The 121,896-nt window shown below is 50.2% G+C and overlaps 4 protein-coding genes and 1 pseudogene across 8 annotated transcripts; 4 read left to right on the plus strand and 1 right to left on the minus strand.

The window, feature by feature from the left end:
• Positions 1–50,016: 50,016 nt before the first annotated feature.
• On the plus strand, positions 50,017–60,187 carry SMPD3 (sphingomyelin phosphodiesterase 3; the record flags this gene model as incomplete). Its single annotated transcript, XM_082863131.1, has 7 exons — positions 50,017–51,327; positions 56,291–56,366; positions 56,483–56,638; positions 57,430–57,519; positions 57,777–57,840; positions 59,705–59,867; positions 60,086–60,187. 7 exons carry the CDS (start codon positions 50,017–50,019, stop codon positions 60,185–60,187), a joined length of 1,962 nt encoding a protein of 653 aa, XP_082719257.1.
• A 3,863-nt stretch (positions 60,188–64,050) lies between these two features.
• On the minus strand, positions 64,051–113,446 carry PRMT7 (protein arginine methyltransferase 7). Of its 4 annotated transcripts, none has more exons than XM_082863280.1 (18): positions 113,395–113,446; positions 109,619–109,794; positions 106,576–106,612; positions 95,616–95,765; positions 89,123–89,231; positions 85,135–85,247; positions 80,673–80,914; positions 80,295–80,475; positions 77,034–77,161; positions 76,486–76,621; positions 75,402–75,485; positions 74,965–75,012; positions 74,206–74,295; positions 70,143–70,304; positions 68,757–68,831; positions 65,640–65,800; positions 64,617–64,713; positions 64,051–64,378 (listed from the first exon to the last, which is right to left on the minus strand). In XM_082863280.1, exons 2-18 carry the CDS (start codon positions 109,711–109,713, stop codon positions 64,199–64,201), a joined length of 2,088 nt encoding a protein of 695 aa, XP_082719406.1. In that variant the 5' UTR covers positions 109,714–109,794; positions 113,395–113,446; the 3' UTR covers positions 64,051–64,198. The 4 variants fall into 4 exon arrangements, with proteins under 4 accessions (XP_082719406.1, XP_082719407.1, XP_082719405.1 ...); XM_082863281.1 differs by lacking the exon at positions 113,395–113,446 and adding an exon at positions 113,273–113,369; XM_082863279.1 differs by lacking the exons at positions 109,619–109,794; positions 113,395–113,446 and adding an exon at positions 107,514–107,854 and having other exon boundaries at positions 80,673–80,869.
• On the plus strand, positions 81,474–82,006 carry LOC309976878 (COMM domain-containing protein 6-like). Its single transcript, XM_082862693.1, is given in 2 exon segments — positions 81,474–81,722; positions 81,724–82,006. Coding segments are annotated over 2 exon segments (174 nt in total). The 5' UTR covers positions 81,474–81,591; the 3' UTR covers positions 81,767–82,006.
• On the plus strand, positions 92,321–94,517 carry LOC309977059 (ras GTPase-activating protein-binding protein 1-like; annotated as a pseudogene). The gene is made up of 2 exons: positions 92,321–93,250; positions 94,491–94,517. The product of its transcript is annotated as a ras GTPase-activating protein-binding protein 1-like (transcript).
• A 125-nt stretch (positions 113,447–113,571) lies between the features above and the next one.
• On the plus strand, positions 113,572–121,125 carry SLC7A6OS (solute carrier family 7 member 6 opposite strand; the record flags this gene model as incomplete). Its single annotated transcript, XM_082863283.1, has 5 exons — positions 113,572–113,766; positions 113,904–114,179; positions 118,006–118,209; positions 119,428–119,548; positions 120,289–121,125. The coding sequence occupies 5 exons, from the start codon at positions 113,572–113,574 to the stop codon at positions 120,417–120,419; spliced, it is 927 nt and encodes a 308-aa protein (XP_082719409.1). The 3' UTR covers positions 120,420–121,125.
• Positions 121,126–121,896: the final 771 nt, after the last annotated feature.

A 121,896-nucleotide genomic window follows, 5' to 3' on the forward strand; every position in this document is an offset into this window, starting at 1 on the left:
GGAAGGCCCTTTTCTCCCTGTGACTAGTTCTGCTATCAACCTCCTGCCCTTTTTAGTCCAGACTCAAGGCAGTGTGTGGACAAAGGGTAAATCCATCCCAGCCCTTGAAAGCCCAAGGCAAGGATGCCTCTCTGGAGCAAGTTGCCTAGGCCCATCTGTTGTTGCACCTGCTCTCCCCAAATCTGCAGGGTGCGGTGAGAGTGGGCTAAGGGGCACATTCAGTTTGCAAACCAGAGGCAGAGTGGCTGAGGCAGCCCATGTGGCTGTCCTGTTCAGAGTGTTGCCTCTGATGCCCCCGTCAGGGATCTGTCCTGAGCCTTTCTGATCAGAGGCAGTTTATTGCCCTCGGCTTCCTAATATCTTTTTCCATGGCCAAATCTTCTCAGGCGACGCTCACAGAAGCAAAGGGCCTTTGAGCTAGAAAATCACAGGCCGTTAGCCGCTGTAAGTGGAGCCAAGTCTCCACAGTGATGTTTATTTTCCAGCTCCCAGGATGAGACACAGGCTGCTTGGATGCTCCAAAGCAAAGGAAAAGGATGTGGACAAAAGTTCACAGGAAGTCTAGGGCAGCCGGCAGAGGGACTTCAGGAAGGTGCTTCCCTTTGGGGCAGAGCCATTAGCTGATATTGAGAAGTCTTCTTTCCTTCACATTTATGGGGCTTTAGCTCAGAGAACAAGGGACTGGGTCCTCGGATGAACCCATCTTGTACCTGCCTCTGCTTTCCAAGCCTCTCCTCTCCCTTCTGCCTGCCCACTCCCTCCCTCCCTCCTTTCTCTGATTTAATGTCTCAGCTCCCACATCTAGAGGTGCCTGCAGAGGCCTCACCCACTGAAGCCCGAGCTCACAGTGCATCAGCTTGGGCCCCAGTCATTTTCAATTCCCTGTCCTGTTCCTATGACCCAAATGCAACAGCTGCACAGATTCTGATCCAGCATCATCCTGTTGGTTTCTGCCCACAGCCCTAGGTACACCTTTAGTCCAGCACAGTAGCCACTAGCTATTTAAATTAACTTAAATTAAACATTCAGTTTCTCAGCCACACTAGCTACTTTTCAAGTTCCCTATAGCCACGTGTGGCTAGTGGCTACCGTAGTGGATAGCCCAGATACAGAACATTTCCATCATCACAGAAGGTTCTACTGGACAGGGCTGCCCAGGGCCTCAAGATATTTTAGGGGCCTGAATCTTTCACTGAATGCTTTCACAACTTTTCCCAGCTCTTCCCTGCCATCTGCAAGTTTGATGACCACAGAGAAGTAGGAAGACCATCTGTATTGGAATCAGACAGACCCGAGTTTAAACCTCTGAAACTTGGGAGCTGAATTACCCTCAGTATCTATGAAATGGGAATAATCATATCAACCTAAGTAGATTGATGGGAGGATTAAATGAACACATTTAAAGCACCTGGCAGAGAGAAGCAGTGCATAAATGTAGTTACTGTTGTTATTAATAAAGTGTCGAACAGCACAGGGCTGAGGCCTGAGTCTGTCTGGTGGATTTAAACGCACGCACACAGCCAGGCCTAGGAAGTGTGCGGGGTGACAGGAACAGTCACGAGGAGTGGAGATCTGTCTCTCGGGGATATTTCTATGTTAGGTGCTATTTGTTCACCGTATTGATTTTAAATCAATTGTTAAGAGCTTTTCATTGTTTCACAGTTTTCTGAAACCTGTCTCTCCCTCAGATATTCAGTAGCTATCACTGGAAACTCCCATCAGTCTTACTTCTGTAAGAGCCCAACAGTCATAGTGAGCTGCTGGGGGTCAACTCAAGGTGGCCGTGGGGGACCTGGAGGAAGTTCTTGGTCTCGTCATGAACTGCTTATCAGTGTGACCTTGGCCAGCCAGCCCACCACTCTTTTTTTTCCTTCCAGTGCCCCATCCCCATGGTAAATGGGGTTGTCAGAGACCAAATGAGGTTATTGAATCAACATTCATTTTGTTGTGGGTGTACCTGTATCAAGGTACCCCTGGAAGCTGGTTCTGCATGAAACCTTAGTAGATACTCAGCAAACATGTTGACTGGATGGCTGATCATAGAAAGATCCTGTTTAGAACCATGCTATGCACTTTGCAAAAATGGGGCAGGATTATTAATAGTGTAATAGATAAGATAGTCTAAAATAGAGTCTATTTTATTTTTACCTTTGTTCTACTCTCTGAAGTTTATCTTCCTTGAAAAAAATCCAGTCCATGATCAGATGGACCGCTCCCCACTCCTTTTTTGGTCAAACCACTCCCTCAGTGCTCCCCTGGGCACCCCCGAATGCCAGGCTCTGTGCTGAGAGTATGTCATCCACCTCAAGGAAACACATGTGATTGGCTTCTTTGCAGCGTAAGACAACAGAGCAGGGCTGGCCGACCCAGGTGCTGTTCCTTCTGGGTTGAATACATTGCCCTCTCTCAGCAGGGCTGCTTGTTCTCCAAACCCCCACCACTCAGCACTAGCTGAGGTTGGGCCTAGCCTAGAGGTTCACCCAACCTCATCTTCTCACAACTCCAACAATACAAAAAGCTAACTATTTGCTGCTTCCCAGGGGGCTTCCATCTTCCTGCCTCTGTCCTCCTAGCCTCCTGGTTTTTGTTATTCCTTCTTCCCAGCCTAGATCTGCTACAGTGGCCAGCAGAGCCCTAAGGCCTCTGGCTCCCTAAGGGCCACTCCTTGTCCTCATGAGTTTGCCTCCTGCTTCTGCCACCTGCCCCAGGATCCAAAGACTCTCTTGGAGAGATGAGGAAGCTGGGTCCCTTCCCTCCCCACTGGGGGAAGCCCAGCCACTGACACTTATGGAGTCTTATGAACCTTCTGGCTGGAGGAGACCCTCTTGCCATGCAGGGCTCCTGCCCACGCCACCTGCCCAAGCAACCTACTTCTTTCCAATAGGGGACGTTCTCCCTCATCAGTTCCAGCCTTGACTGCATGGGGCACCTCTAGGGACATCCATGAGGTTAACTTTATATTCCATGTGCTAAGAATTGACAACCAAGGGTCTGAAGCCAGAGGTTCTGATTCTGGCCCTTCTAAGCACATTGTCGGATGATTGAGGGGGGTGTGCCATAATGGACATCATTCCATTGGTTGGGGCCCAGGCCTCTCTTCCACACCATCTTGTGAGATTTCTGCACCTTTTTTGGGGGACTATTTCTTTAAGGATTTCTTCTGGTTTACAGTAGTGTCACCAGGGCCACAGCTTTGCAGGAGAACCACACAGCACCTATTGAGCATTCTGGTGACTGGCACTGTGCTAAAACATTCTGTAAGGATTTTCTCATTTCTTCCTCTCAACCATCTTATAGATGAGAGAACTGGGGTTCAGAAGTGAAGTTACTTTACCCGTCATGGTGGACTCAGGTCCAACCTAACTTCCATGATGTCACATACCACCAATGCTCTACACAAAGTGCCCAGGAGTCACAAGGGTCTCCAGAGATGCTTACTCCCCTACAGCCCCCATGACACCATGTGGAGGGGTGAGTGAAGTGGGCAGTACAACAGGGTTGATGCCCTGGGGGAAGGCTCAGCATTCAAAGGCCCGAGATAGCATCTGTAGGACAATTATATTCTGTCATGTACACACAGGGTCTCTTTAGTGGTGTAAGGACATGGCAGTACTCCTGGCCAAAGAGAGGAATCAGAAGAGACAGTCATCCCAATGGCCAGGACAGGGATGGCTGTGATCACCCCCTGGCTCTGGGCACCAACCTGCCATACTTCTGTATGTGCTGGCCCAGCATCCCCCCACCCCCTCAAACCCACACCCGAAACCCTGAAGGGGGCAGCTGGGGCTCTGCAGGTGTTTCCTATGATGAAGCAAAGGGAAGGGCTAGTGAGGAAGGCAACACCTGAGGAAGATGGAACCAGATCCTCTGGCTTTGTGCAGGGAGGGCCTGCCTGAGCAGGAGACCTCCCCAGCTCCAGTCCCTGGTCACCTCGACCTCTTACCCTCACGCTTTTGGCCACGTCTACCCCAGTGTGGGCTGCCCAGCCCCTACCGAGGCCTCCAGATGGTCCCTCCTCCCAATGCCGCTCTGCTGAATGGCAGCCCCCACTCAGGCACTGCTGGGCTCCACAGCCACCCACATCAGCCTCCATGACTTGCTTCACCTGTGTCAGCCTGTTCCTCCATGCTCAGAGCTCCCCACAGAGCCTGGAATAGCACCAAGCTTAGGAAATACTTGTTAGTAGGTCAACAGTGCGGGCCAAGGCCCCTTGTCCAGGCCTGAAGCAGAGGTCAGCATGCAGGGATAAGACCCCTAGGTACAAAGGCCCATCCCAGTTTGCTGTTAGCTCCCTGTGGTATATCAGGAAAAGTCTCGAGCCTCGCTGAGCACGGTCACAGAACAGGGGTGAACACGATGATATTTGAGCTCCCTTCTGTGTCATAAAGGAGGCCAGAAAAGCTCAGTCAAAATCCTGCCTCTGACAACAAACTTGAACTAACCATGTCACCTCTCTGAGCCTCAGTTTGCTCAACTGCAAAATGGGACAATACCAGTTCCAGCCTCAGAGGTTGGGAGGATCAGTGAGCTCATAACCTTGAAAATGAACACAAAGCCCCCCAGGACTGTATGAATGTGAACGATCGTAAGGAAAGTCGTGTAAGCCAGGGCGGGTCTGTGTATATGTACAATGGTTAAAGAAACTATTCCTTGTCAAGGAAAATCTGACACTTTAAGCTAAAAAGGGGGTACTTCCCTGGCAGACCAACGGTTAAGACTCTGCGCTTCAAATGCAGAGGACACGGGTTTGATCCCTGGTCGGGGAACTAAGATCACACATGCCATGCAGCGTGGCCAAAAAAACGGAAGAATAAGCTGAAAAGGAGCCTCGGTGCGGCTCAGCCCAGGTGCTCCCAGCTCCGCCTCCCCCTCTATGGCAGATTCGCCCACAGGATGCAGCGATGCACCCTCTGTTCCCTGGAGGTTAAACTGAGGAGAAGCAATCTGCATTCATCTCAGATCTGTGCCTCAGGAGGACGTTCCCTCCCCTTTCTCCCCAGATCGTCATTGTTGTCCAACTACAACAGAAACCCTCAGCAGGAGGCAGAATTCCTTCCCACCCCTTCTCCCCTCACCGGGTCCCTCAGGCCGCTGGGGCTCCTACTTTTGTGACAACAGCGAAATTCTTGTTTTCCTCTTCGAGCACTTTCCTATCCTCTGCCTCCCACATTCTTCCAGCCCCTTTCCAGGGGGCTCATCCCTCTGTCTTGCTCAGGTCACAGCTTAAACGAGGGCTGCACCCCGCATCTGCGGCTTCCCCAGTTCTGGACGAGGAAAGAGGTTGGTTCTGATTTTGTGAAGGCCTGGGCAGAATCAAGACAAATCTCTTCTCTCGCCCAGAATAAATTATACCTCCTACTGAGAATTTCTGATGTAGTTGGACGATGCTGAGGAATTTATTATCTTACAGTTTTGGAAGTCAGAAGCCCGAAATCAGTTTCACTGGGCTCAAATCAGTGTCAGCAGTCTGGCGTTCCTTCTGGAAGCTCTAGGGGAGAATCCATTTCCTTGTTTTTTCTAACTTCTAGAGGCTGCCTGTATTCCTTGGCTTTTAGCGCCTTCCTCCCTCTTTAAAGCACGTTGCTTCTGCTTCTATGGGCAAATCCCCTTCTACCTTTGGCGTTCTTGCCTCCTCTTATAAGGACCGTTGTAATTATTACACTGGACCCACCTGGATAATGCAGGACACTCTCCCCACCTGAAAATCCTTAACTTAATCACATCTGCAGAGTTCCTTTTGCCACATAAAGTAACATATTCACAGGTTTCAGGGATTGGGGCATGGACACCTTTCAGGGGCCACCATTCAGCCCATGGAGGCAGGTCACTTAACCCCTGAGCCTTGGTTTCATCAGCCAAGTGGGGAACAAATGCCCACCCCCCAGACTCCCGTGGGTCAACTCAGTGGTGGCCTGGCATGTCTGTGGCCCAGGAATGGAGGCTGAGCTCTCAGTGTCAGGCTTTATTCCCAGCCAAGCCAGAAAGGATGGTTCCTGGGAGATGGAAGGGGAGAGTGAGGGGTTTGGGTTTGGTCATTCCCTCTGACGGAGCTTCTCCGGGGAAGCTGGGAGAGCCCGTCTGCACTAACATTGCCAAGTCGGTCACAAGTTTACTGGCCCAGTGCTGGACCCAGAGGGCATAACTGCCCAGCAGAGTGGATCCGATAGCCGGGAGGGTCGTCTAGGGCTCCTCCTTCTCTCTCACGCCGCCTCCAGGTAGGCAGCAAGTCCTGTCAATCTCCTCTAAACATCGCTCAGGCTCCTTCTCTTCACCCCACTGCCACAGCCAGCAGGAGCCCCGTCCGCGCTCCCCTGACTCCTTGCCTCCTCCTGGCCCCACTGCCTCAGGCCTCCCCATCCCGCACCCCACACGCGCATCTCCCTGAAGCATCATCCCAGAGCACAAATCTGACCATGCCCCTCCCTTTTGTGGTCCCCCCACATCCTTGGGTGGAAGCCCAAGCTCTTTACCCTGAGTTACGCGGTCTCTTCCCACCTCCCTGCAAGCTCTGGGACATCAGAGCCGCAGCAAGCAAGTGGCAGATGTGTGAGGGCAGACCTGGGAATGGAGGCGAAGCAGATGAGAGATGGAGGATGGGGGATACTGTGCAGATGGTGTAGCAGGGACCAGCCTGACCCCAAAGGCCCACATACAGGTACAGTAGGCTTTGCTACACTGGCAGGTGCAGGCCGTGAGCTACATCAGCTGCTATTTAACCTAGGTGGGCCAGTGGGTGGGCACCAGGTAAGGCCCAGCCATGCAGCTGCTGGCCTGGAACTAACTCAAGTGCGAAATGGCTCCTGAGTGCTGCTTATTATTCTGAAGTCTGGAAGAACAAGTAGGAAGTCTTTTCTCTGCAAATGATTTTGGCCAAACTCCAGGGATGAGGAATGCCCATTGGGGCCTGGCCGGGCTGAAGGCCATGGCTTCACTGGGGGAGTGATTTGGTTTCTTTCTGCATCAGCTAAAGACATGTAAACTGAATCCAGGGCCCCCACGTACCTGAGCCACAACCATGAAGCTTAATTAATGCTTGCAAAGTACTCCGAGGCCCCGGATGAGAGGCCTCCCGTGGACACAGAATATCCTTATTAATCACTGCTGCGGCGCCAAGTGGGCTGGCCTGTGGGGCAGTTGCCTCCACGCACAGAACAATGGATGCAGTGGAGCAGTTAAATAGTGATTTTGAAGAGCGGTCCTGATCAGCTGGCCCAAAAGCAGCTCAGCTGGGGCAGGCAGGCCTGTGTGGGAGCCACTTAACTCACCTAGCCGTTATCTCCGTGCATTAAGTAGAGGTGGTAGAACCTTCCACCTGGCTGGGCAGGGATAAAAGGGATAAGGGTGAAGTGCCGCTTATCATCCCAGGTAAGCAGGCTGTACAGCTTTGCAAGGGCTAGACAGGCTCCATATCAGGCTGGGTATCTTTGGGCAAGTCCGTCAACCTCTCTGAGCCTCAGTTTCCTCATCCGTAAAGAGTGATAATAATAATATCTTCTCCCTTATAGGATTGTGAGATTCAAATGACACAGTACATGAAAAGGCCTTGGCCTACAGCAATGATATCAATAAAATAATAATAATAATAGCAATAGCTGGTAAGGATGCTACCATGTGCCAGGCACCCATCTAAACACATCCCATAATTAGCTTCTCTGAGTCCCAATTTACAGATGAGGGAGCCTGGCACAAAGAAGTCAAGTGACCTCCAGTTTCCCATACTCAGTAAGAGGTGGAGCCGGGATTTGGGCCCAGGCAGTCTGGCTCCAAAATCTGTTCTCTCCCCGACTCTCTGATGCTGCCTTTATCATTATTGTCATTATACTTACGTTAGGAATAAGGCTGAGTACTTCATCATCATCATCCCACGGGGTAAATGCATGATCCAGTGCTTGGAAACTGGACCCTGAGGCATCCGCTATGTGGAGCATGAGGGAAGGGTCCCTGGTCATCTCTGACCCTCTATCTTACATAGGAAGGGAAGAAACTTATTGTTATTGAGATGGAGGTGAAGTACATGGATTTTCTCAACTCGTCAAAATTCTGGAGGTGCAAGGAAATGTGTAGATAACAGTTTTTAAGGAGAAAAGTCAATAGATGCTGAAAGAGACTGAAAATGCAACCCTGCCCCGCCTCCTTCCTCAGGCTATGCACTGAGGGGGACATTGTCCCCACAAGGGATAGACAAGGGGCTGCCTGTGGGTGATAGAGTAGGAGGTCCCTGGTCCCCCAGGCATCGACTGTCCCTCTTGCATTGGTTGATCCCAGAAATGAAGGCTTCTGAGGCCTGACGAAGTCCTGAGGCCGGTTCATGTGCTCAACCCATGTCCCAGAACTTCAGCTGGCCCAGCAGCGGGACCCTGGCTCAGGGCTGTCAACCCCGAGCCTCTCCCTGTCTCACTGGTGGCCATAGCAGCTCTGTGAAGCTTCCTCCCAGACTCACCTGGCCCCTCCCAAGCCAGCCTCAGGGGTGTGGCCTAGTACACCTCACCCCTCCAAGAGTAAATTCCCAGCCAGGTACTTGCTGGGCCCTAGCCTCCCCCAACTTCTTCGCTCCTCTCCCCTGTCCTGAGGCCCACTCCTACAAATAGACCAACCAGTGCCTCCTCTGTGCTTACCCCCTCTCCATCCTGCCCTTGAGCCCCCCTGTCAGCATCGTGTCCTCATGCCATCCCCATGTCCTCCCAAAGAGATGCACCCAGGAGGCCTGTTCTAGATCCGCCTACAGATGATTCCTGCTCCAGACCCCTCATCTCCAAGAAAAACCAGCAACTCCAGTTTCACACCCATTTTTGGATGAGCTCCAGGCCAAGGTTCAGGCCCGTGTGGCATTTACGAGGGGACAGAGCCAGGTACCTGTTGACTTTAGGAACAAATAAAAGATAGATTTTCCTAAGCCACCACCCTCTTGAAATGGGCTTTTCTGTTCTAATACGGGTTCCAAACTGGTTTGCAAGGTGACATGTGACATATGGGATGCTAGGACAGACTACAAAATGCGTGGGATCCTCCTAAGCTGGCTGGAGGGGGATATGATGCCGACATGGATTTATTCTTTGCCTTTTCCACTTGCCTTTTGGGGAACATGTCCCTGCAGGAAAGTGAGTCTCTCACCCAAGGAAAGATCTCAGCTTTAAAAAATTTAGTGCACTTCTTTTTATATCAGATGGTTATATTTAAAGTATTCAAAGGCCTAGATTTACATCATCTTGGTTAAATTACTCATCACATATCTCTCATCTACAGCCTTTTTTTCATTTTCTGAAGGCTCAGTTTACATTAAGAATTTTACTTTCAGTTTTTCTCCAGCCAAGTATGTGCTCGTTTATATCATGAATTTTTTTTTTTTTTTTTTTTTTTTTTTGCGGTACACAGGCCTCTCACTGCTATGGCCTCGCCCGTTGCGGAGCACAGGCTCCAGACGCGCAGGCTCAGCGGCCATGGCTCACGGGCCCAGCCACTCCGCGGCACATGGGATCTTCCCGTACCGGGGCACGAACCCATGTCCCCTGCATCGGCAGGCGGACTCTCAACCACTGCACTACCAGGGAAGCCCCTATCATGAATGTTTTAATTGTGTGTCCACCTGCCTGGATTAACAATCCGTGAACACCTCCACTGCCCCTGCTGCTGGTCCACACAGTCTGCTGGGAGCCGTGGATGCCTGGGTGGCCGTCCTTCTCCCACGAGAAAGTGAAACCCAAGGGCCCCGAAATGCCTCTTGGCTAATAGGCAGCATGTGACAGGGAGGAAGGAGGGAGATCAGACCACCTGATAGGGCAGGTTCATGAGAGCAACACAATTTCATTTAAAAATTGTTATTAACATCTTCCATTGATTGAGCACTTGATGTGTATCAGCCATGTGTTTACTGTATGTATCTTCAAAATAATCCTGTGATGCAGGCATCAGGCCCACTGAAGAAACTATAGTTCAGAGAAATTGTGACTTGGCAAATGTCCCAGCTGGTAACCAGCAGCCAGGTCTGTCTGACAACACAGCCCTAACACTGTATGTATGTGTTTTCTCATTAATACCTCATCTCGTTCCAAACAGACTTTGAGGCAGCTCAGAGGGAGCTGTGTGATACAGCAAAGCAACACAAATAACAGCAGTGAGGAAGGTGTGTTAAGGGAACTCAGAAGGCACCAGGGTGTCTTGCAACACGGACTGAGCTCCAAGCTTCCTAGCAGCCAAAGCAAAGAAAGCCTGAGCTCTTCCCCAATTGTTGCTGTAGGTAGCATAAACACAGGCCAAGGTCCCGAAGAAGCACAATTTTTCCTAAGTTCTAGTCCCAAAACAAATATCTCCCAAGTAACCCTTAGGAAGGCTTGAGTGTAACAGTAGAACAATTGAGACATCTCAGCAGCCCCGGCACAGCATGGCCAGGCAGGATAGCTCTGGATTGGGAGTTTGAGGGGGTTGAGGGGTGCTGGGTCAGCCCTGCCTCTCTCTGAGCTCAGCCATGGCAGCTGTCTTAGCTTGGTTTTCCCGAGTTGTGTGCAGACTTGACGGTGAGCGCAAGGAAGTGACGAAGGCAGGATTGGGAAGAAGGAGAAACTGAGCCAGACTGTGGTTGCACCTGAGGCCTTAGCAGTTCTGCAGGGAACTCAGGAGCTGAGATGGCCCCTCAGAGTTGTCCCAAACGGAGGCCAAGGGGCCTGGCCTTGGTGCTTCCTCCCCAGGCCAACCTCTGGGAAAGGGCTTAACCTTGAGTGAGGCAGTTCACCTCTGCCAAGGGCAATTCCAGGAAGGGATGCAGCTGCGAGATAGTCCCAGCATCTAGAGGATAGATGTGCCAGCCCTGAAGACAAGGTCTAGGCAGACACCACAGCAGCCACTACAAAGAGCCCTTGGGTATGGCATTTGTTTGGTTGGGTTTTTTTTTCTTCTCTTTGGCCGCGCTGTGCAGCATGTGGGATCTTACCCCGACCAGGGATCGAACCCCATGCCTCCTGCAGTGGGAACGTGGAGTCTTAACCACTGGACTGGCAGGGAAGTCCGGGTACAGCATTTGTGACTGAGTGCCCCAGAAATCTGTAGGGAGCTCTCCAGCCACGGAGCTCTTAGGGGGACTGACACATCCTCCAAGGACACAGGCCTCCGGCCTGGACTTGGACAAAGCAGGCCCTTGGACCAGCCAAGATGCCCCTGGAATACAGCATTGCCTGTGCTCTGACACACCAAGTGCTGAAGCCCTAAGGGCTGCTCTGGTTAGCGTGGGGAGTAATAACTTCAGCCTGGAAACTGCTAAACACCCACCGAAGGCACACCTACCTACACACACACAATTTCAGAAATAAAAGATCCACCAAGCGCCGGGCTTTAGCAGTATTACTGCTTCCTGGTGAACTTGCCAAGGTAAACTGTTTGCTAGGCATACAAGAAGGAGGCAGAGTGAGGGGACGAGTTGGGTGACGCCTATAAGAGGAAACTGCCAGGCTTAGGGGAAGACGACAATGGTCTTAGACTTGCAGTTTGTTGGTGACGTGCTGCAGGAGGGATTGGGAGCAAGTCCTGCTGGGGCAGCTGCAATGACTTGGGGAGGGAACAGTGGGGTGGGAGTGTAGACCTGGGACAGCTCAGGGTCTGAGGCCCCAGGGAGGGGGAGATGGGAAGGGGCTGGCAGGGGACAAGGGAGAGATGCAGGAGGGGAGGAGTGAGACACAGCAAAAGGAAAGGGTCCAGCTCTGAGCCATGCCCCGTGACAGTTTTTATTCACAGCAAGGAGTCCTCTCTGACCGGGGCCCAGCAGGCAGCATCTGGCACCTGCCTGATCACCAGACACAGAGGTGACAGCAACCTGTAACTTTTCTTATTGGAGGTCTGCTCTCAGAGCCTCATGGAAGGCAGAATCCACAGCTCCATTCAGATTCCATTTGGTTCTTTCTGCCTGGCCTCACCTAGCTGCCCTTCAGCGCAGATGTTGTTGGTTTGTAGCTAATTCAATGAACTCTTTAAATAGCCACGCTAATGGATCACCAATCATTTCAGAACTTTAATACTAAATCAGGCTGTTGGACACATCTGGGGGCAAAGCTGCTGTATCCGAGCCCAAAACAACCCTTTCTCTTTTACTTTGCAAAGCAGAGCATGTCACATTAAATACCCAATAGTCTAAGACAGGTCTCTTGTGACCTGAAAAAAAAGCTGAAGAGGTAGACTCTCTCCAAGAGCCCACAAATTATGTATGTAATTTGTAGATCTTTTAAAATTAGGTACTTCATTTGAAGAGCATAAAGGATAGTAAAATAGAACCTCATGTTAACGTTTAAAATAAGTGTTTGCTGTAAGTATTTTTAAAGTCAAGATTAAAATAACATAAACACAGTAGCCCTGGTTTCACTTTTATCTAAATTAAAAAGATCCTGTCAGGGAGAAAATGTAAGATGTGGGATAAAGTTTCCACAGACAGATCTCCTGGAAACTCCCAAGAAGCCCACTTTGAACCTTCTATCCAGGAAAACAGACCATCTGCAGAGCTGGCTGAAACCACAGCATGAACCTCGGCATTGCTGGTTGGGCTAAATGCCTCTGTCACCCACAGGTTAACCCAGCCAGGAGTCCAGTCTCTCAGGCAACGCTCCCCATGGCCCTGACCCCTGTAGCCTCTTGTCTCCGGGTCCCCCTGACTCCACATTCTCCCTGTCACCCCACTCTGTCCACTCCTTAGGCTTCTCCATGGAATCTGTTTCCTTAAGCTCGAATGCCCGTCATTCCTGGAGCTTGTCCTGGCCCTCTCTGGGCCTCACCCTACACTCTCCCTGTGGGATCTCGTCCGCTCTTTGGCTTCAGTTACCGGCCACCCGTGTGCTGGCCTCATACACTTTTCTGCCTCTGGCTTGACTTTCTCTCTAACTGCGCACTTTTATGTCCTACAGCACCTCAGTCCACCTACATGTCTCTCAGGCACCTCAGTTTCTACCTGCCCAACTCTGACTCACCACCGACACCCACATGCATACCATCCCTCCCATCTCATAATGAGTCCCCACATCTCATACTGAGCCCTCACATCTACCCAAGTGCCCAGGCCTCCTCCCAGGCCCACCTGTCCCTTGCCCTCCATGCCACACCAGCCCACTAGCTCTCCAGATTCATCATCTGTGCTTCCCCGCCACCATGTCCCTAGGTGACCAAGGCAACCGGGCCCTGCTGCCTCTGAGCCCTTCCCCTCCCACAGCGCAGCCCGTGTGACCTTTGTAGGACACAAATGAGACACGTCACTCTCTCCACCCGATGTCTGTGGGATCTGGCTGCTGCCAGCCTCATCTCCTGCCACGCCCCTGTTGGCTGGAACCAAGAGCCGGCACTTTCCCCTACAGATTCTTACCCACGCCATTTCTTCTGTTCCTACTTGGACACAAATCAAGAAACAAAAGCCAGCTCCCGTTTGTGGGAGCCTCCCACGTCTTAGAGGGACTGCCACCAGGAAACCTGACTGTATCTCCCGGACCCCATGAGTCGGGCTGCTGGTGTGGGAGACCAGGCTGAGCCTACTCCACAGGCAGAGCTGCACAAAATTGAGCAGAGAGGGAGCCTTGATTTGATAAAGAGGGGACACAGCTGTTCCTTATCTTCCCAAAGACGCCCTTAAAGATTTTCTCCAAGCTTTTAACAAAGAGAAAAGCCAGGATTTTCCTGTCCAGGCTGTGTTTTCAAAATACTCTCTCATTCCCCCATCACTTGCTCAGCTTCACAAAAGCAGTTAAATTACCTAGTGCCCTTTAAAATGTCCTCATGACGGGAATCTCGCAGATACTTGTTTATCTTCCAGCTGCAAGGCCTTCACAGGTCACCAAGTCCATGCGGCAGAGCCCTAGCAGAGTCTGGGAATGTCCTGGGGCCAGAGGCGGGGAAGGAGGCTGGAGCAGGGGATCTGTCAGCGGACCAAGCCAGGCCACACCTGTCCGCCTCTCAGGTGGAAGCGATGGATGGGCTGGTGGGAAGGTTCTCAAAGGCCCACAGGCCTACACCTTGCCAGGCAGCACCCCAGGCCAGCAGGAGAGCACCGAGACCAGAGATCCTCCCCATTTTACAGGCGAGGGAACTGAGGTTCAGGGGGTGCGGGTACTTGCTCCACGCTTCACACTTGGTGTGGAGCAGCTGGTCAGGGATTCTGAACCAGGACCCCAGTCTGCATAGCCCATGCTCCACCCATTCAAAGTCACTTGCTTCGTGTCCTTGAACTTAAAAACAGAAATTTAACACACATAGGGGAGAGCAGAGAGGGGATTATTATGAGCTGTTTCCAAAGGAGGATTAAATCTTTTTTAGATTTTAATACACTGCCACGTTTTCATGACTAGCCTGGATTTCTCTGAGTCCACTTATCTTTTTACAGTTTGACCTTTAAACAGGAAAAACCTCAATGATTTTCCACTGTTTTGAATAAACTGAAATGGATGTATTTTTCTGAATGATTAGGGAATGAAAAACAGAGCCAGTCAGCATTAAAGTCCTTCAGCAGTGATTTTCCCTGGAGGACAGGATTCACAAAACTACCCCTCATGATGGGGCTCTCGTACCTATTTGTTTGCCTTCCAGCTGCAAGGACTTTACTGCTCATGGTCTACCCAGGAGAAGAGGGGAGCTTCGTCTTGGATTCAGAGGCAGGAGCAGGGCTGGTTCCCCCGCTGCCACACCTAAGAGTGGCCAAAGCTGTGGAGGGTGAGGCAGGAACCTAGGGCTCCACAGTGAACTGATGGGGCAGTGCCAGCATCAGAACTACCCTCAAGGGCATCACCGGGCTCCAGGCCAGTAGGTCCACCTGTTGTCAGAGAGCAGGCTTTCCACACAGGACACTGCCAGGACACTGTAGGGAAGCAGAGGGTGACGTGGAAAAAGCATTCGCAGTGTGGCTGGGACAAATCACTTCAGCTTTCTAAGTCTGTTTTCTTTTCCATAAAATGGTAAAGATAATAGTTACTTGCAGGAGGTAAACGTATTTAAGTTGGTGAATACATAGTAAGTGCTCAGTAAATCGGGTTCCATTCCCTGCTCAAGAGCCTAAACTTTTAAAAACACTACTTCCTAACATGTACCATACACTGCCCTACCTTCTTAAGCAATGGAGACGGAATATTATTCCACAATGTCTTCATAACTCAGGGATCCTCTTTACAAAAATGTGGGAATCATAGAATATCAGTCTTCTGTGGGAACCGAGAGCCTGTCCAGGCCGAGCCTGTCCAGGCCAAGCCCTCCCCGCAGTGATCTCACACATTTGAGATTTGCACAGCCATTTACCTTGTGCTTTTTTTCTCTTGATTTTGATTTTTTAAAAAATTGAAACCAGGTTACAATGTTGATCAGAACTGTGTGTTAAATAAAAGCAAGTCGGCTCTGAGTGAGGGCTTCGGGGTCTCTCCTTACAAAGCAAAGCCCAATAGTAGTGGAGGGGCGGTGGCAGCCATTTCTACTGCTTTGTGTTTACTTCTGGATTCACAGCTATGTTTGGGGAGGTAGACGTGGCTGGAAATCTGTTGAATGTCCTGATCTTGACCTTTTATATATGTTTGGTGTAAGGCGGTTTGGTCACTTGTGGGACTTGGGGGCTGTCATCCTGGCCACGGGCTTCCTCCCTGCCCACTCCCAAGGGCTGTGTCGGGCAGCCAGGAATGGCAGTGTATCTTGGCACTGGGCATTGGGCCAGTGGGGACTCATGGTTCCTAACAGGTTGCTGGTGGGGGGGACCTTGACAGTCAGTAAAATTTTCTTCCATGTCCTCACCATCCACTCATTCCTCGTAATCTGCACTTCATGCCCTCCCTTCCCTATTCCTTTTCCAGGAAGGTGCCTCAGTCTCATCCAACACTGCCTCTGCTGCCCTAAACTCCACGCAGTGTACTTTCCCAGCGTCCTCCCACCTCCTCTCCTCCATCCTGTCACCTTGCTGCTTCTAGATGCCCACTCTCCCCACAGCACTATCTTTGGCTTGTTTCTCTGCTCAGCAAATGCCCCTTAGCTGCTCATAAACTTCCTGATGAAACTAACACGCACCGGCCTCCCGCCTCTGGCTCCCCTAGTCCAGGCCCACATTTGCAGCTGCTAGCCGCCTTCTCAAACTCAACACGTTACAAAACACACTTCCCCCATGCCCTCATTTCTGCTCAAGGCACACTGGCCTCCCAGCCACCCTGTCTCCAAACATGATGATCAGACTCCTGAATTCCTCTTGTCTATCATTTCCACTTCTACCCCCCAACTCCCACCCTCAGCACTTCTTGATGGCCACCCCACTGCCCTGGGGTGTCCAGGGTATCACAGCCACTTCCCCTGGTGCCACCAGGACAAAGCAGGGAGGGAGCTCCATTTTACAGAGTCAAAAACCGAGATAAAGTTTGGGGCTTGCTTTAGTGACCCAACTGGTTTTATAAGGATGCTCTGCATGTTGGCTGCACCTTCCTCCACTGCTATGCTCAGGCCTCATCTTCTTTGATCTTTATCCATCATCACTTCCACCTGCCCCACCTTGATTCTGTGGGCAGCCCAGCTGGCCATCAGCTCAGCCTCAGTCCATCCCCCGTCCCTTCCCCTCTAACCCCTCACTCCCCACCCTTCCATCCATGACTGCAGGGGAGGCGGGAGCGACTAAGCAGGGAGTCAGGACAGGGGCTCCTCTGGGCCCCACAAGCCCAGGCCGCCATCTTGAACTATAGTGGTCACTTTGGCAGAGGATGGTGGAAGGTGTCAGGGAACTGCCCTTGCCCTCAGACCCCAGCTCTCGGCCCCTATCTAACCAGGCAGTGTGACCCCCGTAACTGGAGCTCCTCACTCCAACCCCACAGCAGTGCCCCAGTAACAAGTACCCAAGGAGTTTGCCGGTTCTGATCACTGCGCTGAGGTGGTCCTGGCAGGAGGACAGGCCTGGGGGAGCAGGGGGACTGGGTTGACCCAGGGGCGGCACACAGGCCAGCGCTGCCTGGATGCTGCCCCCCCCAACCATGCCCAGGGGGGCACTCAGACCTTAAACCAGTTCAGCCACATGGTCTCCTCCTGCTGGCTTCTCGTTCTGGTCTCTCTCTTCACACCTTAATGCTGACAGCAGCCCTCACCCTCCCGCAGTGGCAGCCAACGATGGCCAGCGGGCTCCCTACTTGGGCAGAACTCACCAGCATCTGCTGCAGAGTCTGAGCGAGTCCTGACCTGATATTTCAGATGCTGTGGTCCTGCCATTAAGAGTCTGCTCTGCCTAAATTCTCTCCGTCCACTATAGGCTCAGGGCCCACTAATGCTGCTGGTATCCCTGTTCTGTTTATTTTACCTAAAGTACTTTTTGGGCCCTTCATCTGACTTATAAGTCCTTTTCCATGTCTGGGAAACTTTGGAATTAACAAACAAAAAAAATTAGGATCTATTCCAGTGTTTCCATCCACGGTGATGGAGAAACAGATAAAATGATTCTCAGTCAAACCCTGCAGCACAGTGAGGATTCGTAGCTGGGAATGCTCGTGCATGCACAGCTGTTTTGAGTCTTGAGTGTCCAGTGTCAGGCTGATTTAAATCCTTTAGCCCACCCACTGTTTATTCTTAACCCCTTTGCTTAGGGATGCCAGATTTAGCATATAAAAATATAAGACAGTCCTGCCTCTGAGGCCGAGGTGGCAGTGGTGAGACCCGCTGGGGAGGGGAATTCATGCGTCATCTGTGCCTGAACCTCAAAGCAGCGTCTGGGGTGACAACACCAACAATGTTCAGGTTGGTGGGGCCATCCGAGTGTGTGGACAGCAAGGACCGCCCCTCAGCCCTCCCCTTCTCCCTCCCCCAGGGGCATCTGCCCCCCCCCGCCCCCACCCCAGAGCCCTGTGCTTCCTAACACCCATGGAGCAGCCACAGTGTCTAATACTAACACCGGCCCTTGTGGGGTATTTGTGTGTCCGGCTCTGGGCTGCGGACCTTCTGGGGACAGCACTTGATTCGCAGCCCTCGGGGGACAGGGGGAACAATCAGAGATCCCCACTTCTCACACGGGGTCAGACAGGCCGTGAGCCTTGCCCGATGAGCGATAAGCTCAGCGTCCTCTCCTGAGGGTGTAAAACTTGCTTCGAGGGAGTGAGAGCTTGGGGGACGGAGTTCCTTCAGCCTCCAGGGCAGGATAATCAGCCCAGGAATCACAGCCGCAGGAGCACGTGCTCCGAGCCAGGCACTGCGATGGGACTTCGAGTTGCCTTTTACCTCAGGACACCCTGATCTGGTGTTACTGAGCTACTATTCCAACCCTCACTTCAGAGATGTGGAAAACTAACTGAGTCTCAGAGAGGGAACCTGATTAACGCAGAGCCCCCGTGCCGTCGTGCCCAGACTAGCGCTCCTGCTGCTTCCCAGCTCCTCACTTCAGACACAACTGCGCCCAACACAGACCTAGTGTGGGAGGACGTGAGGGACCCACACAGCCTGCCTCCGCCACACGTGATGTCTTGTGTGCAATGCATCCCCCCTCCTGGGGACTTGACGTCCAGGCCACGGCGCTCTGCCCTCACTGCACTGCCCCCCGCCTGGCCCCCCAGCCTCCCGACCTCAGCAGCCTCCACAAGACCCTGCCCCCCTGAGCCCAGGGCTCCATCTCTCAAGAAAGGCATTCTCTGCAGGGCCAAAATGAGCCCTCTAGGGACATTTCAAAGAAAAGCGTGAAATACAAAGGCTCTGTAGAGAAGCACAGGAATCTGCACTGAGGATAAAAGGCAGCTGCAAACCAGCTGGTAAAATGCAGTGCCTGCTCGAATCCCACCCTAAAGCCTGCTGGGAGGACAGCTAGAGACAGGTCAGCATTGTCACTGAGGGTCCCTCCCCCACCTACCCACTAGCAGGGCCCTATGAGACCCGACACAGCCCGCAGAGCCCCGCAGTGAGTGCGCCATCAGAAGGGCCATGACAGAGCCTTCTAAAAAGAAGTCCAGGACTTCCCCGGTGGCACAGTGGTTAAGAATCCACCCGCCAGTGCAGGGGACAGGGGTTCTAGCCCTAATCCGGGAAGATCCCACATGATGCAGAGCAACTAAGCCCGTGTGCCACAACTACTGAGCCTGCGCTCTAGAGCCCATGCTCTGCAACAAGAGAAGCCCGTGCACCGCAACAAAGAGTAGCCCCCACTCGCCGCAACTAGAGGAAGCCCATGCTCAGCAATGAAGACCCAATGCAGCCAAAAATAAATAAATAAATTTAAAATAAATAAATAAAAAGAAGTCCTACATCACAACTGTACCCACTCATCCAACACATCATAACTGCCCACCTGCCCCTGGGCAGGTCCAATCCAGGAGTTCTCCACAGTGAAAACCGGCAGATTTGATCATTGCCGGTTGAGAGTAATGAAAATGCTCCCACTAAGTTGCTTCCACTAATAGTGCTTGGCATTTTATGGTGCTTCTCCCATCTTTAGTTTGTGAGCTATTAGCATACAACTCTAACTGAATGGCTACTAGGAGCTGGCAGACACCCCGGGGTGCTGGGACTGTGTTCTTGCCCTCCTGGGGTTCTCAACCCAGGGGAGACAGAGCCATGGTTGAGTTATTTATGTGCAAAATGTACCAGGCACTGGTACAGAGAAATAGGACACAGCCTCTTCCCAAGGATGGGCCAGACACGCCAAATGCCTGGGTCCTGGTCATGGCCTTGGCTGGCTCAACAAATCACAAATTGTGATTTATTCATCAATAAACTGATCGCAACAAAGCCAGCCCAGGTTCACCCACCCAGATCTCAGTGAACGTGTCTGCCACTGTTGCCTAAGCTTTGGCTCTCACAAAAAAATTTCGATATCCACAAAAAAATTTCGGTATCACAAAAAAAATTTCGATATTTTCTAAATATTTTAAAAATCTCTCCTCCATTTTCCTAGGAGTTTCCTCTGCCTCTCTTGCTGTTATAAATTCACAAATAATAAATACTCATGAATTGACATGCTTTGTCCTAAATGTAACTGAACCTACATAACTGATTGTTTTCCCTTTTCACCTTTGATTCCAAGAAGCTTGAGGCTAAATTTAGATCTTGATCACAGAAGAAAGGTTAGTCATTGTAGTTAGAAATTTTGTATTCTCTTTTCTGACTGGGTTTTAATTTCCCATTTCTATTTTAATAACCTCACTGTCATATCTTTTGCTATAAGCCTCCAAAATCCTTTTTTTGATAAGAGGAGGAGAATAAATGAAGTCAATTTTTAAAAAGGCATACTCTCCAGGAATTCTTTCAAGAGGTTATTGATCATTGAAATTATCTTTTTCTGAGGAAGATGGCTTTAATTTATGCCTATAAGCAGGGTTCTCTGCCCTTCCAGGATGCTGTCTCAGATGTGAATTTTACAAATTGATGGAGACAGTGCTCATTGCCTACGTTCTGTTTTCCCTAAATGCCTTTAGCAACCTGTGTGTGAATCAACGCATCTCACCAAGCTACATTTATGATTAAGCAATAATTATAATGTGCCTGGACCTGCACCTCAAATGTTCACCTCAAGTCAAGATGTGTGTCCCCTTTAATCTTTTCCTGATCAAGCTTCTGCCTCATGTCTGGCCCCCACACCCCATTCTCTCTGGGAAGCAATCAGAAGACCACATTAATGAACAAACAGGCTGTAACACCCATCTGATTTTAGAAGATGCCCTCAGGCAAACATTAAATCCTGTCTCCACCTCCCTGCCCCCCATGCACTGTTGTGCTGCTGTGAGCGACTTTCATTCCTAACAGCTGATTCTGTTCAGCAAATGTTTGTAAATGTCGGTGGTGTGTCTCCTCCATGCTACAGTGAGCTTCCGCCCCCTGCAACTGTGTTTTCTGAGGCTTTTGTGTCTCCTCATGGTGCCTGGAACATTTTGAACATGATAAGGAACTCAAATAAAATGAACAATAAGCATCCCCAACCAGCTAGAGCTTTCAACAAGGCCCTTAATGAAAACACTGAACCGCATGGACATCTGATAAAGGCAAACATCTGGAGATGCCAGTGGCAGATGCCCGATTCTGCTGAGGCTGATGAATGGGCACTGAGTTATCTGGGGCTCAGCAGCATCACTCAGCTGGGCCTGCTGCTACTTCGACGACAGGCTGCCCCCTTCCCAGGACACAATCCCGCCTGGAGAGAGTTGGGAATGATTGCTTGTCCACTCACCAGCCTAAGCCATGCCAGCTGACCACCACCATGGGTCTGTTGCCCTGTCCGTACGGAAGAGAAGGACCAGGTTAAATTTATTTTCTCTTTCACTTTTCCATTTCACAGAAATATCATATTTTCTAGACAAAGGTGTTAATTATACCATAGGCACCATCAAATGGCACTAAGTGATAACTAAATGCTCAGGAGGTTGACATGTATATTGTTTCAAGTAGCTCTGTGAGTCATTATCTAATTTAGATAAATGGCAAAATAGTGGTATCATAATAGCCCCCTTTTATTCTGGTTTACGCCTCATTGTCTCTGGGTGTAGAATAAGAAGTGAATCGCCAGACAGGCCCCGTGGGAAAAATGGCAGGCCGGCTAAGAGCATAGGCTCCAGCATTAGACCCACGGGGCTTGAAAACCCAGCCCTGCTGCTGACCAAGGGCAAAAGCTGTGACCGCTGAGGGCTTCTCGGACGGGATCAGGGTTGAGTACAGAGTGGGGTAAACACCTTGACACTGTGTCCAGCATAAAGAATGGGCTCCACCTGTGTTAGCTGTTGTTAAGCCTTGGGTTGAGGGCAGAGGGATGTCTCTGGGTTTCCACTCTCAGGGGTGAGGGGCATGTGCCCACATGAGCCTCCAAACTGTACCCAGCGAGAAGGGGGCGTGAACCAAGGGTTTTACTGCGAAAGGGCAGCCCCTGAGGTGTGCCATCCTGCAGCTGAGCTGGCATCTCTCCAGGGCCCGGGCCATGTTTACTTACATTTCTGAAAGAGGAAGAGGGCTTTCAGCCTAACATGTTTTACTCCAAGTCACCATTTTCTTCTGCGTGTAGCTTGGCTCTTCGTGATGGGAGAGGAACATCAGGCCTCCCAGACAGAATGATTCTGTGCATCTCCTTTCATGAAGGCCGGCCAGGCAGCCAGCAGAGTCTTGGAAACCATGAAGTCCTGGCCAGTAGGACAGAAGCTACAGGGCAGCCATGAGTCCCAAGGATGTGACCCCAAACCTTCATCAAAACACCTGCCTTGGGGGAAGAAACCCAACTGTCCCCACTCATAGTGCCTCAGAAATAGGTCTCCACCAAAAGCTACAGATTCCATAAATAAGTTAAAAATCAAATTATCAGAAGAGGAAAATCCCATTTTCCAAGAGTTACCAGATGTCTGGGTAAGAGCCAGGGTGTACCCCAGCCTGGCCCACAGGGCCTGGCAAGTCCGGACACATGTGACTAGGGTTACAGAGGCTGCCCCACTTCTGGTGTCATCAAGAACAAGGTCTCCCATAGAGTGTGCCAAGTCACTGGAGTGGCCCCGCCAAGTACCAGTGCCTTTTCGTTTCCAATTTGGGCAGAAAGCTTTCTTTTCTATGTTCTATTCTTAGAAACAGTGTTTCAGGCTGTCGTGATAGCCCCTGATTCTGCACTGGGCTGGGCCACAAACAGTCTCTGGGGGCTGGAGCCTCAGTGACAGGTGGGCCAGGGACACAGGTGACTCCCCTCCTGCTCCCTGAGGGACCCTGACTCATCCTGCAGTCCTGCTACTAAAGGTTTCCCACCAGACCCTCCTCATCTACCAGCACTGCACACCCACCCTTGCGTTTGCTAAGCTGTGGTCACGGGGACTCCAGGAGAAAACACAGAAACCAGGCCAGGGGTGTGATGCTGCCCCTCATCCCAGCCACGCCACAGCCTCGCCGGGAGGACTGGTGCTCCCTGCAGTATAAAGCTCACGGACTTTCTGACAGCTGCTCGAGGGCCTTGGTGCCTTTAGTCACAGGCATTCTGTAAAAAGGGGAAGCTTCTCTCCTCCGTTGTAGGAGGATCCAGTGGTGTATCCCTCAGGGTGCTGGCCAAGCCTCAGGGTTGAAGTGAGCCAGGGTAAATTATCCTGCAGGTGATCAAACATCAGCAAATGCATCCTAATTCACCTCATTTAAAACTTTTGTTTTCCATAAAGGATTAAGCCAGGAAAGAATTTAATCACACCAAATCCACTTCCAAAATGGTTAGAGATCCCATGATCAAGAGTAATGATTAGGGGTTTCCCTGGTGGCGCAGTGGTTAAGAATCTGCCTGCCAATGCAGGGGACACGGGTTCCATCCCTGGTCCGGGAAGATTCCACATGCCACGGAGCAACTAAGCCCGTGCGTCACAACTACTGGGCCTGCGCTCCAGAGCATGCGAGGCACAACTACTGAAGCCCGCGCGCCTAGAGCCCGTGCTCTGCAACAAGAGAAGCCACTGCAATGAGAAGCCTGAGCACCGCAACAAAAAGTAGCCCCTGCTCAACGCAACTAGGGAAAGCCCGCGCGCAGCAATGAAGACTCAATGCAGTCAAAAATAAATAAATAAATAAATTTTTTCTTTTTTAGAAAGGGGGCTTCCCTGGTGGCACAGTGGTTGAGAGTCCGCCTGCCGATGCAGGGGACGGGTTCGTGCCCCGGTCTGGGAAGATCCCACATGCCGCGGAGCGGCTGGGCCCATGAGCCATGGCCGCTGAGCCTGCGCGTCCAGAGCCTGTGCTCCGCAATGGGAGAGGCCACAACAGTGAGAGGCCCGCGTACCACACACAAAAAAAAGAGTGGCCCCTGCTTGCTGAAACTAGAGAAAGCCCACACGCAGCAACTAAGACCCAATGCAACCAAAAAATTTAAAAATAATAATAATAATAAGAGCAAAGCTAAATAAATGTCTTAAAAAAAAAAAAAGAGGCAAGACTAGCTCCTCATCAATCCAGGAACAAAGCCTCCTCACCAGCAAGTCAACAGAGTGGGCCTCAGTCCCAATGAGCCATTCTTGCCCTTCTCAGCATCTTCCTGGAAGCCTCCTAACTCAGCACACACTGGCTTCCCAGGGGAATGATATGCCAACTTGGGGGTGCGTTCTGGACTGAGATACCAGCAGGAGAGGCTCTGACCAGCCATTGCCTTAAACCCTCAGTCACGGTACCCACCAGGCTGTACAACCAATCAGACCATTAGAAGAACGCCCCACGCCTTCCACCACCAGCATAAACGTGTCTGCTGACCTCATGTGGACCCTGCTGTGTGGAGCTCCCACCGCTGGTGCCAAGACGAAAAGCCCGACTGAGTCATGATTCTGGCCTAAAGCTTACCCTCAGATGATGACACATGTACTGCCAGGATCAATCCCAGGCTCACAGCCCTTAGCACATGGATGCAGTCCCCTTCCCTTCCCGGGGCTGGTATATCTCACATCACCCCCATTTTATGGGGGAGACAAACTGAGGGTGCTGTATCGCTCAGGGCTCAGTCGGAGGCAGAATCATGCAAGCATGATGGCATAAGGAAATTATTATAGGAGTCAGACCTTACCAATTGTGAGAGGAGCTGGAGAAGCAACAGTCCAAAAGAGGGACTTGATGGACCAGAGGTAGGTCACTAGCTGGCCCTGGTGTGGGTGAGGGCGTGTTGGAGCTTTGCAGAGAGGTCTGGAAGGCAGGCCCGTGCAGTGAAGGGAGGCTGGGGTAGGAGTCTGCGGAACGTTGTTGGCTCTTAGTGGCCACCACCTCCATGAATTTGCAGAGAAGGGTCTGGGATCTCTGTTGGTCAGCTGGGCTGGCAGTCGAGAGAGAACCGGGGACAAAAATTTCAATCCAATCTGAAAGTAACAGATCGAATCACAATCCCCAATAATCTGATTATTATTTGGCCTATGTGACTCCCAAACCACCAGTTAGAAGAGAAATTCTCTCCCACCCAGAGCTGGTCAGAAGTTTTCCATGTCCATGAGCTCAGTGGCTGAGAGTTTTATGATCCTCAGGCACAGAAGGGGAAGGAAGGGCCAGCCGCAATTACTGGTTGATCTCCCAGCTTCGGTTTTGAACAGGGCAGTGTTCCAGGTGTCCAGGTACTTTTGTCAGGACTTGAAAGATGTGACCATGGCAGGATGAGGCTGCCGGTGTGCACGTGGCCAGTCTGAAAGTTGCCCCCATCTATGTCTGGGACACATGACTGTGTGTACCTATAATGTATAGTACTGAAAAAGTTTGTCTCTTCCACTTAAATTTTTCTTAAAGCTGTCAGAAAGTACTGGTTGGTTCTTCTTGTCTGAGTCTAATCCAACCATCACTGTTGTCTAACTCACTGGACCAGCTTCTATATCTTGATAAATGTTGACAGAGCCACTACATCGAATTAGAAGCTGATTATATCTGATTTACCCTGTAACAGGGTTAGGTCCATTTCCTGGGATGTAGCAGAAGGGCCCGATGGTCACCAAGATGATCCATAATTGCCTCTTAAAATTGCAGCCCAAATGGGTCACGCCAACAGGTCCCTCAACTAAGGGGGACACCCAAGCAGAGCTGGGCAAGACTGGACAAGAAGCACCATGGCTGCCAGTACCTCCATAAAGCCCTTGACCCAGGACCACATCACCCCTGATGCTTCTGTTTGAGGGTGGCCCCTTCCAGAGGCCACTTGCCAAAGGCAAGAAATGAGACCAGGAGGCTCTGTGACAGGATAGATTGAGAAGAGCTTTGGTTTCAGAATCACATGGACCTGGGTTCAAATCACAGCTCCTCCACTGTGATCTTGGGCAGCACGCTTTACTTCTCTGGGCCTCAGTTTCCTCATCTGTAAAATGGTAACGACAACAGTAGCCACCCTGATATGGTGTAGAATGGGGAGGTGTGATGATGTCAGGAACTCAGTGTAAGCCCCATGGAGCCAAGGGCTTCGGGGTATCATGGGTGTCACTGATGTGACCGTGTTTGTCGCCAGGCACTCTTCTCTGGACGTAGGCACTACAGAAGCAATGTCGATACCTGGCAGCTGGCCAAGTCCTCTAATCAGTGAAGACAGGGAACCTGGCGGTCTGGGCAAGAAGCAGCTGACTGGGCTCTGAGTCACCCAGGAGAAATGGGGACCACCACCCTCTCCCCATATTGCAGTCAGCTACATCTGGGGGAGCCTGGGCCTGGAGGGTCCTAGTATGTGGGTGTCCCCAAATGAAATGGATGGCACTTAGCTCTTCTGGAACCCCATGGGACTAGAAGGGGTCTCTTCCACTCCCACTCCCCTCCATCCCACATAGCAGCTGTGCTGGGGGGAAGGAAGGCGGAGGCCACCACTGTTGTCCTGTTTACATGCAAAGCCTGTGAAGACCAGGGACCAGTCCTCAAAAATGAAGTGAGGTGGTAACAGATGTGCAGTGGAGCATCAGGCCACGGGGCAGTGGCAGCCGGATGGTAGCTCCTCCCACCTCACCTGCCGCCACTGCCCGCCGCACCTCCACCCTGAACCCAGAGCAGGAGCCCACCTAGTAGGAGAGGCCAGAAGTCCCCACCTGGGCAAAGCCAGGCCTCACCCTTCAGCCCAGCCAGGCCTGATTTTGAATCCTGAAGTGACCTCCCCCCACCGACACACAGAGGGACAGTTTTCTTCCTTCAGTGTTTGAATGAGAGGCCAAGAGCCCGAGGAAGCTCAGGGAGAAGCTCCTCGGCCCAAGGAGGCCTGGGGGATCTGTTCTCTTTTTTCTGAGCCAACAGCTACAGGCTCAGTGTTTTAAAATGTTTGAATCAACAGAGGAACTGTTTATCAATATTTAAAAAAAGAAATGTAATTAGAGGTTGGCAAACCCCCAGGGCTCCAGGCCATAGATGTCAAAGGCTTCCTTGACCTGGAGCCGGGCGGAGGGGTTGGGGGGAGACAGGGTGGAAAGCGACGGCAGACACGGGCTGCTCTGCCATAAACCCCACTGGGCAGGGCTCCCTGCTGAGGCTCATGAAAGCCTCCGTGGCCAATGGAATGGCATTTCACATGCGTCCACGTTTTCCTTTCTTAGGTGGTTTTTCTTTCCAAACTTGGGAATACAGACATTCTATTTTAAGAACATTAATTACTGTCCAATTTTAATGTAACTAATGCGAACAAAAAAACCCAACTTTGAACCAAGGAAAGGAAACAATTTATGGCGTGATTTTGTGTTCACATCCCTCAAGATTGCCTGAGAACATTTGTCTAATGCATTTATTTCTGGTCAAGAGAAGTGAATACCTGACTTTTTGGTGGTTTCTGGAGAACGAGGTGAGGGCTGGCCACATCTGCCTCAGAGATGCCAGCTCGGTCCACCTCAGGCCAGGATGCCTCCTCGGGGCTCAAAGAGGTAGTGTCAGGAACCTAAAAATAGAGAGGGATTCGGTTTTCTCATCCCAGGGACTGCCACGTAGGGCCCTCCTGTTCCAGCTATTCTAAGTGAAACAGAAAAAAAGTAAGACTATCTGAGACCTAAATAAAAACAGTGCTATATCTTAGCTACTTTTTTTTTCTGCTTTCTTCCGCCTTCTCCCAAGTGCTCTTTCTGGCTCCGCTTTCCTCACCAAGCCAAAAATGGGATACGTCTCAAGGTTCTGTCCTTGACCCCTTTTTTCCCTCCGCCTGCCTTCCTTGAAAACGGACGTCCACAGCTGTGGCTTCAGCTTGGGGTCCACGTGGCCACAGCCCCGCACGTTCCAGGCACTGCCCGCCTCTTGGACCGCCCCTCTCCCAGTATGAAGCCCCAACATCCTGGAACCAGATTTGGCATCTCCCTCTGGAGGGTCACATTTGGGGTATGTTGTCCCTCCTGGTCATCAGTCCCCATGGCTCTGTCTGTATGCAGGTGGCCAGGTCCCAGCCCCTAGCCCCTCCAGAGCTCACCTCTGAGGCAGGGCTGGGAGCACCGGGTGCTGCCTGCAGGAGGCCTGCAGGAGGTCATACTGACCGCCGGGGAGATCGGGAAGGCTTCCCTGAGGAAGACTTTTCCGCTGAGGCCTGAAGCTGAGGAGCAGCCAGCCAGCCAAGGCAGGGGGGTTCCAGCATGAGGGGACAGAGTGAGGAAAGACCCTGCCTGAGAGGGACCAGGACCATGGAGGAAACAGAAGGGCTCTGGAGGTACAAGCAGAGGAGGAGAAGACTGGCAAAGAGTGAGACGTGACACGGTGGTGGGCTCAGGGCATGGATTTTATTCTGGGGGCAATGAAAGAGTTTTAAGCTTGGAAGGCACTCAGGTTTGCACGCAGAAAGATCACTTTGGCTTCTGTGTGAGAACAGATGGTGGGGGCCAGGCTGAAGGACCAGGTGAGAGACAGTGAGCTTGGCCAGCGTGTCCTCACAGCACCTGCCCAGCCCCACAGCGATAGCTCTACCCGGTTCCTGCGGGTTCATACCTTCCAAGCCTCACCAGCATTCTGTCCAGAGCAACAGCCCTTGGACCAATCCACACTCTGGTGCTAAGGACAAATAGTGGCAGCATCCACCTCAAGTCCCTCTGGGACAGGAGGGTGGCAGCAGAGAGGGGGGAGGGTGGTGGCTACAAGCCTTCCCAGACCCCTGGGGTGTTCCTCCCTGGTCTGTGGGTGCCTCCTGAGCATTAGGCAGCCCTGGAAGGTCAAAACGCTAGCCAGGAGGGGGCCATCGATAAGCCTTCCCCAGAGTCTGGGCTCTGCCACTCTCTAGCCGTGTGACTCAGACAAGTCACTTACCCTCCCCGAGCCTCAGTTTCCCTCTCTGAGTATGGGAACAATAACACCCCAACCTTCCCAGGCTGTTCAGAGAATTAAACAAGAGGTTCTGCATGCAACATCCTTAGCGCAGTTTCTGGCACACAGCGGGTGCCCCCAAAAAGGTTGATATGATGATGATGATGGTAGTGATCTCAGCCAGCTGCAAGCGCTACCACCAACACACATGAGTTCACAGAGGTCTTTTAACATTTAAGGCTAAATGTTTGCCTATCTCCCTTTATATAAGGCAGCCTAATGGATGCACTAGTTCAAACAATTAGGAGCAGTTTTCTCACAGCTCCTGCTGTCCCAACTGGTACGTACAGAGGGAACTGAACCTTTTGGTGACTGACTTTCTGGTCTGGCTAGAAACCATTTTATTAATTCAGCCAAGGTTCCTTGAGTGCCTCTCAGGGACTGGGCTCCATGCTCTGCACTCGGGGGGCTCTGGGCTGCTAGCACAAAGCCCGGTGGGTGGGCAGTTGAAGGGAGGGGCTTGACAGCTGCAGAGCTGAGCCTTAGAGGCTGGGTGCCATGTAGATGGACTGGGGAGGGTGTTCCAGACACAGGGGACAGCATGTGCAAAGGCACGGAGGCGTGAAAGAGCATGGCATGTTCCAGGAAAGAGGAAAGCTAGAGGTTGAGGCCATCACAATGAATCACTGGGAGGAAGAAAAAGGCAGACGTGAGGCTGAGGAGCGGGGGCCCCATCACCAAGGGCCCCCAAGCCAGGCAAGGTAGGGGGATTTGTTCTGTGCACAGAGAGAGATCTGAGATGCTGGGCAAGGGCAGGATGAACTCAGACTGCTCGTGGTGGGGATCACGGGCTTGGACACGGAGCATGATGGAAGGGGCCACACCCAGGCTTACTGGCTGTGCCACCATGCGGGCAAGAAATGAGGAGGCCTGAGGGGAAATGACAGCCAGAGAAGGGGGGCAGCAGGGACTGGAAATGGACCACAGAGCTGGGAGGAACTGGCTCTGGACAGGACACGTCGAGGGTGAGGAAGAGGCCAAGGACAAAGCCTGCCCACCCGACTGAAGGGGCCAGGGCTGCCGGGGCTGGGAGCTGGAGCAGAGAGGGCAGGGTGGTCCCTGGGGACAGGACTCTGACTCCTGCCTTCCCTCCACTGCTTTCAATCTCCTCTCTGTCCTTCTCTCTTCTTTAAGTGCCACCAACAGGAAACCAAATACTTTTTTGTTTTGAATTTTATTTTTTTATACAGTAGCTTCTTATTAGTTACCTATTTTATACGTATTAGTGTATACACGTCAATCCCAACCTCCCAATTCATCCCACCAGGAAACCAAATACTTTTTAATTGTTTAATATATTTCCTTGTTTTTACTCTAAAAAAAATGAGCAAGTGGAATGTTTTCTATTTCCTCCTCAAACAGAAAAGCAAAATTACCTATACATGAGCATTCATGTGCATGAATCTCTCAATTTTTATTTTCCCTGGATGTATTAAAAAAAAAAAGGGGCATTTCAGGCACCAGGGTGAGATTTGGCAACATCATTTGGTGCCCAGCTGGCCCTGGGTGCCCTCCACCCCACCGCAAGAGAGACTCAGGCTGGTGGCCACGACTGAGCTCATCACTCAAGGGCTTGAGTGAGACCCTGACATGACAGCTCTTTACCCGTAGGATCTGCAAATATTCCCTCAAAGCCAGAGGGCACGTTCTTAAACCCCGGGACGATGACATTTTGATAAAGTTTTTTTTTTTTAAAAAAAACGATTTCACTTTGCAAGACAAACAGCTTAATAAAATAGAATCTTTTTTGGTAACCACCCATACACCAATCAATCTGTCACTCGGAAAACTTTCCTGAGACGTGTGAAATGAGGCCACTCTGGTGTTCTATGGGAAGAGAGAGCCCCCCAGGAAGCCTTCTTCTCACCCAGATGACACCTGCCACCCCAAAACAGGGAAACAATCTGATTGAGAGCACAGGAAATACACGGCTAATTAGTTGCTCAATCAATACTGATTTTTGGAAGACGAGCATGAGGCAACTGTTCCAGTGTTTACAGGCAGCCACCCACACATCCACATCATGAGTGTATCTCACCTCTTGTTTCCTTTCAATTCCATCCCTATTGGGAACAAAACACAAAAGCGGTTCCCACCCTGGGGGCCTGCAGAGTGAGCTGTACCATGTGGCCCGTTCTGTGCTGCAGCCATTCAAATAAGAACTCAAAGGGTCAACACCAACAAAAATCAAACGGACAGGTTTCAGTCATAAAGCACATCTCCTCTGTGCCCATTTGAGGCTACCGTCAGAATCAAGATCCTCCCTTCACTCACTCCATCTTCCCATCTCTGCTTGGCTGCTTCGTGTTTTTTCCACCTTTATTTTCCCTTAGCCCTAATTCTCTCACTGCTTAAAAAAAAAGTCATATTATATTGTACATAGAACACAGTTTAAGTCATCTTGAATTGTTTTTAGAACAAGATGGAATAAATCTCAGTTAATCAGAATCTCCCTCAAAGCAGCTCTAACTGCAGAATTCTCCTGAGTTAACCTTGGAAGGGAAGCAGGCACCACAGTGTTAGATACTAAGCAGCAGTGTCTGAACACAGTAGGCCCTCAAGGAACATCAATTAATTTGTTTTTAGATGATGGAATCTGCAAAGCCTCAGGAGCAAGTAAGGTGAACTGAGTAGTAACTACGCTGAAAGAAATAAATGACCAAAATACTACTAACAGGAACAGAACAGAACAACAACAACAAAAAATGGTTGTAATTCCATGACTATAAAAGAATGGAAAAACATCTGGATGTAGTAGTTTGCCTAACTGAAACAACAGAACAAAGGAATCAGTGATGTTGAGGATAAAATAAAACATCCAACCAGAAATGGAGACACAGAAAACAAAGGTGCAAATAACTGATCTGGAAAATGGGAAATGGGGTCGCAGCCCAAAAATAGGAGAGAGAGAGATGGATGGGATGAGGCATATGATGAGGAAAACATCTGGAAAGAAATAATACAAGAAAAGTTTCCAGAGATGAAAAAACAGCTCAGCCTAGAACTAAAGTATACACACTGTGCCTTTCAAGTTTGACTCTCAGGGAAAGAAATAAACATTTGCTAGTTCAATTTTTGAATGATAAATTATCTGGCAAGCCAAAATGAAGGGAGATAGGTTCTTTTGAAATTAGAATGACAAGAGAGCTGACATCATGAGAGTAAAGATAAACCTCAGGAAAAAACGTGCAATTCTAACCACACATGTGTATTCTAACCACACATCAGTTATGCTCCTAAACAAGACCTGCTCTGTACAAGTAGAAAGAAACAAACTCCTCTCACCAGCCATTCCTAGTAGTCATTCTAGGATACTTCTGCATCCCCCACTAAGGTCCCAACCAAATGCACAGACTAGCCAGCTCAGCTTGCCTGTCCAGCCATGCCTCTTCCCTTACCTTGGTGCTGGGGTTCTAGGGATAACTGCTTCACCAGAGTTCAGTCAAGACCTTTCCCCAAGGCCAGCAGTTGCTCCCCACACTCACCTCAAGGGGCTTCTGCCAACCCAACTTAGTCTCAGGTCTGCATGAAGTCTGACCCTGACACTCAGCTGAAGGGCTGTGTGACTTTGTTACCAAACCTCTCTGGGCTTGAACTTTGTTGAAGGTAACCTGACTCCAGCATCATCATGTGGTTAAACCAACCAACCTTCTAGGCGCTAGGCCCTTTGCAAACGTTATTTATGGACCTATAAAGTCAGTGTTATTATCCTCATTACAAGAAAGTAGAAACTGAGGCTTGGTGAGATGCCCTGCTTGAGGCCACTACTTACTGGTCTAGGGAGCAGGTCCATCCAACTCCACAGCTGGTTCTGCTCTCCAGGCTGTGTCTCAGGACAGGTAGAGGCATCCAGGAACCCAGACCAAGCTCTGTGCGTCTGGGCATGTGGTCTCACTTGGAGCTGCACGTCCATCAGGGGTCATCCCAGGTGATGGTCTGTGGTCTGTGGGCCTGTGGGCTTGAGGCTCATGGTGGATAAGCAGGCAGGCGCGTGTTTAGGACCACTGCTGGCTCGGCGGACACTGCCTTTCTGTGCTGGGTAAATGGCCCACTTTCCATGCCCACCCCCCCAGGCCCGCCCTAACCCCCTCCCACTGCCTATTTAAGCAACAGGCCCCAGCTCCACTGGCCCCAGACACCGCCAGCTTCCAGAGCTAGGAGAGCAGTGCTGCAGGCCTCGCTCACTCGGGATGAAAGGTCCTTCTGTTTCACCATTTCCTACTGGTGCGTTTTGAATGATGATGCTGAGCTGGGTTATAGTGGGAGCTGATTCTGCTCGCCTGGGAGTGTACTGAGATGTATAACTGGCAGAGGGAGGCTCTGGTTGAATTTTTCCCATTTCTAATCCCTGACTTGATGTGGTCTTATTTTCAAAGAGGGAGAGAAGCTGTAGTTTGTTGAAGGACAGAGGAGAGCGTATTTTCAAAACAAGGTCTGGCTCAGAATATCAATGATCTGACATGTTTTTCTTGTCTTTTGAGAAGAGGAAAAGTCCTGTAATCTCAAGGTTGCAGAGATTCCATTTCCCCTCAGGAACCCCTCCCTAAATAGTTAGTTCCTGTCATTTAATTTTATTTTGAAAAAACACACGGGATTTTTCAGAAGAGTTTGGGAGGGGAGAGAGGCTATACAGCTTACGGACGATAGGGGAATATCTGAGGACAAAGACACCCTCCTTGGCAAATCTCTCAACGAGAGATGAGGTGTGAGCTCCTCACTGCTCTGGGAGAGCGCGGTGGGAGCTGAGAGCCGCAAAGGTTGGGATGGCTCCTTTGTGTCCACTTTCAGATGTCTGTCAGCCTGTGGTCTAGGGGCAGGGTGAAGGCGGCTTACTGAGGGTGAGGAGGCAGGCGTCCCAGGCACAGGGGACAGGACACCCTCTAACGTCTTGGCAGGTTGGACTCCCCAGGCCATGGGTGGGGAGGGATGCCTGCCAAGTGCTTAACTCAGAGGAAATAAGCCAGGGTGTCCCCATAAAAACAAGGGCCCCCTCGTGTAGAGCATGTAGAGCGAGGACCTAGGGGCTCAGGCTTCCTTCTTCCCGCTGGTAACATCCAGTACCTGTGCTCACTTGGTCCTGGCCACAGCCATCCAAGATCCTGTAGGGAACCCCAGTGTTACGGGGGAGGGGGCATCTGAGGCTCAGAAATTAAATGACTTGCCCAAGACCTTTCAGCTGACTAGAACCCTTGTCTCACTGGAGCTTTTCTAATGGATTTCTAATCAGGAGGGCGCCAACTGTTTCCCAAGTGAGAAGACACTCCTTCCAGCTCCTCTGCAACATCTTTGGCTTGAGGGCAGAGGGCTTGGGACTCAATTTCAGATTTTTCTGAAACAGTCTGGGTGATTTGCAAAATAAGTGTATATACAGGACAGGGTCTGGTCCAGAGGGGCCCTGGGGAGTAACGGTTGCCTTGCCTGCGATGTGAGGGTGGTAAGAGGGCTCTGGGCCGGGCAGCAGAACTGGCTTGAAAAGGTGTAAAACCTACGAGCTCCGCGCAGCGTTGCGCGGGGTGCGGGCTGAACTTCCTGGGCCGAAATCCAAGAGGCCGAGCCAAAAGCCAGGGATTCGGCTGCAAATTCGGGGGCGTGACTTGGGACTGGAAGGAGGGACTAAAGAGCCAGGACTTTGCCCGAGGCCAGGGGGCGTGGCCAGAGAGCTGCCCGGGGCCAGGTTTCAGGAGGCGGGGCCGAGAGAGTCGAGGCCAGGTAGTGCCTGAGGCCCAGGGCCCAGGGGCCGCGCGACCAGAAAATCGGGGTGGATCCAACACCTGAAGCAGGGGCGGGGCTACAAGAGTGGGGCGGGGCCAGAGAGTCAGCCGGGCCTAGGAACCCCTACTAGGGAGTGAGTGTCCGGGCCCGCTGATCCTCCGACTGGGTCAACAAGGAATGCCAGGAGCCGGTGGCTTCGTGTCCAAAGGTCTCCGCTCACACGAGCGCCCTCCCAAACGCCCCCCTCCGAAGACCCCATTGGGTTCACGAAGCGTCCCCGCTGAGCCTTTCCTCTGCCAGTCTACTCCTTATCTGCGGCCAAGCGGCTTCCTCCCTGTGCCCCACCCTCGTCCCAGTAGCCACTGTCCCTCTTTCCGGGTCTGGGTTCAGTTCTCCCCCACCCTCAGGTGTCTTTGTGAGGCTGAGATTACACAAAGCTCCTGGGGAGAACTCTGATTGTTCTAGCTTCGCCTATCAGATCAAACCCCTACCCCCCACCCCCCCACCCCCCCCCCCCCCCCCCGGCCGGGGCTCCTAATTCGCCTCTCCCCTGCCACTCACCTGCACATCGCCGGCCTGGCCAGGGTCCAGCCGTCCACGTGGAAGCCTCGTGCCCCCCACCCACGGAGTCCTCCGCACCTGTCAACCCTCCTATCCCCCGGGCCTGTCTAGGTCTGTCCCACAAACCTCAGCTCCCACCCGCTCTGACTGAACTTCGTGGGTACAGCGGGGCCCACACCCTCTCCTTGGCGACGTGGAGGGTGTGGCGGTGCCTCCGGCGCAGGTGCGGCCCCTCGGTCTCTGTACCTGGGTCACTTGTACTGCGCTGCTCGGTGACTGTGGAGGTCCGGACACCTCTGTGAACCGCTCATCTACTTCCAGGTCCTTGAGTTCACGCAGGGAGTGCTCCTTCTTCAGCCAGAAGGACAAGAAGGTCCCCGTGGCCCCTCCTCAGGTGAGAAGAGCTTCTGGAAGGGGGAGGGGGACGGGAAGGGGCGCTCCAGGCCTCCCCTCATAGGCTACTTATTAATGTTTTATATAAAGAGGTGCTGTGTGAGATTGTTTGAGAAAAGGTTCTGCTGCTTGGATAAAAAGTTTGAAAACACAGCTCTGGGGTAAGCAATCTGGGGCAAGCAGTTTGGTCCCATTCTGAACCGACCCTCATGTGGTTCAATGCCTGCAGAGGGGGTATGTCTGACACACCCAAATCTATGGAGGAAATTCTAACTCCTTCAATAAGTAGGAAAAGGATTGAGGCAGCACTTCACAATAATGAAGGAATACAATTTAAATATCCTGGAAATTGTAATCAGATATCATTACCCATTAAACTATTTTAAAAAAAATTTTTTTAATGCTAAAACCCAGTGCATTTCACGGAAAGGATGCTGTGAAACAGGCACTCTCAAACAACCTTGGAGAAAAGCAGTTTGGCAATATGTATCAGAAGCTTTAAAGTTTACCTCGTAATTCTAGTCTCGAATCCATCCCAGAGAAATAATTCAAACTACTACAATAAAAGTGGAAACCAGAAACACATTTTCTGACCCCCTGACAGTTGGGAACTTCAGTCCAGGAGCCAGCACAGCAAGACCATTATAAGAACCTGCTTCCTCCCAAATATTGGTAAATTAGATGTTTTCACGGTTTCTGGGGAGGTCACCAAGCTGGGAGTAGGGAGATTTGGGGGTCCAAGGTGATGGTGACTGGATGGAAAAACAAAAGAGGAGATGGATGAGGCCGGCAGTCCACAGGGAGGGAGGAAATTTATTAGGGTCTTCACTAAGGGCTCAGTGGGGGTGGGTGACAAATGTAAGCTTCAGAGACTGGAAAGACAGGGTGAGGATCTTGTTTGGTGGGAACTGAGAGGGAAGAACAAGCAAGACAAGGGGGATAGTGTGGGGAACTTGTCCTGGAGGTAGCGGGGCTTGGTGCTGGACAGCGCTCATTTGCATATTTTGCATATCATGTGTATTAAACTTTGGAGAGAAATGCAGAGAGGAAAGGGAAATTGGGGTCTGGTGACCAGGCTACACTTCTTGGGGACTGTCATTTACTTTTCTGAGTCTCAGTTTTCTCATCTGTAAATGGAGCCAACAATATCTGCTTGGGGTGGTTGTACAGTGTAGCTGCACCATCAGTGTCAAGAGCACATTCTGCTCAGATGTCCCAAGAAGTGGACTGTTTGTTCTGCTTTTCTGAGGCTCATTTCTAGTCTCCCTCATGTCTCTGCCATGACTGGCTCGTAATCCCACCTCACAGGGAGAGAGTGTGGCAGGGAGGGAGGAAATGAGTTTGAGGTCCTGAGCGGGCCACAGGTGGCCCCAGATGAGCTGGATTGCTGAAGCCACCCTGGCTGGACTCCAGGTCTGCAGGGGGCAGGGCTGTCGCTTGTCAATCAGTCATCAGGGGTTCCTCTTATCTGCCTACTCTGTGCCCAACATACAGGTGATGGGATAAAGTACTGAGTGTCTGCAAGGGAAAAAAAGAAGTTGAGTTCCCCAGGACTGGAGGTCAAAGTGGGTGGATGAGCTCCAAAGTTGCTGGTGTCACCATGTGGGCAGGGTCCCTGGTCCTGCAGACACCCTATAGGGCCACACACATAAGGCCCTCCCTCCCTTTGTTTTGAGGTATGGAATTTGCCAACATTGCTCAAGCCTTCGCTCTCTCAGTTCTGTGTTTAGTGTGGTAGATCTGAAAGTATGGGAGGCTGGTTACCTTTCTGGTGTGCAGACTGCAAACATGCAATAAATGCATGGAAACTAACAAGGTCAAGAGAGAAATGGCTCAGTTGAGCCGGGCCAAAGGTCTCTAGTTATCCCTGGGGCCACAGAGGAGGGGACTGGCTGGGGTTTGGTGAAGAGACCATCACTGTGACTTCCAAACCCTGAGCGCCTCTGCTGAGGCCTCATCCCTTCGCACAGATGATGGCTGCAGGAAACTGCCTCAGCAAAGGCATGGAGGGCTAGAAGGGCTTCGGGGGAAATTGCGCAGGTCGGGGTCCCCAGGACTTCAGAAGTAGGCGGATGCAAAGCAATCAGGCTGCAGGGCCTCGCCCCCCCTTTCCTGTCCTTCTCTGCCAGGTGCATCTTCCTGGGGTCAGCAAGGGCCACTGAAGAGTTTAGCAGGGGAGCAATGTGACCTAATGTGTAGTTTAGAAAGATGCCACCAGCTGCCATGTGGATCAGAGGAGGGAGGCCAGCTGCAGGGGGACCAGGTGATGGCTGTCACAGCATCTAGGTGGGAGAGGGTGAGGCCTGAACTGGGCGTAGCCATGGGAATGGATGCAAGGGGTTAGGGAGGCAGAACCGTGGGCTGGGTGACAGGAGGTGGGTATGGAGGAGGTCCAGGGGCCTAGGACCACTCAGGAGACAGAGCTGGTGTTGGGAAGTAGAGGAAGACAAATGATAAACTTTTAGGGGAAGATAGAAAGCTGTCAATTAAATTCATGGGGTCAGAGGTCAGGAGAGACACCTGGGCTGGCTATCACCTGGGAACAGGTGACCCATGAGAGATCAACCAAGAGAAGAGAGAGGAGGCAGGGGAAGGTCTAGCTCCTAAGGGGTGGGCCAGGGAGGAGGGGACAACAAAGGGCTCGGAGAAAGAGCAGTTCCAAGGGCAGGAAGGGAACAAGAAGGATGGTGGCCCAGGACCAGGGGGAAGAGAGCTGAGGGAGAGATGAGGATCAAGCCGCTTAGGCCTCCTGTTGGACCTGTTTCTTAAAGCAAATCTGGTTGAAACTGCATAGACTGTTTTCGCATTGGTGCTGACCTCTGTTCTGGAAATGTTCTTTCCAAATCTCCACCGGCAAGCCCGGTGAGATACCCTGTGCACCTTCTGTCTAGCAGTGGGGGTGGTGCAGGTAGCGTCAAGCTGGGTGGCTGCCCAGACCCGAAGCCAGCCAGAGGGTCACAGCCAGGGGGTCACTCAGTCCTTCCAGAGCGCAGCCAGCACACACCAGGCTCTCACTACTCTGAGGTCTGTGTGGTATGGGCTGGATGCTAACCGGATTCTAAGCACTTAAGTTAAACAGAACCAACTAGGGGTAAACTGTAAGTGCATGCATTGGAGCCTCTTCTCAAGCCCATTTTCCACAGCTGCTCCTCCCCCGGCGTCTCCTCCCGGCCTGTAATCTGGGATCTGGCGGTCACTGTGGCCATCGAGGGCACAGGCTGGCAGGCAGGACTCCTGAGTGACACTGCCTTCCTCGCGCCTACTCTCAGCTCTCTCTGCCACCCCATCTTACCTCCCTCCCTTGCTCACTGCTTGTTTCACCCACCACCCACCACTTTCCTGTCTCCATACCCTCTAGGAGGACCCCCCACACACCCTAGAAAGCAAGGCTCTGCCCCCAGAAATTCTTGGGCCCTTGCTGTGAAATACCCCGAGCAGCATCTGACTCATAGGGAATGGATGCCGAGCACCCCCAGCCTCCCAGCTCGACAGCTGCTGCCCTGCGCCTGCCTCTGCCTCTGCCTCTGCCTCTGCCCCTCACCAGCCCTGGCGGGCACCAGTCAGCCAGCACGACCTGGCAGCGTCTGACCACGCCTGGCCTCTGGGCTCTGACACCCCAGGCTGTTGGCTTCATCTTGAAGCTCCCTCCTCCCATCCCCTGCAGGCCCTGCTTGGCCCCCAGGACCAACCGCATATACCTGCTGTGAAGTACTCTGGCCCAGCAGTGACACACATCACTTTCACTCACAGCTTGTGGGTCAGAGCTAGTCACACGATTCCACCCAACTGCAAGGGGACCAGGAGGTGCAATCTTGCCTCATGCCTAGAAAGTAGGCCCGCACTGCTCTAGGGGCCAGAGGAAGCGACGTAAGAGGCCTGTCCTAGGCTTGCAGGCAGATGTGGGCAAAAAGGGAAGAAAAGTCTAACCCGGATCTTCACAAAGGCAAAGCATGCATATCTTTTTAAGTTAGTCACTCCTGAATGGAAACACGTCACTGTCTACACTAGCAATGTCTACACCAGCAATCTGGGGACATGTGGTCTCCATCCAAGAGTTCTTGTCTCCCTTTTCAGAAGTGTAGGATTCAACAGCTAAGAGCAGGTATAGACAGGGCACCACTACCAGAGAGGCAGGGGTTAACTGGAACCCAGAACCTCAGAAGACCCCTGGAAGCAGTTTTGGTGGTAGCAATTAGAGGGAACTTGGGGGTCTATAGATCCCCATGATGTCTTCCCCACTGGTCTTTGCTGTGGACAAATGACTAATTCACATTCTTATGCAAATGTAGCTCTAAGTCCCACTCCCCAGGGTAGCAGACAGCAGCCCCCAATCCCCTCCCAGTTATACCTTCTGGAGCAGGCCCAGGACAGCCCTGCAGGCAGGTCGGAGGCCTCCCCAAGCAAGCAGTCCATGGTTCGGCCTGAGCTGGGCCATCCTCTCTCAGGAGGTCTTCTGGCTGGTTCTCTCAGAGCCAAGGGCTCCTGTGGTGCCGTGTGCAGAGGCAGGACCTGAGGATAGCAGTGGCCTGGTGTCCAAGGCCTCTGAAAGGGCCCAGGACAAGGACCTCAGCCCTCAGTGGGGAGTGAGATCCAGTCTCGGTTCAGAAATGGAGCCCTCGGGCCCAGCTGCCCAGAGCTACAGGGAAGGTTGGTGAGATGCTGATGCCTGATTTTATTTACTCATTCGCACTGATTTGCTTTTTAATCTTTGCATAAATTCTCCTCTAGGACTCAGTTTGTTAAATGTTCTTTGCATAGAAAACTTCAGGCTGAATGTGAAATGATTCCTTTCAGAAGAATTTTAGCAAGTCTATTCCGTTTTAGGGAGGTTTGTTGTCTTCATCTGTGTTCTCTGGTGCCTTGAAATGCCTACACACTGCTCTGCCAGCCAATCCATTCCAGGAGGAAAGGCTGTATTTGAAACCCAGCTGAACACTGAGTCTGCATAAATCCTGCCATTTGTGTGGACTTGTATTTAAAGTTCCACTCCCACAGAAAGTATGTTGTCATTTCTTCTTAAGTGAAGTATGTTCCAAGCCTTGTTCGGCTCAGGGACCATTAACATCAGCTCTCATGTCAGGGAAGCAGGGACTTTGCTGGGACAAAAGCCTCAACAGCGGAGCCTGAGAGAAGCGAGATTCCTCCTAGTGTCCGTCCCTGAGGAAGGACTCTCCTGAGTGGCACTGGCCAGCAGGGAACTTGTTGGGGGCTGGCACTCAGCTGGTCACACAGCAGACAACACAGGGCTCACCTGAGGCAGGTGATGTGACCTGCTAGGGAGTTCCAGGATGCCCGGCTTCTGGCCACTTGCAAGGTGAGGCTCAGGCACAAACCTCAGCACCTGGGCAGGCTCAGAACTCTTGAAGTAGGAGGCCCAGGCCCGTCTAGATGCTCAGCTGTTGGCACGTGACCTCTCCAGTGGTCAACAACTGCCTGCTCCAGTCCTGCCCTGGAGCTGCCCTGTCAATGCCAAGTGGAGCAGACCCTGTGAACAGGGCCATCTCAGACCTGATATTCATTATGCAGGAAGCCCGCACCCCCCAGCACCTCCCCACCCTGGGTTCAGCCGTCGTGAGGGCAAAGGACTGGCAGGTGCCCTATGGGCTTCAGCCCTCAGCAGACTCTAGGCAGACAGATCTGGCTGCAGGCAGGTTCCTGAACCTAATACAAGGGTACATAGGAATAAGAGAAGATGCCGCTCAGGATGGCGCGGGGGTGGATTTAGGTATCAGCCACCATCCAGCCTTCTCCTTAACAGTCCCCATTTCAGTCACCAACAGATGATTCTGGAATGGCAGACCATAGAGGGTAGGGTGGCCAGATCTTTGAACTCAGCCCCACCCCATTATGGAGCCCACACTCCCAGGCAACTGGCCCACATCCCTGCTACACAAAGTCCTGAACCCAGAGGTCTTGCAACTCTAAACACTAGGTTGGTTGGGGCACCCCAGCACATATAACTTCAACTTGGCTTAAGATTTGCTTTCCGGTCACGCAGGAATTGGCTTTATCTGGGCTTTCTGAGTTCTGACATGGAAATGCCGAGGCTGACTGATTGAAGGAGCGCCACAGAGCTGCTTGCAGCCTGTTCCTATTCTCAGAAACCACATGACGCATTAATAGCTCCCATGGAAATTTTCGTTTTGAAAATTTTATGGCCCCACTGCCTGCATCTGGCTTCTGCAGAGGCCTGTGACTTGGGCTTGCACAAGCAGCCCACAATAGACAGTCCTGTCTGGAGATGGAGGCCCGGCATCCCCTGCACCATCCCCGCCCCTCATTTGGGATAGCAGGGCACGCTTTTTGTCAAGCAACCAAGCACATGAGGAGGAAACTTCAAAGGCTCCAGCTGTATCTTGAGGGCCTTTGCAACAAAGAAATTAACGGTAGTAGTAGTAGTAATAAAGTAATATTACAGTCGTCCTTCAGTATCCACAGGGGATTGGTTCCAGGACCTCCCACAGATACCAAAATCCAGAGACGCTCAAGTCCCTTCGAGTCAGCCCTCCGTATCTGTGGGATCCGCATCCACGGATACGGAGGAGTGAGGAACCGTGGATTCAGAGGGCTGACTGTATTAGAGATGTGTCAGGCACCATGCTAAGTGCTGCCCATCCATCCTCGCTAACTACCCTGAGATATTGTTACTATGTGTGCTTAACAGATGAGAAAACTACAGCTCAGAGAGTCAGTTAAGCACCTTGTCCAATATCAGAAGCAGGACCTGAACCTGCACTTCTCACACCAGAGTTTGTGCTTATAATGTCTGCACTGCTGTCTCCTAAGGGATGCTCATGGGGCACAAACCACAGGCACCAGGTCTCACCAGGCCTTCGAGGACTCGGGAGGGAGACCCCTTTTCCCAGTAGGCAAGCCAGGGGGTACCAAGGGAGGTTTGCACAGGAAGGGAACTGATAAGAATTAAGTTTTGGAAAAATCAAGTAGCAGGTATATATTAGTCAGGATCCTTTTGGGGGCAAGTGACAGAAACCCAGCTCAAAGTGTCTAGAGCAAAGAAAAAGATACTTTGCCAACTCGTTAGTTAGAAACTCTGGGGCTTGCGTTGGCCTCAGGCACAGGGAAACTGGAGCTCAAAGATGTCACCAGGACTTGACCTCTCTCCTTCCAACCCTAAGGTCTGTTTTCCTCTGAACTGGATTCACTCTCCAGGAGGGCTCCAGAAGCTTTAGGCTCTTAGTGCTTCCATCTCAGAGAAAATGCAGGCCTCTTTCTCGAGGGATCCAGGAAGGGCTAGGGTCGTGTGACCATTCAGTGGGGTCAAGAGGCTGCTGGGATGCCGACTGGCCTGGTGTAGCTCATGGCCCTCCCCTTGCATTGGTGTGGGGCAGCAAAGTAGGTCTGCCACATCCATAGCGCTGGAGCAGGCTAGGATTCGGGCCTGTGTTGGTGTTTGAGACTCCACTGGGAGCTCCCAGGCTGGTGGGGGGCCTTATGTGCAAACCGGCAAGTACCAGATTAGAGGGACAGTTGGGGATATGCAAGGGAGGGAGAGATGAGAGGGGTAGGGAGGCTGGGGAGGGCTTCAAGGAAGGGGAGGCAGGTGCTTTGGACATGGAAGGGTGAATAGACATTTACCTGGTACAGCTGTGTTGGTGGGAATCATTGCTACAGCATGTGTTCACACCAGACCCTGGACCCCGGTTCTGCTTCTGGGATGTGGCTTTCAGGGATTAGCCTGGATTTGTCTCACCTGCGTCGCATGGGAAAGCATCCTCTTCCGTCGTTCTTTCTGTCCTCCCAGCTACGAGTTGACTCCAAGTTTCAGCAGCTCAGAGCTCATGTTGCCATGCCAACCCCTCCCCAGCAGGCATCCAGGCAGAAATGGGCCGGCCCTGATCTCAGTGCTGCCGGGGATGCGAGCACATTCTGGTCATTGGATTGGAACACCCCTCTCCGCCTTTCCTGCGGAAACCTGGGGCTTGGCTCAGCTCCTGCTAGACGTGAGCCTTTGGAAACAAAGACGATGAGAGGAGGTCCCTCTGCTCCAGGACTCCCAGCCCTGCTGCCGGGATGAGAGGGCTCAGCAGGCATGAGGACCAGATGCAAGTGGTGTGAGGGAGGGCCAGGGCCCATCCTAGCCCAACATGGGGCAACACCTGACCCAGATTCCCAGAAGTTCCCAAAGTAAGGCTTAGAGATCCCAAAAGATGGTGTGGGCTTCCTCAGAGGGGCCAGGGCTTGCCTTCGCCAGTAGAACTGGTCTGGCTTACTCACTTTCATGCTGCAGGAGAAATTTAAATTCAAAGTCAGCACCCCTAGGACCCTTTGGGCCTCTGTGCAGCTCATCTTGGGGATCAGCACACATGCCAGGTCCACTTCCCAGGGAGATGGAAGTGGGATGGCGTCTCAGTGCCAGTGTTATTTGGCATCCAGTAGCAGAGATCCTGTCCATTGCAGCTCGCCCACAAGGGTTGTTGGGGACCCATCTCTCTACCCTGCCATCTTCACTCAAACAGGACCAGGCCTGGCCAGGCCCTGTTCCTGAGGATGCCCTCCCCAGGGGAGGGCAGATTAGCCAGCCCCAGAGCTCTGAGGACAGTGATTTTGATCAGTCCGAGTCCCCACTTCTCATGCTGTGGTGGCCGCAGGTCACAGGTTAGCAAACAGGGGTCTCCGTGTTGACGGGTCACCACAGATCATCAGTAACCTGCAGAAGCAACTGCGGTATGAGCTGCTTGCTCTCAATGGCCCAGGCATTGCCTGTCTGGGAGTGGCTGGGCCTGTGACCTCCCAGGTGCTGTCCAGGACCTGACCAGCCGCCTCTTCCTCTCCCATCTGCAGACTGTGGAGCTCTCTGCTCCTCTGTCCATCCTGGCTCCACAGCCTGGTCTCCTTGTCGCAATCAGACCCAGCCCAGTCCTCGCCGCAGGGGGAGGAACAAGTTAGTGAAGGCCAGCGGCTCCGACCTAAGGTGTGGAGGCATCTCTGAGAATCTGAGGGCTCTGCAGGTCAGTCCGGGGCCTAGAAATACAGCGGGCAGGCTCAGGCTGCCCCAGAACAGCACACAGAACCAGCTGGTCCTGTCTGCAAACTCCACTGAGTTTACAGGTCGGGGAGAACAAACAGGGCACACAGGGCCAGCCTCAGGGGAGGGGTGGTCAGGGAGGCCCTGCAAGGAGAGGGGGAGGTAGGGAAGGAAACAGGGCCAGCCATGTTAGTGGCCTGGCCCCCTTTAATCCTCGTGATAGTCCTGGGAGGCAGGTATTGTTACTCCCGTGATGAGACAGGGGCTCAGTGAGCCTGACTCCAGTGCCAGGATTTCATTCAGGTCAGCCTGACCTTTGAGCCCATGCTGAGCATTGAGCAATGCAGCCGGGTGTGAGGGAGTGAGGCTGTGGTCTCTGCTTCTAGAACGGAGTGTCTGAGTCCTGGGAGCCCTCTCTTGGGCACTCTGTAGACCCCCACTCCTGAGTCCAGGACCTGAGGGTGTCTGGGACTCCAGGCCAGTTCTGGAAACGATGGTATTGGGGCAGAGGTTATCCCAAGCAACCCTAGAAGCCACACACCAGGATTCACAATAGGGATAAGCCCGAGGTGGTTGGCTTTAAAATAGGAACCCGAGAGAGCAATCCTGCCTGCAGGGGTGACTGGCAACCGCTCAGCACACAGGGCCTTTGAGAGACCTGTCAGCCCCACCAGAAATGCCCATGGTGGACTTTGCTTGGCAAAGGTGCCAACCCCAGGACACGGAAGCAGAGAACTGCGGCGGGGAGGAGAGGCAGGTGTTCCTCCCTGGGAGACAGAACCCGGGCCAGGCCAGGCGAGAGAAAGGGCTGGGACTGGGGGCGCAGGCTGGGTGCCTGTGCACCACACCCTGCCCTGCCAGACCTCCGAGGACTCTCGGGTTCTCTGAAAAGCTGCCAGCCTCCAATGTTTAACTTTGCTCTCCTCTTTCGTGGAGAAAGTGTAGATCAGACTAATTAATGTATTGTTGTTTGTTTACCCTCCTTTCATTTCACTGAGACAAAATAATTACCCACAGAGCTTTAGAAACCAGCTCCATTGGTGGCAATCCCTTTTGTGTCAACTGTGTCAGCAGCTTCTGTGCGTGGATGCAGGGACTGCACGTGGCAGCAGGGCATGTGGGCAGCACCTGAGGCTCCTTATGTCCAGGGCACCGTGGAAGGAGAGGCGGGTGGAGGGGTTCTGGACAGGGGACGTAGGAGAGTCGTGAAGGGCCAGGATGGCAGGCAGGAAGGACTGAGGTGCTCGGATCTACCACATCTCGGAGAACCGCTGTGATGGCCACCGCTGCCCATCGGCCCTCTGGGCTGCCAGCCCCCTCAAATCCATCGATGCCTGAATGGGGACAAAAAACATTCCTACGACCAGCCCAGGGAAGGCAGAAAAGTCACACCTACCACTGCAGTCAGGGCTGGGGAGGGAACTTGCCGAAAAGGGTTTCTGGGGCCACAGCAGAAGTGAGGAGGACCCAGGGCAGCTGAAGAGGGACACTCACCACCAACCAATAGCCCTGTCCCAGCAGATCCTAACCCTGATCAGCCAGTGTTGGGGATGAGCCACACACAACCGAAGGTTTAAGAATTTATCTCAGGAAGCCTTTTATGAAGTGAGGCTGCATTTACCTCTGACCCATAATGGAGCTATGGCCACCCCACGGAACACAGGCCAGTTCTGCTTGGAGGGCAGCAAGGCGTGAATAGAACAGACCCTCTCCTTTCCTCCCAAATCCTTTCTCCAGAGCTGTCATCACAGCCAGGGCTTGGCCACGCCTGACTCCAAACACAGTGTGACAGTGCTCCTTGTAGGGCAGACAGCCCCACCCGTTCCACCTTCCCAGCCTCTCAGCCTGGACACAGCAGGGCCCATCCCTTCCTCAGGCCCGCCCTGAGCTCAGCCAGACAGTCCTGATGGAGTTCCGTTTGTGGGATCCAGATGTTAAACCACTCCAGTTCCTGCCAGGATGACAGCACAGCATGGAGAGGGTTTGGGGGTCACAGGCAGCCCTGGGTGGGTCAAAGAAGACCCCTCCTGCCCCCCCATCCCACCCCGCCAGGAGGCGGCATATCAGCTGGGCCCTGAAGAGTTAAGGAGGAGCTGATAGGAGACAAGGCAGGAAAGGAGTCTCAGGCAGAGAGCCCGGCAGGGGCCTGGAGGTCAGACAGCAGTGGGCATCAGAAGTGGTGGAGGAGCCCAGGTGGAGGCTGGGTGGGGAAAGAGGCCAGTGAGGGCAGGAACACAGAGGACCCTAGACAGAGACTGGGAGACTGGACTTCGTCCCCCGAAACAATGAGACCACCAAAGGGAGAAAGAGTCTAATCGGATTGTTTCGGAAGCTCCTCCGGACCGCGGTGCAGACTGTGGGTCTGGGGCCTGTGGCCTGAGACTAAGCACAGGGGAACGGTGCCGGGTGCGGCAGGGCAGCTCAGGGGCTGGGCTGATGACCTCAGACTACAGAGAAGAGGAAAGGGGAGGGAGACGTGGGAGGGGGTCTGTTCTTTGACACTGGGGCGACATCCAGGGCTCCCCATTCTGGCCTGGACCCCAACCCCGAACACCCTGGTACCAACCGCAGGTGCTCCTGGCAGCTGGGGCAGCTCCAGACACCCTACCCCACAGGGACAGGACCTGCAGGCTCTTCCTGGGGGCCCAGATGGTTCAGGCGGCTGCGTCCTCTCTTGCAGCTCTCGCTGCAGCCAGCCTGGAGCCAGCTGGCTCCTGTAGGTGTACACTCGGTATGCCGTGGGAGAGGGGAAGGCAAACCCATCAGGCTACGTGGGAGTGCGAGGGGGCTGTCACCCCAACTCCAGGTTAAACTCAAATGAAACTGCTGGGATTTAAAGAAAGAACAAGTGAGTATGTCAGATGGCAGGCGTGGCCTCCCTGGGTAGCCACCAGCCCCTCCAAGCCTGAGCTGCGAGCCCTGAGCCACAGAGGTGACACAGCTCTGCTGTGGGGTTAGAGGAGATCATGGCACAGAGGGTCAGCACACTTGCAGCAAGTCCTCCAATTTCAGTCACTGTCATTATGAAATTGGTCTTAGGGCCCGAGCCCACCAGTCCGGCCTGAGTTCACAGGGCCCTTGAAAGAGCCAATCACAGGACCAAAGCCATCAGGGTTAGGACATCCCCGACCCGGGGTCTGGCCCTCAGAGGCCAGGATTCGGGCTGGGTATGGGGGAGGTGGTGAAGGCCACTGGCTGAGTCTGAGGCTCCAGGACAGCAAGTGGCAGGGAAGATACTGGGGCCGGCTCTCTGGCCTCACCACCAGTGAGCCTTGTTGCTCATACCTGAGTGAGGGGCTCCTGGTCAGATGGCTGTGGTCTGAGTAGACACACCTGCTTCGAAACGTAACCTTCCTGTGTTTGCTTCAAAGTGATTTCCTCTGAAGAAAGTAAAATCTTTGTGAAACACATTCTTCAGAACCAGACAGCCACCGGCTTAAGTTCATCTTCCAACATTAAGCTCTGTTCCAGGTTGAGCACCACACCCCGACATCAGATGGTGGCCGCAGTAGTGCGACTGGGTGACTGAAACTCCCCCTCCTTACACCGTGAGGCAGATCGACCAAGGTTCACTCACCCATTTCCTGAGATCCCGCTGCTGGTGCAGCCCGGGGAACCCCGGCGCCCTCAGTGCAGCTCCTTCTTCCAAGAAGCCCCCAGTTCTGCAGGAAGGTAGCCTCACCCCATGAGCATTTATGATCTAGAATTGCAGAGATCAGGCCATGCCCAAGGGGGACGGGAGCCCCCAGAGAAGGAACCTAAGCCACCTGGCAAGGGGGACAAAAGGGCTTGTCTGAGGAGGTGATTTCTAAGCTGAGTCTTAGAAGAAGAACGGTGAGCTAGACGAGGGGCAGAGAAAATAGCAAGGCGTGGACAGGAAACCACATCCGGAGACTGGGAGGTGAACACAAAGAGGGCTGGGGCTGCAGACATGGGTGGGCCTGGCTGGGGAGACGCAACGCCCAATAAGTGCTGAGCAAGGCCTCAGTGGGGCTGAGGCGTCTGTGATGTGATCAGATTAAACAGAGTCTCTCCAGCCATTGTGTGGAGGATGGCCTGATGGGGAAGAGGCCGGGAAAGTGGGTGACATGTGATGCAGTCCTGGACCAGCACAGGGGCTCCACGGGGGCTTGGGTGGGCAGGAGGGACTGATAGGATGTGAGGACTGAGGGAAGGCAGAGTCCAGATGGCACCCAGGTCCCGGCTGAGGTGACCAGGAAGGCAGGAGGAAGAGAGGGTGTGGGGCCAGGACAGATGGCCCTGTGGACACAGACCCCCAAGGTGCCATGGCAGAAGCAGGGCTGGGCCCGTGAGACATCAACAGGAAATGAGTCCCCCAGCTGATCTGGTCGTAAAAACTCTGCGTTATGTTTATACCAGCTGCACCACAGAATGATCACCCTTGGTCCCTGGAGGCTGGGTAAATAGTCCAGACCCTTGTCTTTATTGATTCTACGTTCAGTACAATGAATGCACCTGCGGCCTCTCCCGGCGGGGGCCCCGGGCCTGCTCTGAGACCCATGGCAGCTCGCGCACGGGCTAGGGTGGGGACCCGGAGTGGACTCATTCTGGCAGCTGTGAGCCTCAGCTAGGCCCTGGGGCTGTGTGGCGGGGGGGCTTAGGGGAGAAGCTTGGGCCAGACCCTCAAAGCTCCAGGGAGCTTCTTCAAAGGTCACAGGGACCATCAGGGTCCCCTGTAACTGGGTAACTCTGATCATTCTAGAACTTCGGAAGGCCCACACAGTGCCTGGGTCCTCGTCAGGCACTTTCTGCTGGGGCTCAGCAGGAGTGGGATGGCAGAGACGGTCTGATGCTGCAGGCTGGGGCACAGTGAGAGCCTGGTTGTGGAGGGACTCTCCCCTCCGGGGCCCCGCCAGCCACACTGCCCTCTGCCCCAGGACCCCCTGGCCCCTTTTTGGCACTCAGTGACAGGAGGCTGTGTCTGCGGCTCCTCTCAGGCTTACCCCTCGCCTGTTCTAAACACACCCCTGGCTCCTGACGGGCTTCAGGCTGCTCCAGGCCAGTGTCAGGCCCAGGCATCCTCTAGGACCCGCCATGCCCTACATGCCCACAAACTGTGCTCCTCAAATCCTGGGCCAGTTTCCAAGCAATTAGCTTACAAAGTCAAAATGGTCAGCTAGGGAATTCTCTGGCGGTCCAGTGGTTAGGACTCTGAGCGTCCAATGCCAGGGGCCCAGGTTCGATCCCTGGTCAGGGAACTAAGATCCCACAAGCCACACAGTGCAGCCAAAAAAAAAAAAAGGGTCAGCTAGAGGCAGTCAGGTCACCAGGCAGTTTCCTTGAAGAGAGCCAAACACACAGGCAAATGCAGCATGCCAGGCCTGCTCCTGGTCCCAAACGCCCCACGTGAGCCTGCCAGCTCCGGCCTGGTCCTCAGAACAGTCCTGCTCATGTCAGAGGAGGCAGGAGTGGGGTGAGCAGGGCAACAACCCCAGCATCCGACCTGGCCCCCTAAAGATGAATAAAAGACCCCTCACTTTCTGTCTTGCAGGTTCTCCAGCAGCCTTCGGTGGCCCAGCATGGCCCACTGAGGGGAACCATGACTGGCTGGCCGACATGTGCCGCTGACCATCCACAGTCGTGTCTCACCAGCACGTGACCCTCCTCCGGCTGCCCCCCACTCACCCGCCCCGCCCAGGAAAGTGCCTGCACCGCCAGGGACATCATGTAGTAGGGCCGGCTGCGGCGCCCACTGAGCTGCAATGGTTTTGTACACGACCCCCTTTCCCAACAGCTGTCTGTCCGCCCTGCACGCCGTGTCCTGGGCCCTCATCTTCCCATGCTACTGGCTGGCGGACCGGCTCCTGGCCTCCTTCATACCCACCACCTACGAGAAGCGCCAGCGGGCGGATGACCCGTGCTACCTCCAGCTGCTCTGCACCGTGCTCTTCACGCCCGTCTACCTGGCCCTCCTGGTCGCCTCGCTGCCCTTTGCGCTCCTTGGGTTCCTCCTCTGGTCCACCCTGCAGTCGGCCCGCCGGCCCTACGTCTACTCCCGGCTGGAGGACAAGGGCCCAGCCAGCGGGGCGGCCCTGCACAGTGAATGGAAGGGTACAGGTCCTGGCAAAAGCTTCTGCTTCGCCACTGCCAACCTCTGCCTCCTCCCGGACTCGCTGGCTAGGCTCAACAACGTTTTCAACACCCAAGCCCGGGCCAAAGAAATCGGCCAGAGAATCCGCAATGGGGCCAGTAGGCCCCAGATCAAAATCTACATCGACTCACCCACCAACACCTCCATCAGCGCGGCCAGCTTCAGCAGCCTGGTGTCACCGCAGGGCAGTGATGGCGTGGCCCGGGCCGTCCCTGGGAGCATTAAGAGGACGGCCTCTGTGGAATACGGTGGGCGTCACCCTAGCGATGAGGCTGCCAATGGCCTGGCCTCCGGGGACCCAGCTGAAGGTGGCAGCCTTGAGGACGCCTGCATCGTGCGCATCAGTGGCGACGAGGGGGGCCGGCCCCCTGAAGCCGTCGACCCCCCTTCTGGGGGCCAGGCCAGGAACGGGGCTGGTGGGGGCCCACGGGGCCAGACGCCCAACCAGAGTCAGCGGGATGGGGACTCGGGGAGCCTGGGCAGCCCCTCGGCCTCCAGGGAGTCACTGGTGAAGGCGCGGGCCGGGGCTGATGGCGGCGGTGGGGAGCCGGGCGCCAACAGCAAGCTCCCGTACAAGTCCTCGGTGGCGAAGAAGGCAGCCGTGCGCAGGAGGCGCCACCCGGACGAGGCCTTTGACCACGAGGTCTCAGCCTTCTTTCCTGCCAACCTGGACTTCCTATGCCTGCAGGAGGTGTTTGACAAGCGGGCGGCCGCCAAGTTGAAAGACCAGCTGCACGGCTACTTCGAGTACATCCTCTATGATGTCGGAGTCTACGGCTGCCATGGCTGCTGCAGCTTCAAGTGTCTCAACAGCGGCCTCTTCTTTGCCAGCCGCTACCCCATCATGGACGTGGCCTATCACTGTTACCCCAACGGGCGGTCCTCCGACAGCCTGGCCTCGAAGGGAGCTCTGTATCTCAAGGTAGGAGGCCTCAGCCAGCAGGGCCCAGAGCCATGGGGGGAGGCAGGCTGCAGCCAGGGTCCTCGCTCTCTTGGAGGGCATGGGGCAGACAAGACCTTTCATGGAGTGGAACTGGGGGGCCCCCAGCTCAGGGACAAGGGAAATAATGCAGGGACAGGAGCCGAGGCTCCCGGCTGGGTGATCTCAGGCAAGTTCCTCAGATCTCTGAGCCACCATTCCCCCATCTGTAAAGCGGGGGCAACGCAGAGCCTACTCACAAGGTGGGGAGCGGCACGGGAGCGGCAAGGCCTGGGAGGTTCCCACGGTGCCGGTGGTGAAGGTGGTAGGCGGTGGAGGCAGGGAGCCCCTTCTCTGAATCATTGCAGACAAATGGCGGTAGGCTTGCAGGCAGGCCTCTCAGGCCCTGGGCGTTACCACACCCGCTGCCTCAGGCCACCAGGCTCACTGGCCAGCATGCCCTCTTCCTCCTGGCTGTCACGCAGCTGCCACACCAGGCCCTCTGCCCACCAGCCCAAGGCTTCACTTCCACAGTCACTAATTAAAGTGAATCATAATTATTTCTGCTAATTTGGATGCAATTGGGAGAGCTTTTAGACCATGGTAATTTGGTCATTACACATTTATCTTCCTCTGAGCCTGACACGCTCAGCGTGTTGACTTTCTGCTCCCCATCCAAAAGCTGCTCTTGGAGAGTTTTCCAGAGTTTTCCGAAGCACCGTTTGGCCAGCTGCTACAGAACGGGGCTTTCCGCCCCCAGAGGCGGCAGCTGCTTCGGGTGCGGATCTTCTCTGTATTCCCCTCAAGACTTCTCAGTTCTCCCAGAAGGGGTTCCGTGAACGGAGGGGGCTGGTGCGGCTACTGTGGAGGCCCAGCGTGGTGAGGCGCTCATGCCCAGGCCTCAGCTCTGACTGTGCTCAGCCTGTCCAGGGAAGTGCCACCTGTCAGTCAAGCTCCTGCCAGGAGCGAGGGCCCGGCGGATGGTCCACATGGAGCCTGCCGGAGCCAGGGCCACACCCCAACGCCCAGAACTCCCCTCCCATCGCTCAGGCTCTTGTGTGGCTCAGCCGGCGCAGATCTGTGGTCCCTGGCTCTCCTGAGATGCTGAAATTGAAGGCACTCCTCTTACAGGAGACCAGCCTCCCCATTTTGGCATATGATTTGTCAGTGTTCTGTCTCAGCAGCCAGAGTGACCTTCTGGGGAAGGAAGGGACATGTCAGTTTGTGGGTGGGAGGGAACGCACCCTCTCCCTCCCGCCTGCTCTACTACAGACCGCTCAAAGGCCAGGGCCCCTTCAAGCCTTCCCCCAGCCCACATGCCCCCTCCTCCTCTCTTTCCTCAGCCTGGCACCCCACCTATCATGCCCATCAGGGTCACAAGTCTCCTTGGGACAGCCCCTCCGACACGGGCTTCCCTCCCACCTCCTACCTCTCTGGCTGTTCCTTCCAGGCTCCTTGTCGCCTGCCCATCCTTTAAATGCTGAAGAGCCCTCTACCTCCTGGAGCTAAAACTAGTCTTCAGATGTGTTTAATTTGGTCCACACCATTAAAAAATTTCTTGTGTTGGCCAACATTTAAAAATCAAGCAATTTCACATGAAACTCAGTTTGCAACTTCTCTCCCCACCTTGGCAGATCTGGCAGCACCATGTCTGCTGCATTCTGTCCAGCTCTCAGCCTGAGCTGGGGGTTGGCAGCCCCCAGAGCAGGTGGCCCCACTTGGCCAGCCCTCTTCATTTCCAAGCTGTTACACCATGGCCAGCCGGCCCCAGGCACCTGCCCGGGGAAGTGGCTCCACAGCCTCCATTTCCGCACTTGCTGAGGACTCTCTTGCCCTGAGCCCAGTCAATCTACCCGGGCTCCCACTTTCACTTTCCAGATACCTCTGGGTCCACCCCATATCTCCAGCTGCAAGATCACTGCCCAGGCCACCATTCCTCTGCATCCACCCAGATGTTTTGGGCTGTCCTCCCATTTCTAACCTGTCCTCCTCATGTCCCAAGTCTGACTCCTTTTACCCTCTTCCTGCTGCCTCAGGGAGAAGTCAGCCTTCACCTGGGCCCCGCTCCAGCAGCACCCTGAGGGGCCTCCATGTACCGATGCCCCTTGTCTTGGCTGCCCCACCTCAGTGGAGCTCTCCTCAGCGGCGTCCAGCACAAGCCAGCTTTCCCTCGGGGGTTCCTCAGCCCTGGCCCCAGATGTCTTGCTGCCCGCCTCTCCCGTCAGACAGAACTCGAGAGCAGAGCTGTTGTGCCCGGCACAGCAGACCCAGCTCATCTCTGTTGGCGAGAGTGTGCCTCTTTCTCTACGTAGAAGAGTGAAATAAGCGAGGTTTCAGGAGCCAGGCCAGCCCCAGAAGGGCCCAGGGGCTGGAAATGTGCTAGCCGGGCTGCTCCCTTCACCCGGGGCTCCCCGTCCAGCCCTGCCTTCCCATTTACTCTGCAGAGCTCCTCATCCTCGAGGAAAGTGTGCTTTCCTGCTACCGAGACGCCCGGAGAAAGGAGGGAGGGAATGGACTGGCTTCTGCCTCAGGCGTGACAGAGCCTGATTCTGGGCCCTGCTCTATTGACAGTCTTTGTCCACCAGGACTAAAGGCACAACCTCTCAGAGTGATTGTTTTTTGCAAGAGAAACACGAGCCTCTGAGGCTCCCGAGGACTCAAGCCCCGGGAATCAGTCAGGTCCCAGCACATAATAAAGTGGATCTTGGGGGACCTCACAGGACTGATGGAAGGAAGAGGGCGGGGGGCTGACATACCTCGTTCTGCGTGTCTTCCCTCCGGGCAGGTTCTCCTCAGCAGCAGGGCCGAGTGGTGCCTCCCTGCACTTGTCTCCGTCCCCACCCAGGATTCAGCACAGGCAGGTGACATGAAGTGCTGAGCGAGTGAGGGGCTTATGCACTAAAAGCCTCAAATGGGCAGCTGTTGAAAAGCGTGGCTCAGTCACCAGGAGCTCAGAAAGCAGTGTAGAGCAGGGGGAGGAATGGGCATGAGCCAAGAACGTCAGATTTCAGCATCAGATTTGAACCGGCCTCAGCCACCAGAGCCTCATGACCCCGGCCACGGATGGTGTAATTTTAGTATAATCCTCATAGTTGTTGTAAGGCTCTAGTAAAGCCGCATCCGTGAAGCGCTAGGCATGGTGCTCACAGCGTGAATATTATTATAGAGGAGGGAACAGACTCCTGGCCTGAGGATGCAGACAGCACCATCGTGTGGCCTCTGGGGGCACTGTGGTTTTAAAGCTGTGTTGTGTTTTTGCAACAGGGGGAACCAATGGTGTGTAATTTCCAAGGGATTCCAGGGGTGGGGGTACCATTGGGCAAAGGTCTGGGCCTGGAATATGGGCAAGAAGTGAATGGTGAACATATGAGCTTACAAACAGCCCCAAATCCAGGCCCATTATCAAGTAACCAGACAGTCATCTGCCTGGGCACTGGAAAAGGAAAGATGTGCATCTATCCAGGCTGGGAAAGGGGATGAAGAGCTGTAGAAAGCTAAGGGTGTTCGATGACGAGAAAGACCTCATGGAGGAGAATAATACCAACCTGACTTCAGCAGCAGAAAGAAGGATGGAAGCCTCCCGAGGCTCTCAGAGCAGAGGGCCCGTGATGAGTCCAGGCCACTGTTAGCTGGAGGATGGGCAGAGCTATGCTCAGCAGAGGCCAGGGGCACCCGCGCTGCTGCTGCATGCACCTCAGCCAAGAACTGGCCTCTACAGTCACCCTCCCTGGAGACTTCCCGAGGTCCAGGGTCTCAACATCATACGAAACCCAGTCTGGAATAGATTAGTGAAATATGGGGAAGACAGCTGAGGCTCAGATGGGAGGAAAGCCCAGAGAGGAAGAGGATGTGGATTCAACCAGAGGCCTCTGGGAAGGGCACCCGAGAATGGTCTGGGGAGCACGCCAGGAGGGACTCTCCTGTCACAGCCTCCAGCAGAGGGCCTGAGAACCCGCAGGCTAGGTTGCCAACCCTCCCCTCCCCGACCACAGCCCAACAAGGGCTCAGGCTTGCACCAGGCTCACCACTGGGGGCCGAGTTGTCTGTGCTGTACAACTGAGTTGCTCGTTTTCATTATGCCAACCCGTGGAAACAGTCTGCCAGGGTAACCTGCAATTGGGCAGGGAGTCAGGGAGGAGCCCTCGGCCCCACTCCACCTGCCAGGTACGCTGTCTCCAGTGAAGGAGGTGAGCAGCAGGCAAGGACCGAGGTTGGGGAGAGTAGAGCATGAAGAAGCCCCTGTGGAGGAAGGAGGACTGGGCTCAGGATGGAGGCCATGGGGTGCCTGGGGCCAGCCATGACATAGGTGCCATGGAGACACCAGCCACAGCTGTCATCCCAGATCTGGGGACTAACAGGGGACCACAATCAAAAAGCAGTTAAAATGACTGCTCATGAAGCCAGAGAGGCAGAGACTGGGAAGACAGAGCCGAAGGCAAGGTCCAAGGCATATCACAGTGGATGAGGGTGGTGGGCTTTGTGGCTGCACCACATCCCAGAGGGGAGCCTAATTCAGACTTCACAGGAATGGGCTCCAAGCCATGATCAGGTCCAGGGTGTGACCAAGGGGAGGAGGAAAGAGCCACCAGGCAGAAGTGGACAAAGAACCAAGGGGCTGGCACTTCAGGGTCATCCATGTGGCCCTTCTGGTCACCAGGAGACAGCAGGGGTGTGGGGAGCAATTTCTGCATCTCTCTCCTGTAAAACTGTGCCTGAATTGTCGGTGGCACTCACCATGCCACAGGCTGGTACTTCTTCATGCATCTGCCTCCCACACGGGAGCAGAAGTTCCTAGAAGCAGGACATGTGCTGTTCTTCCCAGGGCCCCAGTCTAGCCAGGAGTGGACAGAGCTGGGCTTCTGAGAGTTTGACCTGGCTGGGGGCAGGAGTCGCCAGTGTCCCCTTGTGCTCAGAGAAGTGATAACTCATAGGCCTCATCACCAACACCTTGCTTCCTCCCCTACAGGTGCAGGTAGGAAATACACCTCACGACCAAAGAATTGTCGGGTACATCTCCTGCACACACCTGCACGCCCTGCCAGGTAGGGTCCAGGGGCCCAAGCTTCAGCGGGTGGGGAATGTCCCCTCAGAGTGTTGGGACTGGCCTGGCTGGGGCCTGGCAGCAGCTTCATCATCTCTCTGTGGTTCTGCCGCACAGAGGACAGTGACATTCGGTGTGAGCAGCTGAACATGCTTCAGGACTGGCTGGCTGATTTCCGAAAATCTACCTCCTCGTCCAGCGCAGCCAACCCCGAGGAGCTGGTGGCGTTTGACGTCGTCTGCGGAGATTTTAACTTTGACAACTGCTCCTCTGGTGAGGCGTGCTCCTCACCATTAGGGTCGGCCACTCGGGGAGGCGTGGGTTCCAGTCGCAGCTGGAAAGACCGGGGTCAGGCAGCTCAAGTAACTTCCTGCTCCTCCAGAGCATGGGGGTGGGACATTTGGCAAGACTATGATTTCTCTGCCCCCGAGAATTCCTAGAATAAGAGGCCTTGATCTCCCTAAATAGCTCAGAGGCCACCTCGCTGGAGACAAAGAGATGCCCCACAGATGAACCTCTGGCAGGGAAGGCTGGGAGCCTCTGAAACCCAGACTAATGGGGTTAGCTAATGATACTCACCAAGTCTGTATTCAGCTCTTACTTTGTACCAGGCACAATTCTTTTTTTTTTTAAACATTTATTTATTTGGCTGTGCCGGGTCTTAGTTGCGGCACGCGGGATCTTTGTTGCCGCGTGCAGGATCTTTTTTTTAGTTGTGGCACACGGGCGCTTTTAGTTGTGGCATGCAGGATCTAGTTCCCTGATCCGGGATTGAACCCGGGCCCCCTGCATTGGGAGCGTGGAGTCTTAACCACTGGACCACCAGGAAAGTCCCACCAGGCACAATTCTGAGGGCTGTTAAAGGGGGCATTCTCAAGGACACAGAAACCCAGTGACAGATGAACCACAGATCCATCTGTCTGGGGACACAAACCCCACCCAGAGGCAGTTACCTGAGGGACAGGGACCTGGTGACTCTGGTCAGACCGGAACCAGGGGCAGGTGGCCCTCCAGGACAGGCCAGACACCCGGAGCTCCTCAGCACTCCCTCCCTCCCTGCACAGACGACAAGCTGGAGCAGCAGCACTCCCTGTTTACACGTTACAAGGACCCCTGCCGCCTGGGGCCTGGGGAGGAGAAGCCATGGGCAATCGGTGAGCTGGGGCTGGGCACGGGCTCTGGGGGGGAGGGGAGGGGGACTGGGGCAGGGGAGGGGCACTGCCGAGGCCTGATACCCCATGGGCTTCCCGGAGAGACCTGCCCCCAAGACCTCACTGCTGGGGAGAGGGGGGGCACTCAGCTGCCCAGCCCACAGAAGCCCTGGCCTAACCCTACTGCCCCAGGGAGGCAGCCCTCCTTGAGGCTGGCTGGGCCCTGCCCGCAGTGACCACTCTCACCCCCTTGTCCCCAGGTACCCTATTGGACAAGGACGGTCTCTACGACGAGGAAGTGTGCACCCCTGACAATCTGCAAAAGTAAGCACCCAGCACCCATGCTGCTGTGGTCAGGCAGGGTAGGCAGATCCAGGCAGCTCTCAGGTCTGGGATGAGCACCAACCCAGAAACAGGTGTGGAGAGATGGGCTCTGCGGGCAGACAAGAGCGCACAGCCCCATGGGACGACGCCTGTGAGAGCCTCAGGGAGGCAAGCTGGGGGTGGGCGGAGGCTGTGGTGGACCTCATGCCTCAGGGGTATTCTTACCAAGAAGAAGCCTCCGAGTAGGTCTGGGGCCTCGAGGTGGTGTTTCCTACACCAGCACCCAGAGTCCGGGTCCACTCTACCAGAGCTTGGCCTGCCCTGAGCCCCAGCCTGCCTTGGGCACAGGAAAAAGGACCAGAATCTCCGAGGGCGAGGCCAAGCGCTGCAGACACCCCTGCCGAAGAGCCCTGGGGATGGCATCTGCTGCAGGAGCCCAGCAGCTGGTAGCCACCCATTAGGCAAATAAAAACACGAACAGAGATAAGACAAGCCTGTCCTTTTCAAAGTAGAGACCGTTCCATCCCAGCCAAACTGCATTCTTGAACCCGAGACTTCCAAAAAGGACACAGTTGAGAGGCCAGCAGCAGAGCCAATTTATAATTCACATCCTGAGACTGCACAGAGCCACGGCAATGGCTCCTTGCAGCTAATTTGAGCCAATTAATTATAGACTAAATTTGAAACATCATCCTATGCCGAGAAAATTATCTTTTTATGAGATGATGATTTAAAAATGACTATCAGTAACTCTTAGATCATTGATGCTGGAATTAATTATCAAAGGCAAAGGACAGTAATGGATTATATTTCTGAGATATGACTACGTTCTGCATGTCATTAGTGTTATTTATCTCAAGGCTGATAAAGACCCTGCAGAAATCCATGTTTGCTGGCTGTGCCTGTCCAGGTGCCCTGTCCATTTGTCCAGGCGTTAGCCGGGCAGGCAGGCCTGTGTAGTGTCTCTCAGTGGCTGCACCTCTCACTCCCAACATTGGCCTGCATCTGCCCTCTGAGATGGGGTGTTCCTTGAAGGCTCCTTACCACTGATTTTCAGGCTCTGGAGGAAACCTGGCAGGAAGCAGATGGCAGTCAAGGAGTCAGAAGACCCGGACTCAGGGCGTAACATTCCACCTGAGCGCCCTGCCCTCCCTGTAGATCCTTGACCAACACATACGCATCCCTATCAGTTTCCTTCCACTGAGAAATGGGGCGACAGCTGCATCCTACCTTATTCCTTTCTTCACACACCTGGTCCCCAAAGTGTTCTGGGGCCACAGTCATCATTCTTGTGTTAGGAGGGACAGTGGAGGCTCAGAGGCTTGATGGCAAAACCACTCAGGGACTGACCGACACAGCAGTCCAGTCCTGGGATGGGGTCTGGTTGTCTCCTGGCTCCCCTGGCCCCCTGCTGACCTGAAACAAGAGTCATGGGAGGCCTGGGGACTTCCAGAAGAGGAAGGTCCCTGAGGCTCACTGCAAAGATCAAGTTCCCCAAAACAGGACACTCTTAGCTCAGAGCAGAAACCATCCTGGAGAGGGGCTGGGCAGTTCTGTCCCCAGCTTGGTCACAGGCTCTGGGTGGTGCCAACGTTCTAGTTCAGAAAGGGAAAGAGAGTGCTGCCAGCCCACAGTGGACATGGGACGCTCCCAGGCAGATTCTGGAGTGGCCCAGGTCGGTCAGGAACTCAGACTCAGGTGCAGTCTCTGTCCATCCCAGTCCCTTTTGGGGCTCACAGGGAAGACAGATCTTAAATGCAGGGGTTTGGTCTGACTTGCGGGCAGAACGCGGCTCCACACTCAGGACCTGGACCGCAGCGGGGGCGGGGCTCACCTTGCCTTCCTGTGCCTTCTGTGTGAGCAGGGTCCTGGAGAGCGAGGAAGGTCGTCGCGAGTACCTCGCCTTCCCCAGCAGCAAGAGCCCTGGGGGAGGCCAGAAGGGACGCAAAGAGCTGCTGAAGGGCAACGGCAGGCGCATTGACTACATGCTGCACGGGGAGGAGGGGCTGTGCCCAGACTGGAAGGCCGTGAGTCTGGGCTGGGCTGGGCTGGGCATAGGGGACCCTAGCCCTGCACCCCTTGGCAGCACTGAGCTCTCCTCTGGAAATGGGACGTGCCCATCCAGGAGGCCTTTGGGGCCCATGGATCCTCCCACCCCTCTGCCTTCAGGAAGGTCTGGGCCAGGCCTCTCCTTTACAGGATGCCCTTTGGGTCTAACTGGGATGTTTCTCCTCCCCCCGCCCAGGAGGTGGAAGAATTCAGTTTCATCACCCAGCTGTCGGGCCTGACAGACCACCTCCCGGTGGCCATGCGACTGATGGTATCTGCGGGGGAGGAGGAGGCATAAATGGGCCAAGTCATCACGAGCAGCAGGGCCTCCGCCAGCCCTCTGAGCCGCAGTCCCTCCCTGGCCATGTCCCCTCAGCGAGCACCACCCGTGCTGGGGGAGGCGGGCAGGGGCCTGGGAGAGCTGCAGCCAGTCCTGGGTGAGCTGGAACCAGCGCTGCCCAGCACCTCTGGGCACTCGCCATGGACAGGAGTCAGGCCGGGCTTGGGAGTCCTGGCTGCCCAACCAGTGCCATTCTTTCAAATTGTTATTTTCTACAAATCTACAGCACAACCTAGTTTGTAACCCGTGGGTTAGTATGAGAACCGGGTTTCTGTACTCTTTGTATCTCTTTTCAAGCTTCGTCCAGGGTTCATTATTTTTGTCTGCTGCCATGTTGTCTCGCATGCCTGCACCCTCGCATGCACGCTGCCCGCATGCCATGTGCCACGCTGTAGCCACAGACCCCTCACTTGGGCCTCACCCAAGGCCAAACTCCAAACACAATCAGAACCAGCCAAAGAAGCATTCCTGGACACACGGCCGCCGGCTCGCCACCTCCAGCCTGGACAGCTCATGAGCAGGGACCGTGAGGGCTGTGTCCAGTTACCAGCGAGCCCGGGCTCTTCCCCAGGGTCTTGCATTCAAGGGCGATTACATTTTAAAGAAAATCAAAAAAGTTAAGAACAAAAACAACCCTTCACTTTAAAGGGTCTGCAAGCCACGAGGGAGAATGCTGCTTTTCCTAAGACAGGCACAGCAGAGCCTGGAGCCTCCCTTGGAGACTCCAATCTGGGCAATGGAGCCATAGACGGGAATCCAAGGAAAGAGCATCACTTTTTTACAGGAAAAGGGGCAACTCACGGCATTAGGGGGGAGGGGAACTTCTGGTTTTGAAAATGATAGATTTGTACCTTCTCTTCTGTCAAAACCAACACATCCTCTTTCTGCCTGATCCTGTCTCCCCTCCGGACACCCTTCTGGTTTGGGACCAATCTTTTCCTGGGGACTGTCCCCATCCACGTGCTGGCTGAGCTCAGGAACCATCCACCTGCCTCTGGGTGGGGCTGCGGCTCTGTCCTCCCAGGCCAATCCTCAACAGCAACCCGATCTGGGGGCCCTGGACAAAGGGGCTGGAAGCCAAGGCACAGAGCAGCCTGTCCCCTCACCAGCGTGCAGGCCGGGGGTGGCAAGGCCAATGGCCACTGCTCGCCCCAGGCAGGGAGTGATACTGGCTGGCATCCACTCTGCCACCATGTGACCAGGGCCAGCCCCAGGCACACGCGCACAGCATGGCAGAGCCTGCAGGTGAAGCCCACAGCTCCTCATCCCACGGCAGCACTGCCTCTGCCCACTGGCCTTTTTAAACTCACCTGGGGACGCCCCCCAGAGTCACGCAGGGAGGGTTTTGTCTGCTTCCAGGTGCGAGGCCCCTTCGACTCTGGGAGCTGTTACTGACAACTCCCAATGGTCTCCCCTCTTCACTGCGCCCCAACCCATGTGCCCGCCTGGCTCGAGGCCAGTTCTGCCCAACGAGGCTGGGGACACACCAGGACCATGCTGCCAGGAGCCTCCTGGTGCCAATAAGCTGATGCTGTGCCTTGTCACCCACTGAGCTGCAAGAGGGACCAAGAGGGGGCCAAGGCCAGAGGCCAGGCCTGCGCTGGAGTAAGACACTCCTGAGAGCCACACTCAGTGGCACTGGTTGGTCTGAATGCCCCTGGCTGGGGCAGCAGCTGAGCTGAGGGCCTCACTGCTTGGAGCACTTCCCTGGCCAGGCCCCCAGTCCCACCCCCCAAGTCAAGCCAGGAGGGGCTGCTCACCGTCTAGGGTGTAGTCCTCCTTGGGCTCTCTGCTGCACCCCTCCTCCAAGGCTGTGGCTCTTGAGGCCCTGGCTAGGCTTCACTGGATCAGAGGTCTCCAATCCCAGGAGCAGCCAGGAATCTGCTCACAGGTGGAGCTCAACGGGGCAGATGTGATGCCTAGATGTCTGGGCCTGAGCCGAGGCCCCTAGGCTGCGGGTCAGCTGTGTGCGCAGGACAGCAGCGGAAGCAGGGCCAGGGCTCCTGAAGCAGAGCGACTCCAGCACAGCTTTCATCCTTCAGAGGGGCCGCCTGCCTCCCAGGGCAGCTGGGGAGGAGCCAAGGCATAGGGGGCCATGCTTCTCTCCCTACTCACAGGGCGGCCTTAGGCAAGTCATACCTCCCTGTGCCTCAGTCATTTCCTGTCCTAACAAGGTCGCCTCTGCCCAGCCTGCCTAGTGTCCAGAGCAGAGCTGGCCTGGCTCCCCTCTCCCCTCGCACTGCCCTCTGGCAGGGCCTCAGCACTGAGGCCGCCATCACCCAGCCACGAGTTTCATCAAGCCTGTGCACCCCCGGGTCTATGTACAAGCCAGACTTTTCCATTTCGATTTTTAAAAAAGAAAGAAAAGAAATATCTCAGATGTTTCTGTGGCATCTAGGCCTGGGAAGGACGGACCCGGGGTCACCCAAATCCCCAAGGCCCTGCACCTGCCCCGGGCCCAGCCTCCTCCAGAGAAGGCAGGAGGCAGGGGTCAACTTTGGAAGAAAACGGTCATTTCATTTGTCCAGACCACCTTGAGTTTTAAGTATGGATATTAATCTTGATGCTTTTTAACTATTGTATTAACTTGCTGAGATTTAGAAATACTGTTTTAAAAAAGAAAAAAAGACTTTTTTAATTTCTGTATTTTTTTCTGTATTGTATCCTCATGGGACATTAGGGGTTTTATATGGTAAGCACACCTGAGGTTTTGGTAAGAACATTATCAAATATATATCCAGACGATTCTTCCCTAGAAGAAAAACAATCTTTACACCTGATAAAATATTTTGAAAAGAGAGGTGTTTTTTTTTTCCTTTACTGGTGCTGAAAGGATGGATAATGAGGAAAAAATAAAACTGTGAGGCTCAAGGCTGGTGCTCTCCACTCATTTAAGTGAAAAGCTAGGCTGGGCCCTGCTCTGACTCCAAAGGGCTAGGCGGCCAAGCGGGGCTGTGGGGAGGCCACTGTGGGGGGCCTGCCTTTCCTGCCTCTCCCCACAGGATGGGCACAGCCTGAGTCTGCCCTGAACCACCAGGAAATCAGGCCCCTTGGGTTCTCTTACTCCCTCTGGAACTGGGAGTAAACAGCAGAAGGGCACCTTGAGTGTGGGAAGAAACAAGGCTAGGGCCTCCTTGGGGCTCTCTGACCTTCTCTGGCAAGGCAACGTCGGGGTGACTGCACTCATACTCATCCGCCCCAGACTTCTAGCGGACGAGGTCCTTCTGCTAAAAGAGGGGCACACGGGAAAGGGCCGTACCTCCTGGCTCCCTTCTGATGGCTGGTTTCCTGGGTCTGCCTCTGAGGAACTGCTTTGGGACAGCCTCCTCCCTATCCTCTGAAAAGCAGCCTGGTGTCTAGGTGCTGGTCTTGGTCACCTGCTGGTGCTGCACATGGAGGCCAGACCCTTACAAATGTGGACTGGTGCCACTACTTAGCAAGTGAAAAGGTCTGAACTCAGTCTTTGGCCTGGCCCTGCCAGGGTCTTCAAGGCCTGGGGCCCAGCCATAAGTCTGCGACTCTGCCCCCAGAAGCCCCTCCTAGCTGAAGCAGGCAGGTGGGACTCAAAGGTCCCCAGTGCAGGCCAGGCTAGGCCAGCTCCCACGAGAGCAGCATGCCCACCCCAGCACTGCATAGCCAAGAGCAGCCCAAGCTGCCCAGCCCAGTCAACTCTGGCTCCGCTCCCTGGTTGGGTAGGAGGGACGCTGTAGCCTTGGAGCTTTCTGAGCACTTCATAACCACTGCAGGGTGGGCTCCTTGGCCCCTCCTCAGCTCCAAAGCCATCCCCGCTTCCCACCACATCTGGAGCAAGGAGCCACAGAGCAAAAACACAAAAAGGGAAGAGGTCTCCTCCAAGCCCAGAGGCCGAGCCGGGCCCTGAAAGGAGAGGCGCCTTCACCTTCCTTCACAGAAAGCCACACCATTCAGAGCCTGGCACCCTCAGCCACTTTATTTCTCAACAAGTGAGGGTCAGCACCCACGGTCCAGGGCATCTGAGAGCGTGAAATCCACAGTGACATCTCCAGTGTGGGGGTGGAACTCCACGGTGTAGGTGATGGTCTGGGGGCCACCTGGTGGCACTCTGGGGTCTAGTGTGGTGTTGAAGAAGTACACAGCCTGCTTGCAGTGGGGGTTCCAGCAACAGTACCCCTGCAGGGGAAGCAGCAAGAAGGCAGTGAGGGCTTCTGACACCCCAGCACCCTCCTGGCCAGCCTCCAGCCCAGGCAGCTCGTGGTGGGAAGCTGCTGTTCAGGGCCGGGTGACCTGGGGCCACTGAGGAGTCATCATCTGGCTGAACATGCCAGGAACACCTGGAGCGCAGGCAGGTGGCACGGCGGCACCTGCTCTCAGGGCCGGCCCACTCTGGGACCCGCGCACACAGCACTACCTTGTCCTCCGCAGGCTTCAGGAGGCCGGTGCTGACCGTGCTGTCCGGGGTCAGGTGGTATTCCATCCACAGGACGGCTCCGTGGCTCCTCCCAGACCTGGGGGTGAGGGTGGGATGGGGGGTGGGAACGTTGGGCCAAAAACAAACAGCTGCACGAGAGACTGGCTAAGCATGGTCATGGCTCCCCTCTGCTTTTCAGAAACCTCTCGTCTCTTCCACTTCCATCCTGCCCAGTGAGGAGGCTCCTAACACTCCAACTGACTAAGGCAACTCAGTAAAATGCTGAGCAAGAAGAGCCACAACCCAAAGCTCCCACTCACTCCCCACAGCCTGGCCAAATTCTCAAGAGTAACCCTGGGGCAGGGCCAGCTTGCTGCCGGACCAGCCTCCTCGGCCTGAGGTCACAGAAAGGTTTGGCTCAGAAGGCTCAGAGAGGAGTCCAGGCATCAAAGTCTAGAAGAGCTCTCCCAGATACTCTGGATGGCAGGCACAGATGGGCAACTGTCCTGCCTCCCCCTTGTCACAGGAGCCCAAAGGGGTTCTGGGCTCACGGCCTCCACCCAGTTAGAAGAAAGTTTTTCCTCTGGGAAGAAGCCGCCCCTCCCCATGAAGGGAGCTAGGGCTGGAGCTGGATGGGCCTGACCGTGCATCACAACGACAGCCCCTACCAATTCCTAACCTGCTTTAATTCCCAGGAGAGTTCAGGAATATGATCCACTGGGTAACCATAGCAACCAAATTCACATTTCTCTGCAGCTGTGTGTAACATGCTGCTTAGCTCAAAGGGAGCCTCAGATGTGGGAGGATCTGAGAGAGCCCACTCTGGCTCGCCCTCCCCACCCAGAAGCTGTGGGGACCCACTATACACTCAGGGCCACTTCAGGAGGGGCAAGGCTGAGACAAGGACAGCCATCCCACCCACATGAAAGTGGCCAAAGTAAGTGCTTAGCCACTCGGGCAATAACTATGAGAAAACAACCCTGCCACTTCCCCCACTGCCCCCACCTTGGAGACCACGCTCACCTCTTCAGCTCGATGGCACCCTCAGCAAAGACAGGCTGCAGGGGGACCGGCTGCCGAAAATCAAAGGTCAGGATCTGCTGGGGCTCGGAGCGGCTGCGGCACGGGTACTCCCACAGTGGGTGGGGCTCGGCCTCCTTGCTCTCCCTGAAGTCGAGGGCGTGCTGAGAAGGGAAGAGGAGGTAGGGGTGTGCAGAGACAGAGCCGGGCGACCAGGGAACAAGGCCATGTCCTCGGCTCCAGGGTTTATCTATGCCAGTGGCCCCTAACCTCCATGGCCCTGGTCCCTCAGGGTAATTGCCATAGTCACGTGGGGCAGTGGGTCCTCACAAAAGACCACAGGTGCCTAGCCAGACCAGCTGGCTTCTGTTCCTGCCACCATTCACAAGCCGTTTCCTCAGTAAGTCACTCTAAGCTTCATTATCTCCCTTTTAAAACTGGATGACTGGGAATTCCCTGGTGGCGCAGTGGTTAAGAATCTGCCTGCCAATGCAGGGTTCGATTCCTGGTCCGGGAAGACCCCACATGCCGCAGAGCAACTAAGCCCATGTGCCACAACTACTGAGCCTGCGCTCCAGAGCCACCAAGCCACAACTACTGAGCCCGCGAGCCACAACTACTGAAACCCGCATGCCTAGAGCGCATGCTCCACAACAAGAGAAGCCACTGCAATGAGAAGCCCGCGCACCGCAACGACGAGTAGCCTTCCGCTCACCGCAGCTAGAGAAAGCCCACGCGCGGCAACGAAGACCCAACCCAGCCAAAATAAATAAAGTAAAATACAATAAAATAAATAAAATAAAATATAAAACTGGATGACACTGCCCATCTCACGAGCTACCTTGAAGACCAACTGTCTATTGATGAAAATACCTGTCATTTGGACACTTGCCCATTCAGTGACCCTTTCTGAGCACTACAGCTGCCAGATCACCCCCATACAAGGCTCCCAGTCTAGATGGAGACAACTGGAAGACAAGCGAACACAGTGCCTGGGGGACACTGACCAGCTGAGAACAGGGCTGGGCAGGAGAGCTGCCAGGACAGGTGATCTCTAGGCTGCCTCTTGAAGGTTACACAGAAGTTGGCAGCAAAGAGGAGAGTGGACAAAGCCCAGTAGGGAAAGGGTGAAGAGCAGTGCAGAGCGTGCCGAACAGTGCGGGGTGACTGCTGGGGTGGGAGTAAGGGCTCAGGGAGCCTTACAGGGTTTTCCTGCAGGAGACAGACAGGGCCAGACTTCGGATCTACAGATTCACCTGGGCTCCCTGCAGAGGAAGGCTGACCGGGAGAGGCAGGAGGGTGCATGGTCAGACAACGAGAGATCAAAGTGCCCCAGACCAGACCAGCAGCAGCGGGGGAAGAAAACTGGCTCACAAAGGACCTGATGGTTATGGAACCCAACAACCAACTGCAAGGGAAGGTGAAGACTTGTCTGGGAGGTTGCTGGGGCCCTGAGCCCAGCAGGCAGGTATGAAGCGGCAGCAGGTCTAGGACAGGAGCACTGGAAGGGGCCAGGCTCAGGGAGGGGAAAGAGAAGATGGATTCTGGAAGCATCAGGTCACAATGCTTGAAGTCATCTCGGTGGAGAATCCACAGCTCTTAGCTATTTGGTCTGAGCTCAGGAGAGATGCAGACACTGGCCAGCAAAGAGAGAAGATGGGGACAGCTATGGGGGTCTGGGCAGGGGCCTGGGGGAGACCTAGAACACAGGACACATTAGGGGATGAGAAGAGGGGAGGAATCCAGGAAGGAGCCTGAGAAGTGGCCAGGGGGAGCCCGGGTGTGCAGTGGTTTCTAGAAGAATCGAACAGTCAGTGGTATGCTGTGAAGAGGCAGGTAAGATGGAAACTGAAAATGTCCACTGGATTTATTTACTTAAAATATGTTTACACAAGTAATCCACAATCACTGTAGAAAAACTGTAAACAGAAAGATAAGCAAAATGAGGAAAATATTAACCACTTCCTAATCACACAACTAACATTTTGGTGTCCACTGCTCCACCCCTTTTTCTCTGCATGTGCACATTTTTTTCTAATTAAAAAGAAATTGGGGCAACTTCCCTGGTGGCACACTGGTTAAGAATCAGCCTGCCAACGCAGGGGACATGGGTTCAAGCCCTGGTCTGGGAAGATCCCACAGGCCGCAGAGCAACTAAGCCTGTGCGCCACAACTACTGAGCCTGCGCTCTAGAGCCTGCGAGCCACAACTACTGAGCCCACATGCCACAACTACTGAAGCCCACGCGCCTAGAGCCTGTGCTCCGCAATAAGAGAAGCGACCGCAACGAGAAGCCCGTGCACTGCAACGAAGAGTCGCCCCCGATCGCCACAACTAGAGAAAGCCCGTGTGCAGCAACGAAGACCCAACACAGCCAAAAATAAATAAATAAATTTATATTATTAAAAAAAAATTAATATTGTACACAATTTTTAAAGGTTACTTTCCATTTATAGTTATTACACGTGTGAATTTTCTTAATACATAAAAATGGGATGGTGCTCCCTGCCCTGCCCTTCTAATGGGGCTCATGACTCTTCACATCCATCCTGGCTGAGCCAAATATCGCTGGCACTTTCATGACTGCTCTGGGTTCTGGGAGATGGAGACCCTGGTGGCTGACTCGATCCCCTACTGATGTACAAATAACCCTGCAGGACCTTCCTTGCACATCCCACCCCCCTCCATGCTCTAGCACTTTCCCCTGGAATAGAGTCCCCAAAATGAAAATAGCTGGCTCAGAAGGTTGCCAAAATTGCCTTCTAGAGAGACCGTCCGAAAAGAGAACAAGCTGCTGACACTGGCAGGAATGGTTCCAGTGGCCTGGTGGTGGACAGGCCCCAACCCAAAATTCTGATTCAGGGGTTACAGCCCAGGGGCTAGAATGGCCTAATACCAGCCAGACTTGGAGACCCAATGGCTCTCAGGTTCATGCTCATGGTGAACCAAGTAGAACGGATACACCTGTCCTCGCTGCCCCCAACAGAGGAGCTCTCTGCGTGCTGCCTGCACTGCCCAACCCAGGTCCCTCCATGGAAGCCACACGTCCCCATCAGAAGCCTGTGGCCATGTGGAGTGGGTGGGTGGGACACTGTGGGTGGGAGCTGTGGCCCTGCCTACCTTAATCATATCATCCATGATGTGCACATTGAAGCCTTCACAGTCACCACAGGGGCTCCGGATCCTCCACAGGTCCTGTAAGGAAGGCACAGCCTTACTGACACCCACCCAGCCAGGGCACACCAACATCCGCACTCACCCAATGGGGGCAGGTGGGCAGGCACACCAAGGGCTCTGTGGGACAGCACAGAGATGTCCACGCCCACCCAGGCACACGGAAGTGTGGTGACAAGAGCAGGAAGGGTAAGTGAGGTCAGGCTGGGGGGCTGCCCCAGGTCCAAACCTGAGGCACATCTTGCTGCTCCCGCAGGCGTGGAAGAAATGCCCACAGTTGAATGGGCCCAGAGACACCAAAGACCCAGGATGGTTCCTCAAACCTGTAAAGCCCCCCATGATCCCAAGCCCTCTCCTATGAGGGACAATCGGCCAGAGCTACCAGGATAGTGTCTCTCCCTCCTTGTCCATCCTGAACACCGGTTCATTGGGAAGAGCTCTATCAACCAGTTCTCGAGGCTCTACGCCTATAAAGAGAGCGTGAGGACAGGATCCCCGGAGGGGACCAGAGGTGCACTCTGGCCAGTCAACGTTGCCTTCTCTGTCTCTTGGACATATGCCTAGGAACAGTGTCATTCTCCACATTCCCTCTTTGGCCATGAAAACCAGAATTTACATGGAATCTGATCAAGTGAATAAAAAACACAAAAGAAATGCCCAGAAAATTAAGTGATGGAACCACTAAGCTACCAATGGATAAAGCCGTTCTTATCAGAGAAATATCAAATGACATTCACACTACATTTCAGGTTAAAAGCATTTCAAAATCCTTTTAATAAAAAATGCCTTTCCCAAAATGACTTTGTGACTGTGGTTCTGCTTTGATGAGAAAATTAAAATGAAGGTTTTCAATTTTTCTCGCATAAAGAAGCTGACTCGCCCATCTCAAAATGCTTTTAACAACGGGAGCCTCAGCTCTCTTTTTTTTTTTTGCCAGAACAGTCACTTTATTAACAGGAAGGGGGGGCCAGGCCTCTCGGCCCAGCGTGGCGCGGGCTGTGTGTGAGGTATGGTAACAGAATTGGAGCCTCAGCTCTTAATGAGAGCAGAGCAAGCTGAACAGCTTATCTTCTGAAACTCTTAATTTATATTTTAAAATTATTCTGATAAGCCATAATTGTAAAATGACAACACACAGCCATTTCCATTTCATGTGCCAAATTACTTCATTTTTACAAAGGCAAGCCTCTTCTATTCAGTCCTGCAGTGTGATGACACAGAAAAACAGAGGCCCAAACTATTAAGACCCTAGTTGCTCCATCTGCATCCAAAGTCTTTACAAGAAAACAAGGTCCCCCCCATCCCCCGCCCGAAAACTTCTGGGTGGCCTACCCTGAACTCCACGACCATCATGTGCAGCGAGGCAGCCTGGGGCATCACCACAGCGCCAGGCGCCAGGTGCCTGTCCACAGCAGTCCGTACATACCAGAAGTACAGGTTGTGCCACGGAAGCAGGCTGGTGGTGAAGAACGGCTCACCCAGGAGGAGAGAAACCTGGCGATCAGAGCAAGAAGCAGGACCAGGGCGTCAGAAGGATTCGGCTGAGGAGTAAAGGACAGGTTACAAGTTTCACAGGCACATTCGTTCATTCATTCACTCACCCACTTGGTCAGTCAGTCAACAAGCATGTCAAGGTCTGCACCTGCCCTTGAGGATACAAAGATGAGAAACAGACATGAGCCCTGCCCTCAGGAGTGCAGAGTGGAAGGGGCAGCAGACAAGGCTGGGGGCCGTCCTCAGAGTGCAGTAAGCTCTGACAGAAGCAAGGAAGGGGCTCGTGGAGAGACTCTAGAGGTAAGAGCATAGGGAAGGGCTTCCAGGATGGCATCCTGTAAACCCTACTCAAAGCCTTATCATGACAATTTATTATCAGCGCTAGTCTGTCTCCTTCACCAGGCTCGGAGACCACAGAAGTAGGGACAGAGAAGTGGCAGCACAGTATTCCCAGCACAGCACCTGGCCCAGAGCAGATGGTCAGTGAAGGTTTGCTGATTAGACGAATAAATGCATGAACAGGAGACAGAAAAGCAAAGGAGTAGGGATTACAGGCAGAGGGATGGGCAGAAGCAAAAGCAGGGGTGTGAAATAGAGAAAGGCCCTTTTGGGAGCTTGTCAGACGAGCAGGTGGGGTAGGACAGTAAAGAAAGGGTGAGGCCACAGAGGTAGAGAGAAGCCAGGTCACCAAAGGCAGCTGATGACAGGTAAAGGGGACTGGACTCTGCCCTGGAGGCAAGAGGGGATCACGAAAAGCTTTAATCAGGGTTGAGTATGAGAAGGAATGTGCTTTAGAAAGATCCCTCAGGAGTTCCCTGGTGGCCTAGTGGTTAGGATTCTGGGCTTTCACTGCTGTGGCCCGCGTCCAATCCCTGACTGGGGAACTGAGAGATCCCACAAGCCACATAGTGTGGCAAAAAAAAAAAAAAAAGAAAGAAAGATCCCCAAAGTATGTAGGAAGTAGGGAGGCTACCTGCAGGTGGAGCTGGGGACAGGACATGACTTGGGCGAGCACTGCTATAGTCCAGGCAAGGAGTGGGGAGTCTGTGTCAAAGGGAGGAGAACCAGACAGCAGATGCTGAGGAGCCAGACTACCCAGGGCTGGGCCCAAGCAGACAGGCATCAAGGACAGGGCCAGTCCAAGATGACACATGGGTTCCTAGTTGAGATGACAGAGATGCAGAAGGAAACAACGAAAACAGAAAGGGGTTGGCCCTGTGTATTCCCTGCTCCCCCAACACTGAGGCAAGAATGCCCACTCTCACCACTTCTACTCAACAGTGACCTGGAGTCTAGCCAGTGCACCATATCAATGGCTTTCAGAATTTAAATTTTCTTTCTTTCTCTTTTTTTTTTTGGCCGTGCCGTGCAGCTTGTGGGATCTTAGTTCCCCAACCAGGGACTGAACTCATGCCCCCTGCAGTGGAAGCGTGGAGTCCTAACCATTGGACTGCCAGGGAATTCCCTAAATATCTTTTTAATCCTCATCTATAAGGGAAAGAAAGAGCAACTTGTACACGAATGATCAGAGCAGCATCCTTCATGGTAACCAAAAAGGAGAAACCACCCAAATGTCCATAAACTGTCCATCAATATGGATAAATAAACGTCCATCAGTATGGACAAATAAAATGTGGTACAGCCATACAGTGGAGTATTATTCAGCAGCAAAAATAAATGAAGTATTGATATATGCTGTAACATGAATGAACTTTGAAAGAAGCCACCTACGAAGGACTATACGTAGCATGATTCCATTTATATGAAATGTCCAGAATTGGCACATCCATACAGAAGGAAAACAGGCTAGTGGCTGCCTAGGGCTGGGAGGCTGGGGATAAATAGGGAGTGACTGCTAATGGGCAAGGAGTTTCTTTCTGGGTGATGAAAATGTTCTAAAATTGATTGTGGTGATGGCTGCATAATCTTATGAATATACTAAATCACTGAACCGTACACTTTAAATTTCTTTGCTGTATGAACCATATCTCAGAAAGAAAGCTGTTCTTAAAAAAAAGGCATGGGAGGAAAACAGGCAAAAGGCTTAAATAGATATTTCACTAAACAAGATATAGAATAGCTTATAAGCACATGAAAAGGTGTTCAACATTATTAGGCAAACACAACTCAAAACTACGAGACATCACCACACACCCACTAAAATGGCTATACTTAAAAAAAAAAAAAAAAAAAAAAAAAAAAGAGGGCTTCCCTGGTAGCGCAGTGGTTGAGAGTCCGCCTGCTGATGCAGGGGACACGGGTTCGTGCCCCGGTCCGGGAAGATCCCACGTGCCGCGGGGAAGCTAGGCCCGTGAGCCATGGCCGCTGAGCCTGTGCTCCACAACGGGAGAGGCCACAACAGTGAGAGGCCCACGTACCGCAAAAAAAAAAAAAAAAAAAGAGACAATACGAAGTGTTGGTAAAGATATGGAGAAACTGGAACCCTCATACATTACTGGTTGGGATATAAAATGGTATACCCGCTTTGGATAACAGTTTAATAGTTTATTTAAAAGTTAAACAGTGAATTCCACTGCAGTCCAGTGGTTAGGACTCGGCACTTTCACTGCTGAGGGCCCAGGTTCAATCCCTGGTCAGGGAACTAATATCCCACAAGCCATATGGCACAGCAAAAAAAAAAAAAAAAAAAAGAGTTAAACAAAAATATCACACAACTCAGCAATTCCAAGCCTAGGTATCTAAGGGAACCGAAAACACAAACCCTCACAAAGACTTAACATACCCATGCTCACAGTAGCATTATTCATAATAGTCAAAAACTGGAAACAATCCAAATGTCCACCAACAAGTGAATGGGTAAACCAAATATCACACAGTCATACACTGGAACACTACTCAGCATTGAAAAGGAACAAAATACTGACACATTCTACAACACGGATGAACCTTTCAGCCATAAACAGTGAAATAAGCCCGACACAAAAGACCACATATTGTATTATTCCACTCACACGAAATGCCAAGAAAAGGCAAAGTTACATAGAGAGAAACCACATCAGCGGCTGCCTGGGGCTAGGGGCTGGGTGATGGAAGTTCTAAAACTAGACAGTGTGACAGTTATATAATTCTCTATATTTACTAAAAAATCTTCAAATTGTACACTTGGAATGGGTTAGTTTTATGGTATGTCAATTATATCTCAATAAAGGGGTTAAAAAAAATGTTGGCAAGAAAGATGACAGGTTCCAGCTTGAAGGGCCTGTGGGATATGTGAGATTTGAAGACCCGGCTTGGACACCCACGATTCCCACATGGGAAGGGATGTGATGGTCTCGAGAGGAGATGCAACGGAAGAGGAGAGGACAGACAAGAAGAGAGCACCAAGGACACCTGCAGGGAAGGATCAAGTGAAGGAAGAGAGACCGATGAAGGACTGAGAAGGAGCAGCCAGAAAGAGAAGAGGAAACCCTGGAAAGGCAGCCTCTTAAGGGCCTAAAGAGAAGTATGTTGAGGAGGGAGAGGCCCCTGTTGTGAGGGTGCAGGAGGCCAGCGAGATGAAGCGACAAGGAGACCGTGTCTAGTAGCTAAGGTTACTGAGGGCCGGGAGCAGTTTCGGAGGCACACGGGGGACTGAGGAACAGATGGGAGGCAGAAGCGTGCACAGCAGTGCTGTGAAGGGAAAAGGGAGGGGACACGATGTGCCGAAGTCGCTCTTAGCAGAGCTCGTCTGCCGTTGCTGAAGGAGCAGCCATGAGCCACTTGAGAGCTGTGCAAGTATTTGCTCAGCAGGCATCTCTGCAAACCTCACCACACCCTCAACAGCGGCGAGTCCTTAGCTGGTGAGTGACTGGGGGACACACAGTGAGGTCTGGAGAAGGGGGCAGTCAGGCTGTCTCAGAGCCGTGCTGTCCAGAGCAAACGCAGAGCACTCACTACTTACCTTTTTACCCTCCAAGTCTGCAGGTGTTAATAATTCAGGCCGTTTCTCTATTATATTAATTTTATCTTCCAAGTGGTTAGCCTTGAAGATCTTAGAGAGAAAACAAAACTATTGTTTTTGTCCAGAAAAAGAACATCTCAGTTCCTTTATCTGTGTGCAGTTCTCTGGCCAAACAGTTCTGGAGCACCACTTTCAGCTGCTTTGCAGAACTTCTCCCATCCAAAGGCCTCCTACAGACCTCAGATGAGATCAGGAGCAAAATGTCATAAGAGCAAAAGAAATTTCTCTTGCAGGCACATTGGCAAGACTTAGCTGTAGGCTTGTAGTTCTGGTGGAGGTAGGTTATCCCTCAGAGAGGGAATCACAGGCCAGGAGGAGAAACACTGTCACAGAACCAACCAGTCAGGTCAGTTTGTGAGCAGTGACTCTGTGGGCGCCGGTGCCCCAGAAACAAATCTCAAATTCAGTTCTATCACCACAAAGACTTTAGTTTTTTTCATTTTATGTGAAGTGAGGAGAGAAGCCTAAACATCTTCAGCCACAACAAAGTAGAGTCTAAACACTCACTGCTATTCAACGACAGCCCCAGAAGACTTCCAGGCCAGCTCTCGACTCAGGAGTCACAAGAACTTCACTGGCAGCTCCTACTTCTCCCAGTTCCCTTGGTACCAGCACTGCTTCAAAGCGATCAATCCCAGACTCAGGAAGGCAGGCCCCACAGGTCCCCTCATTATTTCAGTAACAACAATTATCACTTACTTTTTTCATCAGTCTATGAGAAGCTGCTGAATTCTCTATCGTAAATACCTGAAGAGGATACCATGCTATTAGTTGTAGGAGGTGCACTTAACAGAGAAAGAAAACAAAGATTAAAATGCAACTCCAAGGCAGAGGACAACATCTAACTAACTCTACCTGTGCTCATTATCCCCCTGGGACAGTACAACATTCTGAGCTGAGCCTAGCGAGGTGGCAGACTCAGACTCGGGAGCTGTGGCGATGGGGCAACAGCTATAGCCTGACTCCTGCCCGCACACGAGGCAACAACCCCTTAGCCACCAACACAAGCACGCCTGCCACATATGTGGCAGCTGCACTTGAAAGAGCTTTAGTCACAAAACCATGTATCCAGACCACATGACACCCGAACTCAAGGGCGGCCGTCAGGAACCTGGTAGAAGGCACATGTCCAGTACCTGCTCTGCCCCAAGGTGATGGGCCAGTATGGAGAGCAGACTGCCATCACTGATGCAGAGGCAGACACTGTCCGGCTTAAGCACCTGCAGAAAAGAACAACCTCAGCACAGATTTTCTTACAATGTCAAGAAATTCCTGTTGACAAACTGACAGGAACATTTCCCATCTGACCCCCTAACTCACTCTGTACTCAATCTTGATTTCCTCCTCACTCCATCCCCTACACAGCCCGGCTGGAACTTCCTATGCCCTAACACCAGTCATACCTGCCTCCCAGGCCCAGGTGGTAACCAGCACCCCACTCCAACACAACCACCTCCCTCACCTCTCCCCACCATCAGGAAAGACTGTCCTCAAGCCATCCTAGAAGGCCCAGCTGAAGGGTTGCCCTGTTTATCAGAGGCAACCTCCCAATCCACAACCACAGGCCTCTTCCCTACCTGGTCACAGCACAGAAAGCTGTACGCATGTCAAATGACTCCCCAAAGCAGGAATGCCTTTATGGGTCAACAGACTCCTCTGAGAGAAACTTAGGATGGTTGGGACCCTCCTTCCCCCCAAAAATGCAGGCATATGCATACATGCACACATATTTTTCTGCATATGACTCCAAGGGGTCCAGAGACCCCCGTCCAAACCTTGTGTGTGGTCCCCAGGCTGAGACACCCCTTCTACAGGTAGCAGGGAGCAAAGGTCTTTCAGGAGAGTTACATGACAAAATTTACATTCTAGAAAATTTTAGAAAGGAAGTAGGAGATGAGAGGAATAATGGGGTGGCTGAATCCACAAGGATCACGCAAAGGAATTGCTGGTGACCATAAAGGCAAAGTGTCCAGAGGTAAGGCAGGGGCCAGGGAGAGGCTCCCATAGAAGAGCAGAGAACAAGCCCTCAGGTAGTCCAGAAACAAGCTCCCTGGCCTCTGCCCAAATGCCCGCCCAGAAGGAGCCGGCTGAAGCCACTCGTGGACAGAGAAGGGAGCACAGAAAACAAAACCAGCTAATCGTAAGCGAGCAATGAGCTCGGTCGGGCCCATGGGACAAACCTCTCCTGGCCTACAACCACTTAAGGGGCTGGACACTTACCGTCCTCAGGGCCTGGACGTATTGATCAGTTCTGTTCTGATCATTGATCTCTCCAAACCGAGGCCGGTTCCAGAGCAGGTGAGCCTGGCAGTCACACACAGGGCGTGCTGGGTGGGCTCTCCCATCCTTTTCGGGGCTGGGCCAGGAAATGAACAGACACAGGGTGATGACCTGCTAGGCACCAGTGAGTATGAAGGCACGGCACAGGGACCTGCCCCAGGGAAATCGAGATGGAGAGGGGACACACGCATGGTCCTCTAGGGGGCATGAGTCTAGGCACTGGCTGTGGAGTGGGCGGTAGAGGTCGGAGGGCCCTCCAATTCAAGGCTTCTCATATATATCTGCTCCAAATGGGGGTCCTGCCACTGGGGCAGCCTCTTCAGAGTACACACAAACAGGCACTGAAATACCCAGTCACAAACTTTTGCTCTTATTCTGTTCAGATACAAATGTGCCCACTCAAACCTCTATAGGGTCTGTACAGGGAATTTAGATAAAGGCACAGTGTCACAAGCCTAATGTCCCACCCAATGAGGCTTGGGGCACACCTGGTCCTCTGGAGGCTGTACCACACACAGTAGTCGTCATGGTGGGCTACCAGGCAGAGGGCTGAGCCCTGGACAACAGGCTCCTCTTCTGGCAGGAAGTACACACACTGCATCCAGTGGTCCCGCCACTGAAACAGGAAGAGAATCAGCTATCACCAAGCTGCAACAAGAGCAATGCATCTAATCTGGGGGCCAAAACCCAATTCAAAAATCAATTTGCAGGGAAACCACTGTGTGGACTATAGATAGCTACTATGGCCAAAGAGATAAAGAAGAAAATCCTCAAGTCAGAGAGGCTAAAGGTTCAAAATCTTGCTGGAACACTGCTGGCTTCAGAAGGATAGAATGTGGCCTAGGGCAGTGGTCTTCAAGGTGGGCTCAGGGGAGGGGACTCCAGCCTCTGCCGTGTGTGTGTGTGTGTGTGTGTGTGTGTGTGTGTGTGTGTGTGTGTGTGTGTGTGTGTGTGTGTGTGTGTGTGTGTGAGAGAGTGTGATCGTGACTAGCAGGAACCTTCTGCCAAAATGTGTACTTAATTGCCAGTATCTCCCCTCCACTAAAATCATACCTATACTGACCTCCTGCCCCCACCCACACCTCTTCAGAGTAGCTCCTCAGAGCTGAGAGGCTGTCTCCCAGGCTACAGTCCTCATCTGACTTCAAATAAAGTTAAGTCACAACTCTCACACTGTGTTGTTTTTTTTTTTCAGTCAACACATTCTATCCTACCTGATCTTGAACTTAAAGACAGGTGAATAACATTCCCATCTATCTAAGATGTCTATTTGAATGTAAAAGCTAGAAAATTAAAATCTAACCAGATACATTCTGGAAAAAATAAACACTAACAAGGAGGAAAAAAGATCTCTAAAACCTGTTATTCATTCTTTACTGTGCCTCCCTGACCCCTCCCAGTCTCCCACAGTGCTTCCCTGTCACCATGTCCCTCCCACACACCAGCCTCCCAGGTCCTAATGCTAAAGAGCTATGATAGCCAGAATCCACTGTCTGAGGCTGATCAAAAGCAGTTTAATGAAGTCATGAGGGAGATTCATTAGCAGCTCTTCAAATTCGAAACAGTCCAAAAGTCACCACTGGTAGAGGAAGGACACAAGCCCCACAGTCAGGACACCTGGGGACAAGCACCCACCAAGGCTGCCTACACCTGAGGCCCTGCTCCCCTCATCGGCCCGGCTTTGTGTGGTTACCCAGCATGTCTTATATGAGGATTCAAGGAGAAAATACACATAGAAGCACTTTGAAGATATACAAATGAGAAGTATTTACATTTTAATGAAATTCTTATGCTAATTTTGCAATTACCACACTCCTAGAGAGGAAGAAAGCAGTCCAGTGCCAACCTCAATTCTGTTGGAGAATTCTGACCTCCCCCCCACACCACACCCCACCACACACACACCACACACGCCCCCCCCACACACAGATCACACACCACACACACACACCCCACACCCCACACCCCACACACGCTCTCAGCCTACGGAGGACTGAGGCTATGCAGAGTGGAGCCGGGGCAGCTCAAGGGCCCAGGAGGACTGACCGAAATCGCACGGCAGTCATGACCCTTTGGCCTAAGCAGTAACTCAGGGAGCAGGATGAGATGCTAAGGCCTTCCCTGAAGTCACCATGTATACACCCAGAACCAGCAGCTGAGCAATCAAAGCCAAGCCAGTGCCCAGCAAGTGGGAACAGGAAGTCAGAACACACAGAGGACAGTGCCCAAGGCCTCCCAGGTGGAGGGAACATTTGATTCCTTGGTCCTGAAGCATCTTTCCCACTTTCTTCCCTTGTGTTTGTGTACAGAGGGGTAGATAATACATGCACATGAGAGAAAACTCAAAAGATATAAAAGGGTCATGGAGTGAAAAATAAGTTTTCTTTCCACCCCTAACCTCCAGCTCCCTTCCCAGAAGCAACCATTTTTACCAATTTCTGTGAATTCTTCCCAAGATACCCTTGCATACATGCACCACACATAAAGGCTGATAAACACATATATTCTTATTTTTAATAACGCCAACGCTGGCACAGCACACACTGTTCTGTGCCTCTCGTTGTTTCACTTGATCTGTCCTTGAGACTGTTCCACATCAGTGCAGAGACAGCCACCTCACCCTCTGCGTGGATGCAGGAAAATGGACTTGGCCAATCCCTGCTGGTGGCCTCTAGGTTGTTCCAGTCTTTTCTATTTAATCAGGGCTGCAGTGAGTATCCTGGCACACACGTCATTCTACACGTATGCAGCTCCATCCAGAGCCTAAATGCCTAGAAGGGGCGTCATGTCCCATCCTGACCGACTGTGGGCCTTGCTGCACTCCACAACGCTCTGGTGATCACCCTCCTGCACTGCCCCATGGCTCCACCAACAGCATGCAAACTCTGAACTTTATTCACTAATACACGAAAAACAGTATTTCACTGTTTAAATCTGCATGGTTCTTGGACTTCCCTGATGGCACAGTGGTTAAGAATCCACCTGCCAATGCAGGGGACACGGGTTCGAGTCCTGGTCCGGGAAGATCCCAAGTGCCATGGAGCAACCAAGCCCATGCGCCACAGCTACTGAGCCCGCGCCCTAGAGCCTGAGAGCCACAACTACTGAAGCCCGCGCACCTAGAGCCTGTGCTCTGCAACAAGAGAAGCCACTGCAGTGAGAAACCAGTGCACTGCAATAAACAGTAGCCCCTGCTCGCCTCAACTAGAGAAAGCCCGTGCGCAGCAACGAAGACCCAACGCAGCTGAAAAATAAATAAATAAATAAAATTAAGAAAAATATTTTTAAAGAAAAAGGAATATAATATGTATTTCCTTTTCTGTAGTTCACATCCTCCCCACTTTCCATTGAGCTGAAGAAGGTAGATTTTGAGGTCACAGAAAATGCGGCTGTAGACAGGCTGTAGTTCTCTATCACAAGCTAATCTGAGGACCCCTGGATTACTCGGTGGGCAGGTCTAAGAGTGGCTGTACCAGGACGAGGGGAGAGCCAGCACACCAAAGCTGCCCTATGGCTCACTGTGACCACTGGTGTTGACCATGAACTTGGCCTGAAAGGTCTATCTTATATCTTACTACAGCTAGCCTTGCCTTTTTTTCTTTTAAACTCTTCTTTGACATTGATTCTAACATAGTCCCTTCTATCTCTAAATTCTTAGGAATCTAAGATGCAACATGCTCCTTTCCCAGGACCAAAAGTGGACAAGTTTCCTGATTTCCACGAAAACGTGCTCAGCTCCCGCCTCTTACCTGGAGTTCCTCTGGATCCGAGTGTGCCCAGAAGGGGGCCGTGGTGCACTTGATCTTCCCCTCAGGGTCCATTTCAATATCCCACCAGGAGAGAACCACCTGAGCTTGGCCAGATGCCAGAGGTTCAAACTGCCTGCTATGGGAGGCTGTTGAGCTACTGACTTGCTTGCTGAAGTCCACACTGTGGAAGAATATTCAGGAACTGAAGCATATTTTAAGCTCACACACTCCATCTTTAAGCATTTATGGTGACCTCACCAGCAATGAGACTTGTTTGCAATGGACTCCTGATGTCAAAATGAACTCAAAAAGAACTGCCAAAGACCGCAATTCACCAAGTGTCTCCAAACGCCATGACCCTGGGTGGCTCCTTGGTACCTGAACATAGGCAGCACGTTGCTGAGGACAGTGAAGTCAGTGGGAGACACCTGGTTCAGCTGAATGTCATAGACAGAGGGCGCGCCAGGACACCTCTCCAGTTCCAAGGGGGGGACAATGACTTGCTCTCCAAGGCTGGTCTGAACACGGATGGGAAACAGCTTGTTCCATGACCACATCCTCCTGGACTCCACCAGCTGTGCGTAGACGGTTGCTCTGTGAGGCACTGCCTCACAATTTTTCTAAGTTTATATTAAAAAAGTAAAACAAAAGAACAAAAAAATAACCAGTTACGTTGACCCACAGTAATTCCCATTGAGCAAAAGAGATTTATTCCCTAATATTAGGGAATAAATATTAGTATAGTAATTATAAATATTAGTATAGTATTAGTATAGTATAAATATTAGTATAGTATAAATATACTAATATTTATATTATATTATAAATATTAGTATAGTATAAATATACTAATATTTATATTAGTATATTATATAAATAATATATATTATATTATATATATAATATTACATATTACATTTATATATATAATACATATATAAATATATAAATATTAGTATAGTATTAGTATAGTATTATTAGTATAGTATTATAGATTAGTAACATCTAATGCCTTATCACTATTAGGACAGTGAACTGTTTTCAGCCAATGCCCTTGGGAACAGAAGAAACCAGACTTCAGAAAGAATACACATTATGCCTAAGACGACTTATGTCAGGTAAGTTCCTAGCTACCTGACACTCTTGAATATTTCAAAAATAAACCTTGCCCCAGGAGCTTCCACCTGAGTGGGTGGTGGGATTCCAGGGCGCTGCTATGGAGGGGTGTAGTGAGCCACAGCTGGATGCTAAGGCCAAGGTCACCAACTAGCTCATAGATTTTCAGTGGAAGTTGGGTATGGCTGTGAGCTCAGACAACTGCAGATCACTTAAGTATCCTTATGTTGCAGTGATGCTCAAAGTGGCAGATCATTCAGGCCAAGTAAAGAACAAGTCCTTCGAAATGACAATTCCACAGTTTCAGAATTTCTAGACAGTTCAAGGAAATTGCTGCAATTATTGAAACTGTGTGAAAACTGATTACTTGGTTGATGAATTGCTACCATCATTCTAAAATCATGGACTTTACTTTCTGCAACAAAACTGCCTAAGGATCAAATGATATTTATTGAATGAAAATTACACTTTTGGTTTTCCATTTTTTTAAATAATAAAAAAGAAAATCAGACAAACAGGAATTACAAAGTGGTGATTGCCACACACTTTGTGAATGTACTAAGAGCCACTGAATTGGAAACTTTAAAGGGTGAAGAACTCTGTGGTATGTGAATTCTATCTTAATTGGACAAGTGGCCATCCTCAACTGACCTGACCTCCTGGCCTCACCTGGCACTGCCGACCACACTCCTCACTTGGCTTTGGCTGCAGTCCCTCATCCGATTTCCCTCCTGCCTCATTCATCCAACACCCTCTACCTGCCAGGCACTAGGGGCCCAGCCATGAAGAGAACACTCACAGCTGCTACTGCACAGAAAGCACAAGCACAGGGTTTGTCTACCTCATCACTAGTGACCTTTTGGATCAGGTGATCCTTTACTGTGGGGGCTGCTCTGTGCATTGTAGGATGTTTGGTAACATCCCTGGCCTCTACCCACAACATGACAGTAGCACCACCTCTCAGTTGTGACATCAAAACTGTCTCCAGACACAGCTCTGGATGAGAAGCACTGCTCTCCCTCTCTGTCTCCTTCACAAAGCTGTGCTTCCCCTGCCCATCCCTTACAGAGAGAATTCCCCAGAGACCTGGTCTGGACCATCTTTTTCTCCCACCATGTACTCTCCCATTTGACCTCAACCACTCCATCTTCATTTACCAAATACATGTACCCAAATGCCTCCTGGTCCTCTCTACTTGGCTGACCCTCAGCTCAAAGTCTGTCTAAACCAAACAAGTCACCTTCACCTCTCCCCCACCTTCCCAGGCCTGGTCCTCCTCCCAGTCAACAGGGAGCACCACCATCCAAGCCAGTCACCTACACCTCAAACCCTGGCATCATCCTCAATGCCTCCACATCTAAGTAACAGAAGTCCTTGACCACCTTCCCCCTCCCCGAGTCTACCTCTCTGGGCTCCACTGCTATGGCCTTGACTAAGGCCTACCTCAGCCCAGCACCTGAACAACTCCAGCCACCTTCTAACTAGTCTTCCTGCCCCTAGTGTTGCACCCCAGCTGCTCTCCACATGCCTGCCTGCATAAATCTGACACTGATCCTCTGCTTAAAATCCTTCTGAGCTACCACATTGCCTTCTGGAGCACAGGGGCCCTTCTTGGTCAGGCCCTGCCCAGCCCTTCAGCCTTCTCTCTTACCCTGCCTCCCACACACCCATAATCTGACTCATCTTCACATCTTTGTGCAGGCTGACCTCCTCTGCCACGACTCCCCCCAGCTGCCAGGCCAAACCCTGCTCACTCTCAAGACTGACTCAGCTCATGCTTCATCTTCCCCAACCTCCCCGCCTTCTCCCACCAGAGGGGCAGGACCTCACCCCACCGACCACCATCAGCGTGGACCTCAAACTGTACTGTGACCACCTGCCCACCTACCTGCCTCCCCAGGAGCTCACCCTCATATTCTTGGTACTCAGAAAAGGCTCTGCAAAATGAAGGCACCAATAAATGTGTCTTCTGAGATCAATTCCTGGGTCACTGCAATACCACATGGACTATCTGTCAGACACTCCAGCACCCCAGTTCCATGACCTCCAATGTGGCAGGAAAAGGGACAGGGTAATGGAGACTGTGTGCCGCCATAGCTCCTTCAAGCTGAGACTCAAGCTCGGCAGATGGGGACAGTGATTAGAGTGGACAGTGCACACCTGGCTGCTACGGGCCAGCTGGGAGAGGAAGCTGAGGACGGCTACCTGTGCACCTTTTAATTACTAGATGAATTAGAGAAAGACAAATTGAACAACATTAACATAATTCTGAATATCCTTGTTCTCTATTTCAGGGATTCATCTAATTGATGGTTTTAATGTGGAGAAATAGAAATAATTTCTACCAAAGTTACTAGGAAGAATTTTGCATTTTGGAGACAAGACATCTCACGCAGGATGGGGAGTTGGAGGACGATCACCATCACATGCTGACCTCATGAGTAATGTGGACGCGGGCCCCAAATGCCTTGGAAGGAGCCCCCTTCCTCACTCCAGGGGTACTAAGTACCCCTCAAAAGAATACCGGGCCAAGACAGTTACGGGCTCATGTGAACAGTGCCCACATGGCAGGTGCCAGCAGAAGCAGCAAACACTCACACCTCCCCAGCCGGCCTTTGCCTCTGAGTCTCCACCTCCCAGTTTATGTTCATAAAAAAGCAAGACCAACATCTCTGAGCTAAAATTTTCAGCATATTTCTCCCTTCTCAAAACAACTGTCGGGGGTTCCCTGGTGGTGCAGTGGTTAAGCATCTGCCTGCCAATGCAGGGGACACGGGTTCAAGCCCTGGCCTGGGAAGATCCCAAATGCTGCGGAGCAGCTAAGCCTGTGGCCACAGCTACTGAGCCTGTGCTCAAGAGCCCGCAAGCCCCAACTACTGAGCCCGTGTGCCACAACTACTGAAGCCTGCGTGCCTAGAGCCCATGCTCCACAACAAGAGAAGCCACCGCAATGAGAAGCCTGAGCACCACAACGAAAAGTAGCCCCCACTCACCGCAACTAGAGAAAAGCCTGTGCACTGCAACGAAGACCCAACACAGCCAAAAATAAAAACAAACAAACAAATTTATTAAAAAAACAAAAACCTGCCAAAGATTATCACCACCCAAACTCCTTCATCTGGAACAGCCTGGCATTCAAGGTCTTCTATCCTCCACCCCATTCTCCACATTAGCTTACAAGCACCTTAGGCTGGTGTTCCCACTGACCTACCAAACAGGTCCTCCACCTGGGACATCTCTCCTTTTCCTCAGTGCCTTTCCAAATTCCACCCTCTCCACATATGCCCTCATCTCCTTCCTGAGCCTTGACCTTTTCCACCAGCCCTAAACCAAATGTCAGTGGTGCTTCTGCCTACCTCTCCATCTGGCCCATCAAGTCCTTACCACTGCTGACTAGTGTGGATATAGAAGCAAGAAGAATGGCTTATACTTCTCCCTGGATGCTAGAACACCTTACACACAGGTGACATTAAAAGAATGTTTGCTGAATTCAATTTGAAGATAGTTTCTAGTCTTTTGACTCTAACCTACTAAGACGTGGCATTCAAGAGGCACAGAGTCATAATTGAGGACAGTCAGAATCTCGTAGGAATCAAAGGTTGCCCTAAGGTGTACAGAGAGGCACTGAGGGCTCAGGCTATGTAGAGCGTGGTGTGTCAATGAGAGCTGTGTGAGTCAACTGAGATCACAGCAATTTGCCCGAAGGAGGCCCTCAGTCCCCTACCTGCACGAGATGCCTGTGTGCGTGTTCATAGGAGGGCAGTGCTCCCTCCCCAATCAGTTCCGTGTCAAACAGCTCCGTGATCAGGATGTTGGCACGGCATGGCATGTCACCATCTGAGAAACAAAAGGAAAGAGTCAGAAGCAAGCAACAGATTGGAACAAATATTAACAGCAAATATGTAAAAGATAAAAGGTTAATAGGTCACTAAAATTGAAAGCACATACATATGCTGAAGTATTTAGAAGTGTCATCATGTCTACAACTGACTTTTCAACGGTTCAGAAAAAATAAAATAAAATAAAATCCACATTGACATAACACGTATACATCAAAATGCTAACGAGTGACTCCTAAGTCCTGGTTAAGAGAACATGGGTGTTCACCATACTACTCTATCAATTTTTCTGTATGTTTAATAATGCAAGGGACTTGTAAAACTGATAAGAAAACTACAAACACCCAAGAAGAAAACCAGGCAAAAATACAAATAGACAATTCAAAACAGAAAGCAAATCAATCAAATACATGAAAAAAATTTCATTCTTATTAGCAATTAGAGAGATACAAACAATTAAACTATTAACTATTAAATTAGCAAAAATTATTTGAAAAGCAAAACTGAATGCTGGTACTTCAGATATTTCTAGGCTGCAGAGAGGGGGAGAAAACTAAAGCAAGAGAGAGGCTGATTCCACTGATACGCAATGATACAACTGAGATCCAGGATTCAGAAACCCCAGTTCCTTACACTAAATCCCCCTTAATTAAGTTAGTTTCTTGCTACCAAACAATCCCCCAAATAATAGTTTTTTAAGGACAGTAGTATTATGGAAGGTCTTTCTGTTAACTCTATTTTTTAAACCTCTATAATATAATGTAAAGTAATATTACTTCTACAATTACAATTTTTAATGAGCCCAGATAAAACTGACTTTGGAAGGGGTATTCATCATGGAGAATTAACTGTAAACACTCCTAATGGCTCATGAATTACAATTTGACAAAGCCCACTCATCTTCCCTACACAGAAGACAAGTATCACAGATGAAGTGAGAAAAGAGCAGCATTAAGAGGTTCAAAGAAGGACGCAGTAGAGGGAGCTTGAGCCTTGAGTCATAGAGAGCTGGGCCTGGATCCCACTTTCTAGCCCTGAACCCTCAGTCCTGACCATAAGTCACCTCATCTGTAAAAGAGTGGTAGGTTACAAGATCTGCTTCACCTGGTGGTGTTTCAAATAACAAAGGTAAAACCTATCCAGTTCCTATGAAGTACACATGTCCTCAATGGCAGCACAACGTGAAAGGAGGCTGAGAAGAAACTTCTGTCTCCTGGCACAGAGACCACCCTCCTGGGTCACTGCCCATCCTCTCTGATATCATGCCAAACTCCAACTGAAATACGCTGTCCCATACTATGCCAACCACCCCACTTGCACACACCTGCTTCTCTGTCCAACATTTCTTCTCAATGAACAGCATCACCAGTCACACAGTCCTGAAACCTGGGCATCACTGACCAGCTCCAGAACAGGAACCCTGACTGGCCTGTTCACCACTGCACCCCAGCGCCTAGAACAATGCTGAGCACCCAGTGACAGTCAGCAAATGTTAGGTAAATTCTTGATTCCTCCCTTTTTGTCACCCTACATCTAATCAATCACCAAGCCCTACCAATTCTACCTTCTGAATAATTTTTAAGCCAATTATGTAACTTAAAATGATTTATTGCCCAAATCTTCTTCAAAAATAAAGCTTTATGATCTAATGAATTTCAACAAATACTTTTTGAGAGCCTGTTGAGTACTAATGTATAAGGGTACAGAGGGTGCAGGGGGAGCCAGAGGAGGGGCAGTTACCCCAGGTGCCTCAGAAGTCTTCACCAAATGACTGGATGAATGAATAAGTGCCACCCCAAGTCGGCTGTTACACGTCTCAGCATATAATCCATCTCTGGGGAATAGGCAACAAACTCAGACGCCATTTTTTAAAAGGGCTCAGAACAGAAGCTTGGAAATATGCATTTGGGAGCAAAAAGGAAGCTGCAAAGGACAACCAAGACTGGGAGATGTCACTGAGGCCTGGGAAGGGAGAGTTTTCAGAAGGACTCAATGGCAGAAGTACCAAAGCTGCAGTGTTTGTAAAGCAGGGAAAAGACCATCAGCCCGGGCAGTGAGGAAGCCACTTGTCAAGTTGAAGAAGTAGAAACAAAGTCCCATTTACAAGGGGTTAAGGACCAAGCAAAGCAGACAATCTACTCACTAAACAAATATGACTGAATTCTTTCATGTGCCAGGCCCTGTGCCAAGTTATGGAATGGAATTAATATTAATAAGACTACACAGTCCATGAGCTCAGGATGCTTCAGCTGTGTGGGGATACAGACATTAAATACATAATTACATAATTACTTCATTATTGCAGTCATAAGCACTACATAGAAAAATATTAAGAAACATAAGAGGGGGCTGGCGTGAACAACACACAGCCTGGAGGAGGCACAGGGCAGAGCACAGAGTGAGTGACACGGCAAAGGCTGCTCGGCAGGTGAGTCTCCGCTCTCTCAAGATCTCGGGCCAAAATGGAGTAACTGGGATCAGACTTATCCACCACCATAATCAACTAGAAAACCTTGCAAAACATATGAAACAAGTGGTTTTAGATGTTGAACAATGGGAAACAAAGTGACCCCTACTACTGCCCTGGCTTCCAGCCAGCAGGCACTTTCCAGACCATGGTACTCGGTACACAGAGTGAGAAGCCAAGCAAAGTGTCTTGCTGAATAAGGAGACAGCAAAGAGTTCAAGGGAGTGGAGGAGGCTACACTTCAGGGAGAGAGGCGGACAGGAAGTTACACAGAAAAAGGGCTTCAGAAATCTGCAGAGGGTTCCCCTCATGTCTCTTGCTGACTATATTCACACACACACAGGCTAAGTCTCTAGAAGGCCGGGCAAAGGATGACCATGTAGCTATAAGCTGAACAACTGCCAGAGCTCAGAGGACTAAGAAACATTCTAGTTCTGATTAGCCAGTGCCCAGGCATTCAGCAGAGACCCCAGAAAGGTCACACTGTACTAGTATGGCTAAAGCTTGCTTAGAACAAGGGTTCTCAATAGGGGGAGCTAGGGGAGCTTTCTCAATAGGAGAAAGCACACAGGCTTTCTCTAGTCGTGGGCTTTCTCTAGTTGTGGCAAGCGGGGGCTATTCTTCGTTGCGGTGCACAGGCTTCTCATTGCAGTGGCTTCACTTGTTGCGGAGCACGGGCTCTAGGTGCACAGGCTTCAGTAGTTGTTGCACACAGGCTCAGTAACTGTGGCTCATGGGCTCAGTAGTTGTGGTTCGCGGGGTCTAGAGCGCAGGCTCAGTAGTTGTTGCGCACGGGTTTAGTTGCTCCGTGGCATGTGGGATCTTCCTGGATCAGGGCTTGAACCTGTGTCCGCTGCATTGGCAGGTGGATTCTTAACCACTGTACCACCAGGGAAGTCCCCCTAGAAGCTTCTTGTCCACTGTGCTCTTCCAGTATCAGTGGCATGTGAAATGTTAGAAGTCTGATTCAAATTCCTAAACTATAAAAAATATTCTGAAAACCTGGAGAGACTGAGCTACACAGGCAAATCTCTCACACTGGATACTGAGACAGGATATCGGAACTAAGCAAACCTCTTTCTACTATCAACTTAGTTTTACTTCTATCTGATAAAACTCAAAATTCAGATAAATTTTGAATTCCAACTTGCTTAAGCAAAAGGTTTCATTAGTTTGCATCACCACTCTTATACTTGATTAGCTCTGGTTTACTCATTCCTGATTTGTTTTAACTAGTAGAGAAATAAACTAACAGAAAAGCAAAGTGCTTATCTTCAGATCAGCACATGGAGAGGCCCCAGTCTCTGTGATTACCTGGGTACATCTATTCCACAAACTGGAATAAACCTTTTCCTCTCTCCTACAAGAGCAAGTAAAGCTTTTGACACAGGATGTGTTGATCTTACCTGGCCCTATGGTCACCTCAGTGGAATGCTTGTTGATAATCTTAATCTTATCACTGAAGCCATTTTTCTCCACAATCTTTACAGCAGCATCAGCCATAGGTTTGAAAACCTAAAAATTAGAGACAAAACCCAAGTAAAAATGAGCAATAAATTAAATAACATCCTAAAACCCAAGATATGCCTTGATTCTGGTCCTATGACTTGTACTAAAAGAGGCCTACACTACAGAATTTCTTCCTGAATACACAAAATGTACCTTTGTTACCATTTGATACAGGCAAAATACTTCATTGGGCTGATTTGGGTTCAGTTGATAAATAAACAAGACTTCATCTATGTAACTTAAATACTTCTCCAAATGTGTGTCTTGGAAATGAATACAAAAGGATGAAATTCCGCTGGGTTTAACTTGCAGCTGGGCCTTCCCATTACATGCCAGGCACAGGAGGGATGCAGGGGGCTCCCAAGGAGGCTGCACTACCTAGTAAGGATGGCAGGTGCCAGTGCTATGCTAGAGGGAACCAGGAAGGGGACTTGCCTCACAAAACCATGATCTGTGAACTGGGACAGGAAGTGTATGCGCTCTCTAGAGGAAAGTGAGACTGTAACTGTAGTAGATGTTAAGTGTGAGCAGCAGGTTACTCTCCTGCTCAAAACTGTCTCAAATCCCTACTGCTAGCAGAACACAGCCTATATTTTCTTATGGTATTTGAGGCCCTCCAAAATGTGGACCACCTTACTTTACCCAGCCTTACTCCCCTCCCACACCCTCCACCCGATACACACATATACACACACAACCAACGCTACAGCCACGCGGATGTCCTCATTGTGCAGGAGGCAAGCCTGAGCTTTCCCTGCCCTACTCCCACCTGCAAGCAAACCCAACTTTCCAGGGCAGCACAAATCCCCCCCAACGGAAGTCTTCCCTGAACCCTTCACATGTCCCTAAACATAAGTTTCTCCAACTCTTACTTTCCAGCCTGCCCAACTTAGATTGCACAGCTCCAACCACGTCACTGCATAAAACATACAGATGCACATGGGGCCACACACAGAGAAAGGAAATTTTTGAAAATGATAAAGTGCCTGGTCACAATGACAAGATTTCCATTTTTTTCTAAGACCTTTTCTGCATCACCCATATTTTCTGCCGTGATCACGTATTTCTTTTATTATAGTCAAAAGGGAAATGCTATATTCTTCTATAAAGAATGCATATGTGCTCAGCTAGGAAAAAAAAATCTTCACAATCTGTTTCAAATTATTTCTAGGCTCTGGCTTGATGGTTTTGATGTATTCATAGTTTGAGGGCCTCAAACCCTCAGTTCTCACCTATCAGTTTACCTCCACCCCAGAAGTATCACAAGCTCACACCATCCTCTCAGCCCTCCTGCCTCTTGACTTATCATTCATCTCTTCCACTGACCCTTCAGGCTCTGTCATTCACAGCCTCCTCCTCAGCCACCAAGAACTCAAGAACTCACCCCAAACACTATCTGGAATGAACCCTGAAGCTGACTTCCCAACATCATTCTGTGTCCTCTCCTGGCCCTCAAATCAGTTTGGGGAACTGACCTTCTTTCAAGTGGTGCATCTGTCTGGTCTAAGGTCAATGAGGTAAGTTAAATGGCATTTAACCTTATTCTAGCCAATGATACCTAAAGAGAAGTCTGCTAGAGATGCCTAGAAAGTTCTTTTTGCCCTTAAAAAGGAGAAAGAAAGAGAGGAAGCCAGGACCATGCTTTGTTTTCAAGGCATTTGCCACAGAAATCACTGTAACCAATGCACCTTCCTTAAATATTCCTTCCTTTTCAAATGTACTAAAAGAGAAGCCTACAGTCAATGTCTGTGATTTCTTATATTCCATCCATTCCTCAACCTTACTCTCCTGAAAATATCACCTAAAGGGGGGTCACCAATAACCTCCTAGCTGCCAACCCACAGCTTTCTCAGTCATCATCCTGCTCAATTTCTACACCTGCGCTAATACAGTAGCCATATGTAGCTATTTAAATGTAAATGAAAACTGAATAAAATTCCAAAATTCAGTTCCTCAGGCCTACTAGTCACATTTCAAGTGCTCAGCAGCCACATGTGGCTAGGGACCAGCATACTGGCCAGTAGAGCCATAGAAGATTTTCAACATCAGAAAGTTCTATCGGACAGTGCTGCTCTATAACATCCATACGGACTGACCACTCCCTCTTTCTCACGATTTCTATGCAGTCTGCCCCTACCCTCTAGGGTCTCTTCGTGTCTGTCTGAACTTGACTTTATGGCCACTCTTCTTCCCTCAGCCCCCTGAACATAGGTGTGTTCCAAGGTCTGCTCTTTTCAGTGTACTCTCTCTCCGTGGACAGCCTCCTACACTGCCAGCTTCACCTGTCACATCTTTAGCAAGTGAGTCCCAAATCCACTATATATGCAACTCTCTCAAGGTTCAGACTTCCGTCTATAGGGACCAGCAGGTTCTCTCTCACTCTTTCTTCTGCACCTGTCTTTCCTGTTGCCATGCAGCTCAGGCAGAGCTGAAACCACAGGGCAATCCACAGACAAGAACAGAGGATCAAACAGGTAGTCACTAAAACAAAAACTGGGAGGCCACCATAAGATGTCAAGAATCAAATGGAAGAGGTCTGAGAGTCACAGGCGAGAGTAGCAAGAGAATTAGAAATCCAGGTAAGTGATGTAAAAATATGGAAAAACCTAAGAGTACAGTCCTACCAATTCTATCGAAAAGTATGTTCTCACCCTATATTTTTAATTAGCAGTCCACATATATACTGGCTCCTGCCACAAGACCTGTCTCTCTCATACTCAACACGTCCAAAATGAAATGCATTGTCTTTCCTGCAAAGTAAGTTATCTTCCTCTGAGTTCCTCTTACCAGTCAATGGCATCCCTGCCTCCACCCCAGACACCCACACTAGAAAACTAACTCTCACATACATGCACACCCTGCCATCAAAGCTACCAATGTGGAGTCAGCACCATATTAGGAACTAAAAAGACCAAGCTCCAGGTCTAGCTCTCCTACTTATTAACTGTGGGACTTACATCTTTAAACTCTATGGGTCTTAGTTTCTTCATTTACAAAGATAATAAAATCTAGTTGAGTTTTTTGTTTTTTGCCGTGCTGTGGAGCAGAGCTTGCTCCTCTCCCGCTCAGCCGTGCAGGCTGAATCGACCAAAGCAATGGTTATGGAGAAGCCTAGTCCCCTGCTGGTCAGGCGGGAATTTGTGAGACAGTATTACACACTGCTGAACCAGGCCCCAGACATGTTACACAGATTTTATGGAAAGAACTCTTCTTATGTCCATGCGGGATTGGATTCAAATGGAAAGCCAGCAGATAGATGCAGTCTAGGGACAGAAAGAAATCCATAGGAAAGTGATGTCACAAAACTTCACCAATTGCCACACTAAGATCCGTCATGTTGATGCTCATGCCACTCTGAATGACCGTGTGGTGGTCCAGGTGATGGGCTTGCTCTCTAATAACACCCAGGCTTTAAGGAGATTCATGCAGACCTTTGTCCTTGCTCCTGAGAGCTCTACTGAAAATAAGTTCTATGTTCACAATGATATCTTCAGATACCAAGATGAGGTCTTTGGTGGCTTTGTCCCTGAGCCTGAGGAAGAATCTGAAGAAGTAGAGGAACCTCAAGAAAGACAGCAGACACCTGAGGTGGTACCTGATGATTCTGGAACTTTCTATGATCAAACTGTCAGCAATGACTTAGAAGAACATTTAGAAGAACCTGTTGCTGAACCAGAGCCTGATCCTGAACCAGAACCGGAGCAAGAACCTGTGTCTGAAGTCCAAGAGGAAAAGTCTGAGCCAGTATTGGAAGAAACTGCTCCTGAGGATGCTCAGAAGAGTTCTTCTCCAGCGCCTGCAGACATAGCCCAGACAGTGCAGAAGGACTTGAGAACCTTTTCTTGGACATCTGTGACCAGCAAGAACCTTCCACCCAGTGGAGCTATTCCAGTTACTGGGATACCACCTCATGCTGTTAAAGTACCAGCTTCACAGCCTCGTCCAGAGTCTAAGCCTCAATCTCAAATTCAATTCCACTGCAGAGGCCTCAGAGGGATCAAAGGGTTCAAGAACAGCGAATAAATGTTCCTCTCCAGGGCTTCCCTGGTGGCGCAGTGGTTGAGAGTCCGCCTGCCGATGCAGGGAACACGGGTTCGTGGCCCGGTCCGGGAAGATCCTACATGCCGCGGAGCGGCTGGGCCCGTGAGCCATGGCCGCTGAGCCTGCGCTTCCGGAGCCTGTGCTCCACAACGGGAGAGGCCACAACAGTGAGAGGCCCGCGTACCGCAAAAAAAAAAAAAAAAAAAAAAAACGTAGATTTGTTCTATCAGGTTCAGAGTATGTTGGGAATTACAGAATCCCTCCTTTCACGCTGTATGTCTTGTGTTCATTTGTTATGCCTCACTCTGAAATTGAGTCTCAAACTGGAATGCCTTTGAGGTCAGATGCTTCTGTAGAGGTTCTTTGACCTGAATAGTTCAGCATTTGTATTAAGTTTTATTTCAGTGTCTCTTCAGAATCCTAGTCATAGCCCATAACAAAGAATGTAACTTTAGGGCTTCCCTGGTGGCGCAGTGGTTGGGAGTCCGCCTGCCGATGCAGGGGACGCGGGTTCGTGCCCCGGTCCGGGAAGATCCCACATGCTGCGGAGCGGCTGGGCCCGTGAGCCATGGCCGCTGAGCCTGCGCATCCGGAGCCTGTGCTCCGCAACGGCAGAGGCCACAACAGTGAGAGGCCCGAGTACCGCAAAAAAAAAAAAAAAAAAGAATGTAACTTTAATATTTGACTTTGCTGGTGTGCTTGAGTGTGCACTAGGTTTTTTTATTTAAATCACAGCCATATGGTAAATTTTCTATTTTGTTATGGTTCCCTTTTATTGGTGGGCATGCAGTGGGCGTTTCTTGGAAATAGCCAATTTTTATTAAAATGTTTCTGGAAGAAAATTTAAAAAAAAGAAAAATCTATTTGAGTCTACACTGATTTCTTTTTATCAGCTCAAAGACTCCCACAAAGGCAAAGAAACGGCTCTTAATCAATTTAATGAAATCCTGAGGCAAGTGTACAGAATTGCACGCACCTGTGCACACACCCCTCTCAGGACTTTTATGGAGACCTGAAGCCCATTATTCTTACCTCAAGTTAAGAACACCTAACTCAAGATATTAGAGTTAAAAGTCTTTATTGAGACACTCAGGTCTTCCGGAGTCTAGCTATAATCCACCTTTCTGTGTTTTTCTACCATGACAACCCTCTGCCACAACTCTGGATGACACTTCCCCAAACACACCACGGTACTCCCTCAGCCTAAAATGCCTACCTTTCTAGACCATAATCATGAGGGCCACCCTGTAAGCAAGCAGTGGCGGGGGAGCTGGAAGGAGTCTGGGTAGAACACCCAGAATGCTGACCTCTACACTTCATGTGAGAAAGCAAAAAACTTCTATCTGTTTAAGCCACTGTTATTTTGGGACTTTGTTATCTGCAACTTAATCACCATATGAACCAAATTTTGTAGGGCAAAGTGCTTAAATACATGACCCCTTTCCCAAAAGCTTGGAAGAAAATACACCAAAATTTTAACAATGGTTAACTTTGAGTTAACACACTATTTTTATTTTATATTTACCAAATCTCGTATAAGGATATGTATTATTTACATTATCAGAAAAATAATATATGTTTAATGTTTTATTAAAGGAAAGAAATGGCAGACTGCGGAACTATTGGTAAATGTAGTAAGATGGCTGGCTCTGTGGGGACCTTTAAGGTAATCTCAACTTTGGTGCACATTCAAAAATCCCAATGCCCAGGCCATATCCCAGAATAATAATTAAAATGGGGGGCTTCCCTGGTGGTGCAGTGGTTGGGAGTCTGCCTGCCAATGCAGGAGACGCGGGTTCGCACCCTGGTCTGGGAAGATCCGACATGCCGCGGAGCAACTGGGCCCGTGAGCCACAATTACTGAGCCTGCGCGTCTGGAGCCTGTGCTCCGCAACAAGAGAGGCCGCAATAGTGAGAGGCCCGCGCACCGCGATGAAGAGTGGCCCCCGTTTGCCACAACTAGAGAAAGCCCTCGCACAGAAACAAAGACCCAACACAGCCATAAATAAATAAATAAATAAATAAATAATAATAATATCACCCCTGATTTAAAAAAAAAAAAAAATGGGTAGGTGGGGGGAGGACATGACAACGACTGACTAGACATTAGCTTTTTTAAATTTCCTCAGTGATTCTGACATGCAGCCAAGGCTGAGAACCACTGTCTTCAGGGAAGAAAATGAGCTCCTGGAGAAAGGAACTGTGTCTGATTCATCTCTGTGTTCTCCAAACCTGACCCTGTGCTTGGCATGGATGTCTGTCTGTGAACAAACAGATGGGCAGAGTGCAAGGGACACAAAGGACTTCCCACATAGGACACAGGACACACATGTGAAGAGTGTGCCTCACCTCAATGGCATAGCAGAAGTCAGCACCAGCCGTGACAGCCATCATTGACAAGAGTCCTGTGCCAGTGCCAATGTCAAGAACCAAGGCCGTCTGTCCTTTGTCCTTCACCCTGCTCACAGCAGCCCGGATACCTTGGTAATATTTCATATTCTAAGAAAAAGGGAGAAACAGTTGTTATTTCATACCAGTTTTATAAATAAGTGCTTTGCGAAGTTCTGAAGTCATGGTTGGCAGCAGCAGTGTAAGTCATGACCCTATAACCTCTGTGACTTACACTGGCTGAGTAGGGCAGGCCTCCTGAGGCTCCAGGGGCACTGGGTCAACCTCTTAAATTAAGCGATGGTCTCTCCCCGTCCCATCCACTCTTCTATACTCTGCTTAGACATGCTGGGGCTAGGGCTCTGCAAACTACATTCTCCTCTTTCCAGCTGTTAGGACTGGACAACAGGGGAACTAGAGGGTGACTGGAAGGTAGGAGAAAGCTTGTTCCTTCCCACATAAGGGCTCTCCTTGGGCCCTTCAGAGCTAGCAGCAGCACTCAAGCAGAAATTCCTCTCAGAGATCTGAGCACTAGCCTCACAGGAACTCTCCTCCACACATCTAGGTTCTGGAAACCCCAGTCTTCTCCCTTTGTGTCCCCAGCCCTAGGAAAGGGGACTGCTTTCTGCAATTACTATCACTAGGCTACCCTGGTGCCTCCCAGCCCTCCCACACCTGTGTAACCAATTCCGTCTATTAAATTCCCTCTGTTGAAATATGTAACATTGCTTTTGGTCTCCTCACTGGACTCTAATTCATACAGCTTCCTGGGCTAAAAAATATTTTCCTCTCACAAAATCATTTCTTCATTTTTAGTTCAGGTCCTTGGTAGCTTAAGCGACACATTTTTTTCTCTATAACAGTTTGGCCGATTAAGTACCCTGACCCTTCTGTTGAAAATAACTAAAAATGATGGGGTAAATATATGTAAATCTGTTTAAATGCACTGATGACCTTGTCAAGTCAGTAAGCAATATTAAGAGGCCAAACATGGACTTCCCTGGTGGTCCAGTGGTTAAGAATCCACCTTCCAATGCAGGGGACATGGGTTCCTGGTCAGGGAACTAAGATCCCACATGCTGAGGGGCAACTAAGCCCATGCACTGCAACTACTGAGCACACGGGCCACAACTAGAGAGAAGCCCACGTGCCACAACGAAGATCCCACATGCCGCAACTAAGACCTGACGCAGCCATACATACATACATACATACATAAATATTAAAGAAGAAAAAGAGGCCAACACCTAGAAGTGGATTCACCTGAGTTGAGCCTTAAGATGACTCCCCTACCAGCTGACACCTTGATCACAGCCTATAAGAGACCCAGAGGCAGGGAACTCAAGCTAAGCTGAGTCCAGATTTCTGACCCACAAAAACTGTGAGACACGGACTTCCCTGGTGGCACAGTGGTTAAGAATCTGCCTGCCAATGCAGGGGGCACAGGTTCGAGCCCTGGTCCGGGAAGATCCCACATGCCATGAAGCAACTAAGCCCGCTGTGCCACAACTACTGAGCCTGCGTTCTAGAGCCCAAGAGTCACAACTATTGAGCCTGCATGCCACAACTACTGAAGCCTGCATGCCTAGAGACCGTGCTCAACAAGACAAGCCACCACAATAAGAAGCCCATGCACCGCAATGAAGAGTAGCCCCTGCTCGCCGCAACTAGAGAAAGCCCACGCACAGCAACAAAGACACAAAGCAGCCAGAAATAAAATAAATTAATTAATTTAAAAAAAAGTGAGATAACTCTTTAAGCCATTAAGTTTGGGGATAATTTGTTATGCCGTAGAAAATGAACTAATACAGGACTATATTTTGATATTTTGATACAGGACTGGTACCAAAAGGGCAATATTCTCTGACCACAGTACAATCAAGTTAGAAATTTCAATAACAAAAATGTAACTCAAGGGCTTCCCTGGTGGCACAGTGGTTGAGAGTCCGCCTGCTGATGCAGGGGACGCGGGTTCATGCCCCGGTCCAGGAGGATCCCACATGCCGCAGAGCGGCTGGGCCCGTGAGCCATGGCCGCTGGGCCTGCGCATCTGGAGGCTGTGCTCCGCAGCAGGAGAGGCCACAGCAGTGAGAGGCCCGCATACCGCAAAAAAAAAAAAAAAATGTAACTAAAGAAAAAAGATTTTTGAACCCTAAGAAATTTTAAACTCACAGGTAAAAGACTAAAGCAAAAGGGAATTAGAAAATATCTAGGGAGTTCCCTGGTGTCCTAGTGGTAAAGATTCTGGGCTTTCACTGCCATGGCCCAGGTTCAATCCCTGGTCAGGGAACTGAGATTCCACAAACTGCATGGCAAGGCCAAAAAACCAAACCAAACAAACAAAAAGAATGCAGATTTCTGCTGGGCCTGAGGTCTGCGCTTGGTCTGCATTAAAAAAAAAATCTAGAATTGAGTAATTTTTTAAAAACTATATATCAAAACTCATGGGATGGCAAGAGCAATATTTGGAGAGAAATGCATTAAAAAAAGACAAAAGATGAGACAGGCATCCACCTAAAAAATTAGAAACAGGGCTGCAAAATAAACTCCAAATGAGTAGATGAATAAAAATAATAAAGAACAATAATCAATGAATTAGGAAACAAATATAAAACAGAAATCAATGAAGATAAAATTTAGTTATTTCAAAAGATTAAAAACTTGAAGAACCTCTGGTAAGACCAGTCCAAAAAAGAAACGGAAAAAAATGGTAAAGGAAGAAAAAGAAGTACAAGTAGCCAAAAACTGGGAATGAAGGGCGGGTGATGAGGTGGTGATATCAGTATATATGCTGCAGAGATTAAAGAGTCCACCAGGAGGGTACTTCCCTGGTGACGCAGTGGTTAAGAATCTGCCTGCCAATGCAGGGACATGGGTTTGATCCCTGGTTCGGGAAGATCCCACATGCCACAGAGCAACTAAGCCCATGTGCCACAACTACTGAAGCCCACGCGCCTAGAGCCCGTGCTCCACAACAAGAGAAGCCACCGCAATGAGAAGCCCACGCACCGCAATGAAGAGTAGCCCCGACTTGCCGCAACTGGAGAAAGCCCACGTGCAGCAACAAAGACCCAATGCAACCGAATAAGTAAATAAACAAAAGAGATTAAAGGATATTAAAAACAATCTTTAGCAAATAAATTCACCCAAAATCAGATGAAGTGAACATTATATTGGAGATTCTATCCAACACATTACAGCAAGAAAAAATGAAATAAGATCTAGATAGAAAGAAAGAAAATTATTATTAATCACATATGAGACGAGTGTGAAGAAAACCCAAAACACCTACAAATAATTATTAGAATTAAGAGAACTGAGAAAGATTACAGGATTCCAAATCAGTAAATAAAAAACAATTGAGGGCTTCCCTGGTGGCGCAGTGGTTGGGAATCCGCCTGCCAATGCAGGGGACACAGGTTCAATCCCTGTTCTGGGAAGATCCCACATGCCGCGGAGCAGCTAAGCCCGTGCGCCACAGCTACTGAGACTGCGCTCTAGAGCCTGTGAGCCATAACTGCTGAAGCCCGCGTGCCTAGAGCCCATGCTCCATGGTGAGAGAGGCCACCATAATGAGAAGCCTGTGCACCGCAACAGGGAGTGGCCCCTGCTCGCCGCAACTAGAGAAAGCCCACACACAGCAACGAAGACCCAATGCAGCCAAAAATAAATAAATAAATTTATAAAAAAAAAAAAAATTGAAATTCAGTATTATCAGCAATAGCTTTTAAACCCTTGGCAAAAGGAAGAATTTCTTAAATATGAGACAAAGCACCAGTCAATAAAGAAAATATAAGATAAATTTGACATTAAATTTAAGAACTTGTATTGTGGAAAAAACCCCACAAACTAAGAGACCAGCAATACATATAACTGACAAATGGTTAGTACCCAGAATATATAAAGAATTCCTACAAATTACTAGGTCATAAAAGAGGAAACATGAATAGCCAATGAAAAATGAAAAAAGCTCACATTCAGCAGTGATCAGGGGAATGCAAATTAAAACTATAGTGAGAGACTAGTTCAATCCTACCAGATTGTCAAAGATGTAAAAATTGGTTAATACACAAGACGTGAGAATGTAAACTGGCACTATTAGTTTGGAAAAGAATCTGACATTACCCATAGAGCTAGACACACCTGATGGCTGATGGCCAGCACTTCCATTCCCAGGTATACACACCCTAGAGAAAAATAAGCATATGAACCAGAGTACAGTTACTGGAATGTTCCAGGTAGCACTACTTACAATAGAAGGAAGCTGGAAACAACGCCAAAGCATATCAGCAGAAGAATGGGTAAGTAGTGATGTATTTACACAATGGAATCTGTATAGCAGTGAAAATGAATGAACTTACAGCTACATGCAAAATGGATGAATCTCAAAAACAATGCTGAGCAAAAAGACAAGTCACAAAGAATAAACACATTATGACTCCATTGTATAAAGTTCAAAAACAGGCAAAACTAAGAATTTATATTTTAAGGACATGTAGTAAGTGGTAAAACTATAAAGAAAAGCAAGAGAGTAACTGATACAAAATTCAAGACAGTGGAAACTTCTGGAAGGAGGAAAACAAATGCAATCAAGGAACACATAAGGAATTCCAAGTAATGGTAATGTTCCATTTCCTAAGCTGAGTAGTGAGTCTATGAGCATTTGTTTTATTATTCTTCTTTAAACTATACATATACATTTTATACTGTTTTGTGTGTCTATGTTATAACAAAAAGGTTCTTTTAAAGAATACGAATAGTACTAGAGTTTAAAATATCAAAGCCTTTAAAATAGTACTAGACTTAAAAAGAAAATGGAGTGATAATGTCAAAATTCTGAAGTGATTTCCAAACTAGAATCCAGCCTTAAGTGTAAGGATAGAATACAGAAGTTTTTGGACAAGCCAAGTCTCAAAAACCTTACTTCCCACAAACCCTCTCACAGGAAAGTGAGGAAGGATGAGCTTCACCAAAGAGGGAGGGAACCAAAGAGGAATACATGGGATGCAGGAAATGGAAGACCCAATAAAAAAAGAGGAATGAAGGAAGTCTACAGACAATAAACAAGAATCCCAGGATGACAGATACACAGCAGGTCTAGAAGGCACCCAGTCCAGACTGGAGCAGGGCAAAATGATCCCAGAGACAATCTCCAAGAAGATGAAACTGACAGAATAGCTGATTGTTTTGACCTTTCCTTCAGAAAGGAAAATTATACTACTGGGAGAAAGTTTGGGCATAAAAGGATGAGTACATAGAAAACAAAGCAAGGGAATTCCCTGGCAGTTCAGTGGTTAGGACTCCACGCTTTTACTGCCGAGGGCGTGGGTTCGATCCCTAGTCGGGGAACTTAAGATCCTGCAAGCAGCAAGGCGTGGCCAAAAAGTAAAGAAAAAAAAGAAAACAAAGCAAAAATAAGATAATTATTAATAAAGTTATTCAAGAAAGAAAAAGCAATCAAAGTATATCGCATAGCTCAACTGTGAACAGTGTTTACACATGCCTAATAAAGTCAACATACAATCTTAACTAACATGAACATTTATGTGTTTACCTCATCACAACCCTTCAAAAGGAGGTATTATCGTTATCCCTATTTTACAGATGAGAAAACAGAGGCACAAAGAATTTAAGTGACTTGCCTACTGAAACACTGAATATCAATTTAGCAAAAATTATAACTACATTGGGACAAACAGAGAACGAGTGGGAAGGAGGAGCTGAAAGAATACCAAACTCTCAGCTCTCACAGTGGAAAGTCAATAGATAATAGTTATTTAGATCTGGAAGTAAACATAAAACAGCTCAAAGAAAAGAAATGAGGTTGCCTCTGAAGGTAACTATTAAAAGGTACTGTCTGGGGGATGATACACCAGGGTACTGCTTCTTTATTTATTTTTTAATAAATATATATATTTATTTATTTATCTTTGGCTGCGTTGGGTCTTTGTTGCTGAGCATGGGCTTTCTCTAGTTGCAGTGAGCGGGGGCTACTCTTCATTGTAGTGCCCGGGCTTATCATTGCAGTGGCTTCTCTTGTTGTGGAGCACGAGCTCTAGACGCACAGGCTTTAGTAGTTGTGGCTCGTGGGCTCTAGAGTGCAGGCTCAGTAGTTGTAGCTCATGGTCTTAGCTGCTCCGCGGTATGTGAGATCTTCCCGGACCAGGGCTCGAACCTGTGTCCCCTGCATTGGCAGGCGAGTTCTTAACCACTGTGCCACCAGGGAAGTCCCTTTTTTCTTTTTTTTTTAAACAGCATGTTTTTGTATGTGTGTGTGTATTCTGTCTACCCAATTTTATTTTATTTATTTATTTATTAGAAATTATTTATTTTTTATTTATTTATTTTTTGGCTGTGCTGGGTCTTTGCTGCTGCACGCAGGCTTTCTCTAATTGCAGCAAGCGGGGGCTACTCTTCGTTGCAGAGCACGGGCTTCTCATTGTGGTAGCTTCTCTTGCTGTGGAGCACAGGCTCTAGGCGCACAGGCTCCAGTAGTTGTTGCACATGGGCTCAGCAGTTGTGGCGCACAGGCTTCGTTGCTCCGCGGCATATGGGATCTTCCCCGGACCAGGGCACAAACCTGTGTCCCCTGCATTGGCAGGCGGATTCTTAACCACTGCACCACCAGGGAAGCCCTGGGACTGCTATTTTTCACAATAAGCCTCACGGAAATATTTGACTCCTAAAGTAACTGCATTTATGCTTTGGATAAAATCAGTATGTCATTTTATGTTATGTGCTTTTTACCACGATGAAAGGAAAAAAAAGTTAAAAAAATCAGGATGGCAATTGTTAGAATTGTTGAACTAGGAAAATGAACATCAAATACACTATATCCCCAAAAAGCAGGAGGGCACAGTTTTCTTTGTGTAGCTGTACCTGTGGGGTAACAAGAAAGAGAGTGGGACTGGGAACTGGCCTGGGAGTTTCAGTGAGCTGATCACCTGAGAACCCTAATTAGCAGCACCCTCAACAGTAAACCAGGGCCTGCATATGTTCCAAATTAATAACACTCATTAAATTAGCTATCACTTTATTTTTATTTTTATTTTTTTGCTGTACGCGGACCTCTCACTGCTGCAGCCTTTCCCGTTGCGGAGCACAGGCTTCGGACGCGCAGGCCCAGCGGCCACAGCTCACGGGCCCAGCCGCTCGGCGGCACGCGGTATCCTCCCGGACCGGGGCATGAACCCGTGTCCCCTGCATCGGCAGGCGGACTCTCAACCACGGCACCACCAGGGAAGCCCTAGCTATCACTTTTTAATTATCCAACTTTGAATCTAGAAAAATGGTGCAGATGAACCGGTTTGCAGGGCAGAAACAGAGACACAGATGTAGAGAACAAACATATGGACACGAAGAGGAGCAAGCGGCGGGGGGCTGGGTGTGGGGATGAATTGGGAGACGGGGATTGACATGTATACACTAATATGTATAAAATAGATAACTAATAAGAACCTGCTGTATATAAAATAAATAAAATTAATTATCCAACTTTAAAGCTACTATCGGAGCCCTCTTAAAAGGCAATTGGTAGTACCTATCAAGAGTCCTACCTAATGTTCAAAACCCTAGACCACACCAAAAGATATTCGGATAGCAAATAAGCACATGAAACGATGTTTGACATCATTAGCCATTAGAAAAAATGGAAATTAAAACTACAAAGATAGGGACTTCCCTGGTGGCACAGTGCTTAAGAGTCTGTCTGCCAATGCAGGGGACACGGGTTCGAGCCCTGGTCCGGGAAGATCCCACATGCTGCGGAGCAGCTAAGCCCATGCGCCACAACTACTGAGCCTGCGCTCTAGAGCCCATGTGCCACAACTACTGAGCCCAAGTGCCGCAACTACTGAAGCCCATGCACCCAGAGCTCGTGCACCGCAACGAAGAGTAGCTCCCACTCACCACAACTAGAGAAAGCCCGCGTGCAGCAACGAAGACCCAAGGTAGCCAAAAATAAATAAATAAATAAAAATTTTAAAAATGTATAAGAGGGCTTCCCTGGTGGCGCAGTGGTTGAGAGTCCGCCTGACGATGCAGAGGACACGGGTTCATGCCCCGGTCCAGGAAGATCCCACATACCGCGGAGTGGCTGGGCCCGTGAGCCACGGCCACTGAGCCTGCGCGTCCGGAGCCTGTGCTCCGCAACAGGAGAGGCCACAACAGTGAGAGGCCCGCGTACCGCAAAAAAAAAAAGTAGAACTGCTGGGTCTATATGTTAAGTGTACATTATTTAACTTTGTAGTTGTTTTTTTTTAAAATTTATTTATTTATTTTTGGCTGCCTTGGGTCTTCGTCGCTGTGCGTGCTCTTTCTCTAGTCACGGCGAGCGGGGGCTACTCTTTGTTGCGGTTCACGGGCTTCTCACTACGGTGGTTTCTCTTGTCACGGAGCACGGGCTCTAGGCGCACGGGCTTCAGTAGTTGCGGCACTTGGGCTCAGTAGTTGTGGCACGTGGGCTCTAGAGCGCAGGCTCAGTAGTTGTGGCGCACGGGCTTAGCTGCTCCGCGGCATGTGGGATCTTCCCAGACCAGGGCTCGAACCCGTGTCCCCTGCACTGGTAGGCAGACTCTTAACCACTGCACCACCAGGGAAGTTCCTCTTATACATTTTCTGAAAGAAATGAAAACATGTCTACACAAAGACTTATATGTGAACGTTCACAACAAAACTATTCAAAATACACAAAAACTGGAAACAATCCAAATGTCTGTTAATTGGTAAATGGATAAAACATGGTATATCCATATAATGGAGTATTACTCAGCAATGAAAAGGAATGGATATTGGGACTTCCCTGGAGGTCCAGTGGTTAATACTCTGTGCTCCCAATGCAGGGGGCATGGGTTCAATCGGGGAACTAAGATCCCACATGCTACATAACATGGCCAAAAAAAAAAAAAGTAATGGATATTGACACATTCAACATGAATGACCCTCAAATGATGAATGAAGGGACAAAGACACATAAGACTATATATCATATCATTCCATTTAGATGAAATTTCTAGAAAAGGCAAAACTATAGAGACAGAAAACCTATCAGTGGTTGCCTGGCAGGCAGGGGCAACCAGGGAGTTGGGTACCAGGATTGATTACAAACAAACAGGAAATAATTTTATGGGATAATGGAAGTGTTTTAAAACAACAACAGGACTCCCCTGGCGGCACAGTGGTTAGGAATCTGCGTGTTAATGCAGGGGACATGGGTTCTAGTCCTGGTCCAGGAAGATCCCACATGCCACGGGGCAACTAACCCGTGCGCCACAACTACTGAGCCTGTGCTATAGAGCCTGTGAGCCACAACTACCGAGCCTGCATGTCACAACTACTGAGCCTGCACGCCTAGAGCCCGTGCTCCACAATAAGAAAAGCCACTGCAATAAGAAGCCCGCGCACCACAACAAAGAGTAGCCCCCACTCACTGCAAGTAGAGAAAGCTCGCACGCAGTAACGAAGACCCAACGCAGCCAAAAAAATAAATAAATAATAAATAAATAAAACCTTACTAAAAAAAAATAAAATAAAACAACAAAATGTGAGGCACCATGCAAAAGCATAGAGAAATATGTTTTTATTGACTCTGCCACTAACCAGCAACTTCTGACTCCATTTCCTCATGTGCAGAACCGGGGAGGGGAGAACAGAAGTTAGAGGTAAATAATGAAGAGTCAGGAATGTTCCACCAAGGAGGTTGAATTTTACCTCAAAAGCAGGGACAGGCCACTGAAGGGTTTTAAACAGAGGAGTAACATGGTCAGATGGGCATTTCAGAAAGACCCCTTGGGCTGCTGTATAGAGGAAGGAGAAGAGGGACCAACGCCAGTAAATGACGGCTGAGCAGGCAATGGGGTTGAAAGAACCATAGGATTTGATGACCAACCAACTACAGGCTCAGATAAGGAAAAGGGCGCCATCTGGCTTGGCTGACCAGATGGATGACGATGCCATTTGCCCAAATCCCCTGGAAGCTGGGTCAAAAAGGACCCTCACTGGAGATGACACTAAAATCAGAGAGGCTCACAGGCCCACGAGTCCAAGAAGACCATTAAACTAGAAAGGATTAGTCAAAAGCTGGGAACAATATTTGTTCCACATTCTGTAATTCCCCAACAGCTCAGCAAAGGCACTCAAATATTTGACGAAAATTAGAGAGGCACCTAGCCCCTCCCATGGAGCCTACACACTAATGGTGCTGAAGGAGGTCCTTCTGTCATAGTGTTACCAAGAAGTAGGCAAGCTGAGCAGTTAACCAGGGCTGGGTCAAGGAGACACCACACAGCCTCATGACGAGCCCTGCCATGTTCCCTGATCTTTCTGCAGTGCACTGCTCAGTTTTTAAGTGTGGCCCTGCATCCTTCTCCTTCAAGCCTCCCAATTTCTGAACCATCTGGGTGAGGCTGACTAGTCAAGCACTCTGGTAGACAAGGAAATCCTGGGTTGCTAGCCATCATAAGACCAGAACTGTTAACATTTACTCAAACAGACAAAGAAAACTCAGATGAAACAAAGGACAAAAGCTGAAATGTAATTCTGCAGTGAAAGCCAAATATGCTTTACAAAATACAGTCTGCAGTGACCTCTAGAGATTTTATTTTAAAATTACAAACTGACTATACGAGGTAAAACTGTGTAATCAAAGTATTTTTATCTAGAGATCATGGAAATCAGTTAGTATGGCCCACTCACTGTAAATTCTAATAAATGAGGTCTGCAGAGGTCCCATGTTTTCTCCAAGGTCACGCTCAAGTCAATAACAGAGCAGGAAGTAGGACCCAGCTTCCTGATTTCCCAACCACTACACCGTACTGCCTCTCTGCATCATTCTAACATCATGCCTCTGGGGGAAGTTTTTAACCTTCTTGTAATGGAAGGTTTCAAACACCACATCAAGATAACAGTTTCCTTCTATACTTACCCTGTCTTTGTCATGCAGCATATCAGCATAGGATGACCTAAAAGAATAAAAAGACAGGTCAGAAACTTCTGCTAATAATGATAAACATCAACATATGAGAATATTTACATATATAAATATATTCTTTTATCAGATGGAACAAATATCCAGGCCCATTTTAAACTATTTTAATAGAGCTATAAGCTGTCATTCTCCTGTACTGCAGAAAAAAATCTCAGAGACAGATGTTTATTTTCAGTAAAGAATCTCAGACTAAAAATGCTGTTAGGCCTGTTACAGTAATTCCATAGTCCTAGCATACTGATCATGTTGTACATCATACGATTTTTTCCTCAGGAACAACTCAGATGTGTCCAATACTTTACATAATCTTGCATACATTTGTACATTGGGATGATCACAGATATAACACTGGGGAGAGGAATCGGGGAAAGGGAAAGTATATGCCTGCTGTATATGTGAAGGGTATCATGCCTGGCACTTTCCCTTGGTTGTCATCAGGGACAACGAAGAAGCGTTCACCAAACTACAGGGAGGAGAGCTGCTTATCCATATTTTCTATTGTAGTAATTCAAAAACTTGAAAAATCTCTGGCAGGGTCAGGATAAGCCCCCAGAACTCAACAGGCTCAGCCCAAAGATGCTTTCTGAGAATTCCAGGTGAGAGTTAAGGCACTCTCATTAAACAGAGGACCTCCAGCTTTGGGTCAACATCAGAATTAATGAAGAGCTTATTTTACATGCAGATTCCCACAATACACACAAAGAGCTTCTGATCTAGAAGATGGAGCTGGAGTCTGGAAATCTGCACTTGAACTGGTGCTCCAGGCAACTGTGACACAGGTATTTCATACTCTACATTTTGAGGAACACTGCACCAAATGCAAAGGCTTCTTTTTTTTTTAATGGCATACCAAGGTTTTTAACATTTGAACTCACCTGCGAGTGTTTAGTTGAAATCTGGTCCTTTCTACTTTTCTCCACCTTTTTTTTTTTTTTTTTTTTTTTTTTTTTGCGGTACGCGGGCCTCTCACTGCTGTGGCCTCTTCCGTTGCAGAGCATAGGCTCCGGACGTGCAGGCTCAGCAGCCGTGGCTCACGGACCCAGCCGCTCCGCGGCATGTGGGACCTTCCCGGACCGGGGCACGAACCCGTGTCCCCTGCATCGGCAGGCGGACTCGCAACCACTGCACCACCAGGGAAGCCCCTCTCCACCTTTTAAGGGGCATTTTCACTCCCCCATCTTCCCTGCCTCACCACCCACTCACTCCCCTGACTCCACTGACATCACTCTTCCTAAGCACCACCAGCTCACTCACGTCATTAACATCCAGGATTTCTCTGACCCTGCTGGACACTCCCTCTTCCTGAAACGTTCTCTTCCTTTTTACTCTCTGGCCATGCCCTCCTGGTTGTCTTGCCTCGTCAGCTATTCCAGGATTCCTTCTCTAGTCCTCTACCTTTCACATTCTACACAATCTCTGAAACCCTGCAATCTCTTCCAGTTTCAACTCTAACAACTGAAAACTGTCTCCAGACCCATATTTATCTGCCCAGTGGCATTTCCATCTGGATGTCCAAAGCCAGATACCTAATCTTCATCACCCCAACAACACCCATTCCTCCTGTGTTCTTCTCAAGCAACAAGAGTTCCATCTACCTAGTCACTCTAACCAGAAATATTGGTGCTTACTTCATTTTCTCTCTCTCCTTCCATCACTGCATCCAATGAGTTACGAAACTCAAGCTCTCTCAAAGCTTTTTCCTCCTCTCTCCACCTCCACTGTCTCAGCCTTGGGGTTGCAATATCCACCCAAATGCCCATATGGTTTTCACACCCTCCAACCCACTTTCCACACTGCTCTCAGGTTAATGTTCCAAAATGCAACCTAATCTTTTTTCTTCCCCATTTAACACCTCAATCACTCAGAAAATAATGTCCAAAATATTTAGAAAGAAAGTAATGTGTTTGAGCCCTTACTCTGTACCAGACATTGTACTTCATTCACTCATCAAATAACCCTAAGAAAAGAGTATTATATGATGAGATATACATATTGTTATACTGAGGTATATACTGTTATACTGTATATGAGGCATATATTACTACATTGATCCTCAGAGAAGTTTAGTAGCTTGGCTAAGTCAAGTAGCTTAAGAAGTGGCTAAACTAGAACTTATACAATCAGGTTCCTCTTCCTGCATTTTGCTACCACCAATTACAACATGACCCCTGCCTACCTTTTCAGCATCCTCTCTCACTATAGCCCTAATTTTGCACCACACTCCAGCCACAATGACTTGCTAGCCATTCCTCAAACTAGCTCATCTGGCAGTTTGCACATAATCCCTGCTGCTCAGAAAGCAATCTCCCTCTCTTTAGATTTGGGAAATCATTCAAATATCGCCCTCCCAGTCCAGTTGGTTCTTGCTGCTTCCACGTACTTTTGTGCCCATTTCCACTGACTTTTATCTCATGGTGTCATAATTTTTTATATGTCTGTCTATTCCACAAAACTGCATGTTCTTTGAGGATGAGAACCTTATCTTTGTCATTTTGATATTCACAGCCTTAGCACGGTGTTATATGCACTTAATGATTGCTAAACAACAGTAACTCACTTACATACTTTTAAACATCCCTCCAAAGGAAAAAAAAAAAACCTCATTTTTTCCCACTTTTTCCATTAAAGAGAATTTAACTATATGATAAATGTGCCACCATTTCAGTGACGCAAGTAAATAATTAAACTTCATAAACTCGTCTACTACTACTGAACTTTGAGTCCTCTTTGGTCCACAAGACAGATCCTCAGGGACTCTGGTACAGCTGCCACAAAATGTCTGACTCTCCACACAGGCATAACTTTGCCTAACTCCCACACAAACCTACCTAGCTGAGCAGACCTGCTGGTGATCAACACCTGCCCTGATCAGAAGCACTGGGTGACAGCCTATTCCCCACTCAGACTAGATTCCAAGGCATCTGCTTTGAGATCAAGGGCCCCACCCAGCTGCAGCCAACTGTGGAAAAACCCTTGTTACCTTGCGATCTCCTGGTGGTAATCATAATGCTCATCCTCCTCCAGCCACTCCACAGATCCCGTGGTTGGGTTGGCCCGCCCACAGAAGACTTTCATGGTGCCAATTAGCTCCTCAGTTTTAGCATAGAAAGGCAGCCTTGCCAGCTGCTTGTAGACAGGTCTGATTGTCAGAAATCTCTTCAAATTGTAATGCCCAAAAATGTAGAGGAGAAAAAAAAAGAAACCAAGAAATAGACAAAAATGTCAGAGCCACTGAAAATATTTGTTAAGCAGCATTTTAATCTTTCCAGCAGAGTTACTTGGTTTTATATTCAGCATATAACATCAAATACTATTAAGACAAAAACTCAGAAAGCTATCTGGGAACTTCAGCAGTCCTCAACGATTCCAATAGGGTCAAATGACCCTTACAGGTGCATCTGAGTACAGCCTCAGGTGAAGGCAGGTAAGAAGAGAAATAATGCAAAGGAAAGGGCTAGAAGGAAAGGAGAACACACAGAGATCGATCGGGGTGGTGGTAAAGGAGTGTCACCAATACTGCCTCAGAAAGGTAAACACTTAGTTTAAGGAAAAATACAAAGAAAAAGCAATTCAAACCAACAGAGAAACCTCACCTGAACAAATAAATCAGAGCTATATGCAAACATGGCTAATCCCAGGAATATAACATTGAGCCAAAAAAGAAGCAAATCACAGAATACAAATGATTCCATTCATATGAAATTTATAACTATTCAACATAGAACAATATATTCTTCAGGGATCACACTAAAAAGCATGGCAGGAATGAGGATAGTGGTTACCTCTAAGAGGGAGGGGAAAAGGATGGAATCAACAAGGGCCACACAAGGGACTTCAAAAGTAACAGTATTGTTATTTTTCTAAAACTGGGTGGTGGGGGCTTCCCTGGTGGCGCAGTGGTTAAGAATCCGCCTGCCAATGCAGGGGACACGGGTTCAAGCCCTGGTCCGGGAAGATCCCACATGCCGCGGAACAACTAAGCCTGTGTGCCACAACTACCGAAGCCCGTGAGCCTAGAGCCAGTGCTCTGCAGCAAGAGAAGCCACTGCAATGAGAAGCCCGCGCACCACAACGAAGAGTAGCCCCTGCTCACCACAACTACAGAAAGCCCGCACAGAGCAACGAAGATCCAACACAGCCAAGGTAAATAAATTTTTTTAAAAAAATTAAAAATTAAAAAACCCGGGTGGTGGGAATACAGGTGTCCATGATATTGTCATTCTTTATGCCTCACTATTTTTTATGATTACTTATCCACTCCATATTCAATTTTAAAAACAATTTACTTATCCACTCCATATTCAATTTTAAAAACAATTTTTAAAAACCTTTCTCCGTCTGAAAAAAAAACAAAGGCTTCAAATAAATGTCACCAGATGCATATCTTATATGGTCTGTTTCTCCAAAGGTATCTATTTCTGAGAGATAAACACCAAAGCTCAAAGTCTGAAAGTACTTCTCAGCAGATATGGCCTCTCATAGTGCCCTCCCTCTTACCATTCAGAAAACAGCAAGTGTTCCACAATCCCCTTCATTTCTTGATAAACACTGATCCATCATCAGGAAACCTTAGAAAGAATGCCTACTCCACAGGACCCTAAACATTCCTAAGGCATTTTACTGCCAAGAGTTACGTTCTTTTGAAGTTATCTAAACTAAGTAAACACTGAATTCTTATACTAGAGGATGGAGAACAATCTTTTCTGAAAAGACTCAGGCAGTCACTGGACTGGCTCAAAGTAGTCAATTTGTCCTTCAGTAAAACTCTACCTCTAACTCTACTTCAGCATGTCTAATCTCTAATTTAGTGGCTCTCAAGCTTTCTGACAACCCCAGTAAGAAATATGCTTTACCCTGAGACACACACACATGTAAAGTTTCACGAAACAATACCTAGTCTTCCTGTAGGCAAAACCCTCTGATATAGTCCACTGTATGTAATTTTTATTTTTTATGCTGGTCACGATCCACTAAATTGATTTAATAACTCACCAAAGGGTTGCATCCTACAGTTTGAAAAGCGCTGCTACAATCAGCTCTGCACATCTCTGCTAATACTTATTATTAAAAGACAGAGTATCTAGAACTACCGTAATTTGTAATATGCTTTAGATAACCGTGTCCAACAAATGCTGTAGCAGACAAAAGTTTAAAAGATGGGTAGGATTTAGGTGGGTGAGAAGAGGGAGAAAGCACTTCACCAGATTAGAAAGGCTTAGACAATCATACACAGTGAACTAATCCATTTAGCTGAAGTTTCACTGAACAAGGGGTCAAACATGTTGGTGGGGTCCATGTTATGAAGAGTCCTGAAACCCTTATCCTGTGGTCCACGTGGAATCAACCATAAAGTCACTTAAAGGTTAAGAGTATAGTAAAGAACTGTAATTTATAGAATTCCCTTTTCACCTATGATGTTGCAGAGGCTGTAACTAGGACCACAGTGTCTTTTCAGATCTGTAGAGAAGTCACTGGTTTCATATAAGTCTAAATAAATGCTTGAGGACAGGAACCATGTCCTGTAACCTCTCTGGGTGAACACTGAACATCTTCTATGGATGAATCTCTTCGTATTATTAGGACTTGTCCTCTCCAAGAAGGAGCCCATACTCCAGATTCAGGATACTCTAACCTCCTCCTCATTCTACAAGAGCTGGGAACTCACAGGGTTAATGGAAATCACCATGCCAAGCCCTAATTGCTTTACTAGTCAGATTTCAGAGCAGACGCCTGTCTGGTTCATTTATTCAAAATTTACTAGGCACCTTCTGTATGCCAGGCACTGTATTAGGACTAGAGAACTATCACAATACAGAAGAGGTCCTTGTCCTCCAGGAATTTACAGACCCTAATGGGGGAAAGAGAGTAAATATAAATATACAATTAAAGACTACCTGAGGGCAAGAAAAGAAATATACAGGACGCTTTGAAAGAGAATAACAAAGTTATGGAAAGACTCTCTGAGGAAAAGAGCATCTAAGTGGAGGCGTACAGAATAACCCAGGTTAAAAGCTGTGAAAGTGCAATGCTCATATTTCAGGAATCCTTACCCCAACTTTTCCAAGAAAAGGTCCTAAGATGTAAAGAACCAGGTGCAGAGTGACAAAAGCCTGAGTGACTGAAGCACTCTGAGCAGAAGAAATGATGGGCGACTAGGGGTGGGCTTCTGCAATGTCGGCTGCGGAAAGGTGTTTGGATTTTGTTCTAAATGCACTGGAAGCCACTCAAGGGTTTTAAGCAAAAGAATATCTACGTTGGATGTACGCTTTTACAGGGCCGCTCTGGCCAGTGTGTGGTAGATAGACTGGTTTCCAACTACCGAGATTTCCAACTACTGAGAATACTGTGACTGGGAAATACCAGTGAGCCAGGGAACCGTGGCCCAGTCGGGGCGCGATGGCTGAATCTCCGTTAAGATTGCGACGCGGGTCTCTATTGCTGAAGGGAGGCACCAAGTACTATGATCCAGGTCCCGACGGAGGTGCTCAGTCACAGGCCCAGCTAGAAGCAATGACCCGACTGGATGGCAGAGCCAGGGACCGCCTACAACCCCGCACTACCGCCGGCCCGGGAGCTCTGAGCAGCCCCATACGGATTCTAGAAAGTTCCTCCAGCGTTCCGAAGAGATGCGTACCCCAGTGTCCGAGTACGACCATGCCACATTCCTCCGCCGAAGCCTTGTGCTGAGCACAGGATGCTGGCTGCACCCGACCCTTCAACCACGACCCCACCTTCCCAACCAGCCCGGCGCCTCACCGGCCGTGAGAACCTCGCCACTCACTTCCGCCGCCACCGCCATCTTGCCGCGGCAGGCGTTCAAAGGCGGGACTTCCCTAGGCCCGCTGAGCGGGCCGTGGGTGGGGCCCGGAAGCAGAACTGGAAAGCTCTTCCGTCGCACCCCGCGCATTCCCATAGTGCTCCACGATAGCTGCTATGGAGGCCGGCATGACAGCGGTCCTCCGCGTGAAGCGGAAACGCAGTGCGGAACCCGCTGAGGCACTTGTCCTTGCCTGTAAACGCCTCTGCTCCAGCGCAGTTGAGTCGGGAGCCCAAAAGACGCCTCCGGAGGATCTGGAGAGAGCAGCAGAAAATAATGTCTTCCAGTTGGTGGCCACCGTGCGCTCCCAGGTATAGGGCCGGGAGGGAGCCAGTGTGAAAGGGATCTTAGGGCGCAGCTGGGGCGCATCATTTTCCCTAACCCTTTCACGAACCCCTGCTTATGCCGCCCCACACCCCCGCTTTTTCCCCCTCCCCACTCCCCGCAGGAGGAGCCAGTACAGCCGCTTGTGCGAGCCGCCCTGCGCCCGTCCCAGGGCAGCCAGCAGCGTATCCGCCGTCATCTCCGTGCGTCGGCTCGGGAGATCCGGCAGAACGGCCGCTACAGGGTAGTCTCTAGCCGCCGATCCTCGGGAATTCCTTCGGGCGGCTTGGGGTCCGAGGACGCGCCGGGAAGCCCAGAAGCCGCCGAGGACGCAGGCTTCCAGCTGTTGGACCTGGTCCACGAGGAAGGAGACCCAGAGGCCGCCGCGATCTCCTGCAAAGTGAGTACACGCCGGGAGTCGAGCTCTGGGCTTCTCGGGACAGAGAGTACGCAAAGTTAGCACACAGTTAAGGAGGGTACACATGGCTTCACTTTAGAGATGGATGATCCATCCAGCTTGATGGACATGTTTTACAGGTTAGATTATCCATTCAACAAGTATTTACTCAGCGCCCACTATGTGCCAGGCATGGTTCTTAGGTTCTGTGGATAACAGCAGTGAGGACCTAACATTCAGGTAGAGGAGAGAAACATCAAACAAAATTCAATGTTAGATGGTGAAATGGGCTATTGGAGGCGGGGGGAGCGTGCCCCCATTTCAGTGTCATTTTCACTGAGAAAATGACTTTTGAGTAAAGACTTGAATGGCAAGGCACTGCGGATATCTTGGGCAGAGGGATTCCACACTGAGGAGCTCTAAGTGCAAAGACCCTGAAGCTGAATTTGTCTGGTGTTTGCAAGGTCATTGTGCATGGAGCCCAGGGGAATGGGAGAAGATAGTAAGGAATTTGGGGAGAGGATACCGGCTAAACCCTTTCAACTAGGTAGTTGCAAGGATACACTGCCTTTCACCCAGAGATGGGGAATCACTGGAGGATTCTGACCAAGGTAAAGAATCCTAAAGCAGATGGGAAAACTCATCAAAGGGAGGTTAAAGGACCAGGCCTGGGTAGCATACCAAGCTTGAGGCAGATTTTGGATTAGAATGCAAGTCTTCTCACATTTAATTCAGTGTTAACTTTTTTTTTTTTAAGTTTATCTTTGGCTCTGTTGGGTCTTCGTTGCTGTGCATGGGCTTTCTCTAGTTGAGGCGAGTGGGGTCTATTCTTCGTTGCGATGTGCGGGCTTCTCGTTGCAGTGGCTTCTCTTGTTGCAGAGCACGGGCTCTAGGCGCGCAGGCTTCAGTAGTTGTGGCTCGCGGGGTCTAGAGCTCAGGCTCAGTAGTTGTGGTGCACGGGCTTAATTGTTCCGCGGCATGTGGGATCTTCCTGGACCAGGGATTGAACCCCTCTCCCCTGCATTGGCAGGTGGATTCTCAGCCACTGTGCCACCAGGGAAGCCCCCAGTGTTACTTTCTACTAATTACATTTTCTAAGTTAGTTTTGTACCTCACTTCCAAAAAGCAAAGTCACGGGCTTCCCTGGTGGCGAAGTGGTTGAGAGTCCGCCTGCTGATGCAGGGGACACGGGTTTGTGCCCCGGTCCGGGAAGATTCCACATGTCGCGGAGCGGCTGGGCCCGTGAGCCATGGCCGCTGAGCCTGTGCGTCCGGAGCCTGTGCTCCGCAACGGGAGAGGCCACAACAGTGAGAGGCCCGCGTACCGCAAAAAAAAAAAAAAAAAACAGAAAGCAAAGTCAACTACATGCAGTAAGACCAAAGAAATAGAAAATTCTCAATCTAAGGTATGCCCCCTCTTGATAAACATTTTTCAGATCTCCTTTTAAGTTTCTGAAGTTTAAAAAATGAAATCTTGGGCTTCCCTGGTGGCACAGTGGTTAAGAATCCGCCTGCCAGTGCTCAATGCTGGGGACACAGGTTCAAACCCTGGTCCGGGAAGATCCCAAATGCTGCGGAGCAACTAAGCCTGTGCGCCACAACGACTGAGCCCGTGTGCTGCAACTACTGAAGCTTGCACACCTAGAGCCTGTGCTCTGCAACGAGAAGCCACCACAATGAGAAGCCCGCACACCCCAACAAAGAGTAGCCCCCACTCGCCGCAACTAGAGAAAGCCTGCATGCAGCAACGAAGACCCAACACAGACAAAAATAAAAAATAAATTTATTTTTTAAAAATGAAATTTTTATTCAAAATATATCAAGCAAAAGATATTTAATCACATTCCTAGTATACGTGGATAACAATTTGGGCATGATGTCCATAGCCACCTCTTTTACCAAAACTAATTCCACACTGCATCATGAGTTACACATTTTTAAAAGCAAACCAATGTTCAGTGGAATCAAGTCAATTAAATAGCTCATTAAATCATATAAGAAAACCTAGTAGATAAGTTAGGAAGGATATAAACACAGATTTTCCCAACAATGCAATACAAACTGTAAACACATCAAAAATGTTTGTGCAGAATAATTATTAAAGAACATAAATTTAAACTGAAAGCAAACTTGAGGTTTTATGCCTACTAGACTATCAGGAAAAGGGTTGCCGGTAGCTCTGCTGGCAAGGCTGTGATTAAAATTGTACAACTGTTGTGCTTAAAATTGATGCAAGCCTTTGGGAAAACAACAGGGCTTTACAGTAATATCAGGCATCCTAAAAATAGATTGGAGCCTAGTATTTTAAAACTATTTTTATTGTTTGGATTCTAAAGCCATCCAAAAATCTAAAGAGATTTTTTTTGTTTTTGGCTGCGTTGGGTCTTCGTTGCTGCACGCGGGCTTTCTCTAGTTGCAGCGAGTGGTGGCTACTCTTCCTTGTGGTGCACAGGCTTCTCATTGTGGTGCCTTCTCTTATTGTGGAGCTCTAGGCGTGCGGGCTTCAGTAGTTGTGGCTCGCAGGCTCAGTAGTTGTGGCGCACGGGCTTAGTTGCTCCGCGGCATGTGGGATCTGCCCAGACCTGGGCTCGAACCCATGTCCCTTAGTCGGCAGGCGGATTCTTAACCGCTGCGCCACCAGGGAAGTCCCTGTATTGCTAGTTTTTGTAAATATTTTAACGGCTGCATAATTTGTTGAACTGAAGGCTGGGGGCTTGTGAGTTGGAACCAGAAGTTTTCTTGTGAGCAGCTTTGAGGTTGGTCAAGAGTCTGCACAAAAACTGACATCTCTAGTTCCTTTTGACTTTGGAGCAAGAAAGAATTCCCTGTAGCCTGTAAATGATGAGAACATTGGTCTCCCTTTATCTGCCCTGGCCATGGGACACCTCCCTCTTCCCCCTGTATAGTGTCTGGTTTGAGCTGCAGAGCTTCTGGTGATGAACCTGTCGAGAGTGACTGGCAGTATGTCCCTATGGTTTCCAAAGTGACCTGTGCTACCCTAGACAACACAGCCTCTTGCCATTGGAGCACATCTTACCTGGGCAAGTTCTATTCTGGGACAATCCATCTCAAACTATCAGAAAAAGGATTATAGGGCTTCCCTCATGGCGCAGTGGTTGAGAGTCCGCCTGCCAATGCAGGGGACTCGGGTTCGTGCCCCGGTCCAGGAGGGTCCCACATGCCGCGGAGCAGCTGGGCCCGTGAGCCATGGCCGCTGAGCCTGTGCATCCAGAGCCTGTGCTCCGCAACAGGAGAGGCCACAACAGTGAGAGGCCCGCATACCACAAAAAAAAAAATAAATAAATACAGAAAAAGGATTATAGGGGAGGCCACTCCTCATTTGTGATTAAAAGCAGGATGTCAGGGTGAGCAAGCCAAGTGGTGGGTTATGGCTGGTGGTAGTCACCAGGGTCCAGGAATCGCCCTTAGGCCCCTATAGGAGGCCGCACAAAATGCAGACCCATTTGGGGGTCAACCATAGCGGTGCTGCTGTCGGCCTGTGGATCTCCAAGGGGAGAACATCATACCAAAGGAGCTCAGAGAAGACCTGTAGAAGCAGAGCCTGGGGGCAAGACTAGCCAGCTCTGCTGGCTCTCCCCTTCCTCAGGCGTCTTCCCATGTGCTCTTATGTCAGCCAAGCACAAAAGAGCAGGAAGCTTCTATCTTAAAAAAAAGTACTAAACTGAGAAGAGACTAGTAGGCCATGGGGATAAGAATCTTGAATTCAACAGAGAACTGCAGAGAGGCTTCCTTCACCGAGGTCTTAGGTTCCTCCTCTTGGGACATCCATGTTTAAGTTATGCATGTATCATCTGCTGTTCTCTTTACAGACATCTGACCCAGATGTGATCCTCTGCAATTCTGTAGAGTTGATCCGTGAGCGGTTGACTTTATCTGAAGATGGACCAAGAGTTGGGTACCAGGAGGAACAGAAGGACAACTATGTGTATGACATTTACTATTTGGACATGGCCACTCCAGGATGGATTGAGAACATCCTCTCTGTGCAGCCCTATAGCCAAGAGTGGGAGTTGGTAAGGGGGCCCATGAGGCAGGGGGCATGAGGCAGCCTCAGTTCATTTTCTAGTCACATGCTTTGCCTCCCTAGGTTCTACTCCTGATTGCCATTGTTCTTAGTTCTTCTTATCCTTGCTTAAAAGGAAAAATTTATGCTAAATGCCTTTTAGAAACCTGGGTTTAGTGCAGGAATTTTGGGAAAGACAGTCTACATTGATAATTTTTGCTCTTAATGAGTCTCTTACAAGGTTTGCAACATAGTCTTGTTTATGCAGTTGGCCCTGTGTAATTTGCAGGTTCCGTGGGCTCTGCATCCCCAAATTCAACCAACCACAGATCAAAAATATTCCGGTGGGGGAAATTCCAGAAAGTTACAAAAGGCAAAATTTGAATTTGCTGCACATTGGCAACTATTTACATAGTATTTGCATTGTATTAGGTATTACAGGTAATCTAGAGATGATTTAAAGTATGTGAGAGGAGTAAAGCAACTATACTCCAATAAAAATTAATTTAAAAAATAAGTAAAAATCTAAAAGAATAAAGTATATGAGAGAATGTGCATAGGCTATATGGAAATACTTAGCCATTTTGTGTAAGAGACCTATGGAAACAAAAGCTTTTTTTTTTTTTAATTGTATCTTAAAGGGTGAAAAACGTTGGATTAAGAAAGCTAACATCCTGACGTTGTTAAATTCTAAAATTATTAATGAGAAAAGTTAAGGTCTACCTCTCATCCTCTTATTATGAGAGAAGCACCCTATCCCACACCTGCACTATAACTAGTCTCACACCTTGGTACCCACCTTGGACTACTGCAGAGCCCCCCTCCTTTCTGCATTTCACACTTGGGTTTTGGCTCTAACCTTTGGCATCACCTGTAATCCATATAATCCCTCTCCTACCTGGCTGGCCTTCAGCAGTTTGAAGATCACTGCCATCACCTGCTCAGAGCTGTCTCTCCTCCGCACCCTGCTGCGTTCCCTTCTGGTAGAGTTCAGATCATCCAACCGGGAAATGTGGTTCCTGGAGCTGGACTCTGAGTAGAGTAGGGCTACTGTCTCCCTCTCATAGCCTAAGGTTACTACAGCCTCTAGCAAACTAACACCTATGTTTTCTCTTTTTCACACATCACCCTTAAATGACATCTCTCCAAGTTGGTCTGCTGATAGCTTCCCCCAGAGCATAACTTTAGAGGTTTTGACTTATGCTCATGTTTATTTTGAGATGTGCAGGTGAATGATGACCAACAACCAGAGGACATTTATGAAGATGAAGATGATGAGAACAGTGAGAATAATTGGCGCAATGAGTACCCAGAGGAGGAGAACAGTAACGGAGATGAAGATTCCAGAGGTAGGTGGTAGCAGCCCTGGTTGGGGAGGGACTGATGGGATCTGGGACTGAGGTGTGAGCAAGGTTGACAGGTGTATCTTAGCTGGTTTTCCTTCTCTGCCCTTTGAGCTCCACCAGCTTGACCACAAGCTGGTGGAGCTGTAGGACATGCAAGGACCAGTGTTCCCAGGGGGGCTGCTGGAGGTATAATGTCAGTTAGGCCTGGGTTCAGATCCTTAGTTCTTTCATTGCCTAGCAATGGTCCCTTTCCCTCCTACTTTGAATAGAGTGCTGGAGAGGTCTGCCAGTAGGAGTGGGCCCAGGGTTTTCACAAACCAAAGAACTGTTGCATTTACCTGTGCAACAACACAGACATGGTACTTGGGGGAAGAGGAAGGAAGGATGCTTTGGTACCACAGTTCTTTGACTTTCTTGGTGTTTGATGATAGAGGAACAGTTAATCAAGCTATGGGATATTCTATTGGGGAAGTGGCAAGGAACAAAATTATATTTGCAATATGACTACAACTATTATAACAACAACAAAAAAATACTGAGGGGAAAACGACAAAGCACTCCAATGTTAAAGGACTTGGTTTACATGGAAGTTTATTGCTTTTTTAAAAATTGTTCTATGTTCTCTTTATTGAGCAAGTATTTTATAATAGGAAACAAAACAGACTTTTTTGAGAAGGGAAGGGGCTTTTGTGGTCATTTAGAAAACCATACAATTAGAGCCCATTCCTGTTATCTCATTCTAGTCTCTGATGATTACAACAGCCTCAGTGAAGAAGAAGGAGACAACAGAGGACCACAGATGTGGAGCAAATACCCTTTGGATGTGCAGAAGGAATTTGGCTATGACAGCCCCCATGACCTGGATTCAGACTAATGATCCTGTGACATCCATGAGGTTCTACCACAAGCCCCTGAGGGTTCTGTGACTGCAGTGTCAGCCACACTAGTTAACATCCTCTCGGGTTTCCTAGCTTAACACGTGGAAGGAAAAAGCATATCCAACAGCACCATTCCACCATGGTGAAAACTTGCACTAAGGGAGTCCGTCTTTTCTACTATCTGTAGGGTCCCCCTTTGTCTCAATCAAAACTGACCTTAGAGTCTGGGGGCGGGGGAGATGCTGTGAAAGTGAAGCTTCCTGGCCCAGACATTTTACCTGCATTCCCATTCTCCTCCTACGCCAAAGCCAATTAAGGGGAAGAGAGTCTCCCGTTTTGTCAGCACTAAGACTGGGCTTTCCCAGGCCACCTGCCTCCAGTAAAAGGCTGTTTCTTTTGATAGAGAGAGTCTAGAAGGGCTGCAGTGGGTCTCTTGTAGTGGCACAGACTGGATAGTAATGGCCATTAGGAAAGAAAGTAGAATCTGCCTGAGCCATGAGAGGTTTTAGTTAAAAGCTAAGAGCTCCCTGCTTCCTGACTCTGATAATGGCTGTAAAGATTGCTAGTTTCCTCTGGCAGTGGTGCCAAGGAACAGGGTATGTATGAATCTCTTTAATAAAAACTAACTTTGAACAAGAGAGCAAGTAATTCCTTTAAAACGTTTTTAAATCTGACTATCTTATATGCTTTCCCACCATACTCCCTGATCCCTTTACCCCCCACCAAAAAGGGGGAGGGGTTGGTGAGAAGTTTCAGACACTAAGAACTTAAGGCAAGTGAGGAAAAGCAAAGCACATCCTAAACTTGGCTTTCCATTGAGAAATGTTTAACTAGACATAGCACTCACCAAAAACAAACTACAGTCAACAGGACCAATTTTTTTTTTACCAAAATTGGTATCTCTTGTAAGCACACTCTCTTTCCCTATTCCTTTCCAAACCACAAATGCCTTAACTCTGACTGAGTTAGCATTTATTCTGCAGTGACGAATAGGTTCTATATCTGCACTGTGCAATAGTAGCCATTAGCCACATATGGCTGTTGAGCACTTGAAATGTGATTAGTGCAACTGAATTTTTAAATTTTATTTAACTTAACTAGCTACATGTAGCTAGTAGCTACCATACTGGACTGCACAGGTCTAGGGAAACAGTATACAGAAACTTTGATTCAAGGTGTGCCCTCTTGCCCTGTGGCACAGACTTACTATCACATGGGAAGATAAATTACACAAGGAAATGTCTTCTTCCTGCCAATTCTAAGATTCCATAAGCATCTCTACTTTTCTATCCTACCTGCACCCATTTCACTTTCTATTTTTTGTACATCTTTATCTTCTTATCTACAAGTTGTTAAACCCCCCAAAGTGATTAATTTCCATGTGTGTGTATACTCGGGCCCTACTATTGCAGTTATAAAACCAACAAACAGACTTGGTTTCCCAACCTAACTATCCACTAAGGTGCAATTCAG

The sequence above is a fragment of the Leucopleurus acutus genome (assembly GCF_964270905.1).
Source record: "Leucopleurus acutus genome assembly, chromosome: 20".
NCBI lineage: Eukaryota > Metazoa > Chordata > Mammalia > Artiodactyla > Delphinidae > Leucopleurus > Leucopleurus acutus.

Excerpts from the sequence above, each read along its gene's own strand:
- PRMT7 (XM_082863278.1), bottom strand. The coding sequence starts at position 107,695 with ATGCCGCGGAGCGGCTGGGTCCGTGAGCCACGGCTGCTGAGCCTGCAC. Across the intron at positions 80,915-85,134 it reads CACACAGGCATCTCGTGCAG|AAAAATTGTGAGGCAGTGCC; the intron begins GTAGGGGACTGA and ends ATATAAACTTAG. Across the intron at positions 76,622-77,033 it reads TACAGCCTCCAGAGGACCAG|CCCCGAAAAGGATGGGAGAG; the intron begins GTGTGCCCCAAG and ends TTCCTGGCCCAG.